The 123,551-nt window shown below is 38.3% G+C and overlaps 2 protein-coding genes and 1 long non-coding RNA gene across 4 annotated transcripts; 2 read left to right on the top strand and 1 right to left on the bottom strand.

Annotated features, from left to right (window-relative positions):
* Window positions 1-5,524: 5,524 nt before the first annotated feature.
* Window positions 5,525-8,310, top strand: LOC136789058 (relaxin-3-like). The gene is made up of 2 exons (XM_066988444.1): window positions 5,525-5,830; window positions 7,614-8,310. Exons 1-2 carry the CDS (start codon window positions 5,605-5,607, stop codon window positions 7,979-7,981), a joined length of 594 nt encoding a protein of 197 aa, XP_066844545.1. The 5' UTR covers window positions 5,525-5,604; the 3' UTR covers window positions 7,982-8,310.
* Window positions 8,311-21,991: 13,681 nt separating this feature from the next.
* JAK2 (Janus kinase 2) lies at window positions 21,992-115,013 on the bottom strand. 2 transcript variants are annotated; one of them, XM_066987657.1, is made up of 25 exons: window positions 114,870-115,013; window positions 73,411-73,555; window positions 70,067-70,317; window positions 59,605-59,728; window positions 58,696-58,813; window positions 58,050-58,195; window positions 56,463-56,784; window positions 54,271-54,390; window positions 51,533-51,690; window positions 50,000-50,111; window positions 48,222-48,408; window positions 47,386-47,513; window positions 46,778-46,912; window positions 45,151-45,238; window positions 43,024-43,151; window positions 42,022-42,160; window positions 40,682-40,833; window positions 39,471-39,621; window positions 38,656-38,792; window positions 36,708-36,897; window positions 35,836-35,960; window positions 30,956-31,128; window positions 29,883-30,000; window positions 27,936-28,049; window positions 21,992-26,103 (listed from the first exon to the last, which is right to left on the bottom strand). In XM_066987657.1, the coding sequence occupies exons 3-25, from the start codon at window positions 70,284-70,286 to the stop codon at window positions 25,996-25,998; spliced, it is 3,393 nt and encodes a 1,130-aa protein (XP_066843758.1). In that variant the 5' UTR covers window positions 70,287-70,317; window positions 73,411-73,555; window positions 114,870-115,013; the 3' UTR covers window positions 21,992-25,995. The 2 variants fall into 2 exon arrangements, with proteins under 2 accessions (XP_066843758.1, XP_066843759.1); XM_066987658.1 differs by lacking the exon at window positions 114,870-115,013 and adding an exon at window positions 79,077-79,601.
* Window positions 115,014-115,151: 138 nt separating this feature from the next.
* Window positions 115,152-116,195, top strand: LOC125180455 (uncharacterized). Its single transcript, XR_007159019.2, has 2 exons — window positions 115,152-115,392; window positions 115,544-116,195. It is a non-coding gene; the product is annotated as an uncharacterized lncRNA (long non-coding RNA).
* The last annotated feature ends 7,356 nt before the right edge of the window (window positions 116,196-123,551 follow it).

Genomic DNA, 123,551 nt, shown 5'->3' with positions numbered 1-123,551 from the left:
AAGTGCATTCACTTCTACATTCAGTCGCTTTTGTAATTGGTTCTGCGTTCCTCTCTCATATTCATGTTAACAAACTGCATACACTTTCAAAAGTGATACATTTCATTGTGCAGAGCAGTAAAATGGGTTATAATAGCTTTGGTTTCAAGAGCTTGGTCTACACTTTTGCCACACCGGATTTCAGGCAGTGATTTTAATCACCTTGGAAGGTATGCCTCAGCTCAGCCTGTGGTGCTTTCAGGTGTGTTCTGCCAGTCAGTGCACTTCTGCACACGCACAAAAAGCAGCTCAAGACCACCTCACGTTTTCTGCCTATCCTATAATACAATCTCTCACCACAAAAACATGTCCTAACTTGCTGCTATAATCTGTTCTATTCTTGGGACATAGGCATCCCTGCTTACTTGTTTTTATCTAGGTAGCATATCCTCTGCTACCTTTCCTCCAGGGGCTGAAGTAGGCCTAGCTTTAATTCTGGAGATGTTCTAACAAGCTTTTATGTTTTGATCTCTATCATCTCTTGATACTCTTTCTTCCAAGAAAGAAAAAAACAATTACACAGTTTGCTTTGGTATTTGTGTGTCTCCACCAGTGCGTTTTAATCTACCTTTTAATCCTATGGAAGACATTCTACAAGAGAGCAGTTTTAATAGTCCATATTGTAGTTTTACTTACAAGTGTTAGAAAATTAGGAAATATCCTAATCCTACCCACTGAGAATTATAAATTAGCATCTGTGTGTTTGTGATAGATTGCTGGCTATGGTGTTTGATCAAAAAGCAGTGTTAAATGAAGCAGACAGGTTAAGCAAAATAATGACCAAGATAGCAGTTTTAAGAGGGAGTCGGAAAGCTACTTATTACTTCATCCTAGCTAAATTTGATTTATTTATTTTTTCTCTCCAGGGTTAAACTTAAGATCATTGCAAGAGTGTGTCCCCAACTCCCCCCCCCCCCCCCCCCCACAAAAGTAAGATAAGGCAAGTTTCATTCAGTGTTATCCAGTTGGTATCAGTGAAAGTTACTAAATTTATAGGGGAAAAGGATGAACATGCTAACGTGCTCTAAACAGGACAGTCTAATGCCAAACCCAGAAATGCATTTAAATGGGCTACATAGAATGTGCCAAAGATTGTCAAGATTTTAATGGTTTATTCACCTTTCTTTCCTGATATTAGCTTTATTCTGGTTTTGTTTGTTTGTTGTTTTCTGGGTAAATTATGGCTTTGTTTTGAAGATCCTCGTTCTGTGGTACTGAATATTTATTTCACTGCCAGTGCACTAAAGGAAATGCTTGTGTATGCCAAACGCAGCCATATCTGTCACATAGCTATCCAGCTATAGAGTGGCTGAACTGTATAATTCTCTTCAGAGAATAATGAAGGAAAGTAGAGAAGCTTACCTTTGACAGAACCTACTTCGGGGAAATATATGTTTACAGCACAAGTTGCCCATAATCATCATATCAGCTGTATTCAGAAACAAATACATGAAACATAAAACATCCTGATCTCTTCTGTCATGGGTGCTCAGCTGGCTTCAGCTCTAAGACTTCCTTTAATGTATCACAGCAACTGTCTCTGTTTTCAAGAATCATTGGGGGAAGAGAAGGAGAATAACTGCAGGGAGAACTTGTTCTAACCCGAGAGCTACTCTTATCACCGTAATCCTGTTGTCATTCCGGGCCATAATGTCTGATAGCCATGAAACCTGAATCAATGTCACTCAGAACAGGATTTTTCAGAGAAAGTGAGAGGTAAGTCATGATTAGGTTGTCAAAATTAAACTATTTATGTTCTTGTTATGGATATGTCTCATTTAGAATCCAAGGAAGTGCATGCTACTTGTGAGCCACAACTGCTCATCCCGCACTTCTGTTGTTAATCTGATTTTGATAGGACACATAAGTACTGCTGAGAAAGAAGTAAAGTTATGTCGGGGGGTCCAGTCTGCTTAGATGAATGATTTATCTTTTCCAAACCCTCCCTTATAATAGGAAAAGACGGTTCTTACAAGCTCCTTCCTAAGTGTTTTGAGGTTATTTGGTGACTGTGACTGCATCTCGCTGCTCTTAAAAGTAGTGGGGTGGAAAGCACGTATGTGGACAATATACAAGCAAGATATGTTCTGCATTATTATTGAGTCATTTAATCAGTCTTGGAATGTATTATCTAAAACACTTGGATTTCTTCATTTTTGAACTATTAGCTTCCTTAAAGGTGAACTGCTGTTTTCTAAAACCCAGTCATTTTATGATGAAGCTCTACATAGATACCTGGATAACACTAACACATAATCACCAGTCACATGCATAAAGTGACATTTCTCATTTGTTACAGAATTCTGTCTGGTACAATCTTAAGAAATATTTAAAGTTCGTGTTTGAGCAACTTCCAAAAACTAAGTAGTTCTTGCAGCACTGGACTCCATGAATTTGAAATGAAGTCTCTGAAAAGAAACCAATGAAATCTATGCATTTTTGTCCTGACCTTCTGTGTAGGCTGTCTGATATTCGTCAGGGGAATAAACATTTTGTTCAAAGTACTGAAGGTTATCAAGGTACTGTTGAAGGGTATATCTTTTATTAGCCACCTGTTTTCATGAATCACACTACCCTCTGTACAATTTGATTGCTATTGGCCAACAGATTCAAAATCTAGTACAAGGGAGAGAAATGGTACAATCATCTTTACCTTATTTTAGGAAATAGAAAATGAAAAAATACTTGCATTGAGACAGTATCTATATTGCAAGATCCTGTAGATTTCATTTCTTTGCTGTGCCGTTGTCTGTTCTTCATTATAATTCATTATAATTCAGACAGTAAGAAGGTGGATAGTTACTTCAGATTGGTTGAGCTACTATGTAAATGTTCAAATTAGTTATTTTCTTCTGTGTGTATTAGTTTGAACAGAGGTAGTTTTTCTCGCTATGATAAACAGCTAAACCAGCTTAGCCTCTGACTTGATTTAAATTCATGGCAAATCACTGAAGGATTGCCAGTTAGACTTTTCTATATAAAATCCTGTATGATTTAAAGTTATATGACTTACCTAGTAAGTTTCTTTATAACCTACTATTCAAATCACAATAGATCTAGTCAAAAGCCCTAGGTGCAAAGGCAGCGTTATTAAAATATGGCTGGAGGAAAAATACTGAGTAGTACACCCTACTGGTGAAACAGCACCGAGCGTAGTGACATTAAGCAATGTCAAACTACTGCTGGCTCATTCAGATATGATCCTTTATCAAACTCATTAAATCACTGACTTTTGTTGCGGTCTTTACTCCTAGTAAAAGAGGATTTGTAGCCTGTGCTTTTCAACAAGGAGTGATGAAGAGTGCTGCAGTGTGAGCTCCCCCTGAGGAATTATGGATGTCTCAAAAAGACATACCCTCCGAGGCCTCTTTGACAACCTATGCTCGATCACCTACCAAAAAGCACAACAGAAAACATAGACGGTATTCTTTTGCATTCGGTAGCCTTGAAGGAGAAATGTGTGAGGTCAGAAAACTTGTTTTGAACTTTTTGTTTTCCAGTCTTTGGAGTGGTTGCTTTTAGCAGCTGTAGTCAGAGGGTACATGCTTCAGACAGTTGCAAAAATTAGGTTCTTGTGAAAAAAATGAAGATAGTCACCCTAAACCCTACCTTTGATAAGGGAGAGTTAGATGTGGTATCACAATAGCAGATGTTCTAGTTAAATTTGAAACTAGAACACGTGGAGAGTCAGAGGCTTTACAGCTAGGTTGACCAACCAGTGTGATAGTACCTGCCTCAAAATTCCCCAGGGAAAAACTGAGAAAGACACGTCCTAGATTTTACTGCTTTTACAGACTGGATCCGATATAGGATATGGGCATCAGGGTATAAAATAAATTGTATTAGTTTACAGATTAAATAAGTCACTGTGGTCAGTCACTGCCTAACTCAGGAGATACCTTCCTTAATTGCCCTGAAAATGCACTTGTAGATGATGACAGCTCTCCAGCCACACTAACTGAATTCAGTTCCCCTGCCTAAAGGCTTCTTGCAGTCCAGAAATAAGTTCACCTGATGTGATGTATATATTCAGGAAAAGTCTACTACACCAACAAGATCAAGCTGTTGCTTCCTTTAAAAATGCATGCTGTGATTACCCCTCTTCAACTTCTGTGTAACAGAATAGCAATTAAGACTTTAACCAAAAGATAAACAGATGGATGTTTAGCCCTTGGGAAATTTCAGAGTGTCAGCTTCCACTCCTGAGGACTGCATCCTAGTAACAGCCTAGATAATAGTTTGTGTCTGCTGTTGAAGGTACACTGGTCCAAAATGTTTCAGACTTGGCCAAAAAGAAAGTCCAAGTATACACAACGTTGTAGCTTCCATACTTTCGAGATCCAGCTAGGTGTAAAACACGAAAGTCCTCCTTGAAAATGTAATCCAGTCTGTGTCTTCTCTTCCAGTGCAAGTGAATCATTCTCCTTTATACATTAGTCTGTAGACATGTTTTCTAGGTGTTTTCCTTCTAGATTGAGTTTTGAGGCTTTTCTATATGCAAACAGTTCTCAAGGAATAGAAAGCATAGCCCTCACACAAAAAGATCCACAGAACACTGCCTTACTCTATTTTTTGACAGATGAACTTTTTCTGTTTTTCCATAGTATGGCTTTTTAGAAAAGTGGATGGCAGCTATTTCTTGTCCAGTTGTGCTGGGTGGAAAAAAAAAAAAAAAGTTTACTTTCACAAGGAGTGTAGCCTACAAGGTGAGTCCAAAGAACCCTTATCAGCAAGAGGCTGCAGGGGCCTGATGGTGGAACACACAGACCCAGAGCTTCAGAGCCCTGGGAGGCCGCTATCAGAGCCAAGGTGGCCCTGAAGCTGGGCTGCCCGCGGCCACGTCTGAGCCTCAGCCTTGAGAATGACTAACTCGGGAGGAATTCGAGCTCTCCAATCGCACCTCAAGAGTCTGGTGCTCAAACAGTTCCGAGGAGCTGCCTGTGTTCTACTTTACTTCCTTTAACATCTTTGCAAAATACACCTTAGTCAGGCACTGGGACGGGTTGCCCAGGGAGGTGGTGGAGTCACCGCCTCTGGGGGTGTTCAAGGAAAGGTTGGACGTGGTGCTTGGGGACATGGTTTAGTGTGTGACAGTGGTGGTAGGGGGACGCTTGGACCAGATGATCCTGGAGGTCTCTTCCAACCGTCAGGATTCTGTGGTTTTGTGATCTTTGCTTCAACCAAAGCGTTTAGGACGACTTTCTGCAGGAGGGGCGCGGCGCCCCCAACCAAACGGGGCGAGCTCGCCCTGTCCTTCACGCCTCCCCGCTGCTCCCTGGGGGCCCAGAGGGGCGGCGGACGCCAATTTCAGAAGCGGGGCCGTCAGCGGCGGGGGCAGGGGGGGGGAGCCTCGGGGGCGACCGGGGCGGGGTAGGAGCTCGCCCCGGCCCGAGCCTCGTCGGCGGGGCCGGTGCCGAGGCGGTGACTCAGCGCCGCCCTCAGCCGATAAAAAGGCGGGAGGCGGGCGAGGAGCGGCGGCGCGGTCGGTCGGCCGGCACGCGGGGCGGCGGCGGTCAGGCTCGAGGCCGCGAGTGGCCGGCGGTTGGGCGGCCGTTGGGGGCCGCCATGGGGGCCAAGCTGCGACTCGCGTGCGCCGCGGCGGCGCTGCTGCTGTGCTGCGCCCCGCCGGGGCAGCCCGGAGCCCGGGGCGCGCTGCTGTCGGCGGGCGACGGCGACGGCTACGGGGTGAAGCTGTGCGGCCGGGAGTTCATCCGCGCCGTCATCTTCACCTGCGGCGGGTCCCGCTGGAAGCGGCTCTCCCTGCTGGCCGCGGAGCCGGCGCCCGCCGTCGGTGAGTGCCCGAAGGAGAGGGGAGGGCTCTGGGGGCGCCTCGACGCCTCCGGGTGGGGGCTGCCCGCGGAGCCCCCCGCCGGGAGCCCTCCCTCCGCGTCCCGTCAGGCTTTCCCCTCGGTCAGGAGGTGTGGAGCGGTGCTCCTGAGCTTTCCGAGCTGGGGCATGGGGGCTATAGGATGTGGAGTTTTATCTTTTTTCTTTTTTTTTTTTTCCCTTACTGCTCAGCTTGCGCGGTTCTGTGCGACTTGCACGTTGAGGAACTGGGGGTCTCTCGCTTGGCGCTTCGGGTTCCGATCTAAACACAAAAACTCAATTTTAAGGGTCTTTGGTGGAGTTCCTGGCGGGTAAAATACTCCTTAGGGTTTCCTATCACAGGTTCTAAGACAAATATATTAAGAAAGGGTAAGCAGGTATTTTTTGACTGTTTGCAAAATACAGTAACGCAATAGTAATTCTAGGCACTGGGTCTCATTTATATATTTCAAAAAGTGGAAATAACACTTTTAAGCAGGAAAGAAGATGGAATTACAGCTAGTACTTGCAAAGAAAGAGGTTTTTTCTTCCATAAGTATACTGTTAATGAAGTAACATTTTACTTGTGCTATAAATGAAGCCAGTATTTTGGGTTTATTTTACCTTTTTCTTTAACAAATAGAGTAATACTATGTAACTTGTTACAATTCTAAAGGTAAGACCTCATGAACGGCCACCAAAGTTCACAGGAAACTTTTTCTTTCTATTCTTGAGCAGTAGCGTCTAAGAGCATCAGTCACAAAGGAGACCCCACTGTGCTCTGTACTATCTAACTGGAAGTCTTTCTCTGCCCCAAGTGACTACTGAATATTAGTAACTGTTTGACTAGTAAAGTAGCTACAACTATTTTTTATTTTTTTTTACATATCTGGGTAGCTGTTCTATCTGAAAGTTAGCTTGTATATGTTGATTGGCTATATTAAAGTAAATCTAATGTTCACTTGATGTTCTCATGTTCTTTCAGCTTTCTGAAACAAAAATATGAAACCAAATTAACAGCATGCAGACCACATGGCAAACACCTATTTCAGATTTTTTTTAACTTAAGAACTAAAAAAGCTGCTTTTCCTCACGTCAGCTGAAATATGCAGTGCCACTTGCCTTGCAGAAGCAAAAACAAGAGAAACAGCATGAGGTGAATGGAAGTAGTGCTGGATTTTTGAGAAGTCTAGGGTCAGTGAGACCAAGTGTGTTTCTAAGTAAATTCTGCAAGTCTTGAGAAATGAGTGGCAAGTATCAGCTGAAATAGCTGTAGAAAAATACCATCTATAAGAGTATACATAAAATATTTGCTTACTGAGTCTAATACTCAGTCCTTCTCCCCCCATTTGTTCTTCTTATGGTACTGGTTTGTGTGCATGGGAAAGGAGTGGTCTAATCTGATTTGTGAATTGCATGACACAATTTTATGCAGTCTCTGGATACATCACTTTACAATTTTCTTTACAGAAGGGCTGACACATCTCCATATGTAACAGTGCAGGCGTAATAGGATGTGTATACGTCAGTGACAGCTGTCACAGCATACTTCCCATGTCTAATAGGCAGCATAGCCTTCAAAACAAAGATTGCCCGAGAAGTAATCTATAAGTAAATCATGAGCGGAGGCTCTGCAGCACCAGTAGCTGTCCTAAATAAAAATGCTTTGCTTATTGCTAGCCAAATAGGCTTTTTATTGATGATTTTTAGAATTCTGTGCTCTTTTTGATATTCCTGAAGTCTTACCTTTAAGTCTTTTCTTTAAATAGATTCCTCTCAAGCAGAAAGCAACAAACTTCTGGGAAACTTCAAGTTGCAATCAATGTTGGGTCCTGAACTGGAACAGATGCAGAGAAGCAGCCCATTTCTTGGATGGGAGATACTGAAGGACTTGTATAGTTTAAATGACTATAATGAATATGAGCCTGTGGCAGATGACTTCAAAGAATTTCTTCAACAGGTGGAAGAAGCTGCTCAGAAGGACAGGGGAGGAAAAGGAATTGCAAATCCTGTGGGATCAAACAGTTATCCTTGGGCCAGATATCCCAGAAGAAAACGTGAATCTCTGGGTCTGGCAGGAATGTGTTGCAAATGGGGCTGTACGAAAGCTGAAATTAGTACTATATGCAGAGTTTAAAATACTATCTGCACTTATGCATGAAATCTATGTTAGTTGCAGTGCTACTTGGTTGAATGCTGTATGGAGGAATAAAACTCTTACTGTATTTTATTTTGTCTGTAAGTGCCAGTCAGTACTGCTGGTTTTCTTTAAACAAACAAAAAAAATCCTCAAGTGTAACTGTAATAACTTTGTTTTGCTGCAGTAACTTTTAATCTATATTTTTTTAATAAGTCTTTACAGTTCATTTTAACGTCCAGCCTTTACTCTTATATTACAAATGTAATATATCTTTGTAACATGTAAGGAAAAAATCAAGTGTTTAATTAAAATGTAATTATACTAAGTGTTACAGAGTTATTCTTTCTCTGACAGAAAGAACACCTGGAGATATTCTTGAGATGAGATTCATGCTACAGAGCTGTACAAAAAGGACATTCTGCATGAAGCTCCACTAAACACCTACTCAGCTTGCTGATTATTTTGAACGCACTTTCCCCCTCCCTTACAGTTGCAGAATTGTTTTATGCAATACCCTTCTGCATTTTTACCTCAATAGAATACTTGCAGCCTAAATATTTCTTCATATTCATAGAAGAACCTAATTAGTTAGGAGCTGAAGTATTAACCCTTGTGTTAGTTCTTATTTACCTTTCTCATTTTTTTTTCTACTATTGCTTAGTGAGACTGTTGGATGTGCTTCAAATGACTCATTATATAGACACTTTCCCATGTCTTCCTACACTATGGTGTTCTACACTACTTCAGGCGTGTTCCTAAATTGATAATAGCTACTGCATTTAATAGCTGCTTTAATCTTTGTAGTTCCTAAACTTTTTGTTTTTCACTAAATTCTCAGCTGTGACAAGTAGCACTTCTAGCTACGTTGTTGATGCCTTAAGGTGTTTGTTTGTTTGTTTGTTTTTTCTTTACCTTAATGATGCTCATGGCAACTTCACTTCTCTGTGTAGCAGTAGTTTACTCAGTATACTTCATAGCTTAGACTACACAATCATTACCTTTGGCTGATGGTGCTTCATTCTTCAAATTGTCTTTTGAAAAGTGTTCTTTGATCAAAATACTGCTTAATGAGATTGTAGCCTCACTTCTTTATCCCTTTTCCTAAGGTACTGTTATTCCAGCACTTAGGCATCTATTGATCCTTTTTATTATTTTTTTCAAACCATGTCAATTTTAGTCAGTAAAGACTGCGCAGAATGTGCATTCGTTACAAATGTTACCCTCCAGCTGAAAAGCACCACCTCTTTAGTCATAGGGATAATGCTGAGCAAGAATTGAGGTATCTTCTCCCACACCTCTGTTTTAGTGAATGTAAGATGCTTCTTATCAGTTTGAGTGAGGAAGGTAGCTGGGTAAAGTTCTGCTGTAGTATTTTTTGCAACAGCCTAGTTACACTTCTGTAGCTTCTGTAGCTTATCTTCCAGCTTCCACAAATAGTTTTGGTGCTAGAGATTCCCTAGTTCAGCTAACGATTTCCTAGAAGAATACAGGAGGAGTCTGAGGGGAAGCATTCCTTATTTTTGAGTAGGATCAAGGTTTTTGGGAGTTAATTTTGTTTGTTTGTTTTTTATTAAGGTAGAGGCTAAGCAGTACATAGAATCCCTGATAAAAGGGAAAATGTGAAAATGAAAATTAGCCATTGCTTTTCTCATTTTGCCAGAAAACCTCCTGCTAAACTTTCAAATAGAAATATGGGGAAAAAGGAATATGCTGCTTGTTCTACTTTGTTTCCACAGATCTGTCCAGGTACACAGCTTGTAGGCCAGCCATAACAGATATCAAATAAGTTGGATTAAGTTGAAATTCAGTCCGTATTTTGCAGTGAGGAAGTAGCTGTGTATTCGTGTGAATACTCAAAGGTTTTGTTTTAAAGAAAATGTAGTCCTGAAAGACATCTGTGTGGTAGGTCACATCTTATAGCAGCTTCTTTACAGTGAAGCCAAGTGTGACCATTAGGTGTCACTTGGTTGCAACAGGACTAGCCATGCAGTAGGATGCCATCTGCTGCTGATTGTATGACTTGGTGACCAAACACAAAAACATTAAAGCTTTTTTTAAGACCAGAAGCAAACCTGCCACATAAAATGACATGTCTGACCAGCCACACAGGGGAAATTATCATGTTTTAAAGCAGACATCTCATAAAATCGTTATATGCTCATATAAAATCATTATTGAGTTAGCATATTGATCCAAATGGCAAACCTGAAGGACCTTGTCTCTGCCGAAAGCTCCCCTGGGAGTACTGCCATACATATATAGCAGCATAAATATGAGCACAACATTTCAAAGCAACACATTGTGCTTACCATTATAGCTGTTCAAAAACACACCTCATGAAATCAGCATTTTTTTTTTTTTCTCTTTTTCACATTTCACTCAGTGAGCAATTAGCTATGGAGAACACCATTGTTTTAGCATCTCACTGCTTACAGAAATTGCAGTCCCATTGACGTGGTCTTAACTCACAGGAAGTGGCCAATTTCTGAGTAAACTATTAACAAGTGTGAGCCATCTTCTATACAGTTATTTCGAGTTTGTGAGTAAAAAATGATACATTATCACGTTGCCATATTAGCACTGCTATTTGTGTCTGCAAGGGTTTATTCTGGGGAAGTTCAGGATTTTTTTCACTGTGGGTAAAGTCTGAATCAGGTCTGATTATGAACTCATTAAAAAACTGACCAAATGAGGATAATCTGTAGCACTATATACAACAGGTTTTCCAGCTCTATTCCCTGTTTTTACCTTGTTCAAAACCTGCTAGAATTCTTTGTGTAAATTCTTAAATAATATGAATCAGTATAAATTGTGATATATCTACAGTCAAGTACCTCAGGTAATGATATAAGTCTGATGGCACCCTGGAACAGAATTTAGTGATTCCCTAATTTTCAATGTGAGAGTTAGAGTTTGGGTGATGGTTGAATGGGAATTTTCAGGACTGCATTTTCTCATACCAAGAAACCCCCAATGTCCTGTTTAGGAGTTTCAGTATCTTTTTAGCTTAGATTGTGATTTGTCCAAAGATTGCATTCCATGTCTGTGACAAAGAGGGGCTTTGTGCCTGTCTCTCAATTCCTAGACGGTACCTGCTCACCAGACAACCTTGCACATCATTTCATTCTCTATGTCACGGAATTAAAAGGGACACAACTGAAGACTTTACTAGCATCAAGATGTGCAGATGTTTCTGAAACATGCACTGCTTAACTGTGCTGCAGAGAGCAATCTTAACAAGTCCTAGAGACCTGGAAGACAGCAGTTCCTTCTACATCTAGTCCTATTTGGTCAGCTGCTTACCTCACCCAATCTTTAAGTAAGACATTCAGAAAATTCTAGTCTTATGAGTTACCGGAGTATTTCTACAAGCTGACAAAGTCAGAAACAGACCTCAGGTTAACACACTGAGTTACTGAAAAACTTTCTGAGACTACAGTCTCTTCTCCTCAGCAAACAGCAGAGACAAAACAGGAAACAAACTCCTTTCCTCCTCAGAAGAACGTGGATAGATTCGTACCCGTGTTGCTGCTCTGCAGCCACTCACTATTATCATCAAGTAGCTGAAAGAAGCTCTTTTTCTCATTTATGCCACGAATTGCCATCATATGCTGAATCACTTTTCTGTCACACAGCTCTTCTATATCCTGGGAAGCTGGGAGCTGTTGGCTGCTTTCCGTGGACTTTCACTCCAACAGAGTTACTTGACTGTTACAGCCACCCACTTTGTGGTCAAGACTTGGTATCACATACTGTGCCTCCACAGTGTGTTTGTCCAGGACTATTTTCTGACCAGAACTGCTAAGAAAGAAAGCAAATTAGGCAGTCTGTGCAAACTCCTTTTTCTTCCACCTAACCTCCCTTACACCTATATTTCTCCTGCCCTGGAATTTTCCTGTACTTGATATGCAATACTTAAATTCCTTCAACTGCAGCCTTCTCCCATGTTTTAACCTTGAAATGCTTAAAGCCAAATCTGTACCCATGAATCGTCAAGGTGTTTCACTGTTAACACAACTGCACAAGGTAGCAAATATCACATAGAGAAACTCAGAAGAGAAACAAAAACTGGCTTCCAGCCTTTGTACTTCAAAAAATACTGAGAGCTGTCCTTCCAAATGGGCCAAAAGAACAGCCCCCAGCAGGATGTGTACCTTCTCTGGATTATGCTGCTTGTCCCAAGACTTTCCAGGTACTTGCAGTTTCTGTGAAATCTCAGCTGGCGAGTGATGGATCCTTTCTGGCACCAAGGAGTGCCTCTTCAGGAATTGTTTTGTCCCGATGAGCTGAAAGCAAAGTACAGTAAGATGACAGTTTCTGCCTCTGCACCTGAGTTGAATCACACTGGTTTCAGCTCTCCGGTTACTGTTCTTCAGTGGGTTATTCAATACTAGCATGAAGTTGTTCCCTGCGTCAGCAATCTGGTGTAAAGCAATTGCCTATGACTGTGCTTCTGGCACTGCAGAAATCTTTGGGCTCAGCACCAACCAGTCTTGGTATTAGAGGCCATCACTGAAGTGTTTCTTTGTCTCTGTTGTTTTACATCTTTTGTCCCTCTGCCAAGAGATGAAATCCCTTCTAAATGGGGTTTTTCCCATGCAACAGCACCATGTGACAGCGCACATTTCACCCCCACCCTTTTTCATTTGAGATCAAAACAGTGGGCTGAAGGTTACAGTGCAGTGCCAGGTTGACCCCAGCTGTCTCGTGCCCTCTCTGCAGAGCTCCTGAGGGACTGAGACTTCAGTAGTCTGGTCGACCTTTCCCTGCTGATAAAATGTGATAGTTTTCGTATAGAACTTTTTTTTCCAATAACAGGCTGCTGTGTTCTACCATGTGTGTAGGCCAAGTTATCTGACCAACTAGACAACTTTCCAGAACCTCTTAAGGTTTGTAGCAGTGTTGATACACTTAGAGAAAAGTTGTATACTTTTCACTGTTTTGTCAGTTTTCACAGAATCACAGAATGGTTGAGGTTTACAAGGGACCTCTGGAGATCATCTAGTCCAACTTCCCTGCTCAAGCAGGGCTCCCTGCAGCACATTATCTGGGATTGTGTCCAGAAGGCTTTTGAATATCTCCAGAGCAGGGGACTCCACAGCCTCTCTGGGCAACCTGTTCCTGTGCTCAGTCACCCTCACAGTAAAGAAGTTTTTCCTCACATTCAGACAGAGCCTCCTGTGTTTCAGTTTGTGCCCATTGCCTCTTGTCCTATCCCAGGGGACCACTAAGAAGAGCCTGGCTCCATCCTCTTGACATCCTCTGTTCACATACTTATAAACACTGATAAGATCCCCATGAGTGTTCTCTTCTCCAGGATGAACAGGCCCAGCTCCTTCAACCTTTCCTCATCCAACAGATGTTCCTGTCCCTTGGAGCTCCAATTCCTTCAGGGCTTTCTGCTGCACTCTCCAGTAGCTTTATGATCCTCTTGTACTGGGGGACCCCAAATCAGACACACAGCACTCCTGGTGTGGCCACACCAGAGGTGAGCAGAGGGACAAGATCACCTCCCTCGACCTGCTGGCAACACTCTTCCTAATGCACCCCGGGACAGCACTGGCCTTTTTGGCCACAAGGGCACATTGCTGGCTCATGGTTACCTTGATGTTCACCAGGACGCCCAGGTACTTCTCCAAAGAGCTACATTTCATCAGGTCAGCCCCTAGCCTGTACTGGTGCATGGAGTCATTCTTCCCCAGGTGAAGGACCATGCACTTGCCTTTGTTGAATTTCAAGAGGTTCCTCTCTGCCTAGCTCTCCAGCCTGTTGAGATCCTTCTGAATGGCAGCACAGCACTTTGGGGTGTCATCTACTCCTCCCAGTTTTGTATCATCAGCTAACTTGCTGAGGAGGCACTCTGCCCCTTCATCCAAGTCATAGATGAATTAATTTAAACAATACTAGCTCCAGTGCGGACCCCTGGGGGACACAGACAGCTACAGGCCTCCAACCGGGCTCTGTGTCCCTGATTACAACCCTCTGGGACCTGGCATTCACCCATTTCTCAATCCACCTCACTGTCCACTTACGCAGCCCACACATCTTGAGCTTGTCTATGAGGTTATCATGGGAGACAGTGTCAAAAGTCTTGCTGAAGTCCAGGTAGACAACATTTTTCCCATCATAGAAGGCAATCTGCTTAGTTAAGCATGATTTCCCTTTGGTGAATCCATGTGACTACTCCTGACCACCTTCTCGTCTTCCACATGCTTAGAGGTGGCCTGCAGGATAAGCTGTTCCATCACCTTTCCAGGGATGGAGGTGAAGCTGACTGGCCTGTAGTTCCCTGCGTTCTTCTTGCCCTTTTGAAGAGTGGTGAGACATCTGCTTTCTTCCAGTCCTCAGCAACCTCTCCCATTCTCCATGATCTTTATAAATATGATTAAGAGTGGCCTAGCTATGATGTCCACCAGGACCCTCACCTCTTGTGGGTGCAATCCCATTAGGGCCCATGGACTTGTGGATGTCAGTTTTGCCTAAATGATTTCTAACCTGATCCTTCTCAACAAAGGGAAGGTCTTCCTTTCTCCAGATGGTCTCCCTGGTCTCCAGTGTCAGGGATTCCCAAAAGCTAATCTTGGCAGTGAAAGTCAACCCAAGTCAGCAAAAATCAAGAAAAGTCAGCATAGAAATGTCCATACTGTCCATATGAGCAACAAGGGAACCAATAGATATAGATTATGGGCTAAGCCACCCTAAACTGACACGATAAAAAGCAAACATACTAATAACCATATGGAAAATTCATAGTACATGTAACTGGACTATTTGTATGTAGCTTCCCTGACCAGCAGGGGTACAATGTTAGAACAGAGAGGAGTAGAAAATACTTAGAGACCAGTGAGTGAGTTGTTATAGCTGTAAAATAGCATAGGACAGTGTAAGACGTTTAAGTTTACTAATGTTTACAAACTAAGTACAGGAAAAATAATTAATTTACTTTAGAAGAATTGTGTGGTGATCTGTATACTTCATTGGAGGAGGCAAAAAACTACAACACAGACACTCCCTAACTGTAGGGAGATCATCAAGGGACAAGGCTCTTCACAGTGGTCCATGGCAAGTGAGTTCTCCATTCTTCTCTCAATTAATGAGTTTTGCATTTTACTTTCTCCCTACATCTTGCTGAGGATGGGGAGTGAGAGAGCAGCTGGGTGGGTTTCTGGTGGCCAGCCAAGGTCAACCCATCACAATCCCCCAGGCTGAAGCCTTAAATTCACTGATACGTATCTGTGGGAATTCAAAGTGGGAATTCAAATATAAGGTCTGTTTAAAAATTAGACAAAGAATTACAGAACAATCAGTCTGACTGCAATTCAAGGGGCAAGCAGAAACATAGCAAAGAGTCAAACAAACAATATGCTGGTACACAGAAGGTGATGAACAACCACCATCACAGATTTGTGGGAAAAAAATAATCTTCCAAATCTTGTGGTTAGGTAAGTTGTCTCATATGTTGGCAGCAAAAATTTTTACACAGACTTATCTGACAATCTTTGCAAGTAATCCAGGGTAACAAAAACTGAACTAAACCTTTAAGAAGAAAAACACTGTCAGAGTCTCTCAGTATTGTATTCCAGCCATTTATCAAAGGTGTACTGACAAGGAAGAGAGACTACTGACAAAGAAGATCTTCTAGGTCTGGTACTATTTGACATTTTCGTTAATTGACTGCATGAAGGGAAACAATAAATATGCAGAAAGAACTAGAGAAATGCTACAAAAGAATTCACAGATGGCATTTAGAAGTAAGGGACTGGAATTATTTTAGAAGATAAAGAGTTGAGACTGGTTTTCAAAAATTAGGGAAACTATTCCCTACATTTAGAAATAATTGAAAACATAAATACAAGCAATTTCTGTCTATAGATAAGAATCTTGGGTTATGGATGATCACAAAATGAGATAATGGTATCGTATTGTTGCAAAAACAGGCAAATGTCATAGAGGGACATATAAATGAGAATTTTATCTTTAAGATATGTGAAATAATTCTTCTATTGTGAACAAGTAAGGCCTGCAGAACTGTGCCCAGTTTTGGACACTACCAACTGGCAAGGAGACAGCCTGTCAAAGAGTAACAAGAAGTATCAAAGATGTAGGAAACATGGCTAGAATGAAGAAAAAATGTGGAAATGGCTGTTGTTTTATACAGAGAAAAGAAGACTGAAGCAAGAACACACAAAGTTTTTAGATATGTAAAGACAACAATAAAAATGAAAGAAAGAAAATTTACATAAGCAGTGTAGGTCAAAGAGTGATGTGTGTAGACTATAGAAAGGTGTTTTAGAACCAGGAAAGAGTTTTGAAGAGTTAGGAAAAGTAATCACTGGAACAGATTTCCTGTAGAGGTTATGGGATCCTCACTGATGAAATGTTTCTGCAATATGCTAGAGAAGTACCTGTCAAGGAATAACTTCACTATAGCAAGAGAAGTAGGTCTGCAAAGAAACAATTAAAAAGAAAACAAAAACAAAAAAAAATCAAGGAAAAAAAAAGACCTCATCTCTTTAATGCCAACTTCTTTATAAATACTAGAAAATAATTAGTTCAGGATACATTCTTCATAAGTGGCTTGTGGTATGACAAAAGGACTTGATTGTGATACTCTCATTCAATATCCCCATCCATTAGTCTGAAATACACCTTAAAATTTAAGTGCTGCCTATGTTAGTTCATTTAAAATTCACTTGACAGTCCTCCCATTTAATGAATTTGGTGTTCTCCCATCTTGGGAACTCTCCCTGGATTTCTGAAATTATCCAAATTTTTTCCCATCTCACCCTGTTTAAGGATTCAGTTTGCAATGGGATTCCAACCTGTTTGGTTCTTTTTTTTTTTTTTTTTTTTTTTTTTTAAGTTGCTCTGAAAACATCCTGGCAAATAGCCGTATCTTTCACTAATGGAGGAATTCATGTCCTTATGGCAGATACTCTTCTACTGAAGGCTGAAGCCAAGCTTAGACTCAGTCTTAAATTTTATCTGAGGTCTTTTGAGAGCTCTATTCAGTTGTAGGTGAAATCCTCTGTGTTTTGTTGTTGTTGTTGTTTTGTTTTTTTTGATAAGTCATGTGCTTCAGATATGGAAGCTGCTGTACACAGACTCGGTATTAAGTTTGATTTACCTTTTTAATTGTTTAATTTACCTTTCTAGATCAGCATTTCTGAGGAAGAGCCACTTCTATTAGCGAACTAAGAGCTTCTAATGACATAGCCAGCAAAGACCAGAGATTTGGCTAGAGCTCAGTCAGCTGTGGTTCAGGCAACACATTTACCATCCACGTTTAATAGCTGCTCTTCTCTACTCCTCTTGATGTAACTGTCTAACTTTAGTTGTTCCGTTGTTGAAATCAGATGCGTTCATTAACACACAAAACGGTAGTTGCTAACTAGAGTTCATGTTGAGGGGAAGTTACTGCAATTTTATATGAATTGCAATATGCTTAGGCTATATACTCAGCTATACTTAATTGACTAATTTAAATGACTGATTTGCTAATATTTATTTTCTTAATGACATTTTACTCTGTAAAATTTGTTACAGAGATATGAAGATTAAAGTTAAAATAGTTTGTCTAAGTTTAGTAAAAAAGTAGATGGTTATAGTGGCAAAACAAAATCACTAATCGATATTACATTTGTAGGACTATTTTATTATTATTATTATTATTTAGGAAATCAGTAATAAGACAACTTACAGAGAGAATGAAATACAGCGTTAAATCTCTTCCACCATGCAGTATTCAAACATACACCACCAAGCTAAAATTGGTTGTATGTACCTAAAATATATCCTGATCACACACTTGAACTTGAGCATGACTTTTATTTTTGCTGTCCTCATCTAGGTAGTCTGTAGCCCCAGGTCCCCAGGGGCCCAACAGTTCCAGTACAGAAGGCTAAAGCTCCTTTAGGGCAGTTTCTTTTTTCCACACCATTTTGTTCCCGTAACTGCATATTTGTCTAGACACTTGCATCATGGGATGTCCCAAATGTCTTGTAAGGATGTCATGGTATTACCATATCAACTTCACATAGTGTTATTAGCCTTAGAGTTGTACAGTTCACAAAAAGTAATAAAACCTTTCTTAAGCCCAAGAAATGAAGGCTCATACCTTGCTGACATACAAGTATTATTTACCTTGATCTTCCCCACAGATTTGAAATTTGTTTTGTCTTGCACAGACCTTTCAATATTGGATGCCATTCTGCTAAGAAAAAAAACACTATTACAAATTAAGAGATCACGAATACAGAAGCAAAAAAAAAGAGAGAAGACCACTTCCAGCTGCCCATTTATTAACCTGTGCATTCACATTCTAAATACAAGCTCCTGCTCCTGAATTCTTGTTCATTTTGTTCACTCTCCAGTAATCTGCATTCTTGGGTTAGAAGCTCAGATGTGCTTTCTATAACTTTTGCTGTGGTTCCCCTGGCAGTTGCCATTTAGCTCAATTAGTATTATTTGTTCATTTATCTATTTAATGATAGCATTACAAAAAATGTGACGTATTCCCCCTGCTCCAATAGGCACCATGGCCATGGTACAGAAGGACACACTCCTGAGGGCTCACAGAGGCCTCACGGAAGTCCTCTGCACAACATCCCTGCAAACACCTGGCTGTCACACGGCTGCTTGGAGATTCAGGGGTCCCCAGCCTGGAGCTCGTCCCTAGGGACGTGTGTGTGCATTGCCCTGGTGGCAACAAACTGTGAATCACAACTGCTAGGAATGCAAAGTTCTCCAAAACCCCCTTGAAGTGCCCGGCACAGAGCACCCTGCTAGAAGGGGATCCCATGCATCGGGGGTTCCCTGCCCCTCTGGCTGCTCCAGCGGCTCTTGCATGACGAGGCAATGCCAGCAAGCACTGAAGTGCCCGGTCCTCCTTTGCTCTGCTTTGTGTTTCTTAAGTCCTGTAAAGTCTCTGTGTCAGCAGTACTTCAAACCATAGCTCAAACACTTCTTTGAAGGGGTTTAAGTGATACAGTCGTTTATCAGCTAGATACTATCCTCTAGAAAGGAAGAATTAAACATGACTTGGTTCATGAGTGACTCATGTCTCTGCTCTTACCACTTATTGCAGCATTTTTCAGATTTAATTCTTCAGGTCCTCTTGCTTTTTTACCTGTTTGCAACAGCAGCATCTGGCTTTGTGAATTGTATCCACAGGATTATTATACACCAGGATTTTTCCAAGTTTTACTTCTTAGTCCAATTTTCTTTGGCTTTAATAAGGTAATTGTTACCTTCTAGGCTGCTATTTGCCATCAAATTCCAGTTTTCTAAAGTTAATACTGTAGCATATCACATACTTCACAAAAGTGTGATACCGATGTGGAGCGCCATCAGAAACATTGTATGCCCTCATGAAAGCAGATAATCCCTGCAGTTGTACAGGAAGTAACAAGAACAGAAATCCCACTTTTTCTTTGTAGTCTCAGAATAACCTTGACAAAGGGAAGAAAGATACATTGGCTGAAGAATTCCAAGTATCTCACTACAGAAATAGCACAATTCAGAGGAGAGGCAGCAGGGCATTTAACAAAAAAAAAGAGGGGGGGGGAGGGAGGAGGAGGGGCTTTACATGTCTTCAGTAAAACTTATGCAGAATGAAAAGACCAAAAATGGATCCTAAAATAATGGCTCCATTACTACACAGGCTTTCAGTAGTGATCTCATGTTGTTGCAGAAATGACTATTTCACTCCTTTTTTTTCCAGTCAACTTACATGAATGTGAATGTATTTTTATAAATTCACTAAAAGTTTCACATCTTTGTAACACTAGAGGGAAAATTACTAGCAGGAAACAAGTGATATAGAGGTATTTTTACAGATGCATTTTTATTTTTAATAGATATTTCTCACTGAGTTGAAGTTTTATGGCATGGCACCATACAGCAAATGCAACCAAACACAGATAAAGCAAACAAACAAAACCACAGTTCTATAAATTTTATCAGAATTCAGTACTTGCTGTGCTATATAGTATTATCTGCCTACAAGTTCTGGAATCCTTTCTATTCCTGATGCTTCCATATTGCTCAAAACAATTAGTCACCTAAAACTTCAAGCATTTTCAACTTCATCTTGTTCTACTTTTATGAGCATTTCTTAGTTAATACCTTAAAATTTAATGTTTCTGTACTTCCTCCTACCTTATGTGGTGGTTTCATGCCAATGGGCAGCTCAGCACCACCATCACACCATTTCTCACTCCTCCTCAAAGGAAAAGGGGGAGAAAATATGAAAAAAACTCATGGCTTGAGATATCATCAACTACTGTCACAGGCAAAACAGACTCAGCATAGGGAGATTAATACAATTTACTGCCTATTACTAACAGCCTGAAACAGTGAGACACTAAAAGAAAACTAAAAACACCTTCACCTCCACCCACCCTCTTCTGTGTCCTCCCACCAAGTGGTGCATAGGAACAGGGAATGGGGGCTGCGGTCAGTCCCTGACGCTTCGTCTCTGCTGCTCCTTCACGGTCACTCTCTGCCCCTGCTCCCCGTGGGGTCCCTCCCACGGGATGCCGTCCTGCCCGAACTGAGCCTGCGGGGGCTGCCCACAGGCAGCAGCTCTTCCAGAACTGCCCCAACATAGGTCTGTACCACTGCAGCACACTGGTCCAACACGGGTCCCCCATGGGCAGCAGTTCCCCCAGACCCGCCAGGGGCTCCTCCACGGGCTGCAGCGTGGAGATCTGCTCCGTGTGGGACCCATGGGCTGCAGGGGGACAGCCTGCTCCACCAGGGGCCTCTCCACAGGCCGCAGGGGAACTGCTGCTGCGTGCCTGGAGCACCTCCTGCCCTCCTGCTGCACTGAGCTGGGGTCTGAAAGGGTTGTGTGCAGGTCTCGTGCTTTCCCACCACCCTTCCTTCAACCTGCTCCCCCAGAGGCCCACCCAGCACCGCTCCCTGTCCCGGCTCTGGCCAGCAGCAGGTCCCTTTTGGAGCCATCAGGAGCTGGCTCTGATGTGACATGGGGCAGCTGCTGGGCTCTGTTCACAGAGGCCACCTCTGCAGCACCTCCCAAACCCCCCACCCCAGTTACCCAAACCTTGCCAAGTAAGCCCCAAATCATTATATTTATCACAAAGTACAGGCAGAACATCACACTATTTCAAGAGCATGAAGAGGAACTGAAGGCTATATCGTGCCACACTTACTACCATGCAATATATAATAATCACATGAGAACATCAGTATTTTCTTCTAACTTTTTGCTGAGCTAAAATTTGTTTCCTATAACAATTAAAGATCCTCAATGATCTTTAGTAGTTGTCAGGAGGAATGCTGCCTACAATAACCTTTAAAACTTCATTAGGGTGCTGTGAGTTGGAAGTGGTGACTGAAAAATGTTTTACTTCCACCACAGTATACCAGCTTAAGCATATATTTGTGTATTTATCTGCAGATTCTGTGTATTTATGTGTGTATTTTGTGTTTTGTCCATGCACTTCTCAAAATGTAATTAAAAAAAAATCTGCATCAGCTCTTTCCAAGATTAACTGGTGATAATCTTCATGTATCTCAGCAATTCAAAATTACAGGAAAATCCTATGATAAAGACAGTAAATTAATGAAACAATTTCTTGATTTGCATATTTGCATAATAGTTTACCAGTGTTAGAAATCCTGAAGAACTATACTCTGGTACCAGTCAGTCCGTTAGTTCTTCTTGGCTTACAGACTTGCCTCTCACTAAGTACTGAAGGTAAAGGGAAGTGCTTCTTCATCCCAAAATAACCAGTTTAATAAGAAGTAGATAAGATCAGTCTTGTTTAAAGGGCGCACCCAAAAGTCAGCTTTTTCTTTGGTACATAAAGATTCCTTACAAAAACATAAACACTACAAACACTACATATAGCTAATTCTGCGAAAGTCACAAAGTTGTGTGTGCTCTATTATACCCCTTTAAACAGAGCAGTTCTTTTCAATAGCAACTTAAACACCAGAAAATAATTTTAAGTATTATATAAATGAAAATCTTGGCAGGCATATGCCTTTCATTGTATTTAGTTATTTTATTTTTACTAACCATACTCAAAAGAAATGCACAGTTTTCAGTTATTAATACACAGTTTGCTAGAAAATATCCCCTTCACGTTCTCTTCAATAAGCCATGTGCTCAAATGTTTGCAGTCCAACTACAAGTAGCACGTGTTTTCTTCTCCCTTCCCCCAAAGGGACTTTTTCTACTTTAATATAAAGTATTGTAAACCTCTTATTCAGAAAGCAAAATTCAGAAAAAAACCCTTCTTAGTCAAACATCTTTCAAAATTGCTGTCTGGCGTTGCATAACTTTATGCAGTTTCTTTTGGTATAGCAACCCTTGCATTTTTTCCAACAAGTTAGGTCTCTGTGAGTATTTTACATTTAAGGCAGACAATACACAGCCAAGAAATACATCATCAAATATTTGTCGTGATATGGCATTTTCAGTAGACGTTATCAGTTTTTCATAAATCATCGTGCATTTCTTATTTCAGAAAGCTTCTTTGTTGTGTAACATCAGCCTTTTTCTAACAGTCTTCTTGTTCTTCCGAACTTCCATTCTTAATCTCAGAAGTCTGTCCTCCAGGTCTATCCTCCAGATCATACATTCCTGAAAAGCTTGCTTTCTTTACACAAGAGTTACATTTCTTCATACCTTATGCAGCAACATCTTTTTTCACACATATCAAGACAGTTGGCCATATCTCAACCAAATGTAAAAATCAAAAACTTGATTTCTAAAAATAATTTTACATTTTTTTACAGTTATTTGTCTGTACGTATAATAATTATAATCTCAATTATGGAAGCTTTTAATCAATACCATGACTTGACAAAATTTGGGTTTCTTTTCTTGAAAATCCATTCCTCATCTGCCTTATTACATGACTGTTGCAAGGTTGTGGAATATGTTTAAAATGGATTTTGAAGCTTAGCATATTTATACCGATAGGCAACAAACCAATATTAGACAATACTTGTTTGCAGAGATTTTTTAAGATACATTGTGCACTTACTGAAAAATTCTTTCACTTCAAATATAAGTGCAAAGCAGTAGTTAGGATTTTAATTCTACATCATAGCAGCAGTCATGTATGCATAAAACAGCACTTTTCCTACAACAAATCACAGCATTTTGAGTAGCATATTGATTACACTAAAGTGTGACAAATGCAATGCCAACTGAAGAAAGATTCTAAAACAAAAACTGATTCCATTAATACAAAGACTATACAAAAATATGGCATTATACAACTCTACTGTAGATCTGAGAGCTTCTGAATTGCAGGGTTTTTTTTGTTTTTTGGTTTTTTTAAAAGGTTACATTTGGCGTTAGCAAATTCAGCAAATCACTGCATTTACATCTTCAACAGCTTTTTGAGAAAAACCATGATTCTGTCTGCACCAGGACCTAAACATTGACACTGCAGGTGATCACACATCCCCTGAGTCCTAAGCACTACTTGGTCCTATTCACCCAGCTGAGAATACTCATCCTGAATGATCAAGCCCTTTGCACAGACTTGTTACAATGGACTAAATATGTTCCTGACCAACAGCACACAATTATACTGCAGTGTAAAGATATGGCTTTCTCTAAAATTATAAAGTATTTAAGTAAAAAATCCACAAAAACACTTAAAAATTATCCTTGAGTTCCACACTATATCTAAGCAATCAAATAGACTATGTAATCAGTCATACTGTAGTAGAACAAGCAAAAGACTTTTTATTCACTTGAAAAAAGAGCAGACTGGAAGATCTCTTCATTGCATTACACAAACCTCCCTGAGATTTTTACATAAATTATGTTTAGTCTACTATATATTGGAAACCAATTGGCTATTCAGTGTCATACACTGCAAATTTTAGATAGTTCCTGCATATGTTATCCCAGCTAAAATGCTGTTTCAATGCTTTAAAGCTTCTTCTCTTGCTACCAAAAAAAAAAAAAACCACCACATACACACAACTGAGACTAAAAATTCAAAGACATTTCTTGCATGAAATTTTTAAATCATCTTGAAAGCAATGTATAGAAATAGAGAAAACATGTTAAATTGAACAAAGCACTTTAAAATTATTTGCAGCTTGAAAACTGCTTGTGAAATTAGTTTAAAAATTATCTATGCAAGTGTTTGGTGGCAAGAAAACCAACAGAAAATTTTATTAAATGCAATGGGCAGAAAGAGGGTTGATGTTGCCCCTTCACTACTTAGCAATCTCCCATATTATACAATCAGAATTTGGAACGAGTGATTGTGGGAGAGAAACATCATAGTGGTACAAAACTTTGCAATACTGGCACAATGTTAATTGAATAAGGAATTTTTACTTTTTCTTTTTAATTGAGGTACTTAAACTTCTGATAAGATGGATGTATTTAAATCATAAATCTTAAGGAGGCCTCACAGTGAAGTAACTCCTCTATTTCACATATTCACTGCCACAAATTTCAGAAATGAACACTTCATTTTAAATACAAATGTGCATTTCAAGAGTTTGCCAAGTTGTGTAGCTTTGATTGAGCCTCTCTCAGCAAACATCCAAGAAGAACCAGCATTGTTCTTTGCAACAATATCTAAGTAAAAAAAAAAAAAGATTATTTGAATTTAAAATAAACAAAACCTGATGCCTTTACTGCTTTGAGATACGAAATTATTCCCCAAGTTTTATGCTTGGAGGCAAAAACCAAACAGTTGCCTTGTCTATAAATTTGTTAACTTATTTCAAAAGTGGAATTACACACAGTAATCTGTTCAAGTAGCTTTAACCTCCTTCCAGTTATCAATAACTGGGATCATGTTCTTGCCCCTAGCTGATTGTGGAGCAACTGCGCTTATATTTCCACCTTCCAAATGGTCTTACGTTGGGTTTCACCACAGAATAAAAATGAGATAACTTTGGGTCAATTCACTGGAAAATTGACCTAAGGTGTTTGCAACTGGCCATATCAAATACTGCGACATAAGCATTATTTTAGGGTACTGGAAGGAATGTATAAGATGATGATCATGACATCAAAGTGAGCAACTGGGAAAAGGAGGGCATTTTCTATATTTTTAATTCTGTTTTAAAGTTTCCAATTTATAGATACACTGAGAACTACATGAAAATTACAAAGATGGAAGGAATAAAAGAAGTATTTAAAAGCAATATGTTTGGCTTTTTAATACTCAGAAACAAACTGAAGACACTGTCTTGTATAAAATGGCTTCAGTTCTACTTGCTATATTACATCTTCAGATATGTAAAGGGTATCCAATATTTAATCAAGACAGGAAAAGAAGAGTAAGAAAAAAGAAGAATATTTGCTTTTTCATTTTAAATTAAAATTTTCACATGGATAAGTTTTCTGGCTGTCCAAATGAAAAACAATTTGCTCCCTTCCCCTAAAAATACTTACATCACACAGCCTATTCTGTCTCTTTGCATATATTGCTGACCAACAACTGATTCAGACAGGCACAGTAAAAGTTGCCAGATTACATAACCACTTCCATTTCATTATACAGAGAAGCCATTTCTGCATCAACAATGAAAGTTATAAAAGTGTATTAACAAACACAAGCCCTTGTGCAACACACAAAACAGGGTGCCAAGTCACTACAGACTCGTAGTGAGAAGACTAGGAGTCTTTTCTGTGTATCTCCGTTTCAACAAGGAAATACGCTGTCTCTTAATTTCTTACTCACACCATATTTTCAGTCACCTCTTTTTTGCACTGCCAAGTAAGGCAAATAATGGTGTTGTAGACTGACCATATATTAGATTATTTCATTTAGAAAAATAATTTCTCTCCCTATTGTTCTCATAGTAACAAATATATCCTGATAAAGAAAACCAGCAGGATTCCTCAGTTTGCAGATTCAGATAGGATATTTGCCACACAGATTTTACTCCCAGGAAAGATAGATGCACAAGTGCACATATGTCAATTATACACAGCAGACCAAGTACATTTTGTTCTGCATCACAATGCATCCTCTTAAGGAGGGACAGTTTTCTTATCCACCCATGTTGTCCCTTATATGATCCACTCGTTGAGCAAGATCCCTAAAGGTGGGGCGCTGGGTAACATTGTTGTTCCAGCATTCTTTCATGATAGCATAAATCTGGAGGAGAAACAAAGAAAATCAGTATTAGGCAAACAGACATTACAGTTAATAGTTACTCTGAACTGGTCCAAGAACTTTAACGTACATTTCTCCACATTCTTATATTAAATTCTTCATTATCCTTGATATCTAATCAGAAAGACAGAACAAACTGAACCTACTTCTGGTAAAAATGGATTTGAGTGAACTTTTTAAAGATATTTCTATTACAACAGGCATTTGGCCACACTCTTTTCCTACATATGCAATTGATACCTGATCACAGAACAGGGTTTCTATGCCAGCCTCTTTATCTATACTCTTCTCACTAATTTAACCCAGATCATTACCAACTTCTCATACTTCCAACACTTTCTCAAGTATTGCTGAGGAACTCCCTGCAAGGCTTGCAAGACAAATGTAGCTTTCAGTTCTTTCGTTTTGAGCAAATCTGGAATTCCTGCATTGACCTGAAACTAAAGCAGCTTGTATGTTACAGACATCCAGAAGATTTAAGATCTGTTATGACTACCCTCTTAGGATCAAAATGGGAAGAGCAGTTTCTGAAAGAAGAGAGGCATTTCCATCTTGCTTTGATACCTGAAGTATTGCGAAGATTCCAGCGTCTGATATTTAGAGTATCAATAAAACACATTCTGTATTATCATATAAATACAACATTCAGGTTATCTATGAAAAGCTAAACAATTCAATAATTGTGATTCAACAATTGTTGTACTCATATGTATAATAGAAGAAAGGTTACTTCAGAGACTTCTCCTTTAATTTTCTGTATACTAGTTCTTTCCCAATGGCTTCTCTGCCCCACTTGAACCATTCTTTTTCTTCTAGATAACTTGACACTGATCTCTCTCCTGTCTCTAGGTTTGAATGAATTATTTCAGGACTTACTGCCAAGCGTGTCTGATCTTAAAGGGATGCAGGATTTGGTCTGAGCTAGAAGTTACACAAATAAAACATTCTTTCCTTACTGATTCACTTACCCAGCCCTACTAGTTTGACTCAAGCTGAAGTGCCCCCTCCTCTAAAGAACAGAGAATTAAAAGACTTAGAAATAGTAAGTATTTTTTAAAAATACCTGGAGTATTAGCAAAATAAAAGAACACTGAATTAATGTGTGTGCTGAAGATGACTTTACAGGCATATAAAATTCAATATCTATGAAAAACTTGCATACAAATCTAAAGGCCCTGACCATATAAAATCTGATTCATATACTTCATTGTGCCTACAGACTTCAGGTAGCTCCTGGCTGAGAAAGCTTGACAATGAATAATATACATGATAAACACGGGTTGTTTTCCTCTGCTTGAGGAGGAAAGAGCAAGAGAAAGGAAATAATCAAGATAAAGATTTTTTTAAATCTTGGAATTAAATGTGATTAATTAAATCTGAAGAAGCTTTTTTTTTTTTTTTTTGCTAAACTTTAAACATGTCAAAAAATCCACTGTGCACAATTTTCAACAAGAATGTTTATATGGAACTTCTATGGAAAAAATTCCATATGCTAGCTTCATTGCTTTAATAAATTTACATTTTTGCAGTAGAAGCCTGAGTGCTCCACTACAGCAGTCAGCCACAATAATCCTATTTTGTATATTTAGAAGGACTACATACTAGGCTCCTGAGGGAATACAATCTAAAGAATCATAAAAGAAATGTGATTATACTCATCATGTAACTGATAAAATAACAGCACAACCATTCAGGCTGTATAAATATTTCAGTAATCCGTGCAGAAGGAAACACAAGGTTCGCATTTACCATGTACTCACCCTTACTGAGCACCTTTCAGACTATAGTAATGCATTACTATAATAATACTTCACCTCATCAGGGCATCCATCTGGTCTTGGCAGTCGTCCATTATTCTTCAAAAGCTCTATCAAATGAAATACAATCATCTGCCCCTGTTTATCATTGCCAATCATGCGCATGAATTCCTGAAACAGAAGGCCAACTATTGTAAATAATATTTGAAGGGAAAAAAACAAGATCCTGAAAAATCATTACCAAGGCAAAACTCTTCATAAGAAAAAACTTAGAAATTCTATAAGTAGCATAGTATATAGCAATGATAAAATTATAAGTCCAGACAAATATTAATAATCACCACTTTTTTTGTGTGGAAGAAAATAGGTTTTACATGATACATGACTTAAAGAAATAAATGATACATGATTTAAAGCAATAAATTAAAATCTTCTTTAAAATATTGATCATCAACTGATGATTACCTACTTTTAAAAGGATAAATCTTACTGCTAATTTTAAAGAGCTTCCTGAAACATTAAAACAAAATCTTGATGCTTTAAAAATCCTTAACAAACAGAAAACAGGCAATAACTTACTGATGTACTTAAAAAAAAAAGACAAACTGGATTAATCAGTAACTACAGGCCAGAAAGAATGGCATAATTAAAGCCAGCCAAAATGGTTTAGATAAATCTTGCTAGCCAAAATGAACGTAATCCTGAAAGTAGATAAAAATATTTCTCAGAATGTCAGAGATCAAAAGTAAATAAGCAAGTATATATAATATATATTATATAATTTCTAAATATTCTGAAAATAATTTCTAAGCATAATGTAATGGAACTGTTACTCATCCAGTGCTACATATATTTCTTTAATTATGCTTGATATGAAAGTGTGAAATAACTGTTCGTAGAACATGCAAACAGACAACGTCAATAACACAATGAATAATCATAAAGATGATGAAAGACTGCTTTGGCTAATTGGTACAAATGATTTTTTGTTGATGCATAACAGAGCAACATAACCCAAAAAGTTGATTTATTCAAAGTACATTCCACCTGAGCCCATGACTTACTCCATTACTTTCCATCTCATAGTCCCTTTGAAGAACTCCAGATGTCTGCAATGTTTGTTCCTACCCAGGGAGAGCTGTCCTTGTTTTGAGAGCTCTTCCTTGATAGTTTAGTAATTGTATCAAATTACTGACAGGTCTGCTGAGGTCAATGCAGCAGTCTTCCAAGTACATTTTTACCTATAATCATTGTTGAGCTCTCAAAATTACATTTGCCATGACTGAGGCACTAGCCAACAGTGAGGACAGCTCCACTACATATATAATACTCAACTCTCCTCTGTAATGCCTGCAGAGCAATGCTAGGTATAAGTAACATTGTGAATCTCACTTCCAACTGGAGAACTGTTCTGCAGTGCAGAAGTAATATTTTTCTGTTTAGTGTAAACTTGTCTTTAAAAGCATCTGTAAAGAGTCTGCAAAAATTATTCCCTTTCTTTCCTGAAATTCAATATATTATTAGCTTGGGTTTGAGTAACATAACAAAATAACTTTAAGAGTAACTACATTTAAAACAACTTAATGTTTAAGTAATTGTTTGGCTTAGCCTTCAATTAAAAAGCCTTTCATTAAAAATACTTGTCATGTTGCAAAGAAACAGTTGCATCTGGGATCACTCTCCATGATGGATAAGAAAGATGAATCTATACTTATGAGACTTTAAAATCTTTCCCAAACAGTTGGGAGTTACAGTGTGGATAAAATTTGCACAGACTATCAGGTGACTTTCCAGATCTCTTTTGCTTCTTATGCCTTGATAGTAACGTTTCTCAGCATGCTACTGCTTCTGATTGGATGTGGTCTCAAACATGAAGGCGTCATCTGAAAAGGATCAGTAACTCTCAAGCTATTTAAGTACAGCAAAAATCTATATCTTTCATCTATATCTTTCTGAAAAATTAAATAAACAAAAACCTCTGAGAACCATTCATTATGTACTTACAGCTGGTGGGCTTTTGCTCTTTTCAATGTAAGTGAAGAGTTCATATAAGACTACACCAAAACTCCACACATCTGAGGCCACAGAAAATTTGCTCTCTGTCAGAGATTCTGGAGCATACCTGCAATACATAGTAAAAAAAAAAAATATATACATATACATATATATATATATATATACTGTTCTGTGTGACTTGTGGCTTTTTAGTTTTGAAGGTATTTCTTTTACTAAGACCAGTATTTTTCACAAGTATGTACCCTTTGTACACAGGCATTAGCATATTCTCGTTTCTTTCCATTACTTTCACTAGTAACTATACTGTTAATAGTAACTAAATGGTACTGAAAAACACAAACCAGCTTAAACTAACACAGCTAGTGATTACTATATCCAAGGCTGTTTTTTTGTTTGTTGAACAAGATTTTAATATGAAAAGGACTGGAAAGAAAGACAATTCTAGCCAGTAAGCACCCTTCCATCACTTTCAATAAGCTTTGAATTGTGTCCCAGGTACTTCTGAACTCTCAAAAACATCGACTGTGATGACATTTTATATTATTTTATTCATCCTTTAAATATTACATTTTGACAGTGCCTACAGCAGCTACATAGACAAAAATCACAGGTATGAGATTGCATTTTCTTTCATTGTCAAGACAGAAGATGGTTTTATCACAATTATCTGTGAGAATATTTTCTAAGGTACTCCTGTGTCTTCAGTATATGTTCCGTATTCTGAATGTAGTTGTATAGGATTTACATGGCAAGGTTTTAGTAGCAGGGGGGTTGCAAGGGTGGCCTCTGTGAGAAGAGTCCAGAAGCTTCCCCTTGTTAGATAAGAGTCAGCTCCTAAGGCATCTTTTAAATAACTGTTTAAGTATTTTTTTTTCATGAAAATATGTTGAGAATTCCTACATTTATATGCTGTAGAGTCATATATCATGAGTGGGACCTTCGCAGTGCTTTCACAACTGACTTGGAGTTTGCGCTTCATAAGTCTACAATATGCAAAACTATTTGCTGAAAATACGAAGCTGAAAATGTGCCATTATTTCATATATCAAAAGGAAACTTACCAAAATATAGGGCTTTCACCAGGTTCTTTCACTTTGTAGTACTCCTTATCTTGTGGCAAGACTTTAGTCAATCCAAAGTCTCCAATTTTAACTCTGTTCTCATTCTCCACTAAGATATTTCTTGTTGCTAAATCCCGGTGAACGTATCTTTTTGTACCCAGATACTCCATACCCTAAGCATAAAGTTCACAGACACAATAGAAAAGAAAGTTACTTTTAGCATTAAGTGACTGCACTTCCCCTAAAGGGATGAATTAAGGACAAAGTTAAAACCAAAGACTGTTGAATATTTGTCCTCTCTAGTGAGTTACTCTTCCAAATGCAGGGTTGTTACTTAACTGATGGCAGCTACATAGAGTACCTCTCAGAGACAATAGTTTATGATTACATAGCTAGATAGCTGTTACAGCTCCTTTCCATGTCCAAATGCAATTTGCCAGTAATAGGTAAAAGGGAACAAAATTTGGGCTAAGCTACATAATACAGGGCATATGAAAAGCCTTTGCTATTTCATTACCCATTTCTATTAATCTTCTTTCTTCGTTTTCCACATCCTCATTGCTTTATCAAACTTTATGATTCCTTGGATCTGACACCTGTTCTCTGGCTATATTTGCAGTTGCCTGAAGCCATGTCTTCTTTTACTGCTGTTGCTGTTCCCTTCTTACCAATACACATTCTTATTTTTGCTATCAATAAAGTGTAGAAGGCGGCAGTGAGTGAAGTGACTACCAGGCTAAAGTATTAGAGCATTACAAAAAAGAAAATCTTGCTTACACAGCTATAAATGGTGGACAGAGCACAGTGTTAAAAATGCCTGACTCTCACATGTGAAATAAAACACCAAGCAGACTGTCAATTTTACAAGACGACACGTCACTCCAGCAACCAAAAAGCAATAAATGATGCTGTAGTATTGCTAAACTCAAGTGTTTTGGACATCAATATTATAGATTTATTCTCTCCAAAAGATTTACCTCCCTTTTTGTTTTTTAAGTGAAAAACCTCAGAAAAATCATGAATCCAAAGTCTTAACTTTTCTCAGATTCTTGTACCTAGTACCTAGCCTAGTACCGCTAGATGGCATTGCTGTTTATTTAGAACATCTCATTCCAAAACAGGGTTCAAAACTGCCCTGTTCCCCATTAATCACCTATCTGCTGCCATCCTGAAAAATACCAAATCTAGCTTTTTTTCAAAGCCAGACTCCTGGGTTTCATATACAGTCAATGGAAATGCTATACCTTTTTATTACTATTAAATACTGCCCTGAAAACAGTCCTAAAATTTATCTGATACTAATAAGTTTCCTGTTACAACAGGTATTTTCCAGGCTCACAGAGATGGTTACTTGAAATGATGCAAATTTTGAGTGGTAGTCATAATCCTGTGGCACTACAGGAGTTGAGTTTAATTACACTGTTTCAAATGCTTCCATCTTTATTGTTTAAGAGCTAGCTGCGGGGCTCTTCAGTAAAGACACATGAAGTACTTTAAGCATTATGAGACGGAAAAATAAATTTATTCTTAGTTTCTTCCCCTATCAGCAAACATTAAAAAAAATGTGGGGCCAACAGAGCAAAAAAAAAATCCCAAAAATCAGATGTACTGAGGGGAAAATATATATATATATATATATATATATATATATATATATATTTGCTGTTCTGTTGCCAAGATTCTTTGAAAATTTGACTGTAGAACCCTATTGCTTGCCATCAGACAAACAGCACTACTGACACAAGCCACACCCAACGATAGCTGTACTGATTTACATCTACAGAAATGTCACTACTAGCAAATGCCATCTCTGAAAACGCTGCTTTTCACAGTATGAGATGTGTACAAAAAATGTCATCTGTAAGTCAGGACAATTCTCACAGATTAGTAGTAAGGAACCAAAAATAAGCAACTACACTCAACTCAACCCTCAGGTATGGGCCATGCCTTCATTTCTCTCACATATTTGAGGCAAGAGCAACAAAGAAGAAGGAGAAACATTTTTATACAACAAAAAAAATGTAACAAATTCACAGCAGGAAAAATAGATTTGAGATTCTGATAGTACCAAACATTGCAAAAGAAACAAATATCTAAAGGAAACAGGAAAAGATGTTAAGCTAAAAGAAGAAAAAGTATTCAGATTCCATTTTTGTAATATTAGGCACTCACTACATTTTTAATATATGTCATAAATCATAACTTGAGTACTTTTGTCACAGTTCAACAACCAGCTTTGAAGATCCTTATTTTTTAATTCAGGAGTCCAAATTAAGCACAGAACCACTAGCCCTCTAGATTTTATCGACAGTAAAATTTTGCATTAGATCCTATGAGGAAAAAGTTAAGATGTTTTGAATCACATAATCATAGAACTGCCTGGGTTGGAAGGGACCTTAAAGATCACCTAGTTCCAACCCCCCTGCCATGGGCAGGGACACCACCCACTATATCGGGTTGCTCAGGGCCACATTCAACCTGGTCTTGAACACCTCCAGGGATGGGGCATCCACAACCTCTCTGGGCTACCTGCTCTAGTGCCTCACCACCCTCTGAGTGAAGAATTTGAGGCAACAGAATACTGCAGAAATATTAGAGCAATCGATATAACCTCTGCTTTACAGGTAGAACACTGAAAAGAGGTCAAAGCAAAGTACATCCATTTTAACTCTTGGGCTTTGCCTCCCTTAGATGTTAGCTGCAGATACTTCTTTAAGAGTAAAAACTGCATGCGAACTTCCCACTTTCTGGTACTGTGTGCGCCCATGCTTTGTCACACGAAAGCAGGAAGTTCTCACACTTAAGTATCTGCACAATGCATATTCTAGCTCCCTTCCTCCTGGTGTCTGCTACTTAGAAAAAAGTCATTCCATCTCCTTTCTGATTTTTCAGCACCATCCTGCAGACCTGTAGTACTTTAATGTTTCTCTTACGTATGTATTTATATATGCATACGTATATGTATGTACACACACACACAATGTTTTTCTTTATACCTTCTTGACCTTAATTCCTTTTCCAAAGTTTCCTGCCATACTTGCACTGCCTGCAAAAGCCAAAATCTACTTTTCAATCCACCTGTCTGATACATCTGTCTAAGAGGCCAGGGTCCCAAAAACTGTTGCTACTGTGGCGCTTTATTAAAAGCCTGAAGGCTTGCAAAATACAAGCTTTCACAGCTTCTTCTGGGAATGAACAGTGCAGATATCTTCTGATCCCTCAGGGTCTGCTGAGATGGCTACAGAATAAAACAAGTAAGCGGCTGCTGCCTTTGCCTGTTCAAAGATCCCTGATTATTCTATGAAAAATTCAGTCACCTTCTTCCTAGGTGGTGCTGAGTTTTAGACTTTTCCAGATCTTTGCTTGAAGGACGGTTGTTTAAGGTGATTTACCAGCACTGATACCAAGCTATTTTGTGGCAGAAATAGCGAGAGAATTTCTAATGCTTGAGACCTTTTACTAGAGAAAAACTTGTTGTTTTGGACCCCTTGATCAGAGGACTTTTTGAACCCTCTTTCTGTGGGTGGTCACATGTTCAACACTTCCTCTTTGTGAGAAGACTGACACTTGCCATAGACCAGAAAACATTTCCTGTTTTCAGCTATGTTGCAGACTGCTTGCCCATCTAGGTGGCTTTGCTGGAGACAACCCACCTAGCTTTATTTCAGTGAATACACGAATAGGTAGAATCGGCTGCTAAAGAAGCATGCAGCATCCATCTGTACATGTTCCAGGTTCAGTAGCTAAAAGGTTTACCAAGACAGTCCAGTTACAAGACGGAAACTATCAAGCTGTGTTCACCAGATGAAAAGTTTGAATGCCTGGAGAAGATCTTGCTTTTTGCAGAGACTCTCCTGCCTCGTTCTTGTCAGGCCTATTCTAGGGATAGTGCAGACAGAAGATGCCCTGAATGTGGCAGGATGCAAGTTTACTGTATGTAAAAATAGGTAGGGGCTACATACCCTGAAGAATACTCACTAAATAACCTATTCTTTCCATGCTTGATGTGGAAAACAGGGAAAGGAAGTTTAAAAATATTTGTTACACACCTTGGGGAAGGGAAACAGGGAGGAGAAGAGTGTGTGTGGTGTGTGTGTGTGTGCACGCATGTCTATCTATTTGTCTGCTTTGCTCTTCTTTCTTTCTTCAAGCTACTGAACATGCAGAGAAATCTATAGTGTCCATAGTTCCTCATATCTCAAGCACAACAACAGAATAAAGCTAGGGCAGGTATATGCCCTGCTTCTGAGGAAACAAGGCATCTACAATGGAGATCAGATTTTTGCCTCCCTTTTCAGAATTTTATGAAGGATTTTCAGGGGCAATCTGTAAGACTAATTTATTACAGCTCTGGGGACTTCCATGGCCTCTATTTCTTCACACAAAAATCATATATTTTTGCTCCAGTAGATTAATAAGGTAATAGTATTTGCATTTTAAAGTAAATTCCTTAAGCGTATGCATGCTCTTAATAGATATTCAGCTATAAAACCACTAAGTCCTGAAAAATCAGTTACAGTATATCAAGAAGTGTTTGCTTGGACAAGTATACTAACTCTTTCAAAATTCTATTCCAGCTCTCATTAGGGATAAAAGAGTTTTTAATTCTTCTGAATGAAAATATGAACTAAACAAACAGTAAAATAAACAAAAGTAAATGGCAAATATTCTCCCTCAGTTAGCAGATGGATGAGCCAATACCACTGAGATACTCAGAAATTTGTAAAGTTCTTGAATATATGAATGTGCATTGCTATTTTTTAGGGATATGTTTTGCTAGCAGCCCAACACTATTATAAGGGATACACCAAAACAATTAATTTCTGTACAAAATGGAGAGATATTGTTGAAAAATATTAATCATCTGAAAGCCCTCTTACTTTGCATATCTGAGATGCATACAGCAAAAGCTTCTTGTGGTCCAGTCTTTCCTTGTGTTTCTGCAGATAATCTCGTAAACTTCCATATGGTAAATATTCCATAATTAATCTCAGATTCCTACGACCTTTGACAACAGCAAAGAAAACATATAATTTTTCTGTCATTTTCCAATACAAAGTTTTTATTTCAGTGTGTTTACAAATGAATAAAAGTAATAGAGACGTCTTACTACCAAAACACACAATTTATTGTGTTCATCACTAAGCAATTTTTCATCTGTTAGTTAACTGCATTTGTTAAAGAAATGCCATTTATTTAAACATAGCAATTATGTGGATACACATCACCTCATCAGGACTTCATCTTCTATTGCTAAAGCTAAGCAGAAGTGCCACCCATATATGTCTGTGTTTTATATCATTCCTCTTCATTGCTGAGGTAAAACTCAGAATAGTAACTGACATCATCTGTTCAGCAATTTTGCCATCTTTAAAACTTAGTCAGATTTTGAACACAAGATTTTTTTTTCTTATAGTAAGACCTTGGGCAAAAAAAATATGTTATCACTCATTTTCAACACCATAAACAATTAACTCAAATACCTCTGTTTCTGAAATTTCTTCCCATCTTCTGTTATACAGGCTGTATGAGAAGTGGTATTATCCACTCTGGAACATCACATTAAGTGACAAAAAAGCAACCATTAAAAAATGGTTACATTTTCCTACTTAACCCCAAATTCACTTCTAGGAAGACTTTTGTACTTTAAGATAAAGAAAATGGGTAACTTTCGTAAACAATTCTCTCTCTCAATTTCTCACAGTATGCATGCTTAGGTGCATAGCTGAAGGTGTATTCAGTAAGCACATACCTGCACTGTAGCATACTCCTTTGTATTTAACAATGTTATCATGCTGCAGAGATTTAAGTATTTCAATTTCTCTTTCGAAGTCCCTAAGGTGCTCTTCTGTGCTATGTTGCAGCTTTTTCACAGCCACCACCTCTCCAGTATTATCCTGTAGGGGGTCATATCGGCACATCTCAACACTGCCAAAATTTCCCTAGATCAGAAGTAGAAATACTTGAATTAAAAATGAGTCCACACCATTCTCTTTCTAATAGCCTCGGTGCTCAATGTACTAGCATTAAGTAATGCAATTATGTAATAAATTTCTTGTAATACCAGACAATTACTTAAGTGAAATACCACAAACCCTACCCGAAAAAAGGTAGGAGTGCAGGATCACAGGTCACAGCTCTGTAACAACTGTCTATAAGAAACATGCTCTATAAAAGGAAGCAAACAGCACTGGAGGAAAGGAGGGTGACCTACATGCATTTTCTCCCCCTTCTCCACAGATTTCTACCTACAATTCCATGATACCTTCTGAGATAGCTCTTTTCCTGAACTTGCAAAACCACATCAGATTAAGGCTTCTCCTGGCTGTTTTCTTTTTCTTTTTTTTTTTTTGTAGTTCTTCCCCAAGCTGTTTCTCTGTTTTACTTTCTTTCCTCTCTCTCTTCGTGTTTTCTTTACCTTCTTTTTTGCAGTCATTACCTACAACTCTGTTCCTCTCCCTCTGCCATGTTGTTGTTTAAAGTCAACAATTACCCGCAAATAAAAGTAGTTCTGCTACTTTGCTTTCAGACTTGTTTTCTCTAGTACTTGGAGTTAAATGAATATGTAGCTATCATGTCAACAGCAATACAAAAAAGCAAGAGACCATTCCGGAAAAATGATACTTGGGTAACGCTGTCAGCTCCACTAAGTCATCTGTCTGGGCATGCTTTCCACAGCCAGCCTGCAATGACTTGCAAAACTAGCAATGAAATGATGATTTCTAAAGTCTAAAATGTTCAAGGTCTACGTATATCTCAAAGACACTACTGAGTTCAGAGACTGCATATGCAGATATCCCAGAATATGCACGTACAAAAAAAAAAATCTCACTAGTTCTATGCAAGAGTACTCTGGAACAATTTCAAATGAATCTCATCTGACAAAAAACAAGTTTCAGATGCAGCTGTCCTGGTTTGGGCTGGGATAGAGTTAATTTTTTTCCTAGTAGCTGATAGGGTGCCGTGTTTTGGGTTTAGGACAAGAATAATGCTGATGTTTTAGTTATTGCAGAACAGTGCTTACACAGAGCCAAGGATTTTTCTGCTTCTCATGATGCCCTGCCAACAAGGATGCTGGGGGTGCATAAAAACACGGCAGAGGACACAGCCAGGACAGCTGGCCCCAACTGGCCAGAGGGATAGTCCATACCGTATGGTGTCATACTGAACAATAAGCTGAAGTGGTTGGCCAGGGGCTGGGGGCTGCTGCTCAGAGACAGGCTGTACATCAGTCAGTGGGTGGTAAGCAATTGCATTGTGCATCACCTGCCTTGTATATTATTATCATAATTATTTTCCTTTTCTGCTCTAATAAACTGTCTTTATCAGTTTTTCACACACATACACTCCACTTGTCTCCCCCATCCCACTGCAGGGGTGTGGAGTACACAAAAAGATGTATAGTGCTTAGCTGCCTGATGAGTTAAACCACAACAGTTCAGCATTATTAAGAAATAATTGGAGAAATTAGCCTTTCAGTGTGACTGGATTCATTGTAGAAGCCAGCCACATTTTTTCTATCTAATTACCTTGTGAAACTGAAAAAAAGACCTGAAAGGAACTTGAAAATTGTGTTGTGACTCAAAATTATTAATTTCTGTAATTGGAGTGTTCAACGTCACATGTATATGGGGTCATTAGAAGATAACTGAAAAAGATCTCTCTTTTCTAGGCATTTAGAGAATTTCCAAACAACCTACCTTGCCAAGTTGCTGTAAAAACTTAAGATGTCTTTCTTCAAATTGTGTTGGGTCCCGATCTTCAAAAGCCCCAGAAAATCCAAGTGCTCCAATTCGCATATTTGGCAACATATCGTTTTCTGTCAATAACTCATAATCTGAGGGGAAGGAGGAAGAGAGAAAGGGAGAAGGAAGCACAGAGAAGCAAACAGGAGAATGAAAAAAGATATTACAATGCTGGCATGTTCTACCTCTGCTAGGCATACCCTGAGCTTAGTGGAATATTAACAATTCCCTTAATTTCTACATAGTAATTTCCAGTCATAAAGACAAAGAGCTATTACCAAACAGTCAAATAACTTCTCTTAACACATAATGAGTGTTGCTGTAATTTCCAAATACAATTTTTTACAGGCCCATTGTACTTCAAAGTTAGCAGCTATTGTGCAGTGACCCCACAGCTGTGGAGGAGAGAAATGAAAACCTTACAAGAGCTTGTGAGAATGCGTATCTTTCTCTTAGTAAAATAAAAAATGTCTATCTATTTTCAGAGACAAAACAGCTTCACAAGTATTCTTGGTTAGGAGATTAAACATTTATGATAGACACTAATCAAACCAAAAAAACTGTTTTGAATAATAATGCTAACTTTTAATGTATTCTCTTAGAGCAAACTAAACAGTAGTAATATAATATTGTTAACTTAATGTGTTTGTGTTTGAAAGAGGTTGTAGATTAACATCCCAAAACTGAAGGCACTATGTGAAAATGAAACAACAGAAAGCAGGGTTCTTTTTCTCTAGTGCATTCTTGTTGTATCACAGACTTGGACTCACCTGGAGTGAACAAACTATTCAAGTCACGTATAATTGCTCTAAATGAAGGCCTGAAATCTGGCTCGTAATCCATACAGTTGTTTATAAGGTTTGCTAGCTCTGTCCAGTTTGGTGCAGGAAGTTGGTGTCTATCCTCATAAAACTGTAGTTTCTGGAATTAAAGAGATAAAAATCACTTTAATATATCACCACAAAGAGTTGCAGTAGCCATAACATTCTGACCAAAGCAGCCAAAAAATACAGCTCTCAACCTAGGCTTTTTATCTCACCAACATGCACTTCTGACCAATTTACGTCAAAAGCCAAGACTGACAATGTAGCAAAACTGGCAGAATTTAGAGTAATGAGTTGAAAAATTCCCAGGCAGTTACTGGTGGAAGGTAAGAGAGAAAGATAATGAGAAAGATGGAGTCTCCTTTGTTGGTAATTTCATGAAACCTAAATTGGATGAATCCAACAGAAAGATTTGTCCGTCTTTGCGCTATGTGAGCTTCTTTAGATATAAAAAGCTTCATTGTTATTAAAAAAGCATGTGGATTAGTAGAAGAGAGGAGGGCAACTTCTGAAATACATAGATATCTAAAAGCTAGGTCTAAAGTAGACCTTGGAGTTTATTGTAAGAGCTGATTACAACACCTGAGAAATTGGATCAGACTTTGTAAGAAGTAGTAGTCCATTTATAATGATATTATAAATCATTTTAGAGAGTAGTAATAATCTTTTTCCTTCCATCTAAGGAGTAATTAAATACAGAAGTAGTAGTATTTTTTGTGGAATATGTTTCCCTCACACATCCCACCTCGTGTTGAGACAAAGTTAACAATTCTGGTTTAGATAAAATAGAATTGTCAGCAACACATACAATCTTACAGAATTTAAGGTGTTCAATTACAGCGTAACTAGAATAATGCCAATTAAAAGCCATGTACATTGTTAGGAATGCTTTTTCTTTAAAATTATATACTGTTGTAACAAAGCAACAGAAATGTGGGCAAGATAATAGTGGCAAAACTGTACTTGTTCCCATAAAAATCAAAAGCAACAACATAAAAACCATCCTCAAATCATCACTTCTGGTCACTGTCTACTAGCAAAAGTATACTTTTGCTTACAGTCATGGGCCACACCATTTTACATGCTGACTAGTTACAGCAGCAGATGTTTTAAATTATAAGTATCCAACTTATTACTGCAGATCCAGTAATATTTACCCTTGAAGAATCCAGTGCACTCAGAGGTTTGTCTCCTCCACTGCAGATTTCCCACAAAGTAGTACCAAAACTCCATTTATCTGTAGCCAGGCTTAATTGTTTGGGATTCTCAATACATTCAGGTGGAACCCATGGTATTCTTTCAAGAAGAACTGTGCAGTTGCACAATGGAAACATCATGTTAAGATCAACAATAAAACCAGAAAATTTTATAATGTATTTGATTCAGTAAAAATTATTTTAGTATACATAGATATTTCATTCTGTGAAATGTTTTTAATGCCTTTCCAAGTTTTTGTTCTTTCCTAGAAAATGCTACAGAATATCTATAAAAATAATACTTATGAACCCGAATAGAGAATGATTGATTTTATTGTCAAATTAGACTAATGTTCTAAAAATTTTTAAACCTTATTTTCAAATTAATTTTTGTTCTGAATTTAACGTTTTCCCCAATGTTATCAGGGTTTAGTAGCTGCCATGAAGTACCTAGATTGCAAAGAGCCAGAAATACTTTACTAGTTGTCGATACATTATGGCACAGCAATATAAAGGAGCCATAGTGAGAAATTCCCTACTTTTTGATTTTTGAACTTTTGGTACTGAATCTAGTAACAGGCTAAAATATGCTGTAGCACTGACGAAGATTTAAAGCTTCTTAAAATGAGATCTTGTAAGATTAATGAAGGCTTCTTATATTAAAAGGGGGAAAATTCATTGGAAAATAATAGCACTATGCTGCTTATAGTATCTTAGATGCATTATTTCTTTTGGTATGTATAGAATCAACAAGTCCAAAGTATGTTCATCTTTCCATTAAAAAGACTATATAAAGAATAATGTTACTTCAATTTCATTAGCATAACAATCTTGCAAGCATAATGATTTGCACATACTACGTGTTTCTTTTAGACTGAATTAATTTTGCTGTTTATAAAGCAATGAAACAGCCTCAGTGGCAGAGGCTTACTTTTACCATTATCAGTGACTTCAGGTATTCGCCAAGAAATGCAGTGGAGATAATTTAACTTAATTTTCAATTTAATGCTGATCAATAATAGGATACCTACTCCAGCAGCAACCTGCACGCTTACTTGTGGTACATTATAGTATACTAATAGCACTACCAGTAAAAAAATACTTCTTCAGACTGAGGACAGCAGGAAACGCTTCCACAATGGGTAACTGTGTGACTGCTGACTAGAACTGCAGGGATTATTTTAAAGGGACAGAAGAATAAAGTAACTTATTATGACAGCAATGGTGACGAGAAAAAAAAACAGCAAAGCTTAATTTTCAAGTCTTAAGCAATAAACAAGAAAGTTGACACAAAGACTTACTATCTCTTGGCAAAACTGTAATACTGATGCCAGGATCACTTAGTTTTATAAAAGGAAGGTTTCCAGACTTCCTGTCTTCCTCTCTGATAAGCAAGATGTTTTTTGCACAGACATTTCCGTGAACAAGGCCTTTATCCTCCTGATGAACAGAAATGCATCTTTTATATACAGACAAAAAAAATCAACCTTTGAAGAGGTATTTAAAAAAACAATCAGTACTTCACAGCATGAGGGAAACAAAACAAATAATGATCATAGATAAGGCAGATCAAATTTCAGAACTTTCCCCAGTTCCTCTCAAAGTTAACAGTTTCTAGCCAACTAACTTTCATTTTAATTATCTACATAAACTTTTGAGTTAATAGCTATCATTATGTACGATACGTATAAAATTATAAGGATTGGAAAGGGCCTCCAAGATCCTCTGGTCCAACCGTCACCCTACTAGCAGTGACAGCCACTAAACCATGTCCCTAAAAGAACAGTTAAATTCCGTTAAAAGGAAAATTAATCTAATCACATATTCTGTTTCAAATAATTGTCTTTATGCTCAATTAAACAGATAGAAGATTGGTACCTAATGCACAAAAAGAATGTACTGGCCCTTTTAACAGGGAAATGCTTTTTCCTTCCAGTGGTTAGCTACTAACACTACCAGAAAAGAGTTTATATGTTCAGCATCATGAGCTGAGGTGGAAAATGCAGGAAGAAGATTATTGCTGGAGGAATAACTTTTCCAGAATTATTGCTGGAAAAGTGTTTTTATTTCACACTGAAAGTAAAAGTATTTTAAAAAATGAAAAAAAAACCAACTACATTTTGCATATGATACAAAGGTCTGTCCTTGGCTATTCACAAATGTCATCTTATTTTCATACACATCTTATTTTCAGAATACCCATTTGGTTTCAAGAAGTAGGGTAATGGCTTAGTCCCTCTATATACATTAACCTGGAACACTTGAATTCAACCACTAACAAAACTGAAGAATAAATTACCCACCAGGAAATGCATGGCTAATGCCAATTGTTTGGCTACTTCCAGCTTCCACACAATATTGATAACATTTTTGTTCTTTTTCAAATACGTGTCCAAGGATCCAAATTTCACATACTCTTGTACAAGGATATCTGATTTAAAATGTTAAAAGAGTAACAATTAACAGAAAATAAATGATATTTCAGGCAGACACATTACCCTAGTATTACACACCTCTTTCTTTGATACATATTGGTGAATTCACTATAAATTGAAGCTTATATGACATCTTAATATTGCCGTAAACGTTCTGTGCTATTTACATTTCTTCAGGGTGTGAAAGTTTGTCTAATTTCTTCTAAAATGCAAAATTACAAGACTTAATAAGTCCTTCTGTTGCAAAACAGGTTTCAGCGTTAACAAATCCGGTGAGCATCCATCCTCACTCCACAGGCACAATAAATAATGTAGCTTCTGATAAGCACAGTACTGCACAATAATATGAATGTAATAAGTCAAATAACATCCATTTCAAGTCACTCATTTCTTAGTTGCTTACAGTCCGCAATCTTACTGGAAAATGAGGTGTTTTTTTCTGAAACAAGATGGTCTTGAAAACAGACCAATAAAAATTTGCACTAAAAAACATGCGCATATGTATGACATATGTCTCCATGCAGTCATGCAGCAAATAACCCACAAAACAAGATCCTCTTCATACTGCTGCACAGTCTTCAACAGTTTCTATATAAAAAAAACTTCAAATTGCATGACTGAACTCTTGTCTTCAGCTGCAAGATTAGGATAGAATCAGATACAACAGTTCATTTGGAAGGGACTGTCAAAGATCATCTAGTCCAACTGCCTGACCTCTTCAGGGCTGACCAAAAGGTAAAACATTAACGAGGGCATTATCCAAACGTCTCTTGAACACTGACAGGTATGGGGCACCTCTCTAGGAAGCATGTTCCAGAGTTTGGCCACCTCCCCTGAACCTCCCCTGGTGCTGCTTTGTGCCATCCCCACCTGTCTTGTCATCATTGACCAGGAAGTCTGGCACCTGCCTCTCTGCTTCCTCTCCTCAGGAAACTGTAGAGAGGATGCTCACATTGTCATGCTTTTTAGACTCTGAAGACACTAGAAACTACCAGTATTGTATTTAGTTAATGAAAATAAACTGATTTTCATAATGTTTATTTAATAGTTGGAAATTTTTTTAAAAAAGAACAACACAATTATATGAAGAAATTATTCTCAAATCTGTACATCAAATGTCTGACATGGGATAAAATATAACAGCTTCTCTTCCCATTTCTTAGTAACTGCCTCTTACTAAAACATAGCAAGCCTCTTGCCTTCAGAATTAAAACAGACTATGGAGGACAACTGTGATCTAAAGGAAAAATAAGCAACCACATCCATTCTTAGGTAACTGGTTTGTTCTTTTTGTTTGTTTCAAAATGATACACTCCTTATATCTGATTTTATATACTGTCCTTGTGCATGATTCCATGAATAAAGTAGGAAAGCAACTTATGTGTTTTTTTTTTTTTAAAAGAAAGTGGTATTTTAAGTTCTCAGCCACACACCATGCTGCCTTTTCCAACCTCCTAAGAGAAGTGACGTCCACTAAAACACCCCCTGCCTGCTTTGCAAATGCCCTCTCTCTGAATGGAGCCTGCTGTCTACATAATAAACAGTTACTGTAAAAATGCTTCAATTTGTTATAGATTGCTAAACACAGGAAAAAACGTGTTTTTACTGCAAACTGGCATCTCTGCCAAAGACTGAATTAAGACAGAAACCGTTAAAGTGAGATCCAGCAATGTGAATTCAAAGACAGCATACAAAAATTGGACAGCTGTCCAAAATTAAGATTTCATTATGACGACTGTTATTCCATCATCATATAGATGGATGTTCTATATCGGGTGTTTTTAGAAACATAGTAATAAATAGTTACAATGCAGTAGGTTAAACTAAACATTCTACTTCTGTAGAAAATAGAAAGATTTTTACTATTATTAACGTTTGCAGAGTTTTTGTGCGGAACAGGTTGTTTTAATTTTTTCCTTGCTTTTACAAGGTTCCAACAGCAAACTAATGACAGCTGCATAAAATTACTGAAAAAGGCAAGTTATTTCTACTTACTCTCCTCTCCGCACACGCAGACTCCATAATTTAATACCAAATGCTTGTAAGAAAGTTGGCTCATCATACTTGCTGCCTCAAAGAAGGACTTAGAAAGAGAAAGTGAGAGAGAGAATAAATCAGTGAAAGCAAAACTGCAATACATTATTTCTAAAAACTTTGTTAGAACCATGTATATTTCAAAAACCATTTCAACTCCTACCTCATTGCAAAGACCCTGTGTTTTGTTTTTGTTTTCTTTTACATAACAATCCACACTCAGAGAGGTTAGCAATCTTTTTTTCTGCAGGCAGGTGTATCTCCACATTTTAAAGAGAATCATTTCTTCTACCTCAACTAAGTAAACAATGCACAAATCCATGATGCACTATTCAGTTTCCAATTTAATCTTTCATAATGCACTATTCAGTTTCCAATTTATTTCTTCAAAGAACATTATTAAGTTAAAAGACAAGAATTATTATATCATTCGTCCAATACCGTGAGACCTCACCTGACCTCGTCAGGAAAGTTTCAGACACTTTTATTTCTTTAGCCATTTTTTAATCTTTTCAGTTGTATCTCCAGCTAAGCTTGCTTGTGTACCGATTGTTTCCCCAGTAAGATGAGGTCAAAATTAGCTTGTTTTCCTTCAGGTGATTATATTTCTATATTCTTAAGGTACCTTTAACAACTGATTTTCACTTAACTTGAAAATGTTAACTTCTCTAAATTCAAATACAGGATATTGCTTATTATTTTCAAATGTTAAGTGTATGTCTATACATTGCTTATGAATATTAGCTATTGGAAATGTCTTTTCCTTTTTTGCTCACACTTTAATATAGAATTCGCGCTAAGCAGTTGAAAAGTTCACTGAATAAGAGATTGGCTCTCTTGGCTTGCTGCAAATACTGCCAGGCTAATCAGGAATTTGAAACAATTATATAATCAAAATATATAATAAACAGATGTATAAAGTTACACTAATATAGTGAAAATTACCACATTTGTTAATTTCTTTAAAATTAAATTTTCCCATACAGAATCTTGAAATATTATATTACCAGAGTATTGGTTTATGCAGAAGAGCGTTTCAGGTTTGCTCACAGCTTCACTCAAACATTGAGAAGCCTAACTGAATATGGATGATTCTACAAATGTGTGTGTCATACATTAATATTTCTGATGTTTTATGACTTGATGTGAAATGTTTATTTTATTGGAGAATTTGTAAGATTCCAAAAACCTGAAGATAGTAAATCAAGAGAAAGTATTTTTTGTAAATGTTGGTACCTTGTCTGTATATAATAAATGTACTGATACAGGTAATTCTGTGGTCAAACTGTTTATCCTGTGCTACCTGCATGGTACAAAAAAACAAAAAAACAACAACAACAAAAAAACCCCAAGCAAACTACTCTCTGGCTGTCTGTGGCTAGCTATGAATTCTCTGAAAGTGAGGAGAGAGGAAACAAAGCACGCAGGTGTACTTCTCAAAGCAAGTCTCAATCCCAGCATCTCAAGGCCAAGAATGAGCTTGGTTCAACAAACAACCCTCTACCACATAACATGTTCACGTTGTTTTTTGTAATAAAAGTAACACAGGATGGACAAATATTATACAGCAGCCAAAAATCACACCAACCTCAGAGTAGTTTCTATGCACTTTATCCAGCACCTTTAAAAGAACTTCAGTTTGATGGAGCTGGCCATAGTCTCCCACTTCTTTCCTTATACCTTTGAATATTTTAGTAAATGTGCCCTGTCCCAGACTCTCTTCCTGAAAGAAAAAAAAAAAAAAAAAAGACAGGGAAAATGAGAAATCTCTACCTGTTCTGTGAAAGGTGTACAACTTCCACTCTAAGTAACGCATATATGCAAAACTGTACAGGTAGCACACCTCTAGAGTCAGATTAAGGTGACAGAGAAGCAACCTAATCTTTGCTCTTTTTTTTTTAAAAAGTATTGACTTGTCCAGGGTCTCAGGAAATAAACTGCTGCAAGAATTGCTATTATGAAGATGTATTTAGACAGCCCTTGAAGTAAAGAAAACAGCAAGCACTACCACAGTCAAAAGGACAAAATAATGTTAATAATAATAGAAAGGTTAAAAAATTCCTTTCCTCTTTAAGGAGAGATTACAGAAGAATCTCTTAGTTCAGATAATATTCTTTTAAATATATATTCAGTTCTAAAAATCTAGTATATACTAAACCAACCATCTGAAGTTAAAGAAGCAACTAACGGACTTACAAAAATCAAGTCCTCATTCCGGATTTTGTGAAAGACCATCTGGTTGACATTATTGTGCCTCTGTAGCGTTGGTGATGAAGGTACATCAGAGACACTATTACTTCTGAAGACTAGGAGATTTGACTTATCTGGGAGAAAAAAGAGGACAAAGAAAAGTTATACAACACAGAACTATTATATATTAATATATTGTTTCAGAAAGATTATTAATTAGAAGGTGTTATCTAACAAAAATAAGATATCTCACTAATACCAATTTATTCAAAAAGCCATATAATATAAAGGAAAACATTTAACATAAACTAAAGAAAAATCCACTCCTCTGGCAGGGAGTATTCCATGTCTACTTTTCAGTGTTAAAGAGAAGATGAAATCACAGTGCAGCCTTGGCATTACTCAGCTAAGATGTCACCAATCAGTTAAAGAAATTCACTGGAAACATGCCATTATTGTTTCTATTGCTTATGGATCTATCCACAGTGAGAAATGATACTTTTAGTAGTTCTTTCCCTTTCAAGACTTGAAAACACTTGATTGCAGAAGAAATGTTTTTGCACACAATCCACTGCAAATAAGAAACCAGTTTTACCTCTAATAATGAAACTGTGATAGTTACTACAATTTCTTCTGGAAGACCATAATGAAGTAAAATTTGGCAGACAGTATGACTGGAAACTCTGACCAAGAAGACGAACAAATAGTAAGTGAAATAATAAGAACCCATACAAGCCAATACATCTACATAACTGAGAGTCATTTATCTGTTGTTTCATTTTAAAATCTTTAACCAAAAACTTGAAAACACTCCTGTTTAGAAATAAGCTACGTTCTCTTACCTTTTGGTTTTGGTGGACAGCACTTGATGAACTGGAAAATTATGCTGTCTGAGCGGACAGTTTCTGTCTGGTAACAGGTCAACAGATCCTTAAGATTACCAAAACTTCTCTTGGTTCCACTAAGATTATATTCCCCATTCTCATTCTTTGTAATCAAGCAGTGTTTATAATCAGTGGCATTCTCACGCTGCACAGATTTTTTTCCCATTAAAAAGAAAATTGATCAATAGTTAGTACTTTAAAAAATATTTAAATGCACAGCTTTTTTCTAACTAAAGAAAGAATGCTTCAGCAAAATATTACCATGATTTGTTATTTTGTTCTCACAAGGCAATAGTGATTCTGAGAAAACTAGACTCTACTCCCATCACTGGAGTTAGTATGCTGATGCTAAGCACAAACATTACTGAATCTCCAGAGATGGAGCCGAGAAAACAGATAAAGAATCCTAGGAAGGTCCTTCAGACCTAGTAATGAAAATTTCTTCACCTTTTCAAGGTTGCAAGGGGTAATCTAAAAAAAAATTAAAATCATTGAAAAAATGTTGGAAGCAATAGCTTTTTCTGCTGTCTATACTGCATTTCTAAGGAATTAGTTCCTAGTACAAATTCTCAGTATGCACTGAGATGAATCTTGAAAAGATCCCATTAGGTATTTTTAAGCAAGAGGACCTCTTAATGGCACTTCCATGGTTCTTCCTGTTAATGCTGTGAAAAAATGTCCCAACAAATTCTGTATCTCAAATGCTTGCCCAGAAATAACAACAAGAAAAAAAAAACACATGACCAGGTCAATTAATGGCTGGCTTGATTCTCAGACTTTGACTCAAGGCATGCTCAAAGTGATATCTCAGCCTAAAAAAATCCTATCAAACACACTTCACTAACAGGACATACAATTTTACTGAAACTGGTCTCAAAAGGGCTGTTTACTTCTCCATCCATGCATCAACATTATTTTGTCATTTTCAGAGATTTACATACTTCTGACAGTATTTAGTAAATTTTCTAGCTTGCTGCAAACAAGTAGGAAAATACATATATTTTTACCTTCCCTAGTTACAAACACAAGGTAGCTCTGTTAATTTAATTAAAAGAAGCCCATCCTTGGCACAAAATCAATACTGGAACAAGATCATGTAATTATGTAACAGCAAAATTAAAGTGCTGTATTTATCACTAACCGCAATCTCATAGAGCAGAAGTACATCTGGCTCTTTAGTAGCATGAGAAATGCAGGCATTTCAAGCATGGCTTCCACTCTAGCTTACACCAGATATCCCACAGGAGATCTGCCTTGATACAACAGTTGCCAGATAATCTGACTAGCCCAGCACAGGGGATGGGGGACAAGACCCAAACCTAGAAGAATCTCTGAAGGACAGACACCCTCAGATCACCACAGGAATCAACAGTGTCTACCTTAGTCTAACTATGGTGGAAAAAAAACCAAACCAACCCACCACCAGAAAACTACACACCACCACCTAAGCAATTACAACAGTACAGCAGTCCTAAGAGCCATGTCCCAAACCCAGAACTCCCTCTCCTGCTCTTCAGGGTGTATATTATGTGCCATTAGTGAATTCTTTACCATGAATGCATTTTCGTATGTTTCTCACACAACCCTGAAAGCTGGCCTGATACAACTAGCAGTAGAAGAAATACACACATCACACAAACATCTTGAACAGGACACACAATCATTTATTGCATGTCATGCTCCTTGTTGTAATGCAATAGACATTTTGCAAGTACTGTTTATGGCAGAATACAAACCTCTATAGCAAAGGTGAGGAAGTATTTTTTAAAATCTTTAGGACTGCAACGAAGAACGTAGAAGCCAGTCTGATTACCCGCTTTCTTCAGTTTACTGATAGCAAAGTCCATGCTATAGTAGAAAGAAAGTGTTTAATATTGCACAGTTTCAAAAAACAAGATTATATATTGACTGATGAACGCTATTATAAGATAACTAATATAAGGCCAATTCAAGTTCTTTGTTTTAGAATCTCCTTTAAGGTAATCTTTTTGTCCCTTTATCTTACAATAATCAGGGTGGGCTGCTTGCGTATAGAGGAATATTCTAAAAATTCTTAATACTGAAAACACCACAGTGATCTACCTGATGAGAAACTTTGCAGACTTAAAAAGTATTCTGCTAGGTTTATGATATGACTTTCGGCCTCTGTCATGGGAGAAGCTGTGGTAAAACTGCCTAACAACCAACCTAAAATTAGAGAAGTATTTGTGTGCACGGAAAATGACTAATTTAATTGGGAAAAGGCTAACAAGAAATAGGATATGAAAAAGAAAACTTCATTTATTACTACAAGAACTAATCTCGCCCTAACAAGTCTTTGCTAACTATTTTTATCCATCTCAGGGAATGAGGAACAGAATGGCTTGGAAAGGTCTACGCTCACTGCACGTCCTTCTAAACAGCCCTAAATAAAGATCAATATACAGCATTAGTCTATGTTTGCAAGGTGCAAGAAACAGGATTTGAACTGTAGAAATCTCCATTCTTCTCTTTCTTCATCTCCTCCAAAAGGTACAGCACTTATTCTCTCGCTGTCGCTGGAAGAATTCCAGAAGCATTCTGTACTAGCAGAGTAGGACAGTGATAGCTTTATGGAATGTATCTTGCACTTATCTTTTCAAACTTCCTGCAGCTAAAGCAAATACCCATTTTTTTCTATATAATAAAATATTTTTAAGTTCTCATGTGTGGCTCGGCAAAAAAAAAGGACAATATTATATGAACTGTTAAAAAATTATATAAAGCTGTTAATTTCTTCCCTAAAAGTACAGCAAAAGTGAACAAGGAGACAATGAAACAAACCCTCCTAGTTACATGGTTAGCAGTTTACTGTAATCCTTGCTCAGACCCTGAAGAGAATGGTATTGAATTTGTCTTTTTCCCCTTTACTCCTCAAATACTGTAATTGCTCAAATACTGTAAATGCAGTGAAAATATAACATCCTCTATGACATTATACATTGCTGCCCTGGTTATAACTGTAATTTAGTAAAAATCAGCACCATGACTTTGCTGTCTGTCACATTTGAAGAAAAAAATGAATTCTAAGAGGAGAAATTAAAACTACAGTCTTTCATTTCATTTTTAATAATATATCTAGAAGGTATTGCATTCTGAAAAGTGAAAAACAAAAGCAAGAATGTAACGCATTTTATGTTACTTGAATGGAATAAATACGCATCTCAGGATGTCCATCATAGTTCACAATCAGCTAAAGTTAACCTTTCAAAAATCATAGCAACTTGTTATGCTGCTGAAAAAATGCTTACAAAATTGGTCCATGGCAGTTGCTTTGGATATTTTCAAGCACTGATGGTGGTGCCACTTCTTTACAGAGATAATGGTGGGCATCTGCAGTTAACCTGTAATATCCATCAATTAACGATACAAAGGAGAGAGCTTCTCTTAAAGACTGAAATTCAGCCTCCTGTTAAATTGCCAGGGGAGAAAAAAAAAAAGAGAGAGAGAAAAAGAGTGGGAGAGAAAGAGAATGAGAGTTTAAATTCATAATAGGCAATGCAAAATTCCTGGATATGGCAATGGTATAACAGATACAAATGTGTGTACATTAAATATATCCAGAATGTTTTTAACTACTGTTTACATAGTTCTACGTCCCAGGTGCCCAAAATTTGTCAGCAATATTCAACGTTCAAAATTCAAACCCAAAACAAATCTGCCAAAAACACACACAAATAAAAAACCTTAGTCTAAATACATTGAATAGCAAGGGTTGCTGACAAGAGAGAACATTTGAAAAGGAAAAACTGAGGAGATACTGTTCAGCATGGCAAACACCTACTGTGCTGGCAGCACAGAATATTTTTTTTCCTAAAGGGAAGCCTCTACTTATCAAAGATCTATGGGGCTGCACTCGAGTAGTAAAGAAAAATTTCTAGAAAAGTATCTTTCTGAAAATTTATCTAGTCATCACCAAATCTAGTAACTTAAGCTGGACCACAGAGAGAAGCTGACCTTTGACCACTATGAAGAGAGGTGCAATGGAGGGAAGCAGAGAGGAGAATAACGTGGTCAAAGGAAAACTGGGTATGGTAAAGGTCTATACAGAATACTTTCATGGGTAAGAGCAGTACAAGATTAAATCCGTCACTACGTATTTATTACTACCAAATACATAAAAAACAAAACAAAACAAAACTATTTTCCTTTAGTTACCCCTATTTCCTTAATCTTTTGACACTTGTATGAGAGCATTAAAGGCTCTCTTTACTTCAGCTGAGAAGTGTTATTTCATTATCTGCAAAGTTGAACTAGGTTCAATCAGCATTATTGGTACGTGCTGCACAAGCTTCCCCATGACTCTGGGGACAGACACACTTAGTGGCTGTACATGAGTCCTCGGCAACTTCTTTGCTAGCCAGCAACAAAAAAGATGGTGCTCTTGATCCAGTGCCAAGAACTTGTTTGGAATCTTCGGATTCTATCGTAAAGTGGACCTGTAAACAACGGCCTTTCCAGTTGTTTCAACCGGATTGGAAAACCCCACAAACAACATGTTTACAACTCCAGCGATTTTAATTGAGCCATCTATCCTAAAACTGTGTGAAATACATTTTTATAATGAATTTTAGTGATACAACAGGTAAAACTAAATCACAAAACGTAGTTTACACATCGGCTAATTCTGATGTGCAAAATGTCCACAGGAAAGTCATAAGCAACACAGAAGCTACTGCACTTCATTTTCCTACTCTGTCTTACTCTTCAGGAGCTGTTTTCGACAAGCTTTTAGAAAGTTACTTTTATCCTCAGAAACATATACAGTCAAGAACCTTGCTCTATTGCTATTGAGAATTTAAGAGAACTTTCATGGCTCAAGGTTAAGGAATTCTCCTTCACCTATCCAAAATATTTTTATACTCCTGGCAACATAGATATATATCACTGATATCCTCTCTTTATCAATTAAAAACATTGAAAAGAATTTAAATTCTTAGTAGGTCATTAATTCTAAGCCATTAACACATGAAATGAATGTGAATCACAATTTGACCATAAATAAAACAAACCATATGCCTTCCTGTCCAAAGAATCATTAGAAATATATTTTTAAAAATGATTAATGCTCTTATTTTATTATTATTATTACTTTTACAATGAAGCGCATAAGCTGTACGCAGCTTTTTTACACACATAGCAGGAAGCCCTCTAGACACACAAAGTTAGAGATCGTAAGTCCTGAAGACCCATAAACCAGTCATGGAAGAAACAATTATGTAGCACTTGCACCTGCTGGAAAGTCTGATTCAAGAGCATTGCTGGAGTTCATACTGAAACAACTGACTTTTTTACACTCATGTATTCTGTTTTACACTCATGTACTCATTCTTTCCCAAGACCTTCTTCATATAATTTTAAACGTGAAAGCAACAATGTTAATTTTGTGCCTATACTTATTTTCTATGTATAGTCATTCCCTCAGAGCATCCTGAAGTCTTTTTCAATGTGTTGGTCACTGGCAGCTAGCTTACCATGACATCATACAAACAGTATGCTAGGTAACTAAAAACACAGACTTGGGTTTAAGACTCTAAACGAAAGAGCCTATCTGTGTATCAGAAACCATCCTTAGCTGTAAGCATCTACTTCAGTCCATGCACAAGACCTTCAGTGTTGTAACTTCTGAACTTCATTGCAGTGAAGGCGACAGAGCACTGGAACAGGTTCTCAGAGAGATTGTGGAGTCTCCTTCTTTGGGGATATTCAAGACTCCCCTGGATGCTTTCTTGCTCAACCTACTGTAGGGAATCTGCTTTTAGCAGGAGGGATGGACTTGATGGTCTCCAGAGGTCCCTTCCAGCCCCTACGATTCTGTGCTTCTGAGTGATTTTGTAGTAGGCTGCTTATACTGCCAAAATGCATTTAGTTTTATCTCATGATTAATTAACACGGTGACTGGCTATATAATACCATAAATACTACAGCAATCAAACAGTCTGCTCAAAGCAACATCTATTTGAGAAAAATAGGCAAAGTATGTACATACCAGATTTTTGCTGTCTTGTTTGTGAATGGTCACAATTCTTCTCTCACTGGAGCCTTCTTGACTTGCTTGTTTAATGCTGACATCAATGATATCAGGAAAATCACAGTATGTTTGTAAATCCTACAATAAATGGTGGTTATATAAGGTTAACAACATCAACTTCAGCTGAAAAAAAAACCACACCTATCTGCAGCATTAGAATTCCTACAGCTCTAAACTTGTAAGCTAGCAATGAAGAGGGTCAAATAAACATGCTATTAAAACTTAAGAAAGGAGTCGTGTGTTTACAGGACCTTCACTAGAAGCACCAATAAAAAATGCACAATGATCTAGTAACTTTGAAGGGAAATATCCATATTTGCTCCGTAAAGTGGAATTTTGTGACAATTCACAATTTTTCTCTCACTTTTTTTTTTTTTTTTTAAGCATTCTGACTGGATAGCCTGTTAACATTCCAAAACATCATGGCTTCATTCGCAGCGACACGAGCTGCAAAATCTGCTATCTGAGATGGATGTAGAATGGATGGAGAAAGGGTCTAAGAGAAGATTTTCCTCTCAGCCGCAGTCATCTCTGAGTAGGTAAAAAGGTTCAGGAAGAACCTGTCCTAACCACATGAGAAATCCACGACATTTTCCTTTAATGTCAAGTTCAGGTAGTTTTTGGTACTATGATATTCCATATCACTTGGACTGGTCCTTTTGTACGTCACGTAAGTCATATCTTATTTTGTTTTCTGTGGAACTTCAGATGCTAAGTAACTGCCTTAAATAAAGATATATGTATCTATCTAAAATTATTCTTCCAAAGCAAGTATTTTATTCAAACCAGAATATCCCATTTATATGGCTGCAAGCATATCCTAATACATAAACAGGTATAATATCTCTACTGAGCCTTACAGCCATGATTATCTGCAGGCATAAATCAGCTCAAATGAATTGAAGTTCCTGAAGCTGTATTAATTTATCTGTTGGAAATGTGAACTGGCAAAACAAATTTCCTCATAACCTACCCTATGTATATCATTCAAACCTTCAAAAAAATTAAATTCTTGTTTCAATTCAGCATCTCAATAAACTTTCATCAGTACCATTTGCTGAAAGAAGAGTTATGATCACATTTACTGGCAGACACTCTTTTACTGAATTTTCACAACCAATTTTATAAATGGTGTCTGTACCAATGAAAATATAGTCAGCCTAGTCAGCCTACATCTTGTCAATAAGTGAGGATGCTAATACTATCAATTATGAAAAATAATTCTGAAATCTCTATACGAATAATGATCAATTTAAACACTATTCTGATTAAAGGTTTGGTTGCCATGCACAAACAGCACAGTATGCATAAATTCTGTACACCTACAACCAGAAGTTGCAGGAATATGGCATTTATATTAGCTCTTGCCCTCTGAAGCTACATTGCTGGTGCTTACAGGCAAATTAGGAAAGATAGAGGGCTGACACATAACGACTTTGAAGGAGGTAACTGGACCTAACATCAATCTACAAGTATTTTAAGAAAAAGAAACTTAGCAAATCTGGGAATGTAATCATTTTTTTTTTTTTTTTTATGTTTTAGGAAAAGGTGGCGTTTTTGCAGATTATTACACACCATTAAAATGTCACTTATTTTGTAGTTTGGTCTTGAGTGCTACACATTATGCGTAAAAACAACCTATGTAACAGATGCAATTATTTTGGAAAACTGACATCTGCTTCACTTTGCCTTTAATTTTATCTTTAGAAAACTCCCACATTCTCAAGATATACAGCTGTGAGTTAGTATCAGGTTCTGGTAAATTTGACAAAAGAATAGTCATGCAGACAAACCATACACAAAAGAAACAATACAGATAAATAAAAATGCAATGGCATAAGGTTACCACAAGTTATTCATTCATTTAGTATATAATTCCTGAACAAAGAGTAAATAGACTGCAGTCATAGAAATGTCACTTTAAATTTGCTAGCTTAGATACTGGTAGGAGTCTAACTGCAGCAATAAAGAGGTACAGGGAAATTTATTCTTTTTTTTTTTTTTGTAGCCCTTAGAACCCAGATTTCAAAGAGAATTTGAGGACACAATGCATTTCCATCTAACTAATTCTAACACAAGCTTATCAGTCTGTCATGTTATAAACTGCACAATTATTAAAATAATAAAGTGGATATACCCAAAGCAATTACCTGCTCTGCCAGGGTCTCACAGTCTTTCAGTTTTCCTCTTGAGCACTGAATTCCACCGTTTCCAGTTATTACAATAGTTGCAAAACTTTCCTCTCCAGAAGGATCTCCACCAGGTTCTTTTACTTCAAAAACTTCTGAATAGAAGGCGGACTGAAGAGTTTCCAGATTTATGAGATACTTAAGTTTCAAGTTTCTGGCAGTAGCTTTGCATTGGCCAAACTGTTGTATAAATTTGCGGAACCTGTATCTTATCCTCTTTCGGGTCAAAATGTGGTAGTCTTGGATTTTTGCTCGCACACATTTAGGCAAAAACATTTTGTAGCTGCGAATACATAACCAGCAAAAAAACCCTACTGATTTTACCCATTAAATCCAGCAAAGATATTTATTTCGGTGTTAAACAAGACAACATGAAAATATCTTCTCCACTAAATATTAAGACTTGCTTTTTAAACTCTAGGACAAAAAGATCCTTTCTTCAGTCTGTAGTACATTCTTTCAAATACAGCCCCATCTCTTCTTTCATTTTCCTTTTCTCCCCCTTCAGCTTAGTTTCAACATATATTAAATAATGCATTATTTTCCATTAATCCAGACATGCCTGCTTTAGTCATTACTGAAGTTTGAGGCAAGGTAGCAGGAGAAAAGTCCAACTTACAGAGTTTCCTTGTTTAGCTCAGAAATTGTAAAGTGGATATTTCATAGACAGAGGCCAGATTTCCTTGCTGAAAATACATGTGGTAGAATACAACACTGGCTGGTTCCTACTTAAGCTTCCTATTTCACAGTCCATATTCTATTACAGGGCAAAGGAGTAGTTTGACCAAGTCTATCTCATTCTATTTAACTCTTTCTGTTAGTTTTCATGAAAAGACAAACATCGAGCAATTAGTACCAAGTAGGGAGAGAATTTAACTCAGCTGGAGTGGAAACTGGTTATGTTGATAAATTGAAGTGAACTGCTAAACTGAAGGAAGTTTAGCAGAGAGCTGCTACAGATAGTTAGGAGCTTGATAAAAACAAAAAGATCTAAGAGAGCTTGATTTGTTCAGTGTGGAGAAAAGGCTCGATCAGGGTGTTCTAGTAATTGTCTCCAACTAACAAGTTATGGAAAAGACTGAATTAGACCCTTCTCAGACATGCACAGTAAAAGGACAAGAGGCAATGTACAAACAATATCACAGAGGGGAGACTGATGAGGTAACATTAAAATCCTCTTCAGTGAGGGTGATGTACAGGTCAAAGCTACCCAGAGATATGGTACAATCTCCATCCCTGGACATTTTTAGAACTTTGAAGGATGAGGCCCAGAATAACATCATCTAACTTTGAAGTTGACCCTGATCTGAGGCACACAAAATCCATGTATGGAAAAACATAAAGAATGGCTACTGTGATACAAGCTTTCTATTGATTTCAGTAGAAATCAATAATGATTCCATAATTATCATTGTAAAGTAAATTTATGGAATCATTATGCTAGACTAAATCAATTCTCAATAGTTGAATATCCCCACACAGATGCTAGTAAGTAAAATTATTGTCTTTAGATACCAGGTGTGACACAGTTATGAAGTATGGAGTTACCTGACCGAGTTGTAAATAGCCAGTGGGGTTTGGTCCCTTTCTTTCGCCACTCTCATCATATCCAGAACGGCCATTCCAAGGCATTCTTCCTGTGTTTCATGAGTAACAGGCATCTGTATCCATCCATTCAAAAAATCATCTCGCCACTAAAAAATAAAGATGCAAGAAATCTCTTTAAAATTGTAGCCATGCTGTTTAACAATACAGATTTATTTTTTTTTTAAGACAGTACTCTTCTGAATGAATCTTTTTTTCCCAGAAGATTGCATACATTCATATCGGATATCAGGTACCGTCACACTTAAAAACTGTTCTCAAAATATTTCATTTTCAAATCTTGACAATGTCTATATGTGGGAGATGTTATTCCACACTGTATCAGTCCAAAATGAAAAGTCACACTGAAAGAGTTCCACCTAGTAGTGTCAGCAGAATGGAGCTGCACAATCTCACTGCGCTCCCTACAAGTGCCATTTGAGCTTCACCTTTCCAAAACCAATATGACACACACTTTCATTTCCATCTTTAAAAGTAAGCTTCAAGCTGTCAAAAGAGCTTGCATAGCTACTATCAGAAGATGTGAAAGGGAGAAAATACTATCAACTTTTACTAATCTGCATTAAAAAAAAAATCAAGCAAATCATACCTGTGCAAATAGGTAAGACATGACAAGATCATCAAGAACAGGGCTTTCTGCACCCCGAATAATGCCATACCGATATGCTCTGCTTGTGCCATTGCAATACCAGTGGGGAAAATAAAACCTATTAGGAAACATTTAAGCAAATATCAATAAAAAGATACTTTTTACCAACACAAAGACATTATTCCATTCATAGATATGTAATAGTTAGTGCTGACTGTTTTGGAGGACCAATATGAAGCCAACCAAGTGAACAGAAGGCTTTGGATCCAGTTCTTGATGTGTAGTACAACATTTAAGCAGGGTGAGAAGCTGAACTGGTAAGAATGAAGAGATCTTCAAATTTATCTTCACTAGTAAGAATACACAGAATCTTGTGTTACTCTTCCAGTTTCCTTTGAGACAATTCCTAAAGAAACACTCAGGCTACATTATGCAATAAATTGAATAAAAGAAATAAAAGTCTTTTCCTTAAGGAAAACTGTGACTCTAGCTTTAAAATTCCACATTCAAAAATCAGATCAAACAGAAGTGGTTCTGTTGCATACATCCTCCTGTCTACACAATTATTCCGAATTTCAGAACTCCTACTTACTCTAAATGGGCAAGCATGGAAGAGATGAGCTGTTTTATTATTAAGAAAAATATTATTTTAACTTTTGATAAATTTCATACATAATCGTTTCTTTCTTCAACCTGAAATGGCATATGTATGATATGTAGGAAACTGACAAAATAAGTCATTTAGGCCTACTCAATCAATTTTTATTCTTTTATCTATCCAAAATCTCACCCACAATCTGTCTGTAACTTCTGAGAGAAATTATGGTTCAAGTAAACACCTTATTGATTCTGTTTTCTCACATAATTTTGTATTAGCATGAAAACTGCATAATGTTTGCTTTAAATTACCTTATCCGGTACAGCAGGATGAGTCTGGTTGCTTCATCTACGTGGAAGATGTGATTTGGGGGATACCAAATTCTCTCTGTTTCACTCATGAGTGCAAACATGTTATGATACACTGGCATGATACCTAAACACAGAACAGGGAAGCATACATTTATAAGAAATTGTTTCCATAGAGAATCAACTTTATTCTGAAAAAATAACTTGCAGGTTAAAAGTAACAGGTAGGCACATGTTCTCCAACTGTTCACTGCACTACTCTACCACTGTCAGCAATGTTGCAATGATGACCCCAAAACCTGCAGCATTTTTGCTGGTTTATTTTCTCATTCTTCCTTCATGTTCTCTGACTGATGACTGAATTCACTTGTTATCCCATATTTGGTTTAATTACAGGGCTTTATCTGTATGGCATTTAATACAATGTGTTCTTAGCCTCTCATTTCAATTAAGAAGTAACAGCCAACAACAGTACATTAACTTTTTCCTTACCTTGTCTAAAAACAGATGTAGGTATTGATTTCATTATTTTAGACTGATGAAAAATTAGAAGCCATCATGACTAGAACAACAACCTGACTTCCACGTTTTAGAAACTCAGTTAAGAACAAAACCAAACGTACACAAAACTGGAAAATACCCTCCTCCCTCTGCCAAAACAAAACAAAAACAACACCACCTATTTTAATGAGAACTGAGAAAGAATCTTACTTGATCACAAACTATGTAAACTATGTAATTCAGTTGAGCAGCAACTCTTCAGTAGCACAAGAATTATTATTTGGCTCAGGGGCTGCTAGCTGCAGGTACGGTCTAACACAAAAGACAGATGCTACAGCATTGTAATATGCCATAGCATTGTGCATCCAAGGAATGCCAATGGCATGATTTGGAGAACAGGTTAATTGTCTGAGACTTCACAGCATTAAGTGAAGAACTTCAACAACTGACAAAAAAAATTTGAAGACAAGGTGATACAGGTCTACAGGTCACATAGTAGGATGAAAATTTGCAGAGAGAAACTCACAGTAGGTCATAAAGAAAGAAAACTATCTTTTTGTTAAAACTATATACTTTGGGGGAAGAACCCAAAAATATTTAAAGGAAGGAATAGATAATGACTACAAGAATAAATTAAAATGATGTTAAGAGACAAAAGAATTCTGGGGAAACGCTAAGTACTCACAATGCTCTCCTGAAGGCTTAGAATAAAATCACAGAAATTAACACAGAAAAACAGGAGAAAAAAATCCGTTACGTATTCCTATTCATAAAAACGTCTAAGTGTATATAACTGTTAGAGGAGGCAGACCTATATTTCTTTCCTCACGTCTAAAGCACCTGTAAGACAACTAACCAGTTAGGAACCAACTAATTGACTCCAGATATAAAACAACATAAACTTGTACAACAAAAAGAAATTCACTCCTGAAGAACAGCAAGCTTAAACTTGTTACAAAACGGGGGTATGTCTCTGCAGGGAGCCAGCAACAGGGTTTAGAACAAGACCCCTATTGTGCAGCTGTCAGATTAAGCTGTTGAAGTCTACAGGTTAATCATCCGACACTTGTTTAAACTACAACTCACCAAAACATGCCAGAACTGCAGGTCCTGACACATGACTTTCAGAGAAAAGGAGTCATAGACTTACAGGAAAGTAAAGAAATGGAAAGAATTATGTAAAGTAATCAAAGAGAAACCAAAACTAAACAAAAACCCCACAGCAATAACCTCGAACAGATTAGTAATTGAAAGGTTGGCTGTAAATCAGGATGCTGCAAATTTAGTGCAGTAAGAAATATTAGATCCATCTGAGATTTGAGAAATACCAAACTAACTACATTTTATGGAGTTAAGAATATATCTATCCTATGCAACAAAATGTGGTCCTCGCTCAGCGTGTGAAATGGGATCAGCCAGATTACATGACAGATCAGTTGTCTCTAAAGCAACAGTAACTGCCTTAGTAGTTCTGAGGCTGTCTGGTGCCTGCACCCCAAATAATCTCAGAACAATTACGGTACAATGCATGTGAATCACCAACCTATTTCAGGATTCTAGCCAGATACCACTCAGGAAAGTGATGAATATTTACTTAGTCTCACTAATATATTAAAATATTAGTGACATAATATATTATCAAACTATTAAAATCCCATATAAGCACACTGAACAAGAAAAAAAAACATGTAATTTTTAAATTCAAATGTTAAGGTGCTATATTTCATCAAATAAATTAGGGACAAAAAATAAATAATAATTAAAAAAACAACAAAACACCCATGAGTGCATTTCAATCATGCGTTTCAACTCATGATCACATCGCTGCCATTCTCAAAAGAAACTAACTGTTTTCGTAAGTAAGGAACAGGACTTTGGAACTCCTTCTACAAAGCAGAAATGTATTAACAAAATAACAAAAAAAATCCCTCTTCAATTCCCTCCTATGTAGGAAAACTAAATTGTGCACTCAACCATTTATTATACTTTAGCATCTATAATTCCAGACGGAAACCAGCAGCTTTCACTACCGCTGCCTAATGACATACAGTTCACGCGTTTTTCAAGAAAAGGTGTTAATTGTCTTAATCCCCTCCCACCCACCACTTTTGTTTTCCTCCTTAAGAATTATGCATCAGTGCCAAAATATTGCCACACTTGAAGAAGTTCAATTGTTATACATATAGAGAAAATCCCCTTATTAAGGTCTTGAAAATTGTCCATACGGGCATGATGAAAACTGAGTGGTCAGAAACTCCCTTTTCATGTAAATTTTACCAGCAGTATTAATTGCAGGGACTTTTCAAGCACCTAATAACTGCAGCATTTAAGTGTTTTCTCCAGAAACAATGAAAACCAAAAGGGGTTGGAGGGAGGTGGGGTGTCAACACACTTCTGATGAAGCCTAGACAAGTAAACAATAGAGAACATTTCTGAGAAATATGTTTTCAATACAAGTAAAATCAGAAAAGGTCATTCACCAGAGGTACTAAAAACCTCCCCTGGATTTCTGCACTGCACTAATCATGTTAACAAATCAAACAATGAATAGTTAGGAGAAGCAACAATGACTCAGTAGACATAATAAATCAGAATTGTTCCCTGTTTTGCATGTCCAGCAAGGGCTATTAAAGAGATTTCCTGGACTACTGCAAAGGCAAAAACAGGATTGTCTCTTGGCAAAGCACTTCATTTAGTAGATAAGGCTAAACAAAAATGCCTCCTCACTCTATATGGTTTGTCAAGTAGCATCATGAAAGGCAGTAACACAGTTTTATTCCTTAAACATCTGCCTCAACCCAAAAAAAAATCCCACAATGATTTACATAGAGCTCCTTCCTTTCGTCTTTGTGCTTTTAGACCTCCACATCCACATTGGTCATGCTACTGCATTTACACTGAAACAGCCAAAGGAGTAGTGAAATACATATTAGTTATACACCTCCTTTGTTGGCATAAGGTACTTTTTCCCCCACACAGCACGATCTCATTTGGTAATTTCTCCCTGCAATGGGAAGAAAAAGAAAAAAAAGCTGTAAATCATAAAAAGCCATGACACCACCATACAATGTGGACAACACACTTAGTCCACAGCCAAAAGTGTCTTCTGACAGTGTCAAGCATATTAATAAAGCTTTTGTCTGTATATGTCTCACATTAGTTGCATGCAGAGTATCATTAAAAAATAATGCTATTTTCAAAGCCCAATACAAACATTAGTCTGTTCTCACACACAACGGTCAAGTAAACTATCTCAAACTTACAGAGTCTTGCATGGAAAATTCCTTGGCTTTTCTTACCTAAAAATAGAATCTTACTCTTATTTTTCATACAATCTGGACACTTATCAAACTTTGACGTACCATTCAGTGTTGTTATCCCATCAACAAAATGTTTTCTGAATAGTTAATCAATCAAAGAACTTGTTTCCTTTCTTGCCAGAAATAGAAGAATGAGGGTGATGAGGCAGTGGCACAGGTTGCCCAAAGAAGCTGTGGATGCCCCATCCCTGGAGGTGTTCAAGGCCAGGTTCGATGGGGCTTTGGGCAACCTGGTCTGGTGGAAGGTGTCCCTGTCCATGGCAGGTGGGTTGGAACTGGGTGATCTTTAAAGTCTCTTCCAACCCAAGCCATTCTGTGATTGTAAGAATCATCTGGAGTTTCAACTACTGTATTTTCTCACTATATTTAAAAAAAAAAAAAAAGTGTTGGGAAAGGCTACCTAAAAAACACAACCAATGGGCAGATATGGTCAATGATAACTTTAAGGTATGTGAAAACATAGTGCTCTCAGCTTCCTTGTTTTCCTCTATGGCCATATGAATTCTGGAAATTTAATATGTTAAGGGTAAATCTGCTTAAAATTTTCCACCTACTAATAAGGAATATCCTCTGAACAATACAAGCAAAGAAAATACCATTACCTAAGGAGGTAAGACAGATCACCACGATCATCCCATCACAAATACAAGTAGCTTCCTTGAAAACATTTGATTACAGATACTGTCAGTGTTTAGTCACACTAAATGTTTTGTAATGTTGTGTTTTTACTTTGATAAGGTTAAAAATTCTCTGCTATCTTATAGCTTTCTTCCCTTACAAACTGTGGTTGCCTACCAGAACCATGGAGCTTCCAATCAATTTGCAAATCAGATGGAAACAACTAAAAGGCTCCTGGGTGGAAGTTCAAGACAACTACATAAAACACACAGAAGCCAACAAACTCAAAGTCTTTTGGTAACTGCTAGCTGTCTGTAACCCAGCAACCCAGTCATGACTGTCTAATTGGTTCCCTCTTGGGATTTTAGATGCATTAAGAAGTTAAAACTTTGGGGTTTAATGATCCTAACAGAAGGGGAAAAAATAAATCAGAAAAAAGCCCTATCAGGAAGATGATAAAGTGAGATATGCCCTATAGAAACTGAGGGTTCATATACATTGGGGAAACAAGACACAGCAGAAATGCAGTAAGCTGAACAAAAAATTACGTTCCTTGGCTGATTTTGCCAAAACATTTTTTAGTACACTATATAAAAATTACAGTTACATTCCAAAGGTCCTATCTCTGCATACTTCACTAGTAATTTATTATTATTAAGATTTTAGGAACAAAGATGTATTTGGCTAATGCTAAAGCAATGCTTTGCTTATAGTTGTAACTATTAAGCTATTTAAACTGTGATTTACAAACTTACTTGCCTACTGTAACATAAATATCCTCACTTTTTAACTTTAATTCAGTAACCACACAACTTGGATTATATGCACGTAATACACGCATTTTTTTACTCATACAATTCAGCTGATGGAATGAGTCAACAAAATGTTAGTTTAAAATTTAAAAGAAAACTATTTTCCCATGAAATACTGATCTTGTGTATAATGTATCATCCTGGTTAATTACAGTGTACAGTCCATAGACTTTTGGAATTATTTTATCTGATAATAAAAAATCTAAAATCCATTTACAAGGAACTGGGTACTATCTTATTGAAAATCACAATTATTAAGTAATTTTGCCAACATAGTATACAAAGCATCCCTATTTCCATATAAAAATAAATACTTCCATGATTCATATTTGAAGACTTCAGATGGTCCCAGCAGTCTGTATCTGATCTACCTGTACCACAAAAACATCAGTCCAATGATAGCTTCAACTACATCTTCCAATCTCTAAAGACAGATTTCTAGGTTTTTAACTTACATTTTGAGTAAAACAAACTATAAATGAAGTTTATAATTGTTCTTTAAACCACTCTTCTGTACAATGTCACATTGAGCTTTCCTTAATGCTGTCTCACAACATCTCTGGTGCTTTCTTCTGAACCATTACTACTTGTGTTTGTACAGTCTTGAATACTTGACTTTTTTTTTTTTTTTAATAAAATGAATATAAATACACTAAAACAAATTAAAAGTAACTTCCTTTTAGATTGATTTGGAGGAAAGGAGAAAGTGAAAGGGTATAAAATGACTTATGAAAACAAGTCTCGGATACTGAATCTAGAAAATGAATCTAATACAACAATGCTATAACCTCTAGAACAATTTGTCTGTCACGTTTTGGGCTGGGACAGAGTTGATTTTTTTTCATACGGCTCACACAACGCTATCTATTGGATTTTTGAAGAAAGGAGTGGTGATAACACACTAATATTTTGTCACAGAGCAATGCTTACACAGAGTCTTTCCTGCTTCCCATGCTGCCCTGCCTGTGAGGAGCATGGAGGTGCAGCAGGAGCTGGGAGGGGACACAGCCAGGACAGCTGGCCCCAGCTGACCAGAGGGTTAGTCCATACCATCTTACTGGACAACATAAGCCAGGATAAAGAAAGAAGAAGGGGCGGTCGATGGGAGTGATGGTGTCTGTCTTCCCAAGAGATTGTTACACGTGATGAGCCCGGCTTTCCTGTCAGTGGTTGGACACCTGCCTGCTGATGGGAAGTACCAAATGAATTCCTTGTTTTGCTTTGCTTGCACGTGCAGCTTCTGTTTTGCCTAGTCAACTGTCTGTATCTCAACCCAGGAGTTCTCACACTTTTACATCTCCGTTTCTCTTCCCCATCCCACCTGGGGAGGGTGAGCAAGCAGCTGTGTGGTGTTTAGCTGCCTCAGGGTTAAACCACAACACTGTCTCATTCTATTTCTACAGTCAGTTACTTCCTCTAATATTTTTTTTCTCAGGCTGAGGTCTGAGGCTTGTTTTTGGTGTGACATTTATAGCTCTTCAACATGGCAGACAACAAACATACTGGTACAGCTGATCCCTGAAAATGACTAATCAATTTAAACTTAAATTCAAGACACTTAATTATTCTTGCATTTCTGGTTAGAAAACTTAATTCTCAGTTTCATATTCTGACAGTATTTCATGTAAAAATCTGAACAACCTCTGAGAAGTACCTTATTTATTATATTTTTCCCAAAATGAAAAGTTTTTTTTGAATACAGCAAGGAAAGACTTAGCTTCTACATGCATGGCTCAAACTGGCAAGCAACTACAGAACAATATTTATGCAGACTAATATTTATATAGCCAATACATGCCACATACAACAGATCTAAAGCCAAGTCAGCAGAGATTGGAAAACCTTCAATTGTTTGAACTGTGTAAAAGGTACATAACCAGGTTGTCTCTCTGCTGTGTTTGCCTAAATCCAATCCTGCTTGTCACAAGTAACAGCCATACTTTGATGTAACCAGCTCAGCTGTCAAGAGATCTAGCAATTGCTCAAATCACGGAGAAAGTTCATTAACATTTACCAAGTTTATTGTATTTCAGACATTCCTACTACCTACCTAAACCATTCACATTTTTATGAAGTATACTGATTCACAGAAAATTCCTGAAAGAAGAGTCTTGCCAACATAAGCACTGTTGGAGTACATATGCTTTGCAGACCTACGTGTTCTGCCTTACAAGCATAAAAGCTCCTAGAAAAAAGAGAAAATAACAAGAAATGGTGGGTTGTGATTTAAGTACTAATGACTATTATGAAAGAGAACAAAAACCTACAGCCATCCTTTTCCAGCAACTCAGAAGGAAAAGTTACAAATTCCTCTGATAAAAAAAGGTTGTGTAATAATACCATAGCAGCAGCCAGGCAGAAACCACTCTTCAGAAGACTTTCTCGGCCTCAACTCTACAAGGATAAAGCCTCAACATGATAAAACATTTTCATTTATAGAAATGAGTACAAAAGCACTACCAATGCAATTTACAACCTCTGGTGAATAATGATGGAACAATAGATAAAAAGTTAAGAAATGCTTAGTAAGGAGTACTACTCATACAAGATTATTTTTAAAAGAGTCAACTATAAAAGGATACATCTAGGAGCTAGGAACCATTCCTACAAAACAGGAGCAAGTACCCCAAAATGCTAGAAGACTTTAGAAAGTTTGATGAGGTCTGAGAAATCTTCCTGAATTACCGGGAATTAGTTTTTATGTTTGTGATATGAGTGAGAAGAATATTGCACATTGCCTGGTCTGAACATTTTACTGGGAAATTGGAGATGGTGTGGGAGACAGACAAAAATGAAAACACTTAATACATTTAAGCTAAGGAAATCTACCAAAAAGCTTTAGCAAAAAGAAGATCTAAGGTAATTTGATGATGGTAATATAAGTATCTCCCGATATAGGTATTGGTGACAGGGAAAGACTGAAAAAAACACAACTAGAACAAATATCTGAAAATTAAGCAAGGAAAATTCAAACCTGAGAAAAAGGAAGAAAAAAACTGTGCAGACCAGCAATAACAGTAAAAACTGCTAGTCAAACTACCAAGGTAATTACTATTCCAGTGAATTCAGACTAGGTTGGGAGCTTTTCTGGAAGGTGAGAGTTTTAATTAACTCGTTCATCAGAAAAGTTAGAAAGATTTGTGATTTTTCTTTTTATTCCCCTAAGACAAAACAACAACACACCATCGCAGGATAAAAAGCACAGGAAGCAAGGTACCTGATGTCATGGATGTTGATGCAGTATATTCCTTCAAGACCATGGTATTTTGAACATACTAAGTTTGATAGATATAAGACCTCATTGATTTAATATCCTGGCAAGTTAGTACATGAACATCAAAGTTAAAGAAGCATTTTTTCTCACAAGTATCTAGCAAAATTGTTCTCCAGTTCACTCCCTTAGCAATGCCTCATCACTACACCAGTATTTATTTTCACAAAAATATTTAACTAGCTAATGTAAAATCAATACCATTCTAACACTCAAAAAGTGAAGAACCTTCACACACACACACGCAGCACCAGCCTTACATACTTTTAGATGCTGTACATGAGGGTCTGACATGCAACAGAGGCAAAACTGAAGCCCAAAAAGTGTTGTCATCAATGCCAAGCAATGTATTCTTACTACAGAACTCACGACAGTGGGGAAGTCTCTGAGGGCATGTTTTCCGAAGTGGGGAGACAATACTTTTTTTTTTTTTTTTTCCTTCTAGTGGAGGAAAGATACTATAGCAGCTTGGGGAAACACTGAAAGATACCTGGAAGATATTGATCCAAGATACCATCAAAACGATACTTCAGTTTCCAGAACACTCTCAGGTCTATCTGTCATTAAAGCAACAGAATCTCACACTGCTACTAAAACTTTGCAAATCTTTAAATACCATACTACCTCATCATGGGTGTCCCAAAATGAATCCCAGTCAATGCTTCTGCCAAACTCATTAAAATGTGCCTATCTGCACAAAGCTCTTGGGCTTATAAAGATATCACAAGAACAACAACTGTACCGACTCAGCTCTTAGTTCGACTCCATCACGCCTAAACAATTCCAAGGAGCAGTGGGGCTTAAATCCAGAGGAAACTTTGTGAAAACTACAACATGCAAAAAAATCACCAACTCACAGCATGCAACTCAGTACAAGACATTCAACAGCACAGGAAGAACAAACAGACCACTGCCAAAAAAAATAAAAATCAGTAAAACCATGCTTAAATACAGTACAGCAATCAGAAGACAAAACCACCGAAGTATAAGACACTTAAGAGACAACAAAATGTACAGAGTCAGCAGCTTGTGACTCACTGGAAAAGAAATATTTGGAATTATGATCCTTTCTTTTAAATTCACTTACACCTGAAACACAGCACCTGTAAAGCTAAAAGACAAGTCCAGCCTCATACCACTGACAGCCCATAAAAGATGTATAATGACTCTGAATATGTGTGTATGATGTATGTGCACACATGTGGATAACAAAGAATTGCTTTAATATCTGGAGTTTTTTGAGATTAATTTTCTTCTTCCCAAATAGCCCAAATTCACAGATTCAACCTACTTTTGTAGTGAAAGTTAAATGCCTGTACCAAATGTATGTTCGAATTATCTTACTACAGGTCGTAGCATCTGTTCGTGGTAAAGGTATTAACTATATATAGAATTTTTATTTATTTTTCAAGTTTACTACTGTTATATTTACTTACTTCATTTCATAAATGATTAGGAAAAAATCATAAACTTAAGGAGCCGTATAATACTAATGGAACAGTTTCCATCTAAAAAGTGATTGAAGCATTTATAACAAATTATACATAATTGTCAGAACCAACCTCTTTTGCAGGGTTGCATCAGAATGTAATTCAACAGATTTCCAGCTCTCGCTGTGATTTAACTATCCAAGCTGTATCTCAGCTCAGGGAAAACTTTTAGGTAAAGGATAATATACCTTCAAATTATTTGGAAAAAAAAAAAAGAAAAAGATGGCAGTGACCTGATGACAACCTGATAACCTCAGCTTCACAACCCTTCCAACAGCAAGACTTTTACAGCCTTGTGCTAATTACTTCTGATATTGACTACTTCTAAAACATCAGAGGGATTAGCATTTCAATCAAAACACCACCATTTTGATGAGCTCTGGATTATTAAAAACTCTTGCATAAAGTTGAATTTCAGTTTCTCATTAGGAAAATTATTGTGTACATACTTACCACAGGCTTTACAGGCAACAGTGCAAATCTCTTCTGCAACATATTCTCCAGCTGGAAATTGAAGATAATCTCCTCCTGTCTTCCCAGGAGAATGATAAAGGTACACTTGAAGCAATGGTTCTGTCTGCTTGGGTGCACTGGTATTCCCAAGGATGTCACCATTCTGGTGGACGGTAGAAGTTGCTGTGCCTTCCATATTTGTCATTGTAAGACAGGCCATTGTTTGTTCTGGTTCTTTTCAGAGCATTTCCCTAAAAGAAACGTAAGGAATACTCCTTGACCAACTGTATTTGGTTTTGCTTGTAATACTCCTATCTAATGATGGTACCTTTCTGACACATGGAAGACATTAACACCTACTGCTGAGGACAGGAGACAAGTTTAAAAGGTTTACTGAGAACTGAGCTGCACTTTGACTTTCTATACAGCCCTAATTCTGAAAAATTGTATATAATTCAGTTTATAAGGCTTACTTTTATGATAACTGTGTACCAAGTAGCTACCACCTAAAATTCATAATTTAATATTTTTAAATGTGGAATAGGTATAAACAAGCCACCAGTTACAAAGAGTAGATTTTTAAAACGTTACTGTTAACTTAAAAAAGTCTATTGCCAGATGGGTGTTGCATTCCTAAGGTGCAATTTACAATAGCTTTTGTTTACATTGAACTATGTTGCTTTATCATAAAAGAACTGTTTGGAGAATGGTATTTTATTTTTTTTGCTCAAAACTACAATTACCGAGGAAAGGATGAATGTATGATTATACATTTTATGTAGGTTAAAGATGACTTGTTCTATGGGAAAGGATCATAGCTAAGTAGAAAAAAGGCTTAACATCATAAAGGAAGAACGCATTAGCTTCATGAACTATGTGCTAGATAAATATATTCAATTACATATACAGGAGAAGAAAATTACACTATCTTAATGGTAATTAAAACAAACAACCACCAATCCAACACCATCATCAACAGAAAAATACATCATTTAAATCCCCAGATTGAAGCAACACAAAAATCCAGTATATCACAGAAATATAAATCTGAATTTACAGGTGCAAGTGTCATTTAATACATTATTTGGGCCCTGATCCCCTAGGCCTGAGCCACAGAGTCAGGCACCTTAAAATGAAAATACTTGAGTTTTCAAGTAGCAAAGATTGCACAGAGGTAAGAAGTAAGTGTTCAGTGAAGTTCTAGAACTTCGTGTTTCATTGAAGAAAGTAACAATGACCTCACTAGAAACATTGTCATGCTTATAAGATAGCTCACTACATCTGTCAACAATCTGGAAGAGAATAATCTTTGTGTTTTACCGTTCGCTTGTATAAAACTTTTACACCTTTAATCTCCAGTGCAAGCCTTCTCTAACTACCAAGAAATTTTTTCTGAAATACTCTAATATTAATGATCTACTGAATTCAAACCTTCACCTAAATTGGCAGATACTTTTATCTTGGTCATTTCGTATTGCTTTTCTCTGACACTCAATGGATTGCCATCATCTCCCCAGTCTTAACAGGACTAACTGAAAAGTTGGCCAATTTGAAAATACTCAGACATGCTTGTGCCTAGGTCTCCTTCATAAAGCTTGCATCTTTACAACACATATGCCAATTCAAAAAAACTCATGATTCCTTGTTATTATATATTTATATGTTTAACACCCCCCCCCCACACACACAAGGGAACATTCTTGAATCATATCTAAGAATGGGAAATCAAGTATCAACAATGTGCAGTAAAAAAATTCAGAGTAAATACTGGAACAGACTACCCTACTTTCCTCTTTTCTTTTTTGCACTAATGTCAAAGCTTCCATGAGACAATAGTATTTTGAGATTTTTCACCTGCAATCCATTTCTGTCACCACTTCAATTTAATCATCTTTAAGTTCAAACTTTGTCTTTTATGTCAAAGCACACATGAAACAGGGGAAAGTAAAATATCCCTGAAACATCATTTTCTTCGCTGAAAAATAGAAAACATGTTTTCGTGGCCTTTGTCCTACACGTCTAAGTAAAATGTTTCTAAGAAATTCAAGAGAGCTTCTCACTGAAACAGATGGTCACCACTCACAGGTGGTATGAAAGAGCTCACAATTAACAAAATTGCTTTCACTTTTATTTCTTAACAACAAGTCTCCAATTGGACACACTTTTCTCCCTTCTTTGTTCCATCCACAGATCACTGCTTTAGTGCAGCAGAAAGATTAAACGTGGCAAAAAAAAATATTAATGCATTAACTTCCACAATTGTCAGAACCAAAGGCCATGTTTTAAATATTTCCACATAGACAGAAATTAGAGAGTAAAAATACTGGGATACATTAATCTACCTGTTTGTACAACATATCCGAGTATCATTTTCTGGAGTACACAAAACAGATTTGTTATCATACTGTAATTCAAAAAGAATTTCTGTGTTTGTGTAAAGAATTTCAACATTCCCGTGGCAGCAAAGAAGATTTAATATACACAGAGTGGGACATTTGTAGGTACGTTACTCATGGTCCCCACAGAGGTATTTGTGCAATATACAAGGCCCACACTTATCTATCTGAAAGTTTACGTCCAACATGTAATTAGAACTCAGTGAAAGTCAAAAATCACCTGTCCATCATTTATACACATAGCAAAAATGTTTATCAAAATCTTCATGGAATACGAACATGTTGATTGGGAGATCAAAGCTGGTAACTATAAAAGATCTGATTCTGGAACTGAGGAACAATGAATTTGATCCAATATTTATATTTCTAATCTTGATAATACTACAAATCTGAATTTTTAAAGGAGTAGATTAATTATTCCTCATATTGCTCAAACAACAGTCACCATCATCTACAAAGCAATGTGTTTATATGCAATTCTCTATTCCTCTCTGTGCCTCTGAATGCACCTAAACATTTAGGTGAACATTTATTTTAGCTGCCACACTGGCCTGCACTGATTCATATAGTCCTTTTAACTTCAACCAGGAAAAATGTAATTAACCAGACTGAAAACCACCATGATGCAGAAAACTCCATCAAAATGTAGAGGGCATACAAAGCCTTCATGATTTAGTAACGTGCAGCATTCACAGCCCAATTCAGAATATCACTGTTTCTCTTCTTACAGACAATTTCAGTTATGAGGTCCACTAATTTTTCGAAATTTAAACTCTCCTCTTGAAAATAATGCCCCCCTCCCTTTCAGTTTATGTCTTTTTGGTTTTGTGGGTTTCTAGGGAAACCTCCAGTGCCACCATCTGAAGCCATACCACTTCAAACATACACCTTTGAGGATTCAAAATCAGAACACACTCACTACAGATGGCTCCCCTGGCTGTTAATTACCTTTTATCACTTGAGAAAGCGCCGTATGAAACATAAGAGTGATGAAACCCTTTAAATGAGAACATCACAAGTCACCCACTTGCTGTTGGTATCCACAGGTGGTCAGACAAAGCAGGCACACAGACTGTGGTAGAACATAAAGTATCTGCAATAGAAACATACTTAACATTAAAAAAAGGTTAATGGCTGTGAGCAATACATAATATGTCATTACTTAAGAATTCACACCCGTGTTGCATTTCAGTTAGTGATCCACTCCTATCTCATTTGCCTGAATTCTTACTGTCTTCTTCACCAGTAACTTTTCAAAAACAGATTTTTGGTTCTGGTAGACCTTGCTGCTCAGTCCTGTCGAGAAATTCCTATATGACATGGCCACTTGACTTAAAATACAATTCCTATTTTTTTTTGCAGTCATGTTTCTTCCCTTTCTGTAAATACAGCATCAGGTGTAGAAAACTGATAATATTATTACAAAGGAAAGATAGAGAACCAAAAATAGATTTAAAAACTGAAGGGGGGAGGGGAGAGAGACACGACAATGGAAGTTCAACGGGGATAGTATTCAGAAATTCAGAATATGAAAACTCTTCAAGTTTTAGATTTGGTGACTTCAGACAGAAATCTCCAGGACAGGAGCAAAGAGAAAGCAACCAACATCATTTCCTCAGCGCCATTTGCTGTCTCCTGAGTCTATCATCAACACCCTGAGAAACAGAACCCATCTCAGTGAGAAGTCAGACTGTTCTGGAAATGGTTAGTGGTTAGCGTTTCTCTCCTTGCAGTACAGGCTTTAGAGATAAGCAGTTATGCCTTGTCTGGACAGCTGCGCATTTCGTATGCACCTCCAGGGATGCTCCTTCAAATGCTGTCTAGTCAGCCAATTAAGATCTGATCCCAAGTCCAGTGGAGTCAATGTGAGTTTTCCAGAAGAAGCTGTCTGGGGACCGGGTGCAGTCTTTCACTAACCTTTTGAGCACGTGTTTCTTGCATGCTGATCTGACAGCCCCAGCTTCCAATGAAGCACAAGACCACTACCTACCTGCTCAAGCAGGCTTCAGACTTGGGGGTACTCTAAATTGCTTGTTTTAAAAGTGCTGCTTCACGTCGTAACTGCTCTGCATTCATCTCTCCTAGCCAGGTTTTTGACTCTGAGACACACCACATCGAGATTTACCTGACTGTAGTTAACTGTGAACTTTTCCCACAAACTTCATATCAGTTGCACAATGTGATTAACTATGAGACAGCTGCCAATGAGGTGATGGAACAAACCAGGTCGAGCTGAGAACTCAAGCCACTTCCATTCTCCAGCCAGCAGTGCCCAGTAGAACAAGGGTTGCAGCATTTGAGTAAGCTCGGTAACACTGCAGCTTGCATTTCAAATGCTACAATTGAATAAAGCAGCCTAATATCAAGTCTCTCCTACTTCATGCGAGAAACAGAAAAATCACTGCTTGCTTTTGAAAGAACAACTCACAGCTCTGGACAAAAAGCATTGAAATTTAGGGAGTCAAAGCTGAACAAGCTTAGGGTGGCTTATCGTAACATCTCTAACTCTTGCTCAGAAGAATGAGAATCAATCACTTCTTCCACACATGTTTGCAGACATACCTATTTACAAGATCTGCATCAAGGCCTCATAAAACTACCAGGTTTACACACTTTCAGGCTGAGTAAGTCTTGTCTGACACAACTTGTTCTTCTAGCAGCAGAATTGCAAAGGATGTTACCTACATTCCTGGTCGCACCAACCTGAGAGCACACCATCTTGCCAGCAATCTACCTCTCTCATTTCCTCTTTTCTTCCAGTTTGTTCAAGTTTATACTAGTCCACATTTATGGCAGCTGCAAGGACTTAAATGCCCAAATGCAGAACAAACTTCAGAATCTAACGGAACCATCAAAACACATTTGTCCATCATCTTCCAGTTGTCAGTACTTGCAAAGAATACAATACAGAACTTAATATGCAGTAGAAACTTTACAACCTGAGAGGTCACTTCTCAGCAGGCTTTCAGAATTCCCGTAAACGCTATTAGTGTTTATTGTACCTGTGCCACTGTGCACCTTGAATACTCAATTTACAAGCAAGTGAGGAGAAAGATTATAATAGCATTTTCTATTATATTACATTTCTAAGGCCTTCAAGACATAGGTTGCCTCCCAACAACTCAAGATGTTTATTGCTAGTAAAGTAGGACATCCTGTGTAAACTTTAAAATACAAAAAACACACACACTTTCCACCTGCTTATACACACATCCTTCTTTCAAGAAATTTGAAAGAACACTGTAAACATCAGTCACTAATGCCTTCCCAAGTAATGGCAGATAGGTTGTTACAGGGTAGGTAAGAGTGTCACAAAAAAATCATAACAGATGTCCCATTAGTATGTACCAATGGGAGAACATCATTAGTAAGTTCTAATGAGTATTATGGATCTTATTACAAGACCACTGAAATAAATTTTACCTTTGAAAATAAGATTGGAGTAAGATGAAAAGTCAGTTTCCAACTTCTGATTGCTTTGGTTGACTTGTTTGGTTTACACATAAAAATTATACTTAATATTTATATTCAGAGTATCTTTACAGTTCAGTTTGAACATAAAAACAAACGGTGCACGCAACTAGACCTTCTCGTGACATGTGTCCAGCATGGCCTGTTACACTATGAAAACTTTAACATCTTAAACAATAACAACAGCATTCATATTGTGCATACAACATGCAGTATGCAGCAGTCCTTGCACATGTGGTGTGATTTGCTTTGTTGAAGGTTTTTTGGGGGGCGGGGTAGATGGACGGTGGTCAGAAAAGTATACTAAATTCAAGGACCATTGTTTAACTGGGATTGAAATGTATCTTCAAACCGTCAGTACGTGCACAAGTACCACTAGTCCTTAAAGGACTGACAAAATCTTAAGTTTTTGTTCTGTCAGAACACAGTCATACATCAGCTAGTATTTCACAAAAAATTCACAGCAACAGATTCCTATCTTTCCACCACATGTATTCATGAAAAAAAAGTAAAAAAAATTCTTCTATTTTCATTAACTTTATCAAACTCACAGTATTCAGCAATACCTTCAAAAATACTTCAGTAACCTGGAAAATCTGAGAATTTCTTCCATTGCTTAGACAACAGATGCCATGTTTCCACAGAAAGTTAATTAGTGCTTTAATTGTATAATGTTCTAGAATAAGAAAACTCTGCTTTCCTTTCCCAGGTAAGGTGTTCCAACTTTTAAAACAGCTCTTACAAAAGTATAAAATGTGACCTTAAAATGTATTTAAAGACATTCTGTAGGGAAAGACCATCTTCAGTTATCATCGCCTTTTTCTCATATGCTTTACTTATTTGGGGGGAGCTAAAGTCGCCGCAAGGTTAAGCTACTAACACAAGGTAAACAACTGCTCATAGAAGAAATAACTGCAAAAAGTTAAGCAATTCCAAAGGAATTTTTCCTGTTTCATCAGCTGTACGTTAATATCACACAAGGATTTTTGATATATCAGAATCTGAATGCACTTGGTAACAAGCAGATACAGGACGAAGAAACATCTCTAACATACCAATAACAAAACATATGCTATAAAACCCAGAGAAGCAAAGATAACATTTGCTTACAGTTTTCACTTGGCAAACCACTGCCTGTATCAGCAATTCAGCAAGAGTCCATGAACTTTTGCACAAGGAAACAATAATGATCCTGGCCTGATCTGCCTGTACGACACAGGGACTAGCCAGACAGAAGCTGCTGGCATGATAATTTTAATCTTTTTCTTCTGATTAGAAATAAAACCTGGGATTTTTAAGTTCTTCACAACATAATGAAGCCCCTGCTTTATGTTTTCGTATAAATAAAGCTACCTAGAGGTGCTGTATGAAAAGCGGAATGAAAAACACATCCTAGAAGCCTGGGCGTCACAGTAACCTGCCAAGTAGGTGCGTTGCCAGAAAAGTAATCAAATCAAAGGCAACAGCTCTGCTTAGGTTCCATCTGATCCCTGGCAAAAGTTGGTCTGTATCTGCAAAACATTTCAATTTCACCATGCTGATAAATTTCAGCAAAAGACTATTTCATCAGAAAATTTCCAAGCAATTCAAATGGTTGCCTAATTGTTTTGGCAAAGATCGTCTCCTGAGACAGTGGCATCTGAGGATCTTTAGTACGTTCAGAGCCACCATTATCTGCACAGCTTTACATGCAAGGCAGACGTGGGAGCAGTAACCACAATAGGTCAAACAGACCTTTCGCATGAGGCATGTGAAAAATGTCATCAATTTCACATGATTCCCTTACACATTTCTCTCAAATTCTTACAAAGTGATGCAATAAGAGATGACAACAGCATGAACTAGGACAGAATAGAGCAGGTCAGTCTGTACGTATGTGCTTGCAACTGAAGTGGAGGAAAATAGGATCTCCAGAACATCCTCATTGTGTGATGGGTATTTTTCTTGCAAATATAGCCTACCAGACCTGGAGACTGAAGTGGTATTTCCCCAACTATGCCACATTGTGCAAGACTTTATGTTCCATGAGCTATACTGAAAACTGAACTCTATTTAATAGACCAGACCATGAAATATAAGGGTTAATTAGGAGAGTATAGAACTTTCTTAATAGATTCTTCAATTTCTTTCCAAAACATAAATATATATATATAAAAAAAAGGAATTGCCAATGTTCCTGTGTGCCTGGAACAACTTAATTCAAGGTAGAAAGTATTTTTGAAGGTTGCTATTTGGTAGTCTCATTCTGCCTGATGGCTTTTGGTTACAAAGTGCTGAACCACTTTCCTACATCAAACAGTCAAAGTACCAGCTTCTGCATAAAAACACGTACTAATAAATTACCAAGAAGTTAGGAAGTAATAAAGGTAAAAAAACAAAAACAAAAACAAAACAAAAACACATTTCAAAGTGGAAAAAAAAATACTCTGACTCACCACTGAAACAGAAAGAAGTATTTTTCTATTAAAAGGCATTTTTGTCAAAAACACTGTTTAGGGGAAAAACCCGTCAACCAGCTCTGGAGCATACAGATGACGGTTATAGCTACATTCACAGGTTAAAATAAACATTGAAAGTGCAAACAAAAGCAAAAAGTACAACAGCAGCAGCAGCAAAGTCATCTGTCAAACTGCATGGGTTTCTCAAACACTGCGAGGTTCCTGGTATGGCCACACCAGGTAGGGGGGAAGCGATGCTGGAAGACACTTTTGAAGAAGGCAAGTTAACCTTTTCCAAAATGCAACTGCCAGCGTCACAACTGAAGAAGGATTTGTCAAAACACGAACTAACAGTTGCTACAGCACTGTGCTGCCAAAGAATAGCATCAACAGTTACAAAACAGATGCCTGTTCACCAGATGCTGTCGAGAACCAAGCAAGCAGCACTACGCTATCAGAAGCCATGCACATTGCACGCTGCAGTCGGACAACACTGGCCATATCACGAAGGAAAAGGTCTCAAAACTGTCACTCTTCTCCCAGCCTCCAAACACCTGCCCCTCTCCTGTGGCAGGCAGGGATTTCTCAGGTAAGGAAATGTCTGCTCTCAACAGCTTAACTGTGGAAGAAACAGAACAGCCGAGACCCACCACTTGCTGTAGTTTGGTATTTCCAAAGAGCAACAAACTCAAGAATGTTCTTTACCTCCTCCAGCTATGGGAGTGCTCTGGAGCTCCAGGTCTACAAAAAAAGGTATCTTCTAGGCATAGTACAACACAACAGCTTCATCAAGCAGAGTTATATCCTGGCAGAAAGCACAACGTTCTCTTCCTTCACCGAAGATAAAGTGTTTCTCATGACAAACAATTCTGTGAGGAAAACTAGTCATAACTCTCTCCAGCTACCATTGATGATCAGGATAAATTGCCCAGCCTGTGGTTCAAAAAGCTTTTCCCAAGACCTGGATTTTAAAAAGTTAAAGTCTTTGGGGCTTTCCTTCTGAATTCTGACATCTCCTTTTCTTGTCCTCTTATCTCACTTCCCCAGTTTGGCAACTTCCCTCCCCAGAGGTTAGTAAAACTACTGCTTCTGAAGTAACTGTCATATGCGTTTACATGGTGTGCAGAAATTCACAAGGGTCGAGGAGCTAGAATTTCTTCCTGTGAAGGAGGAGCAGAAGACTACATGGGGTGGGGTGCAGAAGTACTGCCAGACTCTTATGGGCAAGTAGGAAGCATGCAGAAAAAGGATGAACAAAAAAGTAAAGACGTAAAGTGTCAAAACAAAGCTTAAAGACCTTACTTCTCTCCCATGAGTTAAGCCACTTTTCTTTAGCTGTTTATTCTCTTCCAACAAATCTAGTACTGTTAAAAAAAATGGGAAAAAAATGAATCAAGTATAGAAAGATCTTGATTATTGGCCAAGCATCAGAATAGTCTAAGAAAAAGTGTTAATCAGACCTCAAAGATGGATTACACAGGTTTGCAGTCTCCTTAAGCGTAGTGAGAAGTCATATCACAGAACTGTACCGCTATGCCTCTGCTATACTGTCCAAGACGAATTGCTGACTCCAGGTTCAACAACCAGGGTATCATAACTGAGACTACTCCCCTGTTGCACTTCTGAACCTCTACCTCTAGAGGCTAAAAGTATACTTTCACACTTTACCATATGGGGTAAAGTATCATGGAGAATATCAACACACCCCCAACCACCTTTTCTGCATACAAAAAGAGAAACAAGATCAAACACATTCTTCACAAAATTATATTTACAAAACATTCCCTCCTGCTGCTCCCATGTCTGTGTGTTCTTTGGTTTCTTTCTTCTTCCCATTTTCGTAACTGGACAAAAGCAGAGGGAAAAGTGGTCTTGGACAAGAACACTGCATAATATGCTGCTGCCTGATAAACACGCCTGACCTTGTCTTCTCTAATATTTTTTCAGTGAAAAATGGGGGGAGGGAAAAACTAGTAAATCTGAGACGGCATCATCAAAAACGTGAAAACATCTGGGTGAATGAAGTTACCCCCTTACTTTTACAACAGCTGAAGAGAACCTGAAAACATGTGCTTTACCAAATTAGCCCTTTGCAGAAATAACTGTCAGAATGTAAACAGGATAACATTTAAGTCAGAGTGAATCAGCAATCTCCACAGAACAGCCAAGAGGAATAGATTCGCACCTTCATCCTCAGCCTTCCCTGCTTTTTCAGCTTCCCTTAATTGCCTCAGTTTAGAAATCATACATGAATAGATCAGACCTGTTGCAAATTTCATGCATGAATTCCCTCCTAAGTGTTTTTTTAAGGACTTTTAAAAAGTTCTTACAGTTTTTAGACAAAATAAAAGTATTTACAATGACATACCAGCTAAACTAACTAGAAACACTATTTTTATTTACAAGTGTTTAACTTTGCATTGTATGAAATTAAATTTTCTACAAAGTAAATTCAATCTAGATAAGATGCTGTATGTTCGTATTTAAGTCTTCTTTGGTATTGCAATGGCAAGTAAAAACCTAGTGAAGACTAGACCAATTAGCACCTAATCAGAAACCCGCCCATAAAAACAAACAAACAAAAAACACAGAACACTTCCCTCCTTGTTCCCCAACTTAGATCCTCAACAGATGCAATATGGCTAAAAATGTGCATTGTGCACAAAGCAGATCACGTATTCAAGTCCTTATGGAACCAGGGCCTGGCTACCTAAGGAGACACAACTAAAGACAAAGACCCTCTAAGACATCCAGGCTGCAATCTTGTGAGACAATGACATAGGAATAGCTGGAAAAAAAAGTGATCTCTGTAAATGGAAGTTTAATACTAATACTCCAAAACCCAAACCCATATAAATGCATTCAAAAGCCTAACAAATAGTGATTTAGAGTTCAATTACCACACCTATAAGAGAATAACAGAAAATGCTATATATAAGCATTGAAATATGTTAAAAAAGGAATAAGTTCTTTTTTTAAACCATACTTTAATGGTTTACGTTGTTGAATAGTTTATGATAGCAATGTTGACATTTTATCTTTATAATTCAGGAAAATGTACTTGCATGATAGTTTACTTAATGCTTCTTTAATCACCAATGGTCTGAGACCTCTCCACTTGTTCCTTATCTGAAATACCAGCCAGCTTCTGCAAAGATACAGCACTATATGCTTTGCCAAGATCACGTTATCTCTACAAACACAGATTGTCAGAAAAAAATTGAAGCAAAAAAAAAAAAGGACTCTGAAAGTAAATAAAGGTTTGTCATAAAATATACCATTAGTGGAGACTGCAAAATTCTGATGAAAATGATCAACTTGTTTAAAATGAAGGGCAAAAATAGAAGTCTAATTAAGACAACCATATTTTCCCAATGCAACATTTCAAATACCCTGTGTTCTCTTGTAAATTAAAAAAACATCTGACTTTTCCTTTTGCACTGGAGAAGAAACAAATGCTCATCATATGCATCTAGTATTTACAGAACTGTTTTGAATAAGATTATTCCAATTTGTTTGCTTTACCTTTAAGTAAAAAGAAAATGTTTGGAAATAAGATATATTTATAAAGAGCTCCCTATATCCACCTTGCATATTTTCCCAAGTTCTAAGGTGATTGACACTTTTTTCATGATTCTTGATGTTAAATTCTGATAAAAACATTAAGAAACATTAAGGAAATTGCAGAAAGCATGAGCATGAGAACTGTGCCCCAATAATTCAAAAAGCTCCAGCAGGCTACCTGAAATGAATTCAAGGAAAAAACATAATGGAAAAGCAAGTAATGATTCAAATAGAGAATACAGTGGCTGAAGATTAAAGCCATATGAATGCCTATCTGAAATACAATTTTTCGTTCTCTCAGAAATAAGAATATCAAACTACTGGAACAAACAGTCAAGAAACCAGTAGATTCTGTAGTTCTTGATTTTAAAATATCACAAGTAGATACACTGTTACAAAATAGACTTCAGATAAACCCAAATTACTGGGCTGCACTCAGAAGGAAATCCAAAATGTAACTGCTCTATGATATACAGAAGATCAGATAAGAAGATAGGGTGCTCTTTTCTGGATTTCAAAATGTGTCGCTAGAGATTGTGGTATTATCAGTTCCTTTGCAAGAAGGCATCATAAAATAAAGATGAAATATTTATAGCATGACTGTATTTTTAAACTGATAAATTGTTTAATTGTTCATACCAAGCAACATTTTAAAATTCCCACTGAACTTTTAAGAATTCAGCTATTCTTAAAAGTCACTCTGATGACACAAAATCTGAAAAAAATAATCAAGTCTCTCATTATATAAATTCCAGCAAAGGCTTTGCCTCTGAGCCATTAACTTTGCAGCTTCCACCTACCTTTCAATTTCAGACGAGTTCCCACTACTCTAATGAAAATTCTGTGGATGTAACCACTCTGCAATGCCTTCCAAGACACATCAGTTCTTCCTGATAAACTCCACTCCCAATCAGAAACCATGTTGTTTTATCCTTGCCTGAAGGTGTTATTTTCCCACCAACTGCCACTCTACAGTGGACAGAAGAATATCCAGATCTACCTAATGTGATCTGCTCAAATTTTAGGGTATTATACTCTCTAGATAACAGAATGAGAAGGACTTTTTCCTAGATCAGTCTCAAAATCATGAACCACTTCAGTTTTCTATAGAACTTTTCAGCATAATATACAATACTTATTTGTATAAGTATTATACACTCAGTTAACTTAACTCGGTTCTGACAAGCTACAATTTCAGATTTTGCTGCAAGGGTTAGGAAGGAGCTGCTACAAAGGAGTAGACCTTCATGGACTTCAAGAACCACATCCCAAGGCAAAACAGAAGACTAAGTATTAATACATAGCTAATGAAGAGATTACAGCAAGCTATGACTGTGATGCAATGATAAATTCAGCTAGCCCTCCCGAAAATGCCTGTCAGAGGCACAGAAGCCTTTTTGATTTATTTCATTGAGTACACTTACTTTTAGTTAGATTTAATTAGAAACTGGATTCTAGATCTAAAAAACAAGACAATACATTACACCCAAGGTTTGGGTTTTTTTTTTTGAACTTGGAAACTGAACAGAATAAGACACGTCTCCAGATGAGCTAGTCACTAAGACATTTTTGTGTATATGTTTGCAGATATAAGGCAAATTGCTGAGACCTCCTGAAGTCAACTGGGAGTTTTACAAATGACCACGGTATCTAATCTTTATGCATATTTTGGGCTCCTGAATATCTACCCTACATATGCAACAAAGCAAAAATTGCTATAAATACTGTTAGAATACGTATATTTATATATATTTACATTAGTATAAATACTAATAGTAATTAGATTTTGTCAGCAAGCTCAGTCCATCTGACATCCTAAGCAAGAATTAAAATTGTCTGAATGGACCACTTCTGACAAGGCATTTCAGTTGCTATAAATGGACATCCTGCTACCCCTTCCCACCCTAAGTGTTTGCCGCATCTGGTCACCTACCAGTAAATGACTTTTTAAATAGATTTTTTCATTTCTTAATTGGCACACAGTAAGGACTTTGACTGCCAGTACATGCAAGAAACAGTCCACCCACACCTAGTTCCAAACCAAACATCAAGATATCCATCTGCCAATTCATCAAATAATAACTGAATTGAGTTTCATTTTGTTAAAGCAAGTAAGAAGGTCACAGTGGAATTACGTCCTTCTGCCTGGTACACAGAGAAATGAAAAATGTACAAAAAAAACTAATCAGGAGAAGCCAGACTATGTCTTATTTTTTAAGATCAGTGATAGCATTTATTTGGTATCAAATCTAAAAACAAAACACCACAATGCAGCACTATTGTGATGACAGAACACGATTCTGTCACTAACAGCCTCAGCTCCATCAGATTGCCTAGAATACTGTTAAAGATTACCTCCAATTTGCACAAGTGTGTGATGATGTATAGTTATTTTCATATTTCTAGTCTGCATTGCACTTCAGTACCAGTGTACTGAAAGCAGAAATATAAGGAGTATGAATTATTTACCTAATTTCACACTGTGAGACACTGGTAGCAAATCAGATATAAAGACAACTCTTTGTCTTACAATATAGATAATAAAATGAATTTCTATTGTAAAGAAAGAACTACCTCATAATTCCTTTCAAGGAAGATGAATAGTTGAAAAATTAAGTAACACCACAAAGGAAGTGCTGTTGAAATCTCCAAACTGATTAAACATTGCAAAAGAAAATCCATTTTAAAATTCAGCTCTTACCATAAGTCTCTCCATACACAAGGTCTCAGTTTCATTTTTCAGTTTTAGTATATAGAAGAAACCTCAAGCAGGGGAAAGAAAAATAATCTTTCCTGAATGCACAAAGTTCAATATAAAGGGCATGTGTAAGAAAAAAATGAGCTAACCTGTACCAAAGAAAAAGCATTAAGAGGGAAAGACATAGATGAGAGACATTTAGTATCTCAAAGCAAGGAATATAATAAGATGATTCTGCAAACTGTTTCCAAGATTTCTGTTCTCTATTACTCTTTAGAGTTCAGTAAAAAGAGAATTATATAACAAAAGCGACACTACTGTGAATATCTCTATCAAGGGCTGTGGGTGTATTGTTCAGTACCTAACAGATGACCAAAACATTCCTCATGCCTTCAGCAGGAACAGGATTCTTAGTGCTTCTGTGGTACTGATTCAGCCTAAACGCCCTTACTATGAAGGCTTAACTCTGCATTAAATATCATTAAATTAAACAAGGTCACAGAAATGGGCTCTTGTTATTTTTCCATTCCCATTAAGGACTGATGGGTACTAAATGAAGTGAAAGTTTATCTCCTTTACCAGATGCTGTATCTGCTCCCCTCAAACTGTTCATAGACAGTATCACCATTTAACACTTGACCTCATCACCCTACTAGCATAAGCAGCATACGTCACCATGACCACATGTAAGGGTAGTACACAGTGGGACAGATCATGACAGTCACTTCAGACAGACAGTCAGAACTCCATACAGCGGTATATCAGTTTCTTTTTGAGAAAAGGAGTTAAGGTAGTTTGAAGACTCTCATACACCATAAGGTTTGCTAGTGACCACTCTAGAAGCAAAGTAACAAAAGAAGTGTCAGGGCACAATAGTCTTTTCGCACTTTATCAGCCACATGCTTTTGTTGACAGCAAGACACTGTAATGTAAGGACTCATCCTCTGGCGAATGATTCCATCTCACCTGATGCAGAATCTTTCTAAAGCCAAATTATCCATCTCTCAGACTATCTTCTGTTAAGCTATGCATGCACAGCAGCTGAGTCACACACAAAGACTTCAGCAGGCACTGTGTCTGCTCTCTGCCAGAAAGAAGAAAAAGAATGAGCAACAAGAAAAACAAGCAAATCCCTGGGCAAAAAAGAGAGATGAGAGCAAAGAGGATGGTATGAAATGTAACAGAAACCGGCAATTACAGCAAAATGCAAAATCTTCCCCAGATAAAGACAGAGAATGCCTAGCTCTAAGCATAGATCAGTATGCCGAGTCTGAGCCCAGAGGTCTCAGAAGACAGCGGCTTTTCTGCTCCCCCCATCCTTCCTCCTCTCGCTAAGCTTTCCCAGCAGGGAAGACATTCTCCTTTGCTCTCTTACCTTCCTATCTATAACTGCATAAAACCAGGTTCATACTTCTAACGGAAATCAACTCTGTCACTTAGTATTTACTATGCCTTATTTAAAATTAATTAAGTGACAGTGTATTACTAATTAAGTGACAGGCATAACCTCAATACACGCAAAATGAAACATATGATTGTGCATACGCAGATGCAAAATGTAGCAGGTTAGAGCCTGCTTGACCCCAGAAAGCACAAGAAAATACACTAACTACTTAGCATGACCAGAAGTCTAGACTCAATTCGATTCCTGGAAAATTTCAGAAAAGAGGAAGGAAATGAAGGCATCCTGCCACAATCAGCGACTGCGAAAGCATTTGTTTTGTTAATGAAAACTTGGGAAGAAGTTTAAACTACTACTGAGAAGAAGATAATTTCTCACAGTGATTACTTGCAGTGACAGACGCCAGATGGCTGAGATATTCCATGATGGGAAAGGAAGTAAAGGCAAGAGCCTCAGTTCAAGTGGAAGATAGAGACAGCACACTGAATTGGTGGTACAGAAATCAAGAAACCTTGCAAAAGGTGGCTGTCTGTTCCACTTTATCTCCAGCACCTCTACATTCCTGCCTTACAAGAAAGCTTTTTCCTTCTCCTCCCTTCTCCAGCAGAGAAGGATTTGATCACATTGCAGAGCCTCGGTGGATGGTGGTAAGGATTTTTATGGTGATAAGAATCTTTAAGCCAAGGATGGATTTCAATAATTTCTTCCTCTCTAAACATGGGTAATAGTTGTGAGACATCTCCATAGCCACTAATGCCAAGTATAAAACTGCACATCCCTCTCCTGTAGCTGACATTTGCAGCCCTTTTTCTTCTGACGGCAGAACAAATGAAACCTATGAAATCATATTTTAAACTGACAGAAAATGAGAAGCAGTAGGAGAAAAGGTATTTTTGAGAAAATCAGACCATCAGGGGTGATTCACAGGAGAAGGCTTAAAGGAATCTTTCAGTAGAACACTTGAGCAAGACTAAGCTAATATAGATCTCCAAATTAACTTATCATGGGATCACAGAACGGCTTGGGTTGGAAGGGACCTCAAAGATCATCTAGTTCCAACTGCCCTGCCATGGGCAGGGACACCACCCACTAGATCAGGTTGCTCAGGGCCTCATCTAACCTGGTCTTGAACACCTCCAGGGATGGGGCATCCACAGCCTCTCTGGGCAACCTGCTCCAGTGACTCACCACCCTCTGAGTGAAAAATTTACTCATAACTTCTGAACCTTCTCACTGTTTTGTGCTGTGTCTAAAAAATAACAGTGAAGTTGACTGTTGACTGTTCCTCAACAAACTTGAGATAGAGTGGCACATGGATGTGTATTCCCAATGAGAGAACAAAGAATGTTTAGAATATCAGCTGTTGACAAATGTATATCTGTCACAGAGCCAACTGGTCTTATGGAAAGAAATCACAGCAAGTAATACTTGTAGCAACACGCTCCTCCAGAAGAGCAAATCTAAACTCTGTGGTTCCAGCAACATCATGATCTGCCGCTCTCAAGCAGAATGAACTGATTGGGAAGCAGGAGTATTTTTTTCATTCCACCTGGGATGCACAATGAGCCAAACTTGAAACGTTACTATGCATCTGCCTGTCCCTCAAACACATACAGAGCAGAAGAGAACTGAAGAAATGGTGCTGCAGAGACCACCAGCTCTCATGTGGGAATTTCAGAGGTGGACAGCGAACTGTTCAAATTTTTCCTTGACAGCCTACACAAACATCTGCTCAGAAGGAACAGTTTTGCATCTTCTTGGACAAGGAATTACCTGGCTTTCCCCAGAGCTTTTACAATGTGCAGCCTGACACAAATGAGTTTCAACAAGGTGTGCCAACTATTCACATAAATCTTTGAAAAGGGGTGTAAAATACACCAGTGTTTGCTAGCTGGTTTATTCTCCAGCCAAGCAGACATACAGCCAGCACTAAGAGTTCCAATGGGGTACTCACTGGTGGTGTTCTTCACACCCAGCCAGCTCCCAGCCAGCTTTCAGAGCAGCTCCTCACTTCCTCCTTTCTTGCCCCTGGGCTTCCACTCCCACCCCGCCCTTGTTTTTGTAACACGAGTCTGGAGGATTTGGTACCACAGGGAAGGCTGAGAGGTCGAAGGAAGCACAGGCTGAAGACACCTGGATGTTGAGAAGCACTGCAGGCATGGGCAACACAATTAGCTGATCCCCACCTGCTGATGCTAAATTAATACTGGTCTTTCTACAGCCTGATTCCTCAGCCATGTGCTTCATTTAGGTTTGAGAGAGGTTGCATGGTATCCAACACAGCAAACCCTCCCACACTCAGTGGTGTATGTTTCACCTATTCACTGAAGTGGCTGACAGAGTTAATTAAATACACTTGTGGTACCTCTCCTTCCCTGGGCTGCTTTACCTATCATTATCATAATGTATACGGCAGATTTATGAGAAAGTAGAGATAGGTACCTGCTGTTTAAATGGTTCTTTTTTTGAGCCTTTGGAAAAAAATCTGAGACCTGCATTTTACCTCAAGCACTTGAGTACATTGTAACACTAGTGATTTTTTGGTTTTAGTAACAGTAAATAGTTTTTACAAACAGTAGGTATCACAGCAGGAGACAGTTCATTACAAATTATTTTGTGATTATTAACCATTTTCCCAGACTACCAATGTGATGAACCTAAAATTCTCTTTAATTTTCTTTCAGTCAACAGTACACGATGTGAATTTCTTACTGCCCAGATTCAGCTACCTAGTGCACAGGAACAGGAATTGGCACAGTGATGCCTGGTAAATTCCTAATTAAGACTTCTCTGGATGTTGCTCACAGCAGCTGGTAGAAGCCCAGTGACCACTGTAATCATACCAAACAAACAAAAAAAAAAGCTGTTATGGTTTAAGAACTGATGGGCAGCTAAGCTCCATCACGCTGCTCTCTCACTTCCCCTCCTCAGAAGGACATGGTGAGAAAACATGATGAGAAAAAAACTTGTGGGTTGAGATAAAGGGCAGTTTAATTAGAATTACAGAATCACAGAATGGTTTGGGTTGGAAGGGACCTTAAAGATCATCTAATTCCAACCTCCTTGGCATGGGCAGGGACACCTTCCACTAGACCAGCTTGCTCAAAGCTCCATATTTGGGGCTAATTAAAGGAAGAATAAAAAAGCCAAGGTCATGCAGGAACAAAAGGAAAACAAATATTCTCTACTTTCATCAGCAAGCAATGTTCAGCCACTTCCTGGAAGGCTGGGCCTCAATACTGATAGCTGTTGCTTGGGAAGACAAACACTTTCATAATGAGTCCCCCCTTTTCCTTTTTCCACTCTAGCTTTCATTGCTGAGCACGACATCATATGGTATGCAATACCCCTTTGGCCAGTTGAGATCAGCTATCCTGGCTGTGTCCTCTCCCCCCCTCTTGCCCAGCCCCAGCATAGCGGCCTTTGATGGGGCTGGAAAGCCAGCCTCAGTGCTGTGCCAGCACTGCTTGGCAAGAGCCAATACATTGGTGTGAGATCAGGGCTGCTCTGGCTACAGGTGCAGAGAACAGCACTGAATGGGCTGCTGTGGGGAAACTTAACTCCATCTCAGTCAGACCCAGTACAGCGAGCTTTTGAAAAAAAACTCTAATAGACTGATACTGTGATTGCAAGCATTTCCTTCGTTGAGACTGAAGCTATTCTCTACTAGAACAGAGAGCTCAAGAGAAATTAACTAGTGCTTGTGGCCATGCCATTTTCAAATATGTGAACTTACAACAAAGATAACAAATGTGGGCCATAGTTTTTGAAAAGACACATAAAAAGCTGTTTTGTTGCCCATATTCTGCACTACAGCTATTGCCTAACAGCCTGCTTTTCATCCATTTCCAATGAGGTCTCAGGACATTCACATTCCTTGTTTAAAAAGCTAAACTCCTATATGTTTGCTTCCTCCCACGTAAGGCCCTTCTCTCTTCTTTAATACCTCTTGATCTCTACAGTCCAAGGTGTTGCTTTTAATCCTAAAACGAAGGAGTATGAGTAAATATTTCTAGAAAACCTACACTCCATGATAACAATAACTAACAATGAAAGAAATGCTCAATTCTTCACGCTCACTGTTTCTGGAACGGTTCTTCTTTAGCCTATCACTTCCATTAGTTTTAGCTATTTAAAGCATTAATTCTTTGTTTTCCTTGTGGACTGCTATATATCAACCATTCTAGACCATCTAGAAAACTAACTACGGTATTGAAATATTTTGAGAAAGTTTAGCTACAGCAATCGAAGCTCTTTTACATCTTTATGAAAATACATTTATAGCATTTTTGAAACAGTTTTGACTCTTTCCCCTGTTTACACTCAATGCAATGAGTCATCTTTGGCTTTCCATAGCATTCTGGTCTTAACACACTTTTTGCTTACTGGCAGACATGAAGACAGCGTGTTTCAGAATCACCTGTAAGACCAAAAGTAGAGAGGTCTTTCATCACAGCCTCAATGTTTTGCACATTGTGTGATTTCAAACTAGTTTTGCTTTGCAACTGATCACCAAACAATTCTGTTACTTGTATTTGTTCTGCACCCAAACAACAATAGGAGTACATGATTTTCAGAGTTAATTCTCTCTCAGTACAATTTTTCCAAGCCATTCACTTGCCCACTTGTTTCAGGAAAGGTAATTAGCAACAGACCAAACGCACAACTAGCTCTTCTTCCAACAGTGGCCAAGAATAAATCCCCACAAACATGCACGTGAACAGGACAAGCCTGCAACAATCCTTTACCAACATAGTTGCACAGGGATTTGAGATTCACCAGCTTCTTAAGCCCAGAAGAATACAAAATCATCTTTATGATCATTATAAACAACACCGGAAAAGAGGTAGAACAAATGATTGTTTATCAGGTTCTTTATAACTACTGAAGTTCTTGTTAACACCACATTCAAGACTTCCTCACATTCCTGTAGGTTCAGGATTAAGCTGTGATTAAGACAGAAGGGTATTTAATCATTTGCAGGAATTGCCTTCATACATCCTACTCATTTCTTTCTTTCCTGACTTCAGAAGAGTCAGATTTTCTACAGTAAAGGTGTTTTATTTGAGCATTAAGATCATTATTTTCCCCCTATATTTGACTTCATATCTACATGATCTTATACATTACATTTTCCACCAGTATCATTGTTAGTAACAGAAGAAGAAATAATACAATATTGTTTAATATGTTACATTTGCGATGTACTGTTCCGAGGCTGCGCTTGGAAGATACAAAATATATGTGCAAGGGTAACATGAGAATGCACCAATTCATGATGAGGAGTAAGGAGGATTAAAAGAATGCTCAATTTGCAAGACATCTAGATAACTGGGGCTTCTTGGACCCTGGGAACTGGATCAAACCAACCTTGCGGTTTGGACTGAGACCAAAGGCTCAGAGAGCATGCGTGAGAAGGAAAGGTTAAAAAGTTCAACTCTGATGAAGACATCTTACTTCATCCCGACGACCACCCAGACGACCACCAGAGTAGTACGCAAGCGCAGAAGGACTGATAAGATAATTAGCATACGAAGCAAGGCTAGGCAGAGTTAGGAAATGAATATGCATAGATGAGTTGTGAAACCTAATGCATATGTAATATCTTAGGAAATAAAAGAGAACTAAGAGAACAAATCAGATGAAGTTAGATTTGGGCAGGCATGCCCCTAACTTCTGGCGCCTAATAAAGCACCTTCATATAATCTCTTTGTGGATTATGTGTCTTCATGAACGCTAACATCATCAGTATCATTCTTACGTCACTGCCAAAAGCCTATAGCAATGTTCTGATAATCTAAAAAAAAAAAAAGCCCACATTCCCACATTTCATTTTCTTTAGTCAGTTTTGAGTGAAAAGTGACTGACCTGATGAAAATTTCTACTGTTATGCTATTATTATATATATTTTTGGTTATACAATACAATTTTTTTAAAAGAAGAAAAAATTCATTTTATTTTTTGAAAAAAAATCTTTTGAAGTGAAATAAGATATATTTTTACACAGATGGATTAAATTAGCCTGAACTGTCTGATCAATCTGTGACTATAGTGAACATTAAAGAATGTTCCCAATTCCAAGCATTTTTTTTATGCAAAATTATTAATACAAAACGTTTCCAACTTAAAAGCCCAACAGATTATGAATTTGGTTTGTGTTACCTGTATGGAGAAGAGATTTTTATGCTGCTGCACAATGCTCTATGCCCTGCTCTTAGCATCTATAATACTCATCACATCTTTCCAATCCTCAGCTTCCAATCATTTCAATTCCTTATTGTAATATCCGCGCCCATAAGCAAACAGCTCTCTATAGTTCTCTTCACAGCCCATATACTTTCCACTTCTGACCCTTAGTCAGCTTTTTTACCACATCTCTCCTCTACAATCAGACAACCAGACAGTTCTACCCATCAGACATTCCGAACTTCACTCCATCAGCTCTTGCCAATTCTCATTTGATCTTCTTTCTGATCTGTTGTTAGTCTAGTCATACACTGGACACTTGCTATTATAGGAACAGTCCCTAATATAAGACGGACATAAAACTATTATAAAAAATATTATACCCAAAGGACATTATTAGTGTGTCCAAAGGAGAGCAAGGGCTACAAAGATGGTGACAGGTCTAGAGGGCAAGATGTATGTGGGGAGGCTGAGGTCCCTCGGTTTGCTCAGCCCAGAGCAGAGCAGGCTGAGGGGAGGCCTCATGGCGGCCTGCAGCTCCCTCACGAGGGGAGCGGAGGGGCAGGCGCTGAGCTCTGCTCTCTGGGGACAGCGACAGGACCCGAGGGAACGGCATGGAGCTGGGACAGGGGAGGGTCAGGCTGGGGGTTAGGGAAAGGTTCTGCACCCGGAGGGTGGTCGGGCACTGGGACAGGCTCCCCAGGGCAGTCGGCACAGCACTGCGCCTGCCAGAGTTCATGAAGTGTTTGGACAATGCTCTCAGGCACATGGTCTGATTTTTGCTGGTCCTGTGCAGAGCCAGGAGTTGGACTCAATGATCCTTGTGGGTCCCTTCAACTCTCTTTCTCTGCTTACCCCTTTACTTGTCCCTTTTTCATTACACACAACCCTCCCACATTAGCCCTCTCACTCTCACCTCACTTCAGCATCTCAACTAACTTCTGTTTCCACTCTTAAACTAAGGACCTTAACAGTATTATAGTTTTCTACTAATCTTGATCTTATTTTATTTAGTTTCATATAATTATAACTTTGTTTCAGTTCTAACTTCTAAGGCAGATGATGATGGCCTTTCTGAGGCCAATAATACAAGTTTAAGCACTACTCGATTTCAAAAATGTACCTGTTTTTCTGCTCACAAAAAACGATGACATGGAAAAATAAGAGCTAACATATTCTTACTGGGATATTTCTAATCTGCAAAGTAGATTCAACTTTTTTATCCATTTTCCTGATATAAAAGAACTACACATAGCAACACTCCAGTCAAACACATATCTATCTATATGGGTTCAGCAGGCTTTTGCAAGGATTTCTTTAGTTTCCACTATATTCCACTTCAAGATAAGTTTTAGAGACTGCTATGCATTCTAACTAGAGCCTCAAAGTAATTAATTGGTTATTCAAACATTTTCTTTTGTGTAAGAAAATACATTGTTTCCATATAGGAGCAAAAACGAAAGTTGCAACTATTATGCATGAAGATGCCAAAGGTCAATATCATGTCAATTAATAACAAGAAATCAGAGTTTGAAAAGGACCTCTGGTGGTCATTTGGTCCAATACCCCAGCTTAAAGTAGGGTAAAACTGTGTCAGGCTCAAAAACCTGTCTAGTGAAGTTTTTAATATCTTCAAAGATGGATATCTCACAACCACTCTGAACAAATTGTTTCAACATTTGACCACCCTCATGCTGAAACAAAATAAATAATAATACCTCACAAAAGCATCTTGTGTCTCTCATCCAGTCACCAAATATACTCCAGTTGTATCTTCTTTATACAGTCTCCCATTAGGTAGCTGAAGACAGCAAACAGAAGTCTACTCAGACTTCTCCAAACTGAACACACACAGTTCTCTTGGCCTCATGGGCTCCACCCTGAAAATCTTTGGTGGCCCTTTGCTGGACTCATTCCAGCATGTCAATGTCTGCCTAGTACTAAGAAGGTCTGAACTGAAATAGCATAATCAGACAAAACGACTGTCTTTCTCACATTAAAAATGAAAAATTCATTTCAAATCCAACCTTAATGATTCTATGATTCTGTGAAATAAAAAACAGTTCATTTCAAAAGAAATACATTTTAATGATACAAATGCAAAGTTAGATATGCAAGAATAATGCAGGCTACACATAAAAAACAATCCGGTGTCCTGAAAAGTAGTAGTTATGATAACTGAAAAGACATAGTGAGAATGAATTAAATAAAAAATTTCCAGTATAATTCAGCAGAAAGCATAAAAATGTGTACATGCGTGTGTGTATATATATATATATATAAAGCAAAATAGGCATAAAGAGGCATTAAGGGAGGAGATAATTTTATCTTTACACACCACGTGGCTGAAATCAGAAATTAGATTACAGCTCTATAGCCCCACAAGGAGTGACACTTATTTAACATTATTCTAGTTTGAAGGCTATGTAGGCAATAAGTCATAAATATTAAAATGCTTAACATTTGCAAAAAATTCAAGGACTACTCAAAAGAAAAAAAAAAAGTCATTTATAGGAATTCTGGAACCACTGAGGTTGTAGGCATTTCACACAACCACTGAACTTCCCAGAACAGCTTCTGATTTGCAGAATTCTGTGAAACAATTACAGGGCCTGCACGAGAAAGGAACAGTAACACAAAACTCTACTCTTAAGTAGGAATGGTGCTATGCAAGGAAAGCAGACACAAAGTGGCTGGATCAGTTTTAAACTTTCTTTGGACTAACACAATTGAATAATGTTTTCTCATGCAGTGCAGACCAAAATTCACAGTGAGATTATCCCACCCCTCAAACTTGAAGGAAGTTTCATAGTACTTTGCAATACACTTTGATAAACTACACGAGAAACTTATTATTTTACACACTCTAACATAATGACCAGCAAAGTTAATAGGGGGGGGGGGGGGGAGGTGTTAAAGCAGAGACAGAGACTAATTCCTGAATATGCATGGTAGCTTTTGGGATTCTAGATAAGGTTTCTTACATAAAAAGGATTCAAAACCACTCTTCCTGCATTTTTGATACCTGGAATAGGTCTTAGGATGGTTACAGCCAGTACTCTCCATCTGACAATAAAATGAAAATGATTCTTCTCTGAAATTATTTAGTGAGAAAGCGATGTTCCTAATTGTGAAGTGTTTGGGGATTAAAGGACTTTCATCACTTCACAATGGCAAGAATGTATTTGTCTATCTCTGCATATTTTGTCTGCCAACAAATACAAGCAAGGCCTACAACATTTTCAGTTTCTGCTGTCCACTTAGAATCAAAAAAGAATACTTGAATCATAGAATCATCTAGGTTGGAAAAGATCCTTGAGATCATTAAGTCCAGCTAACATTACCAAGCCCACCACTAAACTGTGTCCAAAGCTCCACATCCATGCGTATCTTAAATACTTCCAGGGATGGGGACTCCATTACTTCCCTGGGCAGCCTGTTCCAATGCCTTACCAGGCTTTCAGTGAAGAAATTCTTCCTGCTATCTAGTCTAAACTACTGCTGGTGCAACTTGAGGCCATTGGCTCATGTCCTATCACTTATCACCTGAGAAAAGAGGCTAACATCCTCCTCACTGCAATCTCCTTTCAGGTAGCTTTACAGACCAATGAGGTCTGCCCTCAGCCTCCTTTTCTCCAGACTAAACAACCCCAGTTCCCTCAGCCTCTCCTTGTAAGTCTTATTTTCTAGTCACTTCACCTGATTTTTTGCTCTTTGCTGCTTATGTTTAAGCAACTCAATAACCTTCCTGTAGAAAGGGGCCCAAATCTAAACAGAGTACTTGAGGAACATAGCACTGGTAAGACCATACAAGGGGACAATCACCTCCCTCGTCCTGCTGGCCACACTATTTCTGATGCAGGCCAGGATGCCACTGGACTTCTTGGCCATCTGGGCACACTGCTGCTGTTCAGCTGGCTGTTGACCAGCACCCCCAGGTCTTCTTCCACTGGGCTACCTTCCAGACACTCTTCCCCCAGCCTGTACCCATCTCACATGGTTGTTATGACCCACGTGGAGCACACAACATGTTGCATGCCGTAAAATCAGATGTGGCTCATCACTCCAGCCTATCCAGGTCCCTCTGCAGAGTCCTCCTACCCTCAAGCAGATCAACAGTAACACCTAACTTGGTGTTGTCTGTAAACTTACTGAGGGTGCACTCCATCCCCTCAAAATCATTAATGAAAATGTTAAGCAAAACTGTCCCCAAAACTGAGCCCTGGGAAATACCACGTGACCAACAGGATTTAGCTCCATTCAGTCCTTTGGGCCCAGCCATCCTCTCAGTTGTTTGTTTTTTTTCCCCAGCAAACAGTACATCTGTCAAAGCCACGAGCAGCCAGTTTCTCAGCCAGAAGTGGCTGTGGAAAACAGTATTGAATACTTTGCTAAAGTCCAAGTAAGCAACACCCACAGCCTTTCCTTTGTCCACTAAGCATCTGATCTTGTCATAGAAGGAGATTAGGCTCGTCAGGGAGGACTTGCCTTTCATAAACCAAGGCTGACTGGGTCTGATCACGTTGTTGTCCTGTATGCAGCATGTGATGACAATCAAGACGACCTGCTTCATAACCTTCCCTGGCACCAAGGTCAGATGGACAGGCATGTAATTCCCAGGTCCTCCCTCCTGCCCTTCTTGTAGAACAGAATGATGTTCACCAACCTCCAGTCAACTGGGACTTCCCCTTTTAGCCAGGACTCTTGGTAAACTATTGAAAGTGGCTTGGTGAGCACTTCTGCCAGCTCCTTCAGCACCCCTGGGTGGATCCCATCCAGCTTCATGGATTTGAAGATGCTCAGTTGGTGTAGTAGGCACTAACCACTTCCCTTTGGATTTTAAGGGCTTCATTCTGTTTCCTGTCTCTGTCTTCCAGCTCAGTAGGATGGATACCCACAGAACAACTGATCTTACCAATAAAGACTGAGGCAAAGAAGGCATTAAGTACCTCAGACTTTTCCCCGTCTCTTGTCATTATGTTTCCCCCCATATCCAATATATGGTGGAGTCCTATATATAATGGTCTCCTTTGTCCTCCTTATTTAAACATTTTTATAGTCTTACACTGTAATAGCCAAGCTAAGACCTAGCTGGGCTTTGGACCTTCCGATTTTTTCACTGCATAACTTCACAACGTCTTTGTAGTCCTCCTCAGTTGTGTGCTCCTTCTTCCAAAGGTCATAAACTCTCCTCTTCGTCCTGAGTTCCAGAGGTTCTCTGTTCAGCCAGGCCAATCTTCTTCCCCACTGGCTTATCTTTAGGCACATAGGGGCAGTGCTTCCTACTTTCCTACCCCTAGCCCTCCGTCATCATTGGAGGATTCAAGTCAAGTGGAACAGTGAGTTTTCCCTCATCTCTTCTCAGCATTTCATTTGCATTGTAAAAAAGATTTGGGATAAGGAAGCTGTTAGACATACACCAAGAACCTAAGGGCATTAATAACAAACAGCAGGAGTTTGAAGAACAAAGAAATGTTCTTCAAAGTAACAGACCAAGGCATACTAAATGTTTCCATGCCTCAAAAAAAGCTATCTTGTATCTAGTATAACTTTTTAATTTCCTCAGCAATAACTCAGAAATCAACCTTATTAAAAAAAAACAACAACAAAAAAACACTCCTGCTACATAAAATCTGCTTAGATTTATTCAGCTGCCAGTTGAGTCACAAATATTACTCAAACATTTTTTTCATCATGTCTGCATAGCTCAAAATGAAAATGGAAAAGCATTCAAATTAATTTGGTTGATTTCATAAGGCTTTGACTAAAAGCCAAAATAGCAAAAAATATTTGAATCCTGACAGGAAAAAAAAAAAGATAGATATCAAATGAAACAAGCTGTAGCTCAGTCAGATTAGGCAGTCTAACATGATTGATTGCTATGCAAAAAGGAAATCTATCTAATGCATTTTGCAATTTGAGTCTCAGGTGTTGGATATTTTAAACTAGGTAAACATCAGAAGTTAGGTTTCTAATGATAATATTGAAACTTTTGAATACCTGTAGTTTTAATATATGCAAGAGGTACAGTCAGGCTGCAGATCCTCTTTAATGGCACCCAAAATCTATCTGCTTCAAGAGCTTTAACCACATAGGCATTTATAATTGTTTTGCTCTCAACATACTGTATGCATCTTATTTTATACTGTATGTAATCAAAATAATCAGTACTTTGAAGACAGCCACCTATATCTATCTCCAGAACAGTATTTCCTTGAATTCCTTCAACAACTGTAACCATATTGTATATATAATTGGGTGAAAGACTTTGTCAACCTAATGCCTGCCACTTGTTACTGCAGCAGCTCTTCTAGATCTAGATTGCTCTTATTAGCAATTCCACTCCATAAGCAAACAAAAACAATAAACACGTGTGCTGTTTTTCTCCTTTATACTCTGCTTTTGTGTGTTTTGCACAACTGACATTTTTCATAGGACACTTTTGTCACATCATTAATATGAGAGTTAGAGTTAGACAATCAAAGGCTTCAGGTGTCAGTGCCCTGATCCAGGTGAACAGACAACATGCTTAATGAAATAAGTATATTTTCATCTATGGCCAAAACAGTCGAAGTGCCATCACATCTTTTTCCTTTCACAAATTCAAAGTTGTCCCACACAAAGTCCAACCATCCTCCTGGGGCTGCAGTTACTTTCAAATCAGTCCTTTCTATACTCAACTGCTGAGGAACCCCTTTACGTGCAAGTAATTAATTTTTTGAGTTTTCCAATGCAGTAGCATGACACGAATCACAGAATCGTTGAGGTTACAAGGGACCTTTGGAGATCATCTGGCCCAAGCTCACTGCCAAGCAGAGTCACCTGCACCCACATTGCACAGGATGGCATATAGGCAGGTTTCAAATATCTCCAGAGAAGGAGACTTCAGAACCTCTCTGGGCAACCTGTTACTGTGCTCCATCACCCTCACAGTGAAGAATTTTTTTCCTCATGTTCAGACAGAGCATCCTGTGTTTCATTTTGTGCCCACTGCCACTTGTCCTATCACAGGGGACCACTAAGAAGTATCTGGCCCCATCCTCTTGACGTCCTCCCTTCAGACATTTATACTCGTTGACAAGATTTTCCCGAGTGTTCTCTTCTCTAGGCTAAACAGGGCCAGCTGTCTCGGCCTTTCCTCATATGAGAGATGCTCCAGTCTCCTGGTCATCTTTGTAGCACTCTGCAGGACTCTCTCTAGTAGCTCCAAGTCTCTCATGTACTGGGGAGCCCAGAACTGGACACAGCACTCCAGGTGAGGCCTCACCAGGGCAGAGTAGAGGAGCAGGATCACCTCCCTTGACCTGCTGGCAACACTCTTCCTAATGCACCCCAAGATCCCATTGGCCTTCTTGGACACAAGGGCACATTGCTGGCTCATGGTCAGCCTGCTGTCCACCAGGACTCCCAGGTCCCTCTCTGCAGAGCTGCTCTCCAGCAGGTCAGCCCCAGCCTGTACTGGCGCTTGGGGTTATTCTCCCCTAGGTGCAGGACCCTGCACTTGCCCTTGTTGAACTTCATGAGGTTCCCCTCCGCTCAACCCTCCAGCCTGTTCAGGTCTCTCTGGTATATCAGCCACTCCTCCCAGTTTTGCGGTAAGTGACTATTTCTCCCTTTACCACCAAACAAATACATTGCCTGCAGATACATTGCCTATACTGGGCTTGCAAAGCCTCACAATACTTTTCAAGTTGAGACTCCAGTCCAGCAGTACTGTAATTACATTGGCAGCTAGATCCCTTTCAACCTTTTCCTCTGATTTTATATTCTTCCCTTCTCTTCTGTACAACATAATTCACTTCCCACCCCAAAAAGCAGAATGAAAAGAGAGCAGACATAGAAAGAAAAGAACATACACCCCCTCTTCTGTCCCATCCTCTTTCACCTGTCCCTGCTCTATTCTGTAATGTTCTCCACTTCAAATGTCCTTTCTGTTATTTATTTTGGGTAGTCTCCATTTCCCCTCTCCTTTCCACTCCCTTTTTAACATCAGGATTCCTCAGAGGAATCCATTTTCATCTTTGAAAGTTTGTTTTATTCCTTCTGTAGAAGACCAAAAAAAAGCCAGTTTTCCCTAGTATTTCATTTTGTTGTCACTCAAGAACAAGAAGTTGCTTTTGGAGTTGATAATCTGCAATGTCTTCTTGTATAACAGTTGTCAAGTCAGTAATTAGAAATAATCCATTAGAAGCATAAATTATTGATCAGACTATTTATGTGTGACCACAGAACTTCAGAAGATTATCTGCAGACAGTATCCAGTCAGACTGACTTCTACATAAATTTCTATGTTGTTTCCCCATAAAACCCTAGAAATACTAATATGAAAGGGTTCCAGTAAATTAATGTTACCATTAAAGATAGTGTTGCCAGATTTTTCTTGCTGCTGTACTGCAAATCATTTCAAATCAAACCATGATCTAGTTTAGATTAGTGTTACTTTTATTCACTACACCAATATTAGTGAGTTATGGAAACACAAAAAAGTGATTTTTTTTTCAATCTGCTACTTTCCATGTGAAAAGAACAGATTGCAGATCTCAAATGATGCGTTACTGTTACTGAGTCTAGATATCATGCATTTGTTCCAAAGAAACAGGCTAATTATTGTAGTAATCTTGACAGTAAACAGGATGACTGGAGTTCTTTACTCAGCCATGATTTCCACATTGCAAATGCAAAAATGAAAAGATAGACAAATGAACAAACTGACACTCCCACACAGACTGTGTAATCTACAGTTGACCTGCCATTTCTTTCACTGCCTGTAGACACCATTTAACACTTTAAATATGGCTGTAATCATATAATGAGATTTGCTAAAGCCGGGCTTTGTGTGAACTAGTCCAACTGGTATCTTGATGATCTACTTGCTAAACACGAAGAATACTTTTCAGATATTTTGAAACTAGCAGAAGCAGTAACATTAGTAATAACATTTTCAATGCTTTGTTCAGATTTTGAAAGCATGTCAAACTTTCTAACATCTAATCTGATGCAGATTACACCCATGTTCCATAAACCAGAGATATGTTATAGTTTTAAATATGGAGTAAAAATATTTATATTCATGCATGCAATGGCACTACACTAGAGATTCCCTCTCATAAATATACAAACTGCATAGTATTTTGCTGTAAACATCGCATGCATAATTATGTATTTCTGAGTATAGGGTTGTTTAAGTAACTTTAAAAGTTTTACTGTTCTTTAGCAATTCATAACCCACCATTCATGTGATGTGATATTTATGCCTCCAAAAGGACCTCACCCATTACAAAGATAAAAGCAAAATGTAAGTATGTAGGAACAAACAGGAAAGGAGAGATCACAAATAACGATTGCAAAAACTAAACCTGTACAAAATCTGTGACAGTAAAACAGAGATGTGAGAAAACAAAAACGTTTGTTAAACTACTACTTTATTCCATCCCACAATCTAAATAAGGAAAGGACTGTAATCTGAAATGTGTCTGCTCATTTCATAGTTAAGAAAATAAAAAGCTACTGGTGGAAAAGAAGCAAGGGATGCGTGCATGCATGCTAGAAACTGCATTTGCTGAAAGATTTAATTCTAGTTCTTTTTAGAGATAGTTTTACCTTAAACTATGAATTTTTAATGCTCACAAATGGTCAGTGTCTTGCCCTCAACCATCATGAATCAAAAGCGCAAGTGACACTCATAATGAACAGCAGCCCCCCAAACACTACCAGTATCAATCTTTTTCCAGATCAACTGTCTCTACTGAAGTTACAAAAGAAAATTTCCAAATTCTTACCACAACAAAACTCCTATATTCTCCATTATCAGCCCTGCTGAAATTTGAAATTACACGGTACTTTTCCAACTGCTATAATAACCTCTAGAATAATTAAACTTGTACACAAAACCTTAAGATTAAAAAGACACACACAAGGACTTGCCCTGTCTGCATTTCCAGTACAAAACCACTCATCCACCCACACTTTCTTGTACCCATTTCTCATGTTTTTCTTATACATAATACATTTTGACTTTGCCTTCCATCATCCCCTCCATTTCACACTAAACATAAATTCTCTTCCAGTCTACTGCCAAGCCACCTGCCAGTCTTGCTTCCTTCCAGAAAAATATTGATTCTTCTCATCATCACTTTAACTTCTAATCACAATACCACACCCTTCCCTACTGAGACTAACAGTGTCAAGTCTCCTCACAATCTATTTTTCACAGTTTTTTTCTTCTACTAACAAATCAAAGTTAACTCCCTCCAAAACCATCAAGAGTTCTCCTCCAATTGAAAATCAATTTTCCAACTACCTAGACAGTTTCAATATAGCTATAAGCTGGGCTAAACAGTATCTGGCACACAGCTTCTGATCTTAGCGTTTCTTTTATGCAACTGTTCTTTTGGGTTATTTTTTTTCCTATTTTCCCATTCAAATGCACTCACAATTGACTGGTGAGTTGGACCGAGGAGAAGTATTCTGTCTCAAATGGTAGATGCCAGAAGTCTGAAGATGATGGATCCAAAAGGACAAAAGGTGGTATCAGCAAGGTAAACAGAAAGTCTAAATGCTTGGCCGTGAAGTTTGGTTCCAAGTAGGTCAGACTACTATTGAGATCAGGAAGGTGTCTTAAAAACTTCTTGACTCCAGGATCAACTCAGCAGCTAACGGCTCTTTTATTAATGGGAGGAGAAGAAGGAACAAGAACACAACAAAGCAACCCACAGTAGGAAAGAAGCCACTGAATACAACAGGAAAAAAAAAGTTCTGAAAAAGAAGAGTACAGATGCAGTAAAAGGCAAAAGGCAGGGAGACATCTGGAGGGATAAAAGGATAAAGCTGTTTACATACTTGCTCCCTCCTTGCTTTAAACCATTTTGTTTCCAGAATCCTACTGAGTTCCCGCTTCTGCCTGTAAACTCACCTGCTGCTTCACTACCGCAAGGAAAGACAGCAGCAGTATTTTTACTGTTGTGGGAAAGAAAGACAATTCCTTTTTACATATCACAGGAAACATATCCACTTAGAATAAGAAAAGAGATGTTATGTCCTCCCCACAGTGTCTTTGACTGATTTTTTTTTTAAATTTGTCAGTTCAAAATAGTTATTGTGTACGGTGCAATACCATTCATATCAGAACGTCGGCCTCTATAATTTTAAGTGTTTTTTTTTTTTTTTAAACAAATCTGCTATGCAAGCTTACTAAATGAATATACAAGTCCACTTAACTCTGTTGCTACATCTTGTTTTTGCCCTGGATTTTATGTTTTCTTGCTCCTTTAGTCCTTCTTTCTTCTCTGTAACGTGTTATCAGGAAGGATGATTTGCTATCTTATTCTCCTGACAGAAGGTTGTCCATGTTTTGTTTGCCTTGTTTCTTTCTCTAGAGGCTCAATGAGTAACTGGAAATGATGACAGGATGAAAAAGACACTGTACCAATCAACAGGTTTGTTGTTCTAAGTTGTTGTAATGGTTTACAATAAGTTAACAGCTAGATGAGAATTTATATTTGCTTTAACTGGAAATAAGCAAAGATGGTTTCATCTAATAACACCACAGAGGTAATATATGCATGCTTACTGCTTCCAAATGGATTTATTTATCAAATGAAAAGAATTAAAGAAAGGTATTTGGCTTAACAATTAAATTTGTGATTTCTTACATTGCATCCTCCTTTTTACTAACATTAAATTGTTAAAAAAACAGCCTAGTACTTTATCTCATCTTAATTTAACAATAAAGTAAGTGCAGCAACATGGTATTTAAAAAGCAATACAAAATAAAAGATACGGAAACAGAAGGCAGGTGTTTCACATATATAACATGCTTCTCAAGTACAACAGTTAAGTCTCTGAGAAACAAAAACTTCAGGAATACATAATACCAATGATACAATCTCTTATTAAACAACGGTTTCAGCCTGGAGAAGAAGAGGCTGAGGGGAGACCTCATCACAGTCTACAACTTCCTTGCGAGGGGGAGTGGAGAGGCAGGTGACCTATTCTCCGTAATCACCAGTGATAGGACCCGTGGGAATGGTGTCAAGCTGAGGCAGGGGAAGTTTAGACTGGACATCAGGAAGAGGTTCTTCACCGAGAGGGTGGTCGCACACTGGAACAGGCTCCCCAGTGAAGCAGTCACTGCACCAAGCCTGTCTGAATTTAAGAAGTGTTTGGACTGTGCACTTAGGCACATGGTCTAAACTTTTGGGTAGACCTGTGCGGTGCCAGGAGTTGGACTTGATGATCCTTATGGGTCCCTTCCAACTCGGGATATTCTGTGATTCTATGAAAGGTAGTAAAGTCATTAAATGATACATAAGAGGGAATACATTTAGGTTCCTTGAGGTGAGAAGTTGACATTCCACAATTAACTCATTTCTAATTTACTAGTACAAAATAGCTTACAGGGCTACTGTTAAAAAATACAAATACTAAAACTAACTTGATTTGTGAATTCATAACCAAGAATTCAGAGTGGTAAAAGAACCATCTCCCACTGGAATACCCCTGTAACTAACTCTAGATAACATCCCAGAAAAGAAAGCATATTTGTCTAAAGTGGTTGAAGTCTAATGACTTGACAAAAGCAGAAGATTGTAATACTCCAAAAATTCCAGTTGGCCTAACAGTCCATGAATCTTAGAGAACCAAAGAGAATTAAAAAAATAAATAAATCAACTATAAATATACACACAACTGTATAAACTCTGTACAATTAAGTATTCAACAGTCTCAGGGCAAGACAGATTGATTTATTCAAATTAATTTAAAATTGCTTAAGTTATGATTAAAATTGGAAGGAACATTTGTTATAAATCATTTTTGGTTTGCATTTGTGATTTTTAAGCTGTTGTTCTGCAGTTAACCACATTTAATCACTGACCCAGTCAAATAATACTTCTTAGCACTAAACTTGATTTATCTTTTTTTTTTTTTAAATTAAAGAAGACACATTGCATTCCATTGCTTCTTACAGGAAAATGCAATGTAATGTGTTCAATCTAGACTTGGGTGTTTAATTACATTATGCTCACAAGTATGTTGTCTATGATTTTCAAGACAATGTTTTTAAACATATCTGGCAAGCTACATTTGGAAAATAGAAATATAACAAAAATACATAAATCTAAAAGACATTTTTAAGTTGACTTTAAATACGACACTTCTAAAGAAATGACACATAACCAAATACAGTTGTCAGAACACATTTTACACTTCAAACTGAGCAGTTCATTACAGAAGGGAAGCACTACCCTTATGTGAACTGAACAGATTGTTTCTGGTGACACTGTCCTTCAATGGCTTAAAATGAATACATTTCATCATTTTATGTTTTTTGTTGTTGTTGTTTGTTTTTGTTTGTTTGTTTTACACATAAATGGGAAGAGTAAAGTGTTTGTCCTTTGGTTGTTGGAGAGTCCTTGACTTCCTATTGTCTTGGCTTTCTCTAAAACTTGGACAATGTTCATATCTTATCTGAATTTAAAACTCATGTGCTCGGTCTCTGTCTCAACCCATCTCACCGCTACAGAAAAAACACTGAGAAGCTGGATAGAGTGAGTTCACAGCAGGGGCCACTGACATGGGCACATGAGGACAGACAGACTTGGGGAGCTGGGCATGTTCAACCCAGAGAAAAGACAACTTCAGAGGACCTACCAGCAGCCCCCAGTACCTACAAGGAGGTTAGTGGGAAGACAGAGCTTGGCTCTTCACGGGACAAGAGGCAAGAAGCATAAGTTGAAACACAGGAGATTCAGACAGGACATCAGGAGAAAGCGTGTCATCCTGTGGACAGCCCACCAGTGTAACTGGGACACAGAGAGGACGTGCTGTCCCTGGCCTTAGAGTTTTCACGACCTCACTGGATACAGCTCGCCATTACTGATGCCGCTCTGGATGGGAGCTTGGAGCAGAAATCTAGTGAGGTCCACTCCACAGTCCACTATTCCATGATTCTATGAATACAGTATCTTTATTTAACCAAAAGTTACATTATTTGATTAAAGTTCGGTGTTAGCAGAACCATTTTAAGGAAAACCATTCAGAGGCAGCTATTACAAACAGTTATTTAAGGAAATCCTGTTCATTCATATTAACTGTTTGTCCACCCAACATCAGGAATGACACGCTCTTGTTTTCCTTCTGTTTGTCTACTTAAGGTGAAATGAGACAGCCACTTTTCCTGGCTCTGCACATATTTAACCTACTGTTAAATAGATTAAATTTGTTTGTATGACAAAGGGCACTGAAGGTCTCTTCCCCTTAGGCATTCTCAGTCTGAAACACTTCAGCTACATTGTGGCATGTCAAAACAATACCGGGTTTCCTAGCCAAGACAGATTTCATACAGGGAGGAAAGAGAAAAGTAATTTGACATATTAACACAAAGCACCAATTTAAAACTAAAGCTTTTCCATATTTCCTGAAAGAGTTTCAAGTAATCTAAATATAGAGCTGCTCAAAGATATTTCACAGAAGTCACAAAGAGCAGCCCACACGGCTGCTTTCCAATAAGAAACTAGACAGACGACACTGAAATGTGGCTATTTGGCGATATCCTTTCAAACAACATAGAATAAATACTTGAAAACAAGTAGCTCATAACACTTCTGCAGCTGTCACATCCTAGCATATCACGACATGTCACTAACTTGCTGCAACATCAGGTAATAACAAAAAAAAAATCTAAAAAATCTGACAGTAAGAAATGCCACTTCACCAGCAGGCTCAGTCTTCGAATCACAACGTAATAACATCTTAAGACAAAGCATTCTGTATTAACAACTTATCAAAAAAAAAAATCTCACAAGTTCAAGAGCTCCAAAAAAAGTGTCAAAACTCACAGAACCAGTATAAAACTGACGTATAAAACAACAGAGTTTTTACAAAACAAGTACATAAATAAAATCCCTTATGTTGTAATGTTAGCTTAGAACTCGGTCTTGTGAGTCCACAGGCAAAAACATTGACAAGCTATCAGTCTAAGCAAATGGCTGACCTCTAGGAAGACAGACTTGGAAAAGTACCAAAACCCAAGAAAATTATGGTACGGTTTAAGTCTGCTGCAGCCTACAGATACCCTTGTAAACACCATTAATGTGCCAGAACCAGCTTGGGTAGCAAAAACAGCATGAAATTGGCAGTGTCCTGCACAATCCCTCCAGCTTTCAGCTGCTGAAATATGAGCTTGTTCTACCTTAATCCACATGTGTTAAAATCACACATGCAACTACATTGCAGAAATAGTTTCTAATTGATATGGCTCTCACTTATACCGATGTAATCTCATCAACCTCAACCAAACAATCCTCCTTTATCTGTTCTATGCTGTGGTCTGAGTCTACTTCATCACACTGCTTTTACGTCTGCAAATGTGTAACAATGAAAAGTGAAGATTCTACCTCATTTTTTACATCCACCTTGCTCAGGCCTGTAAGTTCTACCAACAGTTTTACTTTCCCATCATCACAAACTTAAGTAAAACACAGTTCTACTCAATTTCTGCAAGCATGCTCTCAAAATGTTCATCAGAATTCAGTGCAACTTCACTATTCTTTCAATGTCCGAAACAATTTTAGTGTGCCAGTCTCCAGTTTTAGGGATCAAAAGACTTTTCAAAAAGAACATCCTAATTGTAGCTAGTTACCTTGAAATCATCTTTAATTGAAGCCAAGTTAAGATAAAAGCAACCAGAAGTATTTAATCATAAAATCCCTGATAGACAGCATAGTTGCAAAGGGTTATGAAGGCACAACTGTAGAGCAATTAAAAGATAACTATGCACCTATTTACACAGTTGTTAGAATAGTTCCAAAGTCTCAACCTTTTGGAAGCCAGCTGTTGGACTGACACATGCTTTATTGCCCACAGCTGAGCATCTGTGTCTTGTGCAATCCCATGTCCTCAGATTCCACTGGGAACCCAAACTTTCTTTTGTAGCTCAGTTCATCTTTGGGGTTATCCAGGATGTGGTTGCACAACGTTTTCTCTGGCACTGTAAACCAGTTTAAGAAGTTACCCTGTCCATTCCCCTTCCCTCTTGCCACTTGTTTCAAAGAGAGAAAAAAAAGTCTTAAACTTAGGTCACAGTTGTGATACAGTTTACAGCACAGTCCTACAAAGAGCTGTTGTGTTTACAAAGCTGATGGAGCAGCAAATTCCAGAGTTTATGAGAGGCTGAGGAAAGAAACTTCTTGTGTGGCATACACTTAAAACATCAAGAAACTCCAACCCCTAGCTTTCTGTCAGATCTCTGGGATTTCTTGGTGTATAATTTCTGACAGAAAGGCCAAAATTCACTTTGTCTGCTCAGATTCTCATCCATTTTTCTTAGCATTAAGAACTCTCCTATCCCTTGGCTAAGCAGGTAGTCTGCTTCCTGTCGCTCCAAAGGGCAAAACCTCAAGGTATCAAAATACATATTAGGGGGAAAAAAAAAAAAAAGAAAAAAGTGTCACTGTTTACTTAGTGCAGAAATCAGAAAAACTTGCATAGCAGAAGATTTGTCAACCTAATAAATTAAATCAGTTGCTTAAAAACTGCATAATTAACACTGATCTCAACTCACAAGAGTAGGTATCCAAACTTCACACAAGCGATCTTAGACTCTGAAGAGTACAGTCTTGTAAAGCTGTATTAAATCTGATTGTACATGACAACAAAGCTGCACACATTTCTGTGACTATATTATGATATGACTAATATATTCTACAGTAGAATTTCTAATGGTTCAGAAATAATCCAAAGAGAGAAGTTGTACCAACAGTACTATAAAGTATGTCAAAATAGCGTCAGAAATAAGGCCAGAGATGCCAATTATAATTTCCAAAGTCAGTCTGTACAAGAAGTACTTGTCTCCATGTGAGGTACATTTCATTGTGAGAGAAAGTATCTTTCTTTAGTAGTTTGATGATAATGTTGAAAAACAGTCAAGCTTTCAAGTGCATGTATCTTCTTGGCAGCCTTCACGCAACAGCCAATAAAATGGAAGTAGTTTGGCTTTGTGTCCAATTTCGATTCTTTCAACTACAAGGAGAGAGTTTTAAAAAGCTTTCACTTCATTCAACTCCTTTTACTACCCCCATTTACAGAGGAGAGCAATGTTTTGCCTTCTTCACCTTTGCAGTCTGTAGGATTGGAATAAGACTGTTTTTGATTCTGCTTTTCCCTGCGAGGATGCCAGCTCATAGAGACCAGTTGCTATTTGGCTTCAACTCCAGATTTCCCAGCACATTGGAGTACTCCTTCGTACAGATGGGATATAACAAACATGTAGGTGGCTTTATTTCCCCTCTACATTTCAGTAAGCATTTGTTCCGTTGCTTCACAGAGAAACATGCAGAGAGTTGGGTATTACTGTCCCTTGCAACTATATTCCATTTAGTTTATGAACAAACATAACATAAACTTAAGAAACAAACAGTATTGCTACCTTTTGTAGAACCAGAACTAAACATCACAGCACATCTGAATTCTTCACAACTGAGAAATGCTGCAAAAGAAAGGATCTTTGCTGGTGTATACTCTCCAATGTCATAAACAGTACACCAACTATGCCACACATAGCAGACTTAATTTTATGTTCTTTTTCTGAACATCATTCTCCAACATGAGCCTCCACTTGAAGGCTGTACTGTTAAGAGCCTTTTGTCTTTATAACCTCAACAAAGCTTCCTATGTTATTTGACTATCATTAGAGCTTTCCAAAGCATCTTTAAAAAAAACAGACAAAAAAATCTCTTTCATCAGGAATTAATAGTGTTTTTTTTTCCAATAGCCTTAGCCTTCAAATGTTCTTGTGTTAGGCTTGTAGTCAAGTTTTACCGATATACTCAGAGAAATTCAGACACCACCTGTGACCCTGTTTCTATAACTGAGCCCATGAAAGTAATCCCATAATTTCATATTGAAGTCAACAGGGCTCCCAATCTAAATGCACTTGAACAACTGAGGCCTCCCAGGATTGCTTGAGAAATAAAGGTAGAAAATCTACTGTATATTTTTATGTAGCAAGATAAGATATTTAAAAGTAAAAAGATTTTTTTCTTATTTTAAAAATACCTTACAGTTCTGGAAACACAAGGAGCAGCACAACACGCCGAAGAATTACAAACATTTTGCTCGTAACTAAGAAGTCCTTAGCTGTTGACCAAGATTAATGGAGAACAAAGACTGAAGATATTCATTTAAGGCATATTAGATTTCATTAAAGATCAGTTTATTTCATACATGCAGAATGTCAATGTTAGGACTAAGAAATGTTAACACCGTTCTTATAAAATATTAAAAAACAAGAAATTTTTTTTTCATACTGTTTTTCAAAGACGGGCTGACTGCAGAAATAAAAAAGTCTCACTAATTGATTTAAACTGATTTCCTAATTATTCTTAATAAATACTATAAAAACAAATCTTTAGGACCAGTAAAGTCAAAGAACCATTTTCTGATTTGTAGTTTATATATGCAAATAACTTTAATTGCATCACTTTGAACATACATAATCTTTAAGACACTTGTAAAATACGTTCTTAAACCCTGAAATCTATTGCAACCCCTCGAGCACATAAGCAAACTGATAAAGATTCAGCTAAGCTAGCTCGACTAGACTGTCAATACAAATTTCACATCAAGAACACATAGCTCAGGAACCACAATAAATACCAGAACAAGTTCTACGCGGGTATGCACACAAAGCAAAAAGCACCATCCTATACACACGTACGCAAGCATATAAACTCTTTCAGAGTTCCAGCCTAAGTAACCAATTTTTAGTTTCTTAAGGCTGTAAAAAGCTCCAGTTCTATTTCCCAGGCCTGGTACTGAGTATGTTTTTCAACTTTCACATAAGTACTGAACAGCAGCTTCAGGACATCAGTGGTGATAACTGGTCAACTTAGAATATCTTGATTTTGGTCTAGTCTTAACAAAATTGAGAGCTAGCCAAATGAAGAACAGAAGACAGATAACATTTTATGTAAACAAATACAGACCATTAAACTCCTAAAAGAATAGTGTGCAGCTATTCCCACATGGCACTGAATTTTAAGTCAAATGTAAGCTGTTAAAACAACCATGCAGCAGGATATGCAGTTCAACACTCTCTGCTAAATATAGGCACATGCAAGGCAAGAAACAGTGTTCCAATGAATGAAGAATGGGATCAAAAACATTCAAATTTCATCTGACATCTTGTCTTTTGTGACATTACAGAAAACAGAAAAACAGACTCAATTCATAGAAAAGCAACACAGATTTATTTAATCTATGGACAAATACTAACGATTCTAGGAAAAATACAGAAGGAAGTGCAGAAGAAGGGACAGAGGCATGGAAAAAAAATCAAAACACTGAATACTAATGCCTCTCTTCCTAACACAAGAGAATGTTCAACTTTGACTAAAAAGTGATCTATTAAAAACATAAGAAACTGTGTAATAGTACTGTAGAAGTCACTGTCATAAAGACAAAAATGCAGAGACAACTCACATCATAAAAGGACAACATCTTTACTGGTTTAAAAGAAAATACCTATAGTTAGGCTGCACCCTTCAGGATTTTTTTTTCCCTACAAGTCCAATTTAAATAGTTACGTTTGAATGTTTAATACAATGACTGCATAACCAAAATTACAGAGGCAAATACCCTCCAGGCAGGTCATTCTACTTGCCTACTCAATAACCACCTACGCTTTCCACCAAAGATAATTGCTTTCCAGTACAGGTCAACAAGCAGAAGTAAAGTTAGAAAATACTTTTAAAGATCAAATCAGCTGTACTCAATACCCATGATAACACTAGGGGATTCTACTTTTTTTCCATTTGATTCAGGTCTCTCTGTGTTCAGTACTGTATAACAAGAGAGTTGGTTATGGAGTGAGGAATCACCTTTTTTCTTCCAGCATCAGACAAGTTACAAACGACAGAACCAAGACACCTTACATTCGAGTCCTGTAGCTCTCAGTGTATTCCGATGGTCACCCAAGTGACAGATATCATGAACTGCGTAGATCAACTCAGCAATACAGCCAAAAAGCACGTCTGTGCGTGTACCAAATAACCGACTACAGTTCTACCAGCAGAACTACTATAAGGAAACTTTGTAGTGTACATATGTTTTCACTTTGCTTTTCAGGTCTCCAAAAAGATCTACCATATCGAATAGTTTGCAAAATCTCATATCCAGAAATTCAAGAAAGCTGATTATTTATCTTCTGATATAGAAGTCACATCTGAAACAAGTTAGAGAAATACAAATACAAGCCTGAGCTCAAATGTTGACTCAGATCTTGCTAGTCTTACTCATATTAGTCATCTTACTGGGCTCATGCTGAGAACCCTGTGGGTGGACACATGAATTCATACAGAACCCACTGAAATCAGTGCACAGACAGGATCAGATGCTCTGAAATAGCAGCTCCATTAAGTTAAATGGAAAAAGTATAACTGTGTATTGCCTAATAACAGTGTTAATGTTTGCATGCAAGCCTTAGTGAAAAGAATGCAGGGACAGAAGGATGTTTATAATAGAAATGCTAACTTGTAACAGCACAGTACCACTAGCACAGGATAATTCAGGTTAAAAGGTACCTCACGAGGTCTCATCTAGTTCAACCTCCTACTCAAAGCTGCAGTTATTTTTATTTTAAAAAGCCATGAGGTTTTGATTGCTTATTCAGTATCAGTTGTTCTTTTTTCAAAATCTCATTGCTACAGATATATTTTAGTTGATGCATGAGTAATTATTTTACCCTGCTTTTCAATGAAAGTTTCGTAACTTCTGATAGTAGCTCCCTTTTAGGTACAAGTTACACGATTTAACTCACGCATTTGTTTAATGTTAGTATATATGTGAATCTTGTTTATTTCCCCTCTTGAGGTTCTTTCAGCCAAGATAGTCGAACATTTCCTGTTACTGCATACATTTTCTCCAAGCTTTTTGTTTACTGTAAGTCATACAGGAAAAATGCCCCAGAACTGAGATAAAGAGACCAATGTCAAAAGTTACAACCCTGTTCAGTAACTGCTGCTCCTACAACTTCAGCAAGAGGATGCCACTGCTAGTACAAGATGGCAGTGACATTCACTTCAGTCATACTCCCGGTCACGCACAACACCAGCTCCGCACAGTTTAGAAATGGTTATTCTATTAGCCCAATCACCACTCCTAACAGTTACACGTGAGAAGCAGTAGTCTCCTTTCATTTTCCATTCTGCAGTTCTAGTCAATCCGATTCCAGTCAACAAGGATGTTGAGCCATTTTCCACCTTCTGTAAACTTCTTGCTCATTAAAATTTCCCCTCCAGAAGCAAACACTACTTCCCTGTGTTGTTGTCATCAACATTTATGAAAACGAAAGAGCTCTTGTAAATGGTTCAGACTAAAGGCTTCTCAAGAAAGCACGCCTGCCGCCACTACCACTTCACACTGTAATACTACAGTTACTGAATACAATATTATTTATTCACACCTCTGAAGTCACTGGGGACTCACTGTCTTCAAAGCAGAGGACAGTAGGAAAAAGGTAGCTATCACTGAGTCTTCAAACTACCATGTCATCGACTCTAGTCAGGGAACAAAACCAGGCACCTCTGAAGAACATCACTACCGTGTTACCCCCGTATCAGTTACGGGAAAGAGTGAGCAGGGCAAGGAAAAAAAATTAACCCACATAATCAGTCCAAGCTACCACTCCACACCGTGAACATAACCTCTCTACAATCTCCTGTCAATATTGATTTTCTATAAAACACACAATTCAGAAATACTTCTCTCACCTGAACTGAATTAGTCAACATTAACTGTATTAATGCTGGCTAACGTCAGAAACAACGGAGAGCTAGATGTTAAACTGGGAAGCTGTACGGGGCTAAGATGTCAGAAACACTGGCTATTAACCAGCTAGTCCTACCTGCAAAATCGCATTTGAGACTTTAAGCAGCCTTCCCGGTTATGTTTCCCTCTGGCAAGCGACTAGAAAGAATAGCCTACGTCCCTCTGAACACAAGGATTTTACGGAAAACCAAAGCAAGGTGTTGTTTTCTCCCCTGACATAGAGAGTTGGGAAAGGAAATTTGAAGACAGAGCCAATTAGGCTGACACTAGACACACACAAAAAAAAGGAGGGAGAAGTTTTACGCGCAGTTTTTTACTTCGTAGTAACAGCAATAATAGTCATTCATCTCGTGGAAGTTAATGAAGTTCACCAACAAGCGAGCATTTCCGCGCCCGGCTGCCAGCGCAGCGCAGCGCAGGCACGCCGCGGGAGCACCCCTCCGCTGCCGCCTCCCCGCCGCAGGCAGGCAGCTCCCCGCCGCGCCGCGCCGCAGCCCCGCGCCCCCGAGGCAGCGCTCCGGCCGCCCAGCGCCGCTCCGACAAGGTGCGGCGGCCGGCCGGGGACGGCGGCGGCGGACTGCCCGCTCCCTGCGCCGCACGGCCGCCCGCCCCGCAGCCCGGGGCCGCTCCCGCCGCCCAAGAGGCGAGGCCCGCCGTGCCCCCCGCCGCGCTCCCGCCGCAGGTACGGCCTACCCGCCGCCGCCCCGGCCCCGGCCCCGGTCCCGGTCCCGGCCCCGGCCCCGGTCCCGGCGGCGCCGTCCAACCGCCCGCCAACCGCCCCCTCCGCCGAGGCCAGCGGACCACCGCCGCCGGCCCCACTCACCCGGCGGGGGCTCGGCGGGGCGGAGCGGCGCACGCAGGCGGCTTGCCCCTCAGCGCCCGCTCGCTCTCCATGCACGGCGCCGGGGGAGGCGGCGGCGGTCGGCGGCGTGGTGCCGAGCCGAGCCGCGCCGCGCTCTGCCCGCAGCCTCCTCGCGGCCGCCCCGCCTCCCTCCCCCCCCTCTTCCCTTCCCTCACCCCCCTCCCAGCAACGGGCGGGGGCCGGGCCGCGGGGCTCCCGCCGCCTGCGTCATCACGCAGCTGCTAGGCGACGGGGCGGGGCCGCCGCCGGCCGTTACTCGCCCCGCGGGGGGGGGCGGGTTGCCCCGTGGCCGTTGGGCGGCCGTTGGGCGGCGGGTGTCGGGCTCCGCCTGGGGAGCGGGGCGGGGTGCGGGGGTAGCCGCGGGGAAGGGTCCCCCCGCTCCCGTGCTGTTCCTCCGGGGAGCGGAAGGCTCTCGTCTCTCTCAGGTTTCCGTTTTCCGTCGCCAACCGGAGCCGCTGTGAGGTGAAAAGTGAAAGAAAGCGAGGTAAAGAGCCGCGGACCCCGCCGCCGGGCTGACCTCGCCTTGGCCAGGCGTAGTAAACAGCAGCTCCCTTGGCAGCCGTGTGTGTTAGCGGGGCAAGGGGAGAGTGCGCCTTTTTTTCAGGCGATGTTTGTATCTGCTATTTCTGTCCTAGGTCTGGGCTTATTGCACAACCCTTAACTTTGAAAAAGTACGCTTTTCTGTAACTTGTGTGATGACTGTGCTCCTTGTTTTCTTGCCCGTGCCAAGTAAACCTGCTTCAATTAAAACTCTGAAATAGGTGAGCTAGGTTGTCTGTTGGAACAAGCAGAAAGAGAAGGAGCTTGACTGCTAACCTGAAGAGATAGCGAGATAAGGAAAAACGCCAGTATCAGAGGACTCAATCTACAAAAAAGCACCATGAAGTCTTTTCCCAGGAGACAATCGAGAGAAGGACTGGGAAGAACTAAAAAGACAATTGGATCTGACATAGATTATGACTGAAAACCACCAACAGATGCATGCGCAACTCTGACCAATTCCAAAGCAGACTGTTACCTGTCTGCTAACAGAATTTGGTACTGTTAAAGAAAAAAATGTTCTTTAAGGCAAACTTATCACTGCCATCTCCACAGTGACATGTTTTTAACTCTTTAAGCAGAAGAAAAGTGTCGCCTGTGTCATATGACATCATCTTATGGAAATCTAGGGCAATTCAGAATTAGAATTTAACTCAGCGTGTACATTGCTTTGCATATTTGGCTTCCTTGAATATGCAGTTTAAAGGACACTCAGTGATTTTGAAATAAAATCTATTATTTCTTATATCTGTCTAGTCCCCTATCTCACTGGAAGTCTCTTTGGTACTACATCCTCTAATAATTTGCCTTTCTTTTTTAATGCCTTTCTCTCTTTCCAGGCTGTCATGTTGAAAATTCACACAAGCACCTACTCCTGTGACACTGAAAAATTCTGACAAATTGCAAAATAAAATAGTTCTAATTCATCCAGAGTATAATTGCCACTGGTATCCAGACCGCTTAAAAGATCAGGAGAGTAGTGTAGTATGTTGGTTGTGCATCAGTGCATATCCAAGACTCTGCTCATCAAGATCTCTGTGGACGGAACACTGCAAGTGCAAATAATTTTACAAAAGTGGATGGGAATTCCTTAAATTATTGTTTGTAAAGCTTCCACATTTTAACAGTGTCAGGTATGGTTGGACCTTGAGAATCTGCCAAACTCTTGACTGATAAGAGAACACTGTCAGTTGATAGAGATTACAGAAGTCCTGTCTACATTATGACTCCCAACACTAGTTTACCTAGCAATACCAGACATTTTTGCTTGTTTGTGTTCCATTATATTTAATCACAATATAGCATATTCTGCTGTGAAATGTCTTGTTTTTTTCACTAGGCTGTTCAGGGTTGTTCATTATTTTCAACAGTGTTCCTGCTACTATGTTCATTTTTAGCAAGTCCTTTCAAAGGCATCTGCACTGAAAACAGAATTTCGGATTTGCATCTTACTCTCATTAAAGCATTCCCCTTTCCTTTTGTCTTTGCTAAATGACCATATACACTTCACATACATTTGCATATTAACATGGGTACAATGGTGTCAGCCTGTGACGCATGGCAACTTACTCTTTTTAAGAGTGAACTATGATACAGCTTCATCCTGTTTACACCTGTCATTCTACATTTCCATGCTAAATCAAACACAAATATGTGTAAGCTGTACTAACAGGCATAACCACAACATTCTAAATTAAACAGGTATGTAAAACACTCAGAGACAGAAACTTCCTAAACGTCCTCAAATAATGGACAAAAGTAACACTAGTTACATATGAACCATTAAGTTACAACTGTTTTAACAATTTCCCTTCAGAGTTAGTCTGTTTGTTAAAGCAAGTTACAATTCTTGCCACCTTTGCAGAAGACTTGGTTTTACTTCCTTGATACTTCTGTGTTCCAAATTCTGAAGTTCAAATGCAGACAAGGAAATAGATTTTGTTTCATTCTCATGTTCAAACAGCTAAAAATGATAGAAGCAGTTTCATTGTAATTATCGCAAACATTCTGCTAGTTGTGGTTAGCTTTGTCATTTTCCGCTGAAATTAAATTCAAAGTCTGTTCTTTATTCAGGAGGTTTTGGGGAATTATTTGCAAAACTTTCATGACTTAGAACAAGACTAGAGAAGTTAGTTGCTTGTTTAAGTAATTTCTATGAAGTCAGAGTGCCTGTATGTCACTTTTTCTTCTACTTTTGGAATCTTTCAGGATGTAAAGTGCTTAACGGTAAATACATACATTTTTAATGGTTTTCCTTCCCCTGTTCTGGTAGGCCCAGCATTTGAGAGAAACAAATTCTGTTTAGAAACGTGCTCTTTCTTTAAATATCAGTCACAAAGAGCACTTCAAAGAAGTTTTTTCAGTATTTTTAGTCATTCTCAGAAAGCTATTTTTTTGAGCGATATGAGCAAATACCCCGTTGCTGAAGGAAAAATAAAATAAAAAAGAGGAAGAAGCACATGTAAATACGGTCTTGAATTCCTGAAAAATAGATAAATAAAATTCCTGAAAAATAGATAAATAAATAAATAAATAAATAGAAAGAAAAAAAGAAAACACCACAACTTTAATTCATCCACTTTGAAAATAAAGACTAAGAGAAAAGCCATCTCTTGGTTTTGATACTCTCAGTTTACACCTGATTTTGTCCCATTTTAGACACGGTTGGCCCTCCTGGCTGCCAGGGCATGCTGCTGACTCACATTCAACTTGCCATTGACCAGAACCCACAGGTCCCTTTCTGTGGGGCTGCTTTCCAGCCTCTTTTTCACCAGTCTGTGACTGCCAGGGTTGCCCAGTCCCAGGTTCAGAATCTGGCACTTGCTCTTGTTGAACTTCATACTGCTGGTGATTGTCCAGCTCTCTAATTTGCCAAGATCTCTCTGCAAGGCCTCCCTACCCATGACAGAGTCAACAGCTCCTCCTGATTTAGTGTCATCCACAAACTTACTCGATACACCTTCAAGTCCTGTTTCCAAGTCATTTATGAAAACATTGAAGAGAACTGGTCCTAAAATGGAGCCCTGCAGAACCCCACTAGCTGATTTTAATAGTTTCTGACAGGTTTTATGCAAATAGAGAAAGACTAATTTTTTTTTTTATTAATTCTTTAACAAAGCTGACTGCCTCTTGTGAAGAGCAATGCCCACACCTATCTCCGTGACTCTTTAAGTGTCCCAAGACTTTGAAGCCTGGCAGTCGTGTGGCTCAGCACATGTTGGTGTGGTTCTGATCTGGTGACAGAGTAAACTCATTTCTTGCCATGTTAGTTGAGTCACAATTCAGTAGCAGCTTGGGGAATCCTTATAAGGAGCATGCGCCTTTCTCCCACTGTAGGATAAAACTTAGTGTGCTGCCAAGAGTCGTGTGGATGAAAAAAGACAGCAGGCAAATGCAAGCAATTGTGTTAACTACAGTGCTTTTTGAATTTTGAAATACAATTCACTGATGGGAAATGGCTTGGTATAATTGGCATTACAGGGAACCATAAAATGCTGTCACTCTGACTTTCAGAGCTTTTTGCTGAGTGTCGGAGTGAACAGATAATGTATGCTAGCACCATCCAGCAAGGGAAAGTGTCAGAAAGAAATGCCTGAGGTTCTTCTTCCCTAATAAAATCTACACACAGAACAAAACAAGACAAAAAATAAAACTGCAACCTGAGTTGAAAGAGAAGACACAGACAATGAGAATCTCAGCTTGCAGTGTTTTTTAGTGGATCTGAAGTAAAAACTCCTGGTGTCCGCAATACAGACTCTTCTGGAGTCCACCGGAGTGGAACTCCATTAAGTTATTGTGGAGTCCGCCAAAGTAGGTCTCCACTGAGTTAAACACACACTTCATTTTGTATGTAATCAAGTTCAGCTTTTATACAAATAGAATATATTTATAATAATGAGGAGCTAAAATTGTACTATATTGGATCTAATTATCACCAGGAAAATAGAATATAATGCCAACAGAATGTCTTATTTGAAAATACTTTGGAAGTAGGGAAGTCTACTGGCTTGAACATCTCTTGTAGCAGATTTGTGGGCCTACAAGTTTTTGGTTGGTGTTTATGGTGACAATGATGTTTTTTATGTTTTTGTTTTTTAAATCTAAGCAGAATCAGCTTAAATCTCCTTAAAATAGTCAAGCATGGAAAACTTCCTTCATATGAACAAACTACACTTCTTGTGTTCAGCCCTGAGTTTCCATTTATAGGGATTCAGAAATTGACATGAAGTACTGTAATGCAAAATTAAGGTTCTAGACAAAGTTTATGTAAATACATTCTCATCCTGGACAGTATTCAGGACTGTATAATGACTTGAATGCACCTGGGATCAGTTTGTGGAAAGGAAGTTTGTTATTTGAAAATAGATATTTTCACGTGTACATACGTTCATTTTTTTTTTCTTATGTTTCAAGATATTTATGGACAGTTAGATGGAAACCTCTCTTTAGTACTTTTCAAATTGAAGTTTCTAGAAGTTAAATATGTAGTGAGTAATGATATTGCATTTTAAAATGCAGTAAACTGCATCTCTATCCAGGTTCTTTTTGAACGAGTGGTGTTCCTCAGGGGTCAATACTGGGACTGGCACTATTTAACATCTTTGTTGGTGACATGGACAGTGGGATTGAGTGCACCATCAGCAGGTTTGCTGATGACACCAAGCTGTGTGGTGCGGTCGATACACGGGAGGGAAGGGATGTCATCAAGAGGGACCTGGACAGGCTTGAGAAGCGGGCCTGTGTGAACCTCACGAGGTTCAACAAGGCCAAGTGCAAGGTCCTGCATCTGGGCCAGGGCAATCCCAAGCACAAATACAGGCAGAGAATGAATGGAGAACAACGCTGAAGAGAAGGACCTGGAGGTGTTGGTTGGTAAGAAATTCAACGTGAGCCGGCAATGTACACTTGCAGCCTGGAAAGCCAACCGTATGCTGGGCTGCATCAAAAGCAGCAAGGCCAGCAGGCCAAGGGAGGTGATTGTACCCCTCTACTCTGCTCTTGTGAGACGCCAAGGTGAGAGGACAAGGACCAATACAAACAAGTCCAGAGGAAGGCCACGAAGATGATCAAGGGTCTGGAGCACCTCTCCTGTGAAGACAGGCTGAGGGAGTTGGGGTTGTTCAGTCTGGAGAAGAGAAGGCTCCGGGGAGACCTTACAGTGGCTTTCCAATACCTAAAGGGGGCCTACAGAAAAGCTGGAGAGAGACTCTTTGTCAGGGAATGTAGTGATAGGACAAGGGGGAATGGCTTTTAACTAAAAGAGGGGAAGTTTAGATTAGATGATAGGAGGAAATTCTTCAGTCAGAGGGTGGTGATGTGCTGCAATAGGTTGCCCAGAGAAGCTGTGGATGCCCCATCCCTGGAAGTGTTCAAGGCCAGGCTGGATGGGGCTTTGAGCAACCTGGTCTGGTGGGAGATGTTCCTGCTCATGGCAGGGGGTTAGAACTGGGTGATCTTTAAGGTCCCTTCCAACCCAAACTATTATATGATACTATAATTCCATGATTTCATGATTCTATGCTTCCTGAACTTCTTTGGCAGCACTTATCTATCTGTGAAAGTCATGAAACTTCAAACGTTAATGTTTATATAACTTCATTTCAGCCAAACATTATTTTCTCATCCTGTTTTTTTTAATTATTTTTATTTTTTTATTTTTTATTTTTTTCATGTTTATATAACCTGTTCTTGTAATTTAATTTGCCGTAGCTGGTGAGACAGGGTGTGAGTATCATAGTGTCATACAGCTAGTAATAAAAGGGACAAAAGACAATAGAATTAACTTCTGTTAATGGTGAGGGTAACTAAATCCTCTTAAGGTCTACCATTGAAATTGTGGAATTTTCTCACTGGAGAGATCAACTTTCATGATATTTTTAACCACTTTTTTGCACTTCTGTGTACAAGTAAAGTACAATTACCAGGTTGCCTGAATGCAATATGAAAGTTAACGTCACAAAACTGCATCAAGCTTATCTTGTACTTTTTCCATACTGCCTACAGTGTCCACATCAATCACCAGAGACCTTGTAGAACAAGAGCCTTTAACACACACACACACACACACACACACAAGTATGTGAACAAGAATTATTCAGGAACTGTTTCTAAAACTCTTTAAATAGCTCACAGCAAAACCAAAGTAGAATATGTCATTTGTTTACTTATAATTTTTCCGTTTACTCTTCTTATCGTCATATTAGACAGTGAAGCTAATCAATTTCACCCTTGTTTCTACTTGTTTTTATTTCTAGTCCTTAGTCCAAAGCAATAGCAAGTTGTGTTTGGGCTCCCAGTCCTGGAAAAACAATGCACAGACTTTAATTTAAAATCAGAAACGTATTTCAGTTTGAAATAAAGTTATAACAATATGCATTGTGCTGATTTTTCACAAGCGTTACTTAATGATTGGTCACATGACAGTATGTATTAGACACTTTGCTTTATAGAATCATAGAAACATCGAATCATTTGGGTTGGAAGGGACCTTAAAGATCATCTAATTCAACCCCCCCTGCCATGAGCAGGGACACCTACCACTATCATTATTTCTGAAGAATTGACTTCATTTTGGGAGCATCTAATATCAGTGTTGGTATCAAATGAGAACACAGTGGCAAAACTGTAATATCAAAATACTTTAGAGTAAAAATAAATTACTACGTATCTTTAACATAGCTGTTTTCCTTTTGAATCTTATGGCCAATTTCAATTAAAAATGGCAGAAGCGTAGGTGTTCCACAAATAAGTAAATTTCCACAAGTTTTGTGGAATATTGTGTTCTCATCTGATTAACAGATACCACCAGACAATGAAGAATGACACAGAGGAAAAGTAACAGGGAAGAAGACCAAGGAAGAAGATACCTTAAAAATATTCTTACATGATATGCTTCAGTTAGATTTCAGAGATGTAAGCCACTTGATTTTAATGCTTCTGGAAGTGCTGGTGAAAGATAAATGGAGCCGGCACATTGCTGGCAGACAATGGAGGGACTGTGGATCTTTACCATCTCTAAAAGAACTTGGGGCTCAGAACCTCTGTATGGATTGGATATGGGTCTGGACCTCATAATCAGCTCAGAGCCACCCCATCTTTTGGAAGCCACCAACTGCTGCCCAGCTGGGGGCTTACTGCCAGCCCCTCTCCAGGTTCAGAAAGGTGCACCACCCGTGACATGCACAAGCCAGCAAAGAAGCATTTGTGCTAAGGAGAGAGGTCTCTTCCCCTGGCCACCACTGGAGTAGCCCTGCTTTAATTAATTAATTGTGGGGTCAGGCTCCACATCATTTTAATTAACTACTAACTTTCACTGTTGCTGTGGAACAAACTGGTACAAACATCATCAAACCTGTGTTAGTCCCTCTTCTTTTTCTCCTTTTATTTCTGAACTCCAACCACATTGGCTGGGTCTTTTCTTTGTAACCAAAACAATAAATTAGCATTCAGCTGTTTTCATTTCTCATTTCCAAAGAATGGCACCCAGCAGCTATTACATTTAAAAACATAGGTTCCTCATTCCACTTTTGTAGTGTAATGGAAATAAACCACATGGTCAAGCTCTCAGGGAGAGCATTTGGGGATTCAGAAATAGCTTCCACAATCTCCTCTTCCTGGAGGAGGAAGGATTTTTAAATGAGCGGTTCCAGCAAGTGTTCCCTCACAATGAGGCACAAATGCAAAATAAAGAACGAGAGGTCTCCCCGAAGCAGAAGGGTACATGTTATCAGCTGTTGGGCTTCCTGACCTGACTTCTAGTCGATTACGGAAGACACCGCTGAGGCAGTTGCATGTGAGGTGTGGAGGCAGAGGCAGCAGTTAGCTCTGCTGGATCATCACAGGGAGTATTCTCCAAATATTTTGTTCCCAGGGAAGATTTTGTGCAAAGGACCAAACAAATTTCAAGTGTTTACCTAATTGCATGAAAGAGTACAACTAGTTCTCATCCAGAGAAACGAGGGAAAGCTGTTTTTTGCCATGTGTTAAATGCCATGTCCGGCATGGAGCAGCATTGAGCCTGGCTCTCCTCTGGCCAGAGGAGCCACAAGAGTGAGGCTGGGGCACCTTCTTCCAGAGGGATAGATCCGAGGACAAATCAAGCCC

This window comes from Anser cygnoides, chromosome Z (genome assembly GCF_040182565.1).
Source record: "Anser cygnoides isolate HZ-2024a breed goose chromosome Z, Taihu_goose_T2T_genome, whole genome shotgun sequence".
Classification (NCBI taxonomy): domain Eukaryota; kingdom Metazoa; phylum Chordata; class Aves; order Anseriformes; family Anatidae; genus Anser; species Anser cygnoides.
This window is presented reverse-complemented; position numbering and strand designations above follow the sequence as displayed.

Coding starts and splice junctions, on each gene's coding strand:
- LOC136789058 (XM_066988444.1), top strand. CDS start 5,605: ATGGGGGCCAAGCTGCGACTCGCGTGCGCCGCGGCGGCGCTGCTGCTG. Junction 5,831..7,613: donor GGAGCCGGCGCCCGCCGTCG/GTGAGTGCCCGA, acceptor TTCTTTAAATAG/ATTCCTCTCAAGCAGAAAGC.
- JAK2 (XM_066987657.1), bottom strand. CDS start 70,286: ATGGCCTGTCTTACAATGACAAATATGGAAGGCACAGCAACTTCTACC. Junction 48,409..49,999: donor TCCTCACCTTTGCTATAGAG/GTTTGTATTCTG, acceptor AAATCTGTGCAG/CGTGAGAATGCCACTGATTA. Junction 40,834..42,021: donor TACAGTTTTGCCAAGAGATA/GTAAGTCTTTGT, acceptor GCAACTGCACAG/TTCTTCTTGAAAGAATACCA.